This window comes from Rhinopithecus roxellana, chromosome 2 (genome assembly GCF_007565055.1).
Source record: "Rhinopithecus roxellana isolate Shanxi Qingling chromosome 2, ASM756505v1, whole genome shotgun sequence".
NCBI lineage: Eukaryota > Metazoa > Chordata > Mammalia > Primates > Cercopithecidae > Rhinopithecus > Rhinopithecus roxellana.
Genome location: NC_044550.1, coordinates 132,918,457 through 133,045,369, shown reverse-complemented (window position 1 = coordinate 133,045,369; position 126,913 = coordinate 132,918,457). Strand labels below are relative to the sequence as shown.

The 126,913-nt window shown below is 49.3% G+C and overlaps 1 protein-coding gene and 1 long non-coding RNA gene across 7 annotated transcripts; one reads left to right on the top strand and one right to left on the bottom strand.

Annotated features, from left to right (window-relative positions):
• Positions 1 to 7,291: 7,291 nt before the first annotated feature.
• Positions 7,292 to 124,774, bottom strand: TBC1D14 (TBC1 domain family member 14). 6 transcript variants are annotated; one of them, XM_030920441.1, is made up of 14 exons: positions 124,516 to 124,774; positions 110,328 to 111,066; positions 70,733 to 70,853; positions 44,636 to 44,754; positions 42,873 to 42,955; positions 40,087 to 40,204; positions 38,036 to 38,142; positions 34,405 to 34,485; positions 32,575 to 32,669; positions 29,064 to 29,135; positions 28,248 to 28,376; positions 25,116 to 25,225; positions 15,278 to 15,536; positions 7,294 to 10,053 (listed from the first exon to the last, which is right to left on the bottom strand). In XM_030920441.1, exons 2-14 carry the CDS (start codon positions 111,047 to 111,049, stop codon positions 9,988 to 9,990), a joined length of 2,082 nt encoding a protein of 693 aa, XP_030776301.1. In that variant the 5' UTR covers positions 111,050 to 111,066; positions 124,516 to 124,774; the 3' UTR covers positions 7,294 to 9,987. The 6 variants fall into 6 exon arrangements, 5 of the variants coding, with proteins under 5 accessions (XP_030776302.1, XP_030776303.1, XP_030776301.1 ...); XM_030920440.1 differs by lacking the exon at positions 124,516 to 124,774 and adding an exon at positions 124,073 to 124,250; XR_004054167.1 differs by lacking the exon at positions 124,516 to 124,774 and adding an exon at positions 124,073 to 124,250 and having other exon boundaries at positions 9,721 to 10,053; positions 28,934 to 29,135.
• On the top strand, positions 51,845 to 52,970 carry LOC104667549. The gene is made up of 3 exons (XR_748691.2): positions 51,845 to 52,036; positions 52,213 to 52,432; positions 52,541 to 52,970. It is a non-coding gene; the product is annotated as an uncharacterized LOC104667549 (long non-coding RNA).
• Positions 124,775 to 126,913: the final 2,139 nt, after the last annotated feature.

The window sequence follows — 126,913 nt, the reverse complement described above, 5'->3', positions numbered from 1 at the left end:
CAGGGTCTCTGTTGCTCAGGCTGGAGTGCAGTGACAGGATCTCGGCTCATTGCAACCTCCGCCTCCCAGGTTCAAGTGATTCTCCCACCTTAACCTCCCAAGTAGCAGGGATTACAGGCATGGGCCACATGCCCAGCTCATTTTTGTATTTTCAGTAGAGATGAGGTTTCACCGTGTTGGCCGGGCTGGTCTCGAACTCCTGGCCTCAAGTGATACACCCACCTCGGCCTCCCAAAGTGCTGGTGTTATAGGCATGAGCCACCATGCCCAGCCTGACAGTCTTCAATTCTAATGAAACATGTTCTTGGATCCTCTGAAGAAATGCATTAATCTGTACTAAAAAATGAAATTTTGTTTTCCAGTGAAAACAAAATAACAATTGTATTGCATGCTTTGCAAGGTGGAAAATATATGACACAGTGGCTGCTGGCATCACAGGAGACAGAACCTTCTGTATCAGCTGGTATTTCAAATCTCGGCAACAAGACGTTTGCTATACACGAGTTCACTGAGTATCAAATAGTAAAATGCCTCTTATTCCTTGTGTTAAAAATACCTGATAGGTCTATTTCCTTAATGCAATATCAGTGATTATCCTGGAGCTAGGGGCTTGTTTTCATTTTTTCTTAATCCTAGATTGAATTTTGAGATGTGCAGATTTGGGGTTAAACATAGTCTCCCACTCCTAAACTTAAGTGAATCATAAAAAAATGCAACACAGTTTTTGGTTCTGGATACCTCTGAAGAACAGTGGGAACCCTGGGCAGGGAACTTAGTCATGAACTTTATCTTTGGCTGCCATGATTTTGTTTTTTCTCTTTTTTTTTTTTTTTTTTTTTTGAGACAGAGTCTGACTCCGTCACCCAGGCTGGAGTGCAGTGGCGTGATCTCGGCTCACTGCCACCTCCACCTCTCAGGTTCAAGCGATTCTCTTGGCTTAGCCTCCTGAGTAGCTGAGATTACAGGCACCCGCCACCACACCTGGCTAATTTTTTGTATTTTTTAGTAGAAACGGTGTTTCACCATATTGCTAGGCTAGTCGTCTCAAACTCCTGACCTCATGATCCGGCCGCCTCAGCCTCCCAAAGTGCTGGGATTTACAGGCATGAGCCACCGCGCCTCATCCATGATTTTGTTTTCTAAAGCCTGCTCCCTTGGAAGCCAATGAAGGTTGATTAAAATTCCTTTTCTAACTTTCATGACTCAAATACACTTTTTTATATCAAACCACTCAAAAGTAGTAATGAGTTAAATAAAAAAACTTTAGGCCAGTTGCCACGGCTCACACCTGTAATTCCAACATGTTGGGAGGTCGAGGCAGGTGGACTACTTGAGCCCAGGAGTTTGAAACCAGTCCGAGAAACATCACAAAACCCCGTCTCTATAAAAATAGAAAAAGATTAGCCGGGTGTGGTGGCACATGCCTGTGGTCCCAGCTCCTCCAGAGGCTGAGGCTGAGGTGGGAGGATCAACTGAGCCCAGGGGGTGGAGGCTGCTGTGAGTAGTGGTCATGCCACTGTACTCCAGACTGGGTAACACAGTGAGACCTTGTCTCCAAAAGCTTTGACTTCTGCTCCCATTCTCACTCACTTACTCACTGACACTTTAGTCTTCCCTCTTCGCTTTTCCTCAAAACCAAAGCATATCACTGGCAAACAGAACTTCCTGTGTGCCTCAAAGTAAAAGCAGGACAGGCCCACTGGGTTCTTCTGTAATTGGGGAGGCCTCAAGTGGAACTGGCAATGATGCTCCGAGACCTGACCAAGCATGTGGCTTTTGTGATAATGACGTCCTTTATCTCTGGTTTGCTATGGGGAGAATAAGTATTTTCAGCTGGTTTTGACCCACCAGCAATTATCCAGATCCAAGCAAACACTCCCTCACCAGCCTTGAACCCAGTAACAAGCAGATCTCAGAGCACAAAGATACAAAGGAGTTTGCCATTGCTTTAAGCTGCAAAGCAAACCTGTCCGAAGTGACTGCATAGTGAGTTACCAGTGTTCTCTCAAATTATAGTACCTTATGCTGGAGATGTTACAGTTAATTAGAAGATAATCTTCTGCTAATTATCTCCCACCACAGTTCTTTCCAGTTATAGGAGAGTGCTTAATCATGAAATAGCAACACACTGACAAATTGAGAATGACTGAAGAATTCTACAGACCCTGACACAGCTTATCCCCAAAGTCTCATTGAAGAGCTATTAGTGCCTCCACAGAAGCCTGTGTGCAGCCCCAGCTCAGCCTTTGATCTCCTGCTTAGTGATGGTGTACTTAGGTACCTGTTCCCCAGTGAGACAAAGTCCCTGGAAGGCAAAGACTGTTGGTTCATCACCCTCCCTAGTGGCCAGCACAGTACCTGGCATATAAATGGTACTCAGTAAATGTGTTGGATTAATACATTAATATAATGCCCATCTCACTTATTTTCTGAAAATAAGTATTACTTGAATGCCTATCATGTGTCGGGCACTGGTAAGTCCTGTGTTGGATTCAAAAATAATTCTAGGCAAAAAGAGGATCTCACAAGACATAGAACCAATTAGGGAAAGTAGCAGAATGGCAGACTTGTAGTCAAAGTAGGAAGATACTACCGGTAAAGAGAGTTGTTCATGCCAGCAGGGAATGCAGCTGCTCCAAATGCAGCAGCTGGGCTAGAAACCTCTAAGACATGATGACTTTTTAAGATTGTCATCTCCTCATCAAAAAGTACAGGACCCAGAAAACGCTGGCACTGAATACATTTTGAGTGAGATGTTATATAAAATTAGACCTTTCTTGAAAAAAATAGGTATGAATCAAAACTGAGACACTGAGGTCTGTCCCCTTCCGTGTCACAGAAAGCTTTGTTTTTTAGCAGCAGTAGCAAGAGTAAACGAGACACCTAACTCGACAGAGCCCGAGGCATCTGAAAACACTTTCATCGGTAAATGAAAATCATTTTTGCTGACTTAACACATTTGAGATTTAAAATTTATCTAAGTAGAGAGATATGCTTTCTTCTAAGTTCATCTGTAGCCGTAATTTAGATTTTGTTCTCCGCTGGCATGGGGTGCCTGTCCATAAAATATCAGAGTTAATGCACCTAAATTAGGTGCTTTTCGTGCTTTGAACTTTCAGATAGTCTTAATGTCAGAGTGATGAATCGTACAAATGCTATGAATGGAAAGGGCTGCAGGAGGCCATTTCAGCTGACTGCATGCCTGCTACTTCCATGCAATATTCCCTCCAGAGGATTGTCTAGTTTTAAATCACCAATGATTAAATATGTACAAATTAAATGTTACATTGAATTTTAATTTTTTTTTTTTTTTTTTTGAGACGGAGTCTTACTCTGTCACCCAGGCTGGAATGCAGTGGCGCGATCTCTGCTCACTGCAACCTCTGCCTCCCAGGTTCAAGCATTTCTCCTGCCTCAGCCTCCCAAGCAGCTAGGATTACAGGTACTCACCACCAAGCCTGGCTCATTTTTGTTTTTTTTTTTGTTTTTTTTTTTTTGAGAGGGAGTCTCACTCTGTCGCCCAGGCTGGAGTGCAGTGGCGCGATCTCAGCTCACTGCAAGCTCCGCCTCCCGGGTTCAGGACATTCTCCTGCCTCAGCCTCCCGAGTAGCTGGGACTATAGGCACCCGCCACCTTGCCTGGCTAATTTTTTGTATTTTTAGTAGAGACGGGGTTTCACTGTGTTAGCCAGGATGGTCTTGACCTCCTGACCTCGTGATCCGCCTGCCTCGGCCTCCCAAAGTGCTGGGATTACAAGCATGAGCCACCGCGCCCGGCCTCATTTTTGTATTTTTAGTTGAGATGGTGTTTCACCATGTCAGCCAGCTTGGTCTCGAACTCCTGACCTCAGGTGATCCGCCCACCTCGGCCTCCCAGAGTGCTGGGATTATAGGCGTGAGCCACTGTGCCCGGCTAAATATGTACGTATTTTAATGAATAAAATGACACTCTCCCTAATTTTTAAATTGATGATGTATTCTAACATTTCACCCACAGGATGCCAAGGGTGAATACGAGGATCTATCTAGAAGACACAGCTTGTTCCTAAGACCTTGGAATCAGGCTGGATTCAGTTCTCTTCTTTTTTTTTATTTATTTATTTTTTTTTTTTTTTTTTTTTGAGACGGAGTCTCGCTCTGTCGCCCAGGCTGGAGTGCTGTGGCCGAATCTCAGCTCACTGCAAGCTCCGCCTCCCGGGTTCAGGACATTCTCCTGCCTCAGCCTCCCGAGTAGCTGGGACTACAGGCGCCCACCACCTCGCCCGGCTAATTTTTTTGTATTTTTTAGTAGAGACGGGGTTTCACCGTGTTAGCCAGGATGGTCTCGATCTCCTGACCTCGTGATCCGCCTGTCTCGGCCTCCCAAAGTGCTGGGATTACAGGTCAGTTCTCTTCTGACTGGGACCTGGGACAAAATACTTCAGCTTTCTAAGCCTCAATGTACTCACTTGTAAAATGGGAAAATTTTACTTATAGGAAAAAAAGATCAGAACTTAAAAACAGTATCTTTTCTCTAGGTGGTACAATTAAAAACAGTATCTTTTCTCTAGGTGGTACAATTAAAAACAACTGTCTTCATGCTTTTCTGAATTTCCAAATTTTATACAATAAACATGTACTTAATTTAGGAGGAAGATCCCAAGAGTATAAGATACTAACGGTTTACATGTGAAGGGCATGAGTCTGCCAACCCATGGCAACGTCTCTGTGCGTGTTTTTTAAAAATATAATTAGTTCAGCTTATTTTTGTTTAATCTTCACAAGCCAGTGGACAAGGCTGGGTACCCTTTTTAACCTTTGGTAATAGAAAAGAAAAATCAGGCTTAAGGAATTCAAGACAATTCCCCAAGGTCAGAGTTCCTAAATGGTAATGATCGGCTACAAGATTTATCTCCAGGGCCCTGTCTTAACCTCCGGCCAGACTGCACCTTAAACTTGGGTTTATTTTTGGTTGGAGCAGTCTCTACCAGCAGCTCCAGAGCCGGGCAGGAAGCTGGAGGAACAATGTTTGAGGATAAACTTTGTGAGGTTCTGGAGTCCAGAGTGATGCTTCCAAGTTTACAAGTAACTTATTTTGTTATAATGCTTGGGGAGAAGGCAGTTCCCCTCACTCCACACAGAACCCCAGGCAGCTCAGCCATCCTGGAAAATGGGACTTTGGCAGTGAGTCTGGGAAAACAGTGCCTTGGCGTGGCCCTGGCCGGTGCACCCAGAGGAGGCTGGCTGCAGGGGATGCTCACAGGAGCCCGTGTGGGCAGGCCAGCACTCTGGGCCTTAAAGCCCTATCTGGCCACTCTAGTTCATGGCCAGGTTCCTGGGTAGGCAGGCAAGGGCCTGAGTCACATCAGCAAATATTTGAGCACGTTTGTACCATGCAAAGTAGATCCACTGGTTTCCCTGGGAACCCCACAAGCCCCTCTTTGTCCTAACATGGGCCCATCGGAGGACTGGCCCTTGGCTCTGAGGCTTCCGTCTGCTGGCCAGGCCCTTCCCTTGGCTCCCTGGTGACCCACAGCTGGTCTCAAGGTCCACACTGCCTCTTCACACTGCACTGCTGCAGCATTCCGTTCTCTGTGCGCCTTCCTGCCTGGCAGGCTCCACGTCTCAGGGGTGGTTTTTAAACTATCAGCCCCCTCTCCCCTGGGCTGTAGCACTCAGGAAAGCATCCCGGCCCCTTTCATGTTTGCACATACGAGGCACCTCTGCCACCTCGGGGGCAGACGTCCCCCAGCTCCTGCCGCCACAGCCCATGCTTGGCCCATGAGCCCTGTTGGCCCCATCTCTTCCTCTGCAGGTGGTGACTGCACACTGGAGGCGCTCAAATAAGTAAGCCCAGGCCCCACCCCAGGCCTTGCACTTGGAGTTGAGGTCAGCCCTACAAGAACAAGGCTCTCAGAGGCCCCTTCCCCTAAGGGTGTTCCTGAAAAGGGCTTGGGAGTCACAAGGCTGGAGTGTGAAACCCAGTTCTGACTGCTGTCCCAGTCTACGCACATCCTTCCCTGCATCTCATCTTTTTTTTTTTTCTTGAGACGGAGCATTGCTCCGTTGCCAGGCTGGAGTGCAGTGGCACAATCTCCAACCTCTGCCTCCTGGGTTCAGGCGATTCTCCTGCCTCAGCCTTGCAAGTAGCTGGGATTACAGGCATGCGTCACCACGCCCAGCTAATTTATTTATTTATTATTGAGATGGAGTCTTGCTCTGTCACCCAGACTGGAGTGCAATGGCGCGATCTTGGTTCACCGCAAGCTCCGCCTCCCAGGTTCATGCCATTCTCCTGCCTCAGCCTCCCACATAGCTGGGACTACAGGTGCCCACCACCACGCCCGGCTTTTTTTTTTTTTGTATTTTTAGTAGAGACAGGGTTTCACTGCGTTCGCCAGGATGGTCTCGATCTCCTGACCTCGTGATCCGCCCGCCTCGGCCTCTCAAAGTGCTGGGATTACAGGCGTGAGCCACCGCGCCCGGCCGTGTCTCACCTTTGCAAATGGGGCAATAGCCCTGTCTTCCACAGAGCAGCTGCGGAGATGAGATCACTCACAGGCAGCACTCGGCCCAGCGCCTGGCATGGCTGTGACTGCTGCCACCATCACGCCTGTGGCCTGTCCTCTCACCACAGCCTGCAGAGAACGCAGAGGAGATAACAGTGGAGGAGAGCAGCCACTGAGGGAGAGGCTGGAGAGTAAGCAGCAGCATCTGCTCCGAGGAGAGTGCTGTGGAGCACATATAAGGATTCTCCTGGGAGCAAGGGGCCAGATGAGAAAGCTGCCCTAGGCTCTGCCGCACCAGCCGGGAGCCTCCTGCCTCAGGGAGCGGAGCGATGCCCACCCACATGGCGGGCCCTGCACTGCCCAGTTCTCAGCGGCTTCATGGAGCCTTCCACCGCACAGCCACAGCCACCTGAGACGACAGCACTGACCCGCACCTCATGCCACCCCACTGCCCGCTGGGGAGACAGACCTTAGTGCCTGGTTCACGGGCTTCTGAGAAGGTTCTGAAGAGAACATGGAGAGCTCCTGGTCCTGTGGCTGGCACAGAGTAAGCACCAGCTGCATGCCAGAAAGGGTGCTGCAGGACCAGGAAGGAGTAGTGGGTAGGGGCTGGCTCGAGATGGGGTGCAAGGGTGCGGCTCCCTCCAACCTGCAAGGGGCACACTCAACCCTCTAATCCCCTCACTCAGCGACCACTGCACCATCCTGTTGCTAACCAGCCTGACAAGTGGGTCTTAAGATATTCAAACAGCATCGTGCTCAAAGTGAGAACTTCAACTTTAAACAAACGATGGTGAACGTAAGTAACAATTTTACATTTGACTTTTATTTAATAAAACCACATATTTACAATTCAAAAAAGTCCTACTTTGATACACTTTACTAAATAAAATTAAAGGTTAACTGTACAAGCAATTAAAACATGATATGTAGTAGCAAGTGTTATCAGGAGTTTTCAGCAAACTATTTAAAATAGTCAAAAATTGAGCTGTTAAAAAGTACCTTCTGAAGTGAACGCCATTTCTAAATGGGATCCCAAGGCCTGGTGGGAGAGGCAGCCTCCCTCTACCGGGCAGGCTAGACAAAGGTCCCCGCCCTGAAGTCTTAGACTCTGAGAGTCAACAGCATGTGAAATGGAGCATGCAGACCTCTGGAGGGGCAGCATGTCAATGTCTCGTTTCCAGTTTTCCTAAACCACACACAGAAGCAGCCTCTGTGGCAAGGTGCTTAGTGACCCTGGTTGGGGACTCAGAACTTTAGAACTTTCTGGCCTCTGAAGGACTCATGAAACTGGCGAGACCTCACATGACCCCTGAACAGGTCATACAAGCCTCTTCTGAACTAGGATTGGGAAGGTGCTCCACACCGGCATGGGATCCTGTTCAGAAGCGGAATGCATGGTAGTGCTCTCCGGACAGACTCACGTGAAACTGCTTCACCAGGAACACAAAGGGCAGGGCGCTGAAGACACAGGAACATCCCCAGCGGCCATCTGAACACACTGCACAAGGCCCTTTGCCACGTCACCTTCTGTACGACTTATGGAACATCTTTATGTACAGTAAGAAAATATATACATCTTTAAGGAACGGAACGCCCATATCATGGAACAAAAATAAGTACATCTGCGAGGACGACAGCACGCAGGCCTCAGGCGGCCTCTCCCACAGGCCCAGCTCAGTCCAGATTACATTCAACATCTTGATGTCAGGAAATGGCTCTGTCTGGAGGCCACCGGGACCCCCGTGAAGACAGGAAGCCTCCTCCGAGAGGAGGTGAGTCAGCATTTAAAGGCCGAGGCAGGAAGTGGTCTCCACGATGCTCTGCAGCCTCCCTGGAGATTCAGCTGAGATGTAAGGGCAGAGTCCGGGAAACGTGACATGTGGTAGTGCTGGGAAGGAGGGCACGGGACAGCCACTGGCTCAGCAACTTGCTCCTGTGCACAGAGGAGCATTAGCGGCTATGGCAGACATAGAAAGTCCAGAAAACGAATGCCATCTCGGCTTTCCTTCCCCAGCCCCCGGCCCAAGGCTGTTACAAGATATACAGACAGAGCCAAAGAGCCCTCAACATCAGAAACGAGATCAGCCTGGGGGCATCCCCTGGGGTGGGAAGTGTGGCTGAGAAGGGCCGTGGAGTGCAGACCACCCCAAGGAACCACATAGGTACACATGACTAACCAAGCCTGTGACTGGGTCCGCAGAATGCTCCCCAGGACCAGCCTGCCAGCAGACCGCCACGTGGGCCCTGCTTCCAGACACTGGTCTGTCCTTTAGACTGCGCAGCTGCGAAACGGTTCACTTCTGTGATTTTGGATAACCAAAGTCCTCACACAAAGTTCTACAATTAGTCAAGGAAAAGACAGAACAAAAACTTTGCCAACGACCCTGGGAAAGTCAGCTAACATGGGGAGGTTGGTGGTACAGTATGAGCATCTGACGAGATTGTCTGGGCTGTTAGACGTGTTCGCTCGCTTCTCCGTCTGTACAACGGGTCATGAAGCACACGTTCTAAAGTCAAAGTGTGAGGGACTCACTGGCACTTAGGATGGGTCCAGCTGTGCAGGGCTCAAAGGCAGAGAGGAGCCACTGCGGGCACAAGGGGCCACCTCCCCCACATGTGCTGTTCTGGGCTGCTGCCCCGGCCTCCACTAAACAGGCCGGTGGGAGAGGGTCCAGCCACACATCTCTCTCTCTCCCGTTTTACTTACAGGGGACTGATTCCACTCGGTGTTCTCTCCGCTTTTAAGCCTGTCTCTATTGCCACAGGGCTTCCTCGCAAATAGCTCCTCCTCTCGAACTTTCCACCTCTGCAGGACAGATGCCAGGGAGCAGTCTCCCGGAGCGCAGTCCCACTGGCCCACGTGTGCACCTGCAGCCTGTGCACTGTGACCGTCTCAAGGCAACATGGCCCAATGCTCACCTGCAGGCTGGGTTGATGCCCAGGTATCCACGGGCACACATCAGTGGCTATCCTCAGAGAGCCCCTGTTCCTTTAATGCTATCTTTGGTAGGTGAGTTCTAGAAACATGACCCCCAGCTCTGGAAAGATTATCTCAGTAACTCAGTGATCCCTTTCTTATCGAAAACATGTAAGCACGAGCCAAAGCATCTCAAGTCTCTCAAATAACACATCTCATGCATCCTGGCTAAGACTGTAACATACTTCCCAGTAGTTGAATAGAAGCATTACAACTTAATTAGCTTTTGCTGAAATAAAGGAGTGGGGGTGAGCCACTGGCCATCGTTCAACCGTGCAGCAGATGCAGTGGCTGGCTGTGGTCCACGGGAGTTCATCCTTCCACTGAGCTGCTTAAGGCTAAGCCTTGGTTTAATTCTTTAAGAGTTTTTGTGTTTGTTTTGTTTAAGGCCAACTCCAGTGTTAGGAATCAAACTTAAAGAGTGCCCGCTCTTCTCGGCTGCCCGGGTGTCAGTCTGAAACAACAGAGGGGTGGCGGCGTGGGGTCTGCTTGGTGCCGAGTGCGAGTTCCCGCTGCAGCCTCAGTGTCGGAGGGACGGACTTCCCTTCTCCATTTCCCGGCTGTCTTTCTGCAATGCAGTCAGTACCTAGGATTCACAGGGAAGACAGCTGAGGTTAACTGACCACGCACACAGACCCTGATGGCAGTGGTGCAGAGACAGCAGCAGCCTCCTAACAGGGTCCCCCGGCTCCCCACTTCCACGGCCTCCAGCCCTCTGGGGTCTTCCACACCTGTGTCTGGCGTGGTCTTTCCAACATGGACACCTGACCATGCCCTCTGGCCTAGTGAGCTAGCTACACTCCTTCCAGCCAGCCACAGAATCCACGTCAACGCAGAGCTGTGGGCCTCACTGGGGTCTTGCAATGGCCACCCAGGAAGCCCAGGCCTGAACGCTAGGATACTAATGAGCCCTGTGCCCATCCCGCTGCACTCCTGCCACCCTGTTCCTCCTCTACCAGGAAGCCTCCCTCCTGTGAAGGCCTCAAGGCGCTGGCTCCTCTTGCCTGCCTTCCTGAGATGGCCCAGAGCCTGCTCCCTCCTCTGTTCTCACAGTTCTTGGTCAACACCCTTCTTTTTCTCTTTTTTTTTGAGATGGAGTCTTGCTCTGTCAGTCAGGCTGGAGTAGAGTGGCGCAATCTCGGCTTACTGTAATTTCCGACCTCTGGGTTCAAGAGATTCTTCTGCCTCAGTCTCCTGAGTAGCTAGGACTACAGAGGTGTGCCACCACGCCCGGCTAACTTTTGTATTTTTAGTAGAGACAGGGTTTCACCCGTATTGGCCAGAGTGGTCTTCAACTCTTGACCTCGTGATCCACCCGCCTTGGCCTACCAAAGTGCTGGGATTACAGACTTGAGCCACCACGCCAGGCCAACGTCTTCTTTTAAAAAATATTCCACGCCATCATGGCTGCCTAGCAATTACAGCAACACTAACAGGCTCCACGCCAGGCAGAGCACTCTGCCAGCACTTCACACACAGCGCCCGCTTAGCCCACGCGACAAACGCCGGAAGGCTAATGCCCCGACATAAGGGGCCTGAACAACGGACATGTACGGAAGTGACATGCTCAAAGTCCAAGGGCGAAACCAAGAGAATCTTGGGAACACAGTGCTACCGGCCTGGGGCCAGGAACTATGCCACTTTGAGTCACAAATTTAAAACTAAAACATTTTGGTTTCAAGTAAGGTGCAGATAAGGAATAATGGCAGATAAAGTCCCCCTGCATCTCGAAGTAAATGGGGTTGCTGGCTCAACATAAACATTTAGTCATTTTGAAAAAGCTCATGGCTGGGCATGGTGGCTCATGCCTGCAATCCCAGCACTTTGGGAGGCCAAGCCAGGAAGATCACCTGGGCCCAGGAGTTTGAGACCAACTTCAGCAACAAAAAAGGAAACAAATCTCTACAAAAACAAACAAACAAACAAACATTGCCCGGGTGTCATGGCACATGCCTGCAGTTCCAGCTACTTGGGAGACTGAGGTGGAAAAATTGCTTAAGACCCAGAGGTTGAGGCCGCAGTGAGCTGTGATTGCACCACTGCACTCCAGTCTTGGCAATGGGAGTGAGACTGTCTTAAAAAAAAAAAAAAGAAGGAAAAAGAAAAAGAAAGCTCACCAGTGTCTTAACCTTAAGCACAGGATTTGACAGAAATGTGCATGGACCACAAGTCCCACAAGACCTGGAACTGTATAAAAGTCACTGATGCCTGGGCCGGGCGCGGTGGCTCACGCCTGTAATCCCAGTACTTTGGGAGGCTAAGGCAGGTGGATCACGAGGTCAGGAGTTCGAGACCAGCCTGGCCAACATGGTGAAACCCCGGCTCTACTAACAATACAAAAATTAGCTGGGCATGGAGGCATGCGCCTGTAATCTCAGCTACTCAGGAGGCTGAGGCAAGAGAATCCCTTGAACCCGGGAGGCGGAGGTTGCAGTGAGCTGAGATCGCACCACTGCACTCTAGCCTGGGCAATAGGGCAAGACTCCATACGTTACTGATGTCCAAAACCGCCACCCCACATCCATCATCAGACTAACTCCTATCATCATCCCGTTAATAACAATGTCCTACGGTCAAATAATCTGACCCAGTTTTAACCGATAGATTTTACCTAGTCCCTAAAATGCAAAGATCAAAATGGCTAATCTGGGTTTAATCCTTTCCTGTGTATGTGGGTGTGCAGTGTGTGGATGTGCAGGGACTGACCTGCACCTGTACATGGGTGTGTATGTGCATGTGGGGTGATGTGTGTGGGTGTGATGTGAGGGTGGCGTGTGTGGGGGTGTGATGTGTGCGTGAGGGTGTGATGTGTGCATGTGGGTGTGATGTGAGGGTGGCGTGTCTGAGGGTGTGATAGGTGCATGTGAAGGGTGACCTGTAGGTGTGTGTGTGGGTATGCAATGTGTAGGTGTGTGACGTGTGCATGTGTGTGGGTGTGTGGGGGGGTGATGTGTGATGTGTAAGGGTTGATCTATGTGTTGGGGTGGGCAATGTGTGTGTGTGGGGTGATCTGTGTATGTGTGATTGTGGGTGACTGGGTGGGCAATGTGTGTGCGTGGGGGTGATCTGTGTGGGTATGACTGTGTGGGGTGACTGTATTTACGGGTGTGTGATGTGTGTGGGGGGTGACTATGTATGGGTGTGTGACATGTGGGGGAGTGACTGTGGGTGTGTGACGTGTGTGGGGGTGATTGTGTGGGTGTGATTGTGTGGGTGTGTGATATGTGTGGGGTGATTGGGTGTGTGATTGTGGGGTGTGTGCAGGGGTGTGATGTGTGTGGGGTGTGTGCAGGGGTGTGATGTGTGTGGGGTGTGTGTGCGGGGGTGTGTGTGTGGGGTGTGTGTGGGGGTGTGATGTGTGTGGGGTGATTGAGGGGGTGTGATGTGTGGGGAGTGATTGTGTGCGGGGGGTGTGATGTGTGTGGGGTGTGATGTGTGGGGTGTGTGTGCGGGGGTGTGGGGTGATTGGGTGTGTGATGTGTGGGGGGTGAAATGTGTGTGGGGTGATTGTGTGTGGGTGTGTGATGTGTGTGGGGTGATTGTGGGTGTGTGATGTGTGGGGTGATTGTGGATGTGTGGGGTGATTGTGTGCGGGTGTGTAATGTGTGTGGGGTGATTGTGTGTGATGTGTGTGGGGTGGTTGTGTGCGGGTGTGTGATGTGTGTGGGGTGATTGATGTGTGAGGTGATTGTGTGCGGGTGTGACTGTGATTGCATGGGGTGAATGTGTGGTGGGTGGTGATTGTGTATGTGTGAGTCTGCAATGTGTGTGGGGTGACTAGGGGTATGTGAGGTGTGGGGAGTGACTGTGTGACAAACTATAAAGCCATTTATGACATCTGAATTTGACAACTGGATATCTAATGACACAAAGGAGTTAGTAGCTGAGTGGTAACAGTATTGCAGTTATGTCAAAAGAGGATGTGTATGCGTGGGGGTGATCCGTGTGTGTGTGGGCAGTGATTGTGTATGTGGGGGTATGTGATGTGTGTGGGGGGTGACTGTGTGTGGGTGAGGTGTGGGTGGTGACTGGGTGTGCGATGTGTGCATGGAGTTGATCCGTGTCTATGTGTGGGGTGACTGTGTACGTATAGGTGTGTGATGTGTGTGGGGAGCGATGTCCGTATACACCATAAAACTCTCCCCTAGTGGAAAATGTTACAGGACAAATGACCTGTTTTTTTGGTTTTTTTTTTTGAGATGGAGTCTCACTCTATTGCCCAGGCTGGTGTGCAGTGGCGTGATCTCGGCTCACTGCAACCTCTGCTGCCCAGGTTCAAGCAATTCTCCTGCCTCAGCCTCCCGAGTAGCTGAGATTGCAGGCGCCTGCCACCATGCCCAGCTAATTTTTGTAGTTTTTGTAGAGACAGGGTCTCACTATGTTGCCCAGGATGGTCTCAAACTCCTAGGCTCTAGTGATCCCCCAACCTTGGCCTCCCAAAGTGCTGGGATTACAGGTGTGAGCCACTGTGCCTGGCCTAAATGACTTATTTTCTTTGACAAATAAAGGCAAGCAAGAGAGGGCTAAAAAGTGAGAAGTGACGTGGCATAAATACTACAGAGGCTTAACAGAGCTTTCAACCAATCACAAGGCATTTATTTAGCTCTTGATTCCAGCGAACTATATTATGGCTTCTGAATTTGACAACTGCATATCGGATGACAGGAAGGAGTTAGGAGCTGAGTGGTAACGCTATTGCAGTTAACGTTAAAAGAGCCCATATGGTTCAGCGATCGCTAACACCAACAGGTGACACGGTACCTGGGACTCGCTTTAACATGGTGGGGAGGGGAGAGGTGGGAAGCAGCTCCAACAGCGGCCGTGCCTCCACAGTCACTGACGCTGGAGGGCAGGCATGTGGGGTGCGTTATTTTACGTTATTCTATTTTTGTAAATATTTTAAATCTTCCATTAATTAAAAAAAAAGTTAAATCAAGGACATTTCGGGGGGCTGAGGTGGGATGGTCACTTGAGCCTGGGAGGCAGAGGCTGCACTCCAGCCTGGATGACACAGCGAGACCCAGTCTCAAAACAAAGAAATCCCCCAGGCATGGTGTAACACATACAGAAAAGTAAAAGTCTTCATAGACGTCCATCAACAAGGACTTCAAACCAATGCTGAGCATATGCAGGATCAAGAACCCAGACTGGTTTTTTTCCTTTTTAGTATGATGAAGACTCAGAACAGAAAATTCAGGTCAATCCCACTGAGGACAGGACATAACAGGGATGCCTGGAGGGGAGCCGAGGGACATGGACTGTCTGCACCGCTGCTCAGGGCACGCAGTCCAGAGAGGGCACAGCAGTGCATGGGAAGGCCCAGGAGGGACCCGTGCCCTCCTCTCTGGGCCTCCCTTTGTTGTAAGAGGGGCATAACCCCACTTTCTTCTCGAGGGCGCACACAAAAGCCTGCCACAGGGCATGGCCACGGGGATCAGTAAGTGGGTCCACTTTGCTTTCTGTCTCTGGCATTATTTTTTTTAAAAGTGGGGGATGTGGCTTATAAAATACTTTCTAACATGTAAAGAGCGTCATAATGGTAAAAGTGCTGACCCTCCCAACATCACCGCAGAAGAGGTGGGAAGGCTTTCATTATCCACACCCCATCCAGTTGACAGAAACCTGAAGAGGAGGCGACCTGCCAAGACGCCCTGTGGTACAGCCACGTCTCCACCCGGCCCCCCTCCCTTCCAGCCTGGGACCTCCTTCAAAGGGGCTACGTCCTCAGACAGCACGTAATGTAGGGTCCTCCCTGAGCGCGCCACTTGCCAGCTACGCTGTGGGAAGCCAAGAACACAAAGCCCGCTGACCTGAGCCCACTTCTTGTTTCGGCTTTGCATCTGGATCGTGGCGATGGAGGCAAACAGCTCCTCGGCAGGCAGGTCCTCGGGCAGCCGGGTCAGGAACTGGGCCATGTGGATGAAGTCCATCTTGGTCAGGATGTCCTCGAACAGCTTCAGGATGCCCAGGGCCGTGCGGAAGAGGAACTCTTCCCCATCGCGACAGAACACGTCCCAGATACGACAGGCCAGGTCGAGGGGCAGAGATTTACTATATAAGGTAAAGATCCTAGGGGGAAAATTTGGAATTTTTCAGGTTTTGAATCTTAACAAAGAAAGAACACTGAATTCCGGTCGGATTCCATGAAAAACACTCCCCTAGTCACTTCCAGGCAACAGCTGGGGCCGGGGCCAGGCCTGCACTCACACTGAAGGGCAATTCTGACATCGCACAGGACACAGCACCATCAGCTTCCACACAGAATCATGCAGCACACAGCTTCCCAATGACTGACAGCAATGACTCCTGCCTGCGAGGAATATGTGCTGAGCCCCTGCTGTGTGCTCACACTGTGGGGCAGGCATCCTGTCTTAGGGACCGCCGTACCCCGCGCCACCCACGAGCAAACGTCCGGTAGGTGCTCCTCCTGGCTATGGGGCTCAACTCAGGCACCACTGCACAGGTTCCCCTCGCCCTGGGAGCAGGCACGAGGATCCTTCCTCCTCTGAGCGCCCACAGGCTCCTGGTCCCCAGCCTGGTGCTCACCACGGCACACCCCAGCTCCGCATCTAGTGCCCTGTCTGGCAATCTCTGCTGAATTCCAATGTCCTGTCGGTGGCAGGACTTCCCAGTGTTCCTGGCTCTCAAAACCTGCGCAACACTGACAGTGCTCGGTACAGGTGGGGATCCCCATCTCCACTCCTCGTGGAGGACCCCTCTTCCAGGGTTCAGTAGTTCCTGTGCTGGCACAGAGACAGTGCTGGGCCCACGCAGCCCCTGAACTGCAGGCACTGGACTCGGCCTGAGGGGCTGACTCGGTCAGGAGGTCAGGCCACTAAAGCTTCCACAGCGTGACTCTGACTTTCCCAAAGCAGATTCCACCGAAAACTCCGCACACTGGTCAACCTGCTCACAAGTCTCAGGGGCATGGGTTTCCGTCCACAGCGGACTCTGCCCGAGGGGGTGCTCCACTAGACACAGCCTGTCCTCCAGGTCCCAAGGACCTGCAGTTATGGACGTGCATTGCACAGAACCTGCAGCTCCTAGATGAGAGCAGGAATGTTCTGGGCTGTCCCTCGTCAGAACCTTCTAACAGTAAGAGTCGAGGAAGGCCTAAAAATCTAGACTTCGTTCAACTCAGAGGAGGGAACGGAAAGCTGGATGCCAGGGAAAACTCGCACCCAGAGGAACAACAGAAGCTGGGGGCGCACCGGGCGCTGTGTGCTATGCAGGCCCCTCTAGAAGGACACCCCATGTGCCAGGAAATGCCCAGGAGAGGGGCTCTCTCGCCTCACTACACCTGAGGGAACCACGCCTCAGGACAACAGCTAAATGGACCCAGGTCTCACCACCAGTAAGTCCAGAGCCAGACTCTGAACCTGACTCCAACGCCCACGTTCTGATGTCTGAGCCTCAGCACATACCGTAAGGAAGCAACACCGTCACGGGCTTGGTAGGAAGCTTGATTCTAAAACCACAAGCCTTCAGCCCAAGCTTCTTGCTATTTTCAAAACCAGAAAACCATTTCACCACCTGGGCTAGAAGGTGCAGTTCAAGAAAGAGCAAACAGACCTTTTGTTTCCTTAGTCTAGAGAATATTCTCAATTGTACCTGGAGAGCATGCTTGTTAACACTGAGAAAGTGCAGGCGAGTCCACCCGGCCTGCACGGCTATCTCTGTGTGCCCGCTCACACACGGAAATCAGACTCCCCCTACATCTGCTAAAAAGCAGAGTCCTGAGAAAAAAACGGATGGGGAAAGACGACAATGTTTTGTGTTTTGTTTTTTTTTTCCTTGAGACAGGGTCTCGCTCTGTCGCCCAGGCTGGAGTGCAGTGGTGGCGTGATTTCGGCTCACTGCACCTCCACCTCCCAAGGTTCAAGCAATTCTCTGCCTCAGCCTCCCAAGTAGCTGGGATTACAGGCACCCACCACCACACTCGGCTAATTTTTGTATTTTTAGTAGAGACGGGGTTTCACCATCTTGGCCAGGCTGGTCTTGAACTCCTGACCTTGTAATCCACCCACCTTGGCCTCCCAAAGTGCTGGGATTACAGACGTAAGCCACCACGCCCGGCCAAAATGATGGTTTTCATATAGTTTATACACATACATATTTTATATATATATAGTCAGATAGTTTTTATAGCAAAGAAGAGAACAAAAAGAGCAAGATACTTCTACAACATAATATTCTTTCCCCCCCGCCTAAGCCCAAATTGTTCTTTTTTTATTTAACATGATATTCTTAAGCTGATGATTTATGTGTGAGTCTCCATAAATTACTCTAGACAGGTAATGAACTTTATAAAATTAAGTCACCATCGGAATGACCCAGAATGCCATCCACGACGCCCATGATGCCCCTGCTCTGCATTTCCATGAGACAAATCCATTTCCAACCCCATGAGCTTCCACCTCCTGGCCACGCTCACTGCTGACACCGTGCTGTGACCATGCTTGGCTCCTCACTGTAGCTTCTGTCCCCTGCAGGCTCTTCCTACATGCTGTGTGTCACTATTTCTTGGAAGGTCGTTTCCTGACCCTCAGGCTGGACCAAGTTTCCTTGAAACACTCCCGCTGCACTGCACGCACCCCCCTTCATGAGGCCCTGGCATTCTTCATCTTCCTTTACACTGAGCCAGTGAAGGGACACTCCTGACACTCCTGGACACTCTCCTCTGCCTCGCACACCCTCCTGCATCTTCTGGGCCTTGCAGGCTCTGGCCGGCGTCTCAGCAGGCAGCTCCCAGGCCCTCTGCCCCAGTCAGGGCTGCCCCATGGCCTCTCTAGCCCCTGGGCTCCACTCCAAGAGCTCCGGACTGTCCTCAGCCACTTCTGTCCCCTGCTCCAGGCTACAAGTGCCTCAAGGGCAGAGACCTTGCCCCACAGTCTTCAACTGAGGCTCCTCTTCTCCCATTCTCTCCTCCCACTGCTCAGAGGTGCTCCCACATCATTACCAGGAGCTTCCAAATGTGGGCTGTATTTTAAACCAGGAGCTTCCAAATACGGGCTGTATTTAAATTTAGATTCGAAAGCCAGCCGTGAACAGGCTACTGAAGGGGGACACCAGGCTCTGTTCTGGCCCCACAGAAGCCCTGCCATGGGATCAGAACCGCTTGGAATAAGGGGTCTCCTGTCCACACAGCCCTCCTGGTTCAAGGTCCACCTTCCCCTGCTGCCCTCAGGCTCACAGAGGCAGGATGGGAAGGGCCCCCTGGCCTTCCCAGAGACGGTTCAGTGCTCCTCCCACAGTGGGAAGAGAGAATTCAAGGGTTTTTCTCTCCCAAAAGATGTTTATGGTTTCCCTTCGACCTGCTGCATATTATCGTGTTGTAGATCAAAAATGGTATTTTTTTAAAGTAAAAAATAAAACCATGTTTTTAAAAGTTAAAAAAAAAAAAAAAACAACTAATTTCAAGTACAACTTCAACTAATGCAAAATAACATAATTCTTCTCCTTTTTTTGTTAAGACAGGGTCTCACTGTGTCGCCCAGGCCAGAGTGCAGTTGCACAATCACAGCTCACTGCAACCTAGCTCAGGTGATCCTCCCACCTCAGCCTCCTGAGTAGCTGGGACTACAGGCACACACTACCATACTGGCTAATTTTTAATTTATTTGTAGAGATAGGGTCTTGCTATGTTGCCCAGACTAGTCTTGAACTCCTGGGCTAAAATGATCCTGTCACCTCAGCCTCCCAAAGCGCTAGGACTATAGGCATCATCAGCCACCACACCCAGCCCAAAATGATAGATTTCTACGTTGCTAAACAAATGAAGCGTCTTAAGTGTCTCTCAGCTTAGAAAAGACCCCAGACAAAAGCTGCGTATCTATTTCTCTCATGATACGCACGGGAGGAAAGGGGCAGTTTTTGCTGATGTGTCTTCACAACTTCCAGAAACTTCTTACCTAGCCAGGTCTGTTCTACCTGCTTGTCTGAGCTTGCTAGAGGCAAGGAAGCGTCATGGGGTAAGGAAGAGGGCAGTTCAGGACTGTTGTGAAGGAGGAAGACAGCATCCACGGAACAGAACTGTCCTCTGCCCTGTCTACTAATGAGGGCCCTGGGCTGCACATAACAGCAAGTGCTCGCTTCATATGTTTTTACAGGGACTATTCAACTGAATCCTTGTTACAACCCCAAGAGCAGGTACAATCGTCTTTTCCAGAGTCCTCCCTAACCTGAGCCCAGCGGGGTTCACATACCCACCTCTGTGTCCCAGAGTCCTCCCCACCTGAGTCCAGCGGGGTTCACATACCCACCTCTGTGTCCCGGAGTCCTCCCCACCTGAGCCCAGCGGGGTTCACATAACCACCTCTGTGCCCCGGAGTCCTCCCTAACCTGAGTCCAGCGGGGTTCACATACCCACCTCTGTGCCCCGGAGTCCTCCCTAACCTGAGCCCAGCGGGGTTCACTACCCACCTCTGTGCCCCGGAGTCCTCCCCAACCTGAGCCCAGCGGGGTTCACTATCCACCTCTGTGCCCCGGAGTCCTCCCCAACCTGAGCCCAGCGGGGTTCACATACCCACCTCTGTGCCCCACAGTCCTCCCCACCCTGAGCCCAGCGGAGTTCACATACCCACCTCTGTGTCCCAGAATCCTCCCCACCCTGAGGCCAGCAGGGTTCACATACCCACCTCTGTGTCCCAGGGTCCCGCCCACCCTGAGCCCAGCAGGGTTCACTATCCACCTCTGTGTCCCAGGGTCCTCCCCACCCTGAGCCCAGCGGGGTTCACTATCCACCTCTGTGTCCCAGGGTCCCGCCCACCCTGAGCCCAGAGGGGTTCACTATCCACCTCTGTGTCCCAGGGTCCTCCCCACCCTGAGCCCAGAGGTGTTCCAGTCTTTCTATCCCAGCGCTTGGCAGGGGCCAGCAGACGTGAAGTAAATATCGTGAGCACCGCGTTGAGAATGCGGGCTCCCACTTCAGCCAGGCTAGGGTGTGCCCACAACACACAGGCTATGCCCCTCCCTGCAAGTCCCCAGCATAGGCAGGTGACACTCCTCCCTCCTCCAGAGGCCCATAAAGACCCAGCCTATGCCAGACGTGCTCAGCAAGATGCTCCCGGCTCCTAAGGCGCTCTTGGGGCAACCTGTACCCCAGAAGTGAAGAGCCAGAGATGACCCAAGTGCAAGAGGCAGTGGAAACGGAAACCTCCCAACAGTCACTCCCTTTTGAACCTTTCCCTTTAAGGTAGAAACTTGAGGCAATGACAGGATCTCCAAGGATCATTAAACATCATTTCAGAAGTGCTAACCGGAACGTGGAATGCAGTCCCTGCTTCTTCTGCTAGCTGGAGATTGTTTATTATAAAGCCCACTCACCCCTCTAGCTAATTCTGCCGCTGGACGGCAATAGGAAGTATTTTCAGAAGTGAAATGACCTAAAGTCAGTCATCCTACAAAATGTAGATCCTTGACAGCTGAAACACTGAAAACTCCGTAGGAAGACGAGACAGCTGAGGGCCCCTGCTCTGACCGCGTGCCTCATCGTGGGGAGTGGCAAGCCGCAACTAAAGAAGGGCCAGGAAGGTGGTGTTCGCAGGAAAGCGAATCCTCAGCCCTGACTCCTCACGAGCTACTGGTTAGGCAGTGTACAGGGTACACCGGAGGAGGGACAGGCACCCGACTTTAAGCCCAGGGAGGCGATGCTCAGGCACACATTCTTTGACCTAGGAACACTGAGCCGGGCATGGGGCCAGGCACTGGGAACACAGAGATCACTCTTGAAGCTTTACCACAGGGACAGCAACCAACAGTGGGCACCCTCGGAGTGTGGGTGGAGCTGGGGCAGTGGGAAGCGGGCTTGGTTTGCAGGCAGTGTGGCAGGACAGGAGAGTTTTCTGACCCCAGGTGTAGCCATTTTAATGTACCCACTCAGCCCACCCAGGAGGCTGAGCTGGCCCCACCCACAGGCCCCTCAGTCCCTGCCACGAGCAGGAGGAAGGCTCTCTTGCCCAGGCAGTTAGCTGCTGAGCCCTGGAACTTAGCATGCTTTATACCCCACCAGGCACAGTGCAGCCCCACAATGTGGAGGCAGGCCCGGCTGTGATGGGTGTGGACGTGGCTCTGGGAAAGGTGGCCTGATGCAGCAGAAAAAGCAAAGGCCTGAAGGCAGACCGACCTGGACCTCACACCATGGCTGTGACATTGAGAAGTGGGTCTCAGTGACTTCTTCTGTGCCCAGAAATAGGTACACCTGGCTCCTAAACACTGAAGACCACAGTGACCAGTGCTTCTGAAATGGCAGCTTCTAGGACAGGTCCTATGTAAAGTCTGTTCTTCCCCTTTGCTTCCTCCCCACTGCCCACCCTATTTCTGATCTGACCTTTCACCTAACTGTCAGCACCCAACAAGAAGCCTGAATCACTGCGGACCACCAATAAATGCTGAGTCAGGGAATAAATCATGAATACATGGCTTTCCTGTGCTTAGCTCAACTTAAATATTTACTAAGGCCTTTCTATACGCCTAACCCTGTACTGGAACTGCAAATACAGACTGTATCCTAGCGGGTGCTTATCCTAGAACACAGTCAGCACTTTTAGAATAAGGCCTGTGGAGGCTTCATCAAAGCACAGTGGACAGCATTCACAACCAGCTCACAGCACAAAGGCCTCAGCAGTGAAAAACCCTTACCGTTTCCTTTTCATTTACTCTGTCTCACTGCTCATTAGACAGTCCAGCCCATGTTCGACACTCAACACGATGGTCTTGTCTCTGGAACCTGAACTATGGGACCCATCTTATGGGTGACATTGCCTTACACAAACCCCCTTAGAAAGGACTCTAAGGGAAAGTGCACAGCTCTAGAGCCGGGTAGACCTGAGTCTGAACTCCAGCTCTGCATTGGGCTGGCATCAGGACCTTGGCCAAGGCACTCTGCCTCTCTGAGCCTGTTTTATTTGTTTTTTTTGTTTTGGAGAGAGAGGCTCAGTCTGTCGTCCAGGCTGAAGTGCAGTGGTGTGATCTCGGTTCACTGCAACCTCTGCCTCCTGGGTTGAAATGCTTCTTGTGCCTCCGCCTCCTGAGTAGCTGGGATTATAGGCACGTGCCACCATGCCCGGCCAACTACTGTATTTTAGTAGAGACGGGGTTTCGCCCTGTTGGTCAGGCTGGTCTTGAACTCCTGAAGTCAAGTGATCTGCCCGCCTCAGCCTCCCAAAGTGCTGGGATTACAGACATGAGCCAGTGCACCCGGCCCTGAGCCTCAGTTTTTTCATCTATAAAACACAAGTGTTACACTGCACTTGGAGAGGTTGTTCCAAGGGTTCAAAGATAGCATGTGTGAGAAGCACTCGAGTCAATAAATGCGGGCGCCCTTTGTCTTTGCCCCTACATGGATTACAACCATCTTCAGGCTGGGACAGAAGCAGACAGCAATATTCTCCAGGCCTGTACTTTTCACACTGCCAGGCATGACCCAGCCAACAGCCAGTGGATGGTGGAGGCAACGAAAGCAGATTATCCCTAGCATTTTTTGGAATAAATAGAACAGAGTACAGTATTTCAGAAGGCTTCACACAGGCAGGGTTAGGTACTGGGTCATGAAACCACTGTTCCCAGCACATATACGTGTTAAGTTTCTGCACACATTGGGTCACAATTTAAAACGCATTTCCTTTTGCGAGTAAAGGTGGGAAAAGTTTGAAAGACACTACTGACTTTCGGCCTAGAATCCTAAGAAGCTAATCAGAAGCCCTAAAACAGGTAAGGGAGAAACTGAAGGCTCAGGTCCTGCTTGGATGCTCTCCCGTCCTCCAGTACCACAGGCTCTGGCCAGGAATCTGAGGGGCAGGGCTCACAGTCAGATGAACACGGTGGGGCGGCCTGTGCAGGAGCTTTGTGTTCACAGGTGTGAAGAAAATCACCATTTGCTGAATAAAGTTGCCCTTTGAAGCGGGCCCTAAACACTTCTATCCAGCACAGCCAGGCGGGCCAGCTCAGCATCCCCGCCAGGGCTGCTCACGGCCCCACGTTCCCTGTCCTCGGTCACCAGTGCCTTGTGGCGTCAGCTACAAGATTCCACCCCCAAACCCCTCGGCCTTCACGGCAAAGGTCAGCAGAATGAGAACCGTCCAGGGTTTAGGACGGAAGCAACACATCAAGAATCCCAAAGGCATATTCTTAAGGGCACAGACAAGTCTGCTTCAGCTAAGGGGTCAGCTTCCTTTCAAACGATACTTGAAATTTTTACCTTCCCTTCTGCTCAAGAAAGTGGGCAACAACAAAACCAGACCAGCCAGCTCTCTGTCCACAGTGGCTGTACATTTACCGTATGATTTAGTGGAACATGCCTTTCTGGTCGAACAATCCCTTCTTTGCTTCTGCGGAGCCCCTTCCGAGTCGGGTGGCGCCGCACGGTCACCCGGCAGCACCGTGTGGGGTGAATCACTGCAGTCTCCAGATAAGGAACCAGGAGCTCAGAAGGGCTTCACAGCCTTCCCCACGGCCACAAGGCAATCATGGGAGAAGCTGGGTTTGGGCTGGGGCTGCTGGATCCCAGAGGCACCCTCTTCCCACCGCGTGACCTGAGAGGCTGCTCCCTTCCACACACAGGTCTCCCAGCCCTCTTACCTGGCCCTCAAACACGGAGCTCTCCAGGCTAACAGCCACACTCCATCCTCAGCAGCCCCTTTCACCACGGCATGAAGACCTGCCTGGCCTACTGCTGCTGCGTAGACCTCTCAGAATCCTCGTATCTGTCTGTCTCAGGATGCCTCTACTTACACGTCCGGCAGGCACCTCAAAATCACCCGTCTGAAGACAAATCCACTAACTGCCCTGGCCAAATCTTCTCCCTTTGTCTTTGGTCTCAGCTGAAGGCATCAGCAAACCCCTTTCCCAACTCGCAGTCAGGAACTGACCAGATTCTCGACATACCCACAATATTTCCACGGGGCCTTCTCTCCACCTACTTCGGCTTTTTCCCCCTTAATTTGTCTCTCTGTTCCCAGACTCTCCTGCCTCCCAGGTAACTTAAAACTCACAGCTGGATGTGCCCCACCCTCATCATAAGCAGCAGCCTCTGCCACTCCCCCGGCCCCGCAATCCTGCCCAAGCTCCAGAGCTCAGGTCTAAGAGCCACCGTGACCTGGCCTCCCAACCTCATCGCCTGCGGTCCTCTGCCCTTTACTTTCAGCCTCTACCCCACTGGACCTGGCTAGTGCCCGCTGACTCTGGAATGGCACATGCGCTGGTCACCTTCACTCCGTGTACTCCGACCCCTGCACTGGGTCCGGGACCTCCTGCCTTCCAAGACAGCACTCATCTCACGTGGACAGTGCCCACGGACACACGTGTCTCCCACAAGCCAGGAGCTCCTGACAGGCAAGCGCTGGCCTTGCTCCTCAGGCCACCTCTATACCCGGCGAGAGCCTGCACAGACCTGGTGCTTGGTCCTTTTAAGAAACGGACAGCACTCTGGAAACAAACAGGCCCAAGATACCATCTCTCCCCTTGAGGGAATTCAGGAGGGCCAGGCGGAGGCACTGATGGAAACAAAACTCAGGGGCAGGGGCATCAGGGAAGCCTGGAGAGCAGGACATGAGGATTCAGCCAGGCCGTGAAGAATTGGGCAGAGAAGAGAGTGAAGAACAGGCAAGGGCTGAGAAATGCTGTGAAAACAGAGGGAAAAGCCAGTCTTACCAATCAATTAGGTAGATATCTGGAGTTAGGTTGTTCTTCTTGAAATGGGCAAACAATTTCGGCAAATTTTCTTCAAAGAATACCTCAAATGCAGCAAAATAAGTCAACATCTAGGGAGATAATATGAAATTTACTCAGAAACTATCTGCACAAGTTTCCAGTTTACAAAAAAGTCAATATATGTATATCTTTAGATTCTAACAATTACCTTCTTACGTAACTACTAATACATTTTGAATGGCAACTTACTGTAGGTACTATACAAATTATAAACAAGCACTATTTCTAATCTTCACAACAATATCAATGGCTACACTTCATCTTCTTCAATTCATAGAAAAGGGAACTGAAACCCAAAGCAGTTACAGAACTTGCCAAATAAGGGCACAGGCTTCGTTCATGGTAAAACTGGGAATGAATTTGTGCCTGTCCTGCTGCAAAGGTGGAGCCTGTACAGACTCACTCCATCCTAAAAACCAGGAATGTATGAACTGTGGAAAAGTATCTGGAAAAGCACGCATGCCTCGTCCAACCCCTAGCACTTCCAGGGGGCTACATGACTCATGTCTGAGTCAAGGGTAGCACCGCTCCAGCGGACAGATGCACACCTTTGAATGCAACGAGGGAGAAACACTACAGGGAAAGGAGGAAAGGAGGGCGTTACAGTCCGTAGTTTATGGAACTTGCTTTTCAACGGTTGACAGTTTTTTAAGGAAACGAAATATACAAAGCTGGGAAGCAGTGCTGACAGCAGAAAGAACTCCGACTGGACTGGGGGCAGCACCCGTCTGATGGTGGCCCAGTTCTGCTCCAGTGCTCGCCAGCTGGGCGCCTGGGGGCAGATCACAACTCTGGTGTCTGCGTATCTGAAGGAGGGGCTGTACTGTAGACGGTGGATCCCAAAAGGGAGTGGTTTTGCCTCTAAGGGAACATTGGTCAATGTCTGGAGATACTTTTGGTCGTCACAACTGGGGGCAGGTGCTGCTGGCACAGGGATGTGGAGGCTGGGAAGCTGCTCAGCACCCTCCAGCGCACAGGATATCCCCCGGCAGAGTGACACAGCCCTAAGCTCAGCGGGGCTGCCAGGGAGAAAACCTGCTGCTGTCATGAAGATCCCACTCAACATTACGACTCCATGGTTTCGCCTTAAAAATATAAGCCATGATTCCTAAGCACAATTTGTATCACGTTTCCAAAGAGAAAGCTGGGGTGTTATCTTCAAAATCAGCAGAAATTTAGATGGGAATCATTTATTTATAAAAAGATAAAATTAAATTTACACGCGGGAATTATTTACAGGAATTAGTAACACAAGCAACATAAGGCCAGTATATACTGTGTTAATGAGTTATTTCAAGAGTAAGAACGCTTCCTCAAGATTTATTTTCTGTTTCTGACCATTACTTTTCGTGGAAAGGTAAGTTTTTACCTGATTATGAAAGTCATACCTGTAAACACTCACTGTAGAAAACTTAGGAAACACATAAACACTATTAATCTATCATTCAACAATCCATAAACACTAGTAATTTTGTGGCCTATTTCCTTTTATTGTCAAACACAATAGTCACTATAGTTTATGTTTTATCTTACATACGCTGAAGAAATTAACATCTTGAACACTTTCTCACAATGCAGTTCTTTGCGAGCATCACTACTGGTCACTTACCAAATTTAATTGACCATTCTGCATTCTCCTAACCCCGTTTTCAGCGATTCTCACATTTACAATTGTAAATAAGTGTGTCATGACTATCTTTGTGCATAACGCTTTTGTCCACATTTATGACTTTCTTAGAAGTGATTCTTATGAGCAGAACTGCACACCAATGCTATTTACAGCTATTGATACTTAATACCAAGTTGTCTTTCAAAAGGACTCTGCCAATTTATAGTTCCAGTAACAGCTACCAAATTTACTAACAGCTTCTAAATACTTTATGTATGTACTATCTGAGCAAGACATACTCAGTAAACCTTAAGATATCAAGGAAGAAATACTCTTAAACTATTAGATCATTTTAGTCTTGAAGTACTGGTAATAATTATCAGCAAATCAAGACAACGATGGACAGGCGCAGTGGCTCATGGCTGTAATCCCAGCACTTTGGGAGTCCAAGGCGTATGGATCACTTGAGGTCATGAGTTCAAGACCAGCCTGGCCAACATGGCAAAACCCCATCTCTACTAAAAATACAAAAAATTAGCTGGGCATGGCGGCAGACACCTGTAATCCCAGCTACTAGGGAGGTTGAGACATGAGAATCGCTTGAACCCAGAAAGCAGAGGTTGCAGTGAACTGAGATTGCACCACTGCACTCCAGCCTGGGCGACAGAACAAGACTCTGCCAAAAAAAAAAAAAAAAAAAAAAAAAAAAAAAAAAAAAAAAAAAACAGCTTATGGGCTTGTTAAATTGGTGACTTCTAGGCTACAGAAAGAACAAAGGCTTAGGAACCAGAACGGATTCAAATCTCAGTTCCTCCATTTACCAAATGCATGCCTTGAACGAGTCCCTTCACTCTGAGCTTCACCTCCTCACCTGAACGGTGCAGAGGGCTTATCTGGGAGGCACGTAAGCCCCACCCCCCACTGTCACCACCTCCCACTTATGCAGTGTCATAAAGACTAGAACAGTCCACTCAACAAATGGCTGCCTTTCAAAAACTAAAGGAGTATGGTCTTCAACATGTCTCCTTTCTCCCGAGTGTGGGCACGCTTCACAAAGCAGGGTGACGATGAGCAGCAACACAGCTCGGTTACAACGTGTTCTACCTCACAGGTCCAAACGTGGGCACTGCCAGCAAGCTGTGACTTTGACACCAAGTGTGTGTGCTTAAGCAGGAGCCATACTTCTTCCTTCATTGAAAGAATACATTTTCCAAAATCCAGGTACTGTTTTTCTGAGAGAACGTATTAAGAAACCCAGACATATGGTTACTAACCATGTCTTTTTAAGCTTCCATGCAATACACTGCTCAAAATCACCCTCCACCTTGCAGTGCTGCTTACTCTAAACATCTCTCCACAGAGGGAAAAATATATTCTGTTTTTCCACTGAAAACACAGACGAGTAAGCAACTCTTGACATTTAAACATACAGTACCCAGGGCCCGAACACAGAGGATACTCACAAGGCCATGGTCCACTCTGAAAAACGCCATTTGACAGGGTTTATTCAAAAGGTTAGAAAAAGCAATAAAGGCATCTGCAGTATCTAAGTTCAAGATCAACACTGCCGCTATGAAGGACATACCCTGGACCTGAGAAAGGAAAGGCACGTTAAAATCACAGTGGCCACAGGGTCACCGCAGCACGCTCATTTTAGCAAAGACAAACCTACCACCCTCATACTAGAAGGGTCCCCAGAGCCGCCCCACTCTACCTGCCACCCAGCGCTGAACTGCCCTCACTCAGAACCACCACTCTGCCACCCCAGCCACCTGGCCTGCTGTCCTTCAGTCCCCACCCTTGCTCCTATCCCCCAGATGGAAAACCCTAAACCAGCCCTCTTAGGCCCACAGCATCTGCAATACTGCCCTTTCCTGTGTCCAGTGTCCCGCTGCTGTACACACGTGTATCTATCTCAATAAGCTTAAGAGCAAACCATGCGTGCACACACACATCCGCGAAGCCACAGAAGTATCAGCAGTGTTTTAATGGTTGCTGCTTTTAACATGGTTAAGTCTTCTTTGATTTAATGTTGGAAAAAAGTCACATGCCAAAAATAAAAATTGCATTCGATTAAAATGTGATTAATGCCCCAGAGCAGCCATGACAGCTCAATTTCTTTAAGAGGAAACTGAGTCAACTCACTTACCACAAGACTTTTCATACTCCTCGGCAAAAACGAAGGCACTGGGTTGACATTTGCAGCTAACATGCGCTGGACAATATCTGACTTTCCTTTTAGATAATAATATTATAAAATACTGAGAAACTTCACTTACATAACCCACATCTGGTCGGTAACAAGTATAAGCGCCCAAAATACTGTGCAACATGTCATGATATGGACCACCCTAAAAGGATCAACACAGCAAAAACAACACATGCATAAGGATTGTTAGTGCTCACAAGAACATCCGATACTACTACTGCTGCCACTGCCACTCCTGCTATTTTCAGCATTATGAAATATGCCAAGCATGATGCCAGCAGCTCTATATGCATATGGAATTTAACAAATCACCCATTCACAGCTAGGGAAGTCTGCAGCTCACACTATGAAACTGCACTGAAAAAAAGCTGGAGGGCCAGGCAGGAGCACCACCCCAGACAAATATCCTTTATTTGGCTCCTGCTGTATAACTGTGTTCCCTTTCCAAGTCCACCAGGAGAGCCAGGTATCCGGGGACTCTTCAAAGCAAGTGACTGCTCAGTGTCACTCAGGTCATCTCCCACTGTGCCCCACATCCTGACTATCCTTTCTGCCTCTCTTCCCAGGCTTATCACTCTCCTTGTTTCTGTTGGTTTTCTGAATGGCAACTTGAGGAAATATACTCTTCTAAGTCCTGGTGGCTACCATTTTGTTTAAACATTCTCCCAGCTCTTCCACCCCTCTAACATTTCCACTTGCTCTTATAACTGCTTCCAAAAATTAAAGTGCTGGAATTTTTTTCCCAATGGAGCACATAAAAAGAGCAGAGATGCCTCATGCTGAAGTTAGCATGTAAGAAGATACTACAAAAGGACAGGTTCAGTGCCAAACACTTACGGTCTATGTCTACCAGGTACCTACATTTAACACAAGGAATAAAAATCACACATGGTGAGACACAAGAAGTCACTCCACAGGTGACCACAGGTGGCTTACAAAAGAATGCCATGGCCCAGACCACCATATTCTAGCATGTGAAAAGAGCTAAGTAAAAGAAGAGACAGTTCCAAATCATAGAGGGACAACAGGAAAAATAGCAATGAGAGGGTGAAAATGACAACATCCAGGGCTAGGGTGGCTGAGGGTCTGCAGTGGCACCAAATGCCAGTCTAAGGACCAGTGTGACTGTAACAAAGTTTTATCCAGGCCAAGGCTAAATAAGAAAATAAGAGCATCACACTGAACTTCTCTTTTTTTTTTTTTTTTGAGACGGAGTCTCGCTCTGTCGCCCAGGCTGGAGTGCAGTGGCCGGATCTCAGCTCACTGCAAGCTCCGCCTCCTGGGTTTACGCCATTCTCCTGCCTCAGCCTCCAGAGTAGCTGGGACTACAGGCGCCCGCCACCTCGCCTGGCTAGCTTTTTGTATTTTTGAGTAGAGACGGGGTTTCACCGTGTTAGCCAGGATGGTCTCGATCTTCTGACCTCGTGATCCGCCCGTCTCGGCTTCCCAAAGTGCTGGGATTACAGGCTTGAGCCACCGCGCCCAGCCTGAACTTCTCTTAAAGCTAAATGTTTTTAACTTCAAAGGTTTTCTACCGTTGTAATTTCAATCCTTCCATCTCACTTTGGTGCTAAACGTCATTTCTTAAATGAAAAAAATGATGCAGCCGGGCGCCGTGGCTCACGCCTAAGTATTTCCAGCACTTTGGGAGGCCGAGGTGGGCTGATCACGAGGTCAGGAGTTCGAGACCAGCCTGGCCAATATGGTGAAACCCCTTCTCTCCTCAAAATACAAAAATTGGCCAGGCATGGTTGTGGGCAACCTGTAATCCCAGCTACTTGGGAGGCTGAGGCAAAAGAATCGCTTGAACCCAGGAGGTGGAGGTTGCAGTGAGCCGAGATCGTGCCACTCCACCCCAGCCTGGGCAACGAGCGAAACTCCGTCTCAAAAAAGAAAAAATAATAAATGACCTTAACTGCCTTTGGACATCTCAGTTCCCCTACTCTTCCCCTCAACTGTTCTTTGCTTTCTTTTTAGCAAACTCGATCTCTGCTCATTAGAAAGGTTACTAAGCTACTTTCTACCAGGGCTGAGAGGTCCCTACATTGGACCTGGAAAGAGACTTCTTTGGCCTCTACCCACCACCTCTTCCATTACACACTTCTGCCGCCACCTGGCAGGATATGGCTCTTTGACCTCTGGTTGGATTTAGTTCTTTTAGTTTCAAATTACGTTCAAAGAGATTTAATAACAACAAGCACTGTTATCTGCCAAGTACTGTCAACGGCCCTGTTAGACTGGTATGATCATCCTATGTTACAGATGAACAAACCAAGGCTCAAAAAGATGGATCTGCCCAAAGCTAGTGAGAAGGCATTCTGTGATTAAAGCCCAAATTGTTTGAAATCAAAGGTGAAACTCCTTTCTAGAAAGCCGCCTCTCCTGGACAGCCTGGTAAGGAGGCACGTGAACTGTGGGTGGAGGGTGGGGAAGGGCCTTTTGGGCTGGGGGGAAGAAAGCCTTTTCCCTCCAAGAGCAAGAAACAGGAGCAGCTCCAAGAGAGCGACGCAGGGGCTGCAAAGCAGGGAGTGCACTGAGGCCTATGGAGACGAACTGGGGGAAAAGGGCAGAGAAGCTGAAATCTGCCCTGTGGGAGAAGCAGGGTTCCAGGAAACAGGCTCCCAGCTAAGTCAACCGCCTACTGTAAGTCAGTGGGGTGCCCATCGGGCTCACGCACCAGACACCAGGACCAAGGCTGCTGGTAGCTTTGTAGATTCCCTCTCTTTCCTCTTCTGAAAAAATTTCTGAAGACCCACATGGAAATCCACAAAGATGAGAACCTGACTGAGTAAAGGCAGTGAGAACAGGTAAGGGACAGGTGCAGAGGTATTCTGCAAGAACTGCCCCCCTGCTGCAAAAACCCGTTACAGATAAGAAAGGGGTCAAAAGACCCCCAGATCAATGTCTGCTGGCTCAAAGAATAGAAGGTCTCTAAAGAGTTCAGCTCAGATAACCCCACAACCTACCGCTGGCAGCCCTGTCCTGTGCTCAGATGCCCACAAGGAGGTTCCACTCTGCTCTTCCTGCCGCCCAAGGAGCCTGTCCTATCTCCCACAGCCGGCTTCTGTCCCTCAGCTGTACCGTTCTCCTGGTCCACCTGCTCAGAAATCTGTCACCCTGGCTTGGCCACCCACCTTGGTTGCCAGGGATTTCCCTTTCTCACACGGGCTCACTGCACTGGGCTCATCTGAGCCGAAGCCCATCACACTGCCATGGCCTTGCTGAGCGCAGACTGCTACACACAGTCCTGAGAGCAGAGGAGTGCCCAGGAAAGCGCCAGCAGACAGAGCCAGAGCCACCCATGGCGACCCTCTCAGACCAGAGGGCCCTGAGACACGTATCTCAAGAGGAAGACAGAATCGTCTTTTGGAGCACAAGTATGGACATAGTAAATATTTGTTGGAAAGAATCAGTTACTGATTTTTAAAAGTCTAAATGTATTTAACAGTAACATCCACCCTACCTCCTAACACCCACAAAAACCCAAGTACCTTTCAAACTTGACAACAAATATACGCAGTTCAGCATCTATGAATTTTAGACAAAACATACTTGAAAGCAACAAGTCACCACCTACTTACTTGCTGGAAAATGCAGAGATTAGGAAACGTTCTAGAGATGTCCAGTTTAATAAGCTCCAGACTGGCTTCTCTGTCTGCTGCTGAAAAACCAGCATCTGTCAAAAGATGCCAAAAATCATTACATTCCTCAAGGGCATGAATGTAGGACAATGATGAGCCTCTGAAGTTTTACAAGAACGAAAGACGCAAAGAAGTTCTTCAGAAGCTCACTGACATGACCACGTCTTGACTCACAGTGCAGCTTCCGGGTATGTAACAGATGGCAGGGTTTCTTAGAGCACAGCACCAGCTAATTCTAGATTAGATATCAGATATTCATTAGGTATTTTCTAGCATCTGATATTAAAATCTGACATAATACCTCTCACCAATATCAGTGGAAAGCAAGGACAAGTAGGAGAATAAACACAAAGAAACTCCAAGCATAAACACACATGCACACCCACGTCACACATCTTTACCATCTTCAGTGTGAACTCACTAGATGTAGAAACGATTGCGGTATTATACTCGTGTGATATTTCTTTTTTCTTTTATCTTTTTGTAGAGACAGGGTCTTTCTTGGTTGCCCAGGCTGGTTTTGAACTCCTGACCTTAAGTGATTTGCCCACCTCAGCCTCCCAAAGTGCTAGGATTATAGGCACGAGTCACTGTGCCCAGCCAGTGTATAATATTTCTAACAAGTAATCATAAATAATTTGCTTTATACTTTTTTGAATTCTAATACCAAATAGACTGTAAAAATGATCAGTAAAATCATGTACTTCGTAACCAACAGAAGTAATCATTCTTGTGTGTTATGGAAAATGCTAAAGGCATAATCTAGCAAACATGCAGTGTTCTTGTCTCTGGAATTCTGAGCTCCTCTATAAGACAGTATTCAACTAATCCCAGACACCAGGCTACTGGAAGTCACGTGAACAACTTTAAAGGGAGTGACACTGGTTATGACCGGCCCTCCAGCATGTTAGGACACAAACACCTCTCAGGAACTGGGATGTTCTAATTCTTTCTTTCTTTCTTTCTTTCTTTCTTTCTTTCTTTCTTTTTTTTTTTTCTAAGAGGGAGTCTTGCTCTGTCACCCAGGCTGGACTGCAGTGGTAAGATCTTGGCTCACTGCAACCTCCACCTCCAGGGTTCAAGCGATTCTCCTGCCTCAGCCTCCCGAGTAGCTGGGATTACAGGTGCACACCACCAAGCCCAGCTAATTTTTGTTTTTTCTTGAGACAGAGTCTCACTCTTATCACCCAGGCTGGAATGCAGTGGCACGGTCTTGGCTCACTGCAACCTCCACCTCCCGGGTTCAAGTGATTCCCCTGCCTCAGCCTCCAGAGTAGCTGGAATTACAGGCACCCACCATCATGCCTGGCTAATTTTTATATTTTTAGTAGAAATGGGGTCTCACCATGTTGACCAGGCTGGTCTTGAACTCCTGACCTCGTGATCCACCCACCTCAGCCTCCCAAAGTGTTAGGATTACAGCTGTGAGCCCTTGCACCCAGCCTAATTTTTATATTTTTAGTACAGACGGGGTTTCGTCATGTTGGCCAGGCTGGTCTCGAACTCCTGACCTCAGGTGATCCATCCACCTTGGCATCCCAAAGTGCTGGGATTACAGGCATGAGCCACCACACTCGGCCAATTTCTTATAAAAGCTTTTTACCTTTAATTTTTGCTTAAAAAAAAAAAAAGAAGAACCCTTTTCTCATGGAGCTTTTTATGAATCCACATCAATCTCAACCATAGTTAAGTCAACTTTCTTCACTATGTAATAAAGAATGACAAACATCATTGACCACAGCAGCCCGCTGGTTTTAGAAGAGACTCTACCTTCATTCTCCACTTCAGAGGCTCCCGTGCTAAAGGACCGCCACCTCTCCTTGGCTCGGGCAAGACAGATGTCAAAGAGCTCTGGAAGAAAAGCCTCTGGGTAAGTGTTATGTGCACATGTGAGTATTTTTCATCAAAACACCACAGAACACAGTACTATTTCCTTCAAATACTTAAGTTCAACTATAATAGGCTTAATGCACACTTCACAGGCTACTTAAACAATTCCCCTCAACGTGGCCTAAAAGTAATTTTATTGTTTAAAGACACAGCCTTAAACAGAGAAAGATTACACACATCACCACTGTTTACTTCTATGACACAACCCAACCACAAAACTGCCTTGTTTTGGTCTTTGTGACTTGTCTACTGCGTCTCCCAGACCGCAAGATCCCTGGGGCAAGACGGTGAAGCTCTCTTCCTCCCTCTGTATCCAAAACACACAGCACTGGAACTGACACAGAGCAACCCAATCAATGAACGTCTCACTGACCGAGGGACCAGCAGAGAATCATTGGGTTTCAAGTAAGGACATGATGCAATTGCCCCCACCTGGCACAGGCCTCCTCGTCTTGCTGCCTGGCAGTGGAGCAGGGGTGGGGGAGATCCCAGGAATACACAGAAGCTGCAAAACACAGGACTCTTGCTGGCAGAGAAGGCTCATGACAGCCTCCAAATCCCCATATTCACAACTTATTTTTGTGACAGCCTCTTTGGGTGGTTTGGTAATAGTTAAACAAGGCAAATTCACTAGCATCCACAGACCTCCATGGGTATATCCATGCCGCATTCTTCTTTCAAGGACAAGTGTGCAGGCTGAACCCACAGAGCTCCTTCTCAGCACCCTGTTCCCCGACACAGCCCAGTCTCAGTCTCAGGTGCTTCCTGGTTGTCCGGCTTTTTCTTTTTTTTTCCGAGATGGAGTCTTGCTCTGTCACCCAGGCTGGAGTGCAGTGGCACGATCTCGGCTCACTGCAACCTCTGCCTCCCGGATTCAAGCGATTTTCTTGACTCAGCCTCCTGAATAGGTGGGATTTCAGGTGCATGCCACCGCGCCCGGTGAATTTTTTTTTTTTTTTTAGTAGAGATGGGATTTGGCCATGTTGGCCAGGCTGGTCGCAAACTCCTGACCTCAGGTGATTTCCCCCACCACAGCCTCCCCAAGTGATGGGATGACAAGCATGAGCCGCTGCACCTGCCACTACTCTGGCTGTGATGGTCCTGATCAGCTCCCAAATGTCTCAGGTTACACGCAATCACTCGTCTATCACTGAGACTTTAATTGCAGCTACCCATGGAATTTTGAGCACTTTATTTTTCCCATAATTACTTTTGGAAAATACAGCAGAGCACATCTGCCTTCTGGGCAGTGTACACTATTTTATTAAAATGTAATCCAAATTCTAGTTTCACTATTATAGTATCAGTGTCCAAAGGAGTAAGTCAGCATGCATGCTCCCAGGACAATCCCACACTGCTCTGCGCTGGTGCCTCATGCACCTGGTGGCACTTCCACCTGCTGTCGGCCTCTAGGAGGCAGGCCAAGCTTTGGTCATTTTGGCCAAAGGTGGATGAATACCATTGTGTGGCCATGGCCACCAGGGAATCACTTCCCAAGTGAGACATTTGACAGTTAAGTCACACAGGCTACCAGCCTCGGGGTTCAACGGTCAAAGTGTCAAGAGTTTTAGGATTCTCCCCCATGGTTTTACTGGTGTGTATCTGGGGAATGCTGGAGGCTGGATGGCTACTACACCTTCTTCCCAGACCCCCTGCTCCAATGTCAAAGCACAAGATTGACTGAGGCCCTAAAAGTGAAGTTTTAATAGTACTATTAGGTTGACTTTCACTAAGTTTCCAATTGTACAACCACAAGAGCAAAACCTTGGGGCTCCCCAAGTCAGAACACGGGCTTTAGGATTAGCCTGGGCTAGGATCAGAGTCCTGGCCCCACACACAAGAGCCAGAGACTTGGGCACAGTCCCAGCCTTTCCAGGATGCTGAGCCTTCTCTAGAGGAAAATGAGGTCAAGGTCGCACTGTTGATATTAAATAAGATCCACAAGTAAAGAACCTAATATGATGCTTGGTACTCAGCAACCAAGTTTGTGTTCTTACACTGGCTTGGAGATGTAGTAAAACCGAGATTAAGCAGGACGCAATAAGGCGGCATTCATTCACAAGGCAGGCATTTCTTAAGGGCCTGCCACATGCAGAGACCTAGGCTGGGTGACAGTGAAAAGGCAGAGAGCACAGCAGGTGAGGGCCCAGCTTCCTGAGCCCCAGTGCTAGTGGGGGCCACTGACACTGCCTGGCTCACAATACAAGACGGACACAATGAACACAAATCGAGCCAATACCAAGGTTCGGGCAAATGTCTAAGACTCATGTCTAAACATGTAACTGATTCATCAGCGGTTTTGCCCAATCCAAAACAATATGGTCCATAGGTTTTAATTTAAATAAAATCCACCCAGGCATCGGTAAGAAGCAACAATTAAACACACACACAAAGGACTGTGCATTCCATCCAATCTGCAGAGACAGAGCTTAGAAATAAATGCTCGGTAATTTCTCCAAACCTCAACTTCTGAGGATGCTTTTAAAAAACCATTTCCACAAGTTAAATGTTATTCATCTTCTCACACAGACAAGTTAAAACAAAGTTTTGGTAGGTATGGGTTTAGCCAAAAGAGGGAGTTCTGGGCCCCCACGTTCCTCTGTAGGACTGCACCGCACAGAAGCCAGTCACCAGCCAGCCGGCTGATGCTCTGCGAGGGGAGACCCTGCCTGGGATGAGGCTAAGCTGGCCTGTCAAGATAAGAACAACAATCAAAACCCCAACTAGAGAGCGAAGATACCAACCACTGTTTAAACTCGAGGCCTTCGTGAGCATAAAAACCACATCATCAACTCCCCAGGCAGGTCCTAGGCCCCAGAAAGAGCAGGAAGGCAGCCCTGTCTTTCCACAACTCACACTGCAGGCAGGGAGGCGGAAGTGAAAAGAATGGCTGCCAGTATTCATCATTTAATTTGAATACTGGGCTCACCGCACCTATTACACACTGGACACACTGCAGAGTACTCGGGACATGTGGGGAAGTGAATTCAGTCTGAGGGAGGAGGTGTACATGCAAACTGAGTAGATGCAATACAGCGAGAGATCACTGAGCATTGGTTTTCACCCAGCTAACAAACCCCCAGAGCCCCAAGGACCCCAGTGCCAGAACAGTATGTAGTCCCCTCCAAGGCTGCCTGAAATAAATCCCACAAAATACCAACAGACACCCCAGTACAACAAACACCCTCACAGCAAGAACCACCTGCCCCTTCCACTCACTTCCCGGTCAAGCCTTGCCTTCCTAGGACTTGGATCCGTGAAGCTCAGGCACCTCCCCGATGCTCTGAGCCCCAACTTCCACGCTCCCTCTACTCAAGGGCTCCTGCACTGAGCTGTCAGGTAACTGGAGCGCAGAGCACTAAACGCAGGCCTCCCTCCTGAAGGATACAGTCTCCTGGTGTCTCAAAAGACACAGATTCATGGCAATGGTTGCCTTTCTTTCCAACAGGGCAAAAAGGAGAGAAGACACAGGGCCTGGGGTGGACTCCCCAGGATCATGCAGGCCACTCACCGTGGGTGATATTTAACTCGTTGCCAATGGCTAAGCTCCAGACTTTGCCTCTCACACTTGGAGGGATTCCCTGCCACCATAAATCTCGAACTTTTCTAGAGCACCACCTGGACAAAAATGGAAGCAAGAGTTGGAGTTTGTTCTACACAGACATTTGTCTACCTGCGTGCCTAGCCCCGAACCACCAAGAGCTGGGATGCACCGTTGTTAGCAGGCACAGCCTCTGCCCTCAGAAAGCTTAGAGTTTAGGACTCTGTAAAGATCAAATCAACAATCTCCTTCTGCTGGGCAGCTGCCGTGGCAGGTATGAAAGAGCACAGCACAGCATGGGACACCACACACTGGAGGCCCAGGCACACTCTGGAGCCAAATTCTGAATGACCTGAGCACATGAAGGATGGGAAGGACTTTCTGAGCAGAAAACACAGGAAAAAGCAATGGCCTGGCCTCCTACGGGAACAGCACATAGCTGAGAGTGGGTGAGGAGTGCCAGGCGGCACTGCGGCAGCACTGGAGACAGAAGCAGACCCCAGCAGAGTCAGCAGACGGCTGCCGCACCACCCATACGGGCCCAGCGCCCAGATGTGAGCTGGCACGCTCTAACTGCAGAGAAGAACTGCTGACTCAGAACATTCTGGACTGTACAGAGTCCTTCAGCTCTGCTGGGACAAGGAACACACACTGCCAACAGCCTGGGCAAACCAGGCCCACGTGGTGCCTCTGAACGCAGCATCGTGGGGAGCACAGGCGTGAAGCTGCAGAAAGCAGGCTGCATCCTAACTCCATTCTTACCTGCAGAATCTGGACAAATCATCTGTCCTCTCTAAACCTACACCATCCTCTCGAAAGTCAAGATGATGAAACCTACACCCAAGGGCTACTGTTAGGGTGAAGTGAGATAAAGTACAAAAGCACCCAGAACAGTGCCAGGCAGCGTCTGTGTGCAGTCAACGGGAGCTCCTGCGGGTCTGTATGCAATGCATTCAGACCACATCCAACCCAGAGCCCTGCAGGATGGACCAGAGTGGTCTCCCTCGGTGGGAGCAGTAAGCATTCTGAGAACCTCTGTTCTTGTTACTAGATCCCCTGTGAGAACAGGTATAAAGCATTTCCTGACAGCATCAACCCTTTTGAGGACACTGCCTTAAAAAGCATGCTCTGAGCATATTTTCCTAGTGGAGACCCTGAGAAGGGCCGTGTGACCCCTGCAGTGCTGACATGTGGGATGAGTAGAAGAGAAGCCGGCATCCAAGCTCCCCAAATGCCTCTGTGCGCAGCCCTGGGACTTCCGCCTGCACACCGGCCCCCACCATTCTGAACACAAGAATAAAAACAAGACCCACAGCTGCCCCTCAGATGTAAAGAGGGCAGCAGCTGCCAGACTCTGCCAGGTGCACTCTAATGGACACTGGGGTCACTATCCTCAAAGAGAGGAAGACAGAGGCCTAAACAGACAGCTGTGTGCACAGAGAACCACAGGGCCCTAGAGCCAGGGTAAGTGCAGCAAAGTCTTCCCTGAGCTTTGGAGAGCACACAGGAGTTAGCCGGCTGAGGAGGTACAGGATAAGAGCATTCTGGGCACAGGGCCTGGAACATGCGAGGCCCCAGGTTTAAAACCAGCAATGCCTATGGGGGGCTCCCTAGGGAGAGGGCTCTGTCCAAGCAGAGGAGAGGCATCCGAGGGTGAGGCTGCCGAGGAAGGAAGGCCACCTCACTAAGGGTATTGCCCGCTAAGTTAAGGGTTCAAACTGTGTACTGAGAGTCACAGGAAGTTACTGAAATTCTAGGTTAAGGGAGGTGACACCAACTCATGCTTTAGAAGCTGGCTCAGGAGATGAGAAGAAGGTGAACTGGAAGGGAGGAGAAGAGATTATCACAGTCTCCAAGCAAGGGATGGCACGGGCTGAGCCAGGGTAGAGGGAAGGAAGATGACGCAACTTCAACTAGCTGCATCCAGGGTGTCACTGCTGGCTATAATGACTACGGCTGTGGCCCACAGATTCTAGACAGAAATGCTCTGCAGTTCAGCCGCACTCAGAGCCATGTCTTACATTGTTTCCCAGTTGGGTAAGATCTCATTATTCCAGGTGAGCACAGCATTTCCAATGCTTTCCTCGACTCTACATCTTTCTTCCAGCTGCTTCTTCCTCCGCTGGGCTTCTTTCAGCTCTAGAAATCACAATTTAGAAAAACAACAATCTACTAACTGATATGGACCATTTCCAGGCAAGGTGATTTTCCTGTCACACTGCAAACACACCAGGAAAACGGCCCTGAAGCAGAGCGAGCATCAGCTCCAGTGCTCACTTTGCACCAGATGGACTCCAGAAGGGTCAGGCGTTATCCACCCTTTAGTAAGCTTGCAAAGTATAACATCTACACAGGAAAGTACACAAAGAAGAATATGATTCAGTCGACCAGGCGCAGTGGCTCACGCCTGTAATCCCAGCACTTTGGGAAGCCAAGAAGGGTGGGTCACCTGAGGTCAGGAGTTCGAGACCAGCCTGGCCAAAGTGGTGAAATCCCATCTCTACTAAAAATGCAAACATTAGTTGGGTGTGATGGCAGGGGCCTGTAGTCCCAGCTACTTGGGAGGCTGAGGTAAGAGACCTGCTTGAACCCAGGTGACAGAGGTTGCAGTGAGGCGAGATAGCACCATTGCACTTCAGCCTGGGCAACAGAGTGAGACTCTGTCTCAAAAAAAAAAAAAAAAGAAAAAAAAGAACATGATTCAGTTACTACAAAACAGAAAAATCCCGGAAACTATTATCCTGATCAAAACAAACGAACATTACTAGAAGCCCCTCCTGTGCTCCCAGCCCTATCCCCTTCCAGATGCAGGCTCCATGCTGACTCTAACAGCTCGAACATCACTGGTTTTTTTTTTTTTTTTTTTTTGACATCTTCTTCTGTCACCCAGGGTGCGGTGCAGTGACACAATCTTGGCTCACTGAAACCTCCGCCTCCCAGGTTCAAGTGATTCTCCTGCCTCAGCCTCCTGAGTAGCTGAGATTACAGGCACCCACCACCATGCCCAGGGAATTTTTGTATTTTTAGTATAGATGGGGTTTTATCATGTTGGTCAGGCTGGTCTCAAACCCCTGACCGCCTGCCTTGGCCTCCCAAAGTACTGGGATTACAGGTGTGAGCCACCATGCCCAGCCTTGAGCATTACTCTTAATCTACAAATAGCAACTCTGAGAAATACCATGCATTTAGTTTACATACACTCTTTTTGCGTGTGGTCAAATTTACCATTTTAACTATACAGCTCAGTGGCATTAAGAACATTCCTACTGCACAACCACACCACCGTCCATCACCAGAACTTTCTCATTGGCCCAAATGAAACTGTCCCCATCAAACACTAACTCCCCACTCCCTGTCTCCCCAGCCCCTGGCACCCACCATTCAACTCTCTGTGAGATGGACTGCTCTAGGGGCCTCACAGAGGTGGATCACACATCATTTGTCCTGTTTGGACTGACTGGTTTCACTTAGGGTATCTTCGAGATTCCTTCATGTGGCCGCATGTGCCAGAATTTCCTTCCTTTTTAAGGCCAAATATTATTCCACTGTACATATACACCACATTGTTATATGTTTATTTATTTATTTATTTTTTGAGACAGAGTCTTGCTCTGTCGCCCAGGCTGGAGTGCAGTGGCATGATCTCAGTTCACTGCAACCTCCACCTCCCGGGTTCAAGAGATTCTGCCGCCTCAGCCGCCTGAGTAGTTGGGACTACAGGCATGCCCCACCACACCTGGCTAATTTTTTATTTTTAGTAGAGACAGGGTTTCTCCATGTTGGTCAGGCTGGTCTCGAATTCCCGACCTCAGGTGATCCACCCTCCTTGGCCTCCCAAAGTGCCGTGATTACAGGCGTGAGCCACCGTGCCTGGTCTTTTTTATTTTTATTTTTAGAAAGGCAGACTGCCACATGCAGTGCCTCATTTGGATGTGTCTGGAGTCTTGGAAGCCTGACGACTGTACATTCTCCTACGAATGGAGCCTGTTTGGAGGCTCCAGCAGCAGAGTGCAGCTACTCATATACCCTGACTGAAGACCAGTCCTCTGTCGGGGATGGTCATTCTCTTTGACCAAACACACAGCTTCTGGAGGGACGCACATGGAGTGCCAGTGGGGAAGGGGACACCGGGCTAGCTAGCAGATCAGCCAAATCAACCCTGGTGATCAATGGAGTGACAGATATGACAGCCAAATTGCCCTCACATCCATGTCATATATTTTTAAAATCTCCTAGAAAAAGAGTTTAAGTGTTGCAAGGAATTTTATCAAAACATCTTCTTGGAAATTTAAAAAACAACCCAGAGAGGGAAAGAAATGTACATATCATTGATGGCTGAAACTTTCTGTAGTCTGGTATTTCTATCTTACACAGTCGCCTTTCTCACGTCAGTTCAAAGTGCTTTTCTCTTGAATAAAGCTACCAGGAATGGAGAGTAACCTTCCATGAGAGACACAGGCGCCCCGCTCCAGAGCCTGGGGCTTTACAGCCCACACGGGACAGCCTCTGGGGGCTTCTGGGATGAGAGAGGCCTCCTTGGGAGGCTCCCAGCAAATCCTGCGGTCTCACCGCTTCTCCTCTCTGCCTGCCTCAACGTTCCCGAGTCCCTGTGGCCCACCCATGCCACCCTGCGGCCCCGTTTTCACTTGTGGGGGCCTTCCACTTGTATTTTTTTTTTTTTTGGAAGACTACAAATTTCAATGACTGAAGTTCAGGTTCTATGACTCTAAATAGTAAAAAGAAAATAACCAGAAAGACACAAATCCTGTGCTGCCCGATCTAACCCAGCAAGTGTGAACCCCATTACCTCGCTTTTTGGCCTGAACCACCATTTCTTCATACTGCTGTCTGTGCTTCTGAGCTTCTTCAGCTGGTTTTGCTGGGAGATTTCTTGATAGGAAAGAAACGAGTTTTCACCATTATAAATACCACATAAAAGTCTTTGAGAAAAAAACCTGAAACATAATTTCCTAAAACATAGAAAGCTCAAACACTAAAAACTCATTTTTTAAAGATTACACAGTTCTTTCACAAGCTTTTATAATACTTTCTTACAAAAACAAGTTCACTACAAAACAAATGAATGGGCTAGGCACGGTGGCTCACGCCTGCGATCCCAGCACTTTGGGAGGCTGAGGCGTGCGTATCACGAGGTCAGGAGATCAAGACCATCCTGACCAACACAGTGAAACCCTGTCTCTACTAAAAAATAAAAAAATTAGCCAGGCAGGGTGGCACGTGCCTTTGGTCCCAGCTACTCGGGAGGCTGAGGCAGGAGAATCACTTGAACCCAGAAGGCAGAGGTTGCAGTGAGCCAAGATCACGCCACTGCACTCCAGCCTGGGCAACAGAGTGAGACTCCGTCTCCAAAGAAAAAGAAAAAAAGAAAAAAAATGAATGATAAAGATTAGCAGGAAGAAAATAACAACTATCCACAACTGCAACAGTAATAAACAATCTTTTGGTATATTTTCACCCCACACTCCAAAGAAACTTTGATTTGACTGCAATACCCTAGTAACTGTCAACACTTAATTCTTGAAGCAGGGCGCTCTAACAGCATTTGTTACATGTATGTATGACGACATTTCCTGACCAGATTTTTAAAGTGAACAGATTTTGTACTAGCTACACGGTTCATTTGTCTTTTTACATATACACAGATGTGCACCTTAGTTCTAAGCACCTTGGTATACCTTCAAAACCCATTTAAAAAATGCAATTCGTGCTCTCTTTCAGAAGTGTGCTTGTGACTGTACTGGCACTAGGGTAAAGGAAGGGCAGGAGTGTCTGGCTGCCTGTGTCCCTCACACAACAGGATCCACATTCACTGGGACATTTTAAACAACCATCACTTGCTGCAGGACAGTCTGCCAGTTCACCTGTCAGAGCATGAAAACGACTGGTCTTCACAGGGCAGTCTTCTCCTGATGGCCTCTAACTTTCCAGTCCTCCATTTCTCTCCCCAACACAAATTTTCAAGGATAAGAATTAACAGTAGAAGACACCCTGCTTCTTTTTTTTTTTTTTTTTTTTGAGATGGAGTTTTGCTCTTGCTGCCTAGGCTGGAGTGGATCTCGGTTCACCACAACCTCTGCCTCCCAGTTCAAGTGATTCTCCTGCCTCAGCCTCCGGAGTAGCTGGGATTACAGGCGCCCGCCACCACACCTGGCTATTTTTTGTATTTTTAGTAGAAACAGGGCTTCACCATGTTGGCCAGGCTGGTCTCGAACTCCAGACCTCAAGTGATCCACCCGCCTCGGCCTCCCAAAGTGCTAGGATTTCAGGCGTAAGCCACTGCACCCAGCCGACAACTTATTTTTAAATGCTAAAGTAAAAAAGAAAAATCACCTAAATGGAAAATCCTGGTCAAAACTTCTATGCTACAGGACAGTTTTCCGAACTGGTCATTTACTATCATTACAGAACACACGTTAATATAGGGAATAAGAAGTAATTCTGGCTTACTCGTCTTCCCTTTCTGAACCTAGTTCTTCTCTAACAAAAAGGTGCTTAGCAAGTTGTACTTATTTCCTAAAGCAAACACTCTACAGAGATTCTTAAACTCACGCTGGTCTGTCCTCGAGGATGAGTGCGGTGGTGGAAAGTGGTTCAAAGTCAAGATTCTTCCTCACATTCTGCTTTGGAGAGGGTGGCTTGCTAGGTCTTCCAGCCTTGTCTTCATATTCCTAGGACAAAGAAACCAGGATGACTCCAGGTCCATTCAGATAGAATGAAGTCCTCAGAACGCAAGAAAGTTGTTCTGTCATGAAACTCTTTTAAGCCAATTTCGAGGACAATTCACCGAAAATCTTTCCTGCTATTCAGAAGGAAAAGCCACTGACTAAAGGGGTCTTTTTGGAGATGGAGTCCCGCTCTGTCGCCCAGGCTGGAGTGCAGTGGCGTGATCTTGGCTCACTGCAATCTCCACCTCCTCGGTTCAAGCGATTCTCCTGCTTCGGCCTCCCAAGTAGCTGGGATCAGAGGTGCCCACCACAACGGCTGGCTAATTTTTTGTATTTTTAGTACAGATGGGTTTTCACCATGTTGGCCAGGCTACTCTTGAACTCCTGACCTCAGGTGATCCACCTGCTTTAGCCTCCCAAATTGGTGGGATTACAGGCGTGAGCCACTGCGCCCAACCTAAAGGGGTCTTAGAGTTCCAAAGTGAGACCACTGCTTTATGACATGACTGTGCGCTTCCCTCGTTGGTAGGGAAATAATAAAGGATCTCATCATCAAACGCTACCTCAGGTCTCCTGTCTCCTGGGTAAGAGGCATGTTTTCTGTCTTCTGGACACTGTAAATTTTAACTGATTATTATCATGGCCACTGGGAAGCCACCACTGCAAATTGTTATGTAAATAGTTTTGCCATGCCCTGGAAATCTAAGAGCAGCCTCCACACCACTGGGTCACCGGTTCACCCACGCACTGCAACCACAAGAGCTCAGTCACACCTGGTGACCCACATTCCAAACGCCCAGCCAGAACTCAGGAGAGCCGAACAAGTTGATGCTTCTGAAATAACGTGTGGGTACTTCGCTCTGTGCAAAATCAAAACCACAATCATTTAAGATGATTATAGAAAATTAACAAGATATTACAGACAAGGCTCTCAGGACTGCCCCTGAAGGGAAGATAATCTCATTGAGAAGACAGGACAAAGAAAGGTAGCGTTAACCTAAGATTTCATGTTTGTCATGAGGTGGTAAGAAATTGCTAAATGAATTTCAGGCACACTAGCTGTCAAGAGGGGTGTTACTGGTGAAATTATGCGGCAAGCAATTACTCTCTTAGCCAGAAAGGCCTCTAAAATGTAGAAAGAAATAGATTATTTCCTCAAAATACACAGGCTATAAGAAGGATGTGCACCAAGCAGCAGTTGGGAGGGGCAGTTTCTGTACACCTGAATGTACATGGTCACATGTCTTAACACTGTCTACTGTGGCTTAACATGGTTTCATTACAATTCTAAAATTACTTCCAGTTACCAGAAACCGAAAACACAGACTCATTCCTTGCTGGATTCAAGCGTCTGAGCATCTACATTGTACGGGGTACACAGCCATGACCTAACATGGCGCTGGCCCTCATGAAGCTTGAAGTCTAGCACCTGAATGTCAAAGTCACCAATTTCATAGGAAATCAGCCAAAAGCTGTGTGTGAAGATTCTGAGGCATGCTGCATTTTAACAAGAATTAGTAACACATACCCCATGAGGTGCTACTTCTCTGCTGAGCCTGGTCTGGTGAACTGTATACCAAGGCCAGAGATGTTGGGCCCAAAATCAGCCGTGGCAGGATGTGGATGCCCATTTCCGTCGGCTTCTGTGTGCTCTGTGTGTGTGGACTCATTTTGTCTTCACAGCAATCGGCTTGGTAAGTGTCACCCCTTTTACAGACAGCGTAACTGAGGTTCAAAGTGAAGTGACTTGCCTGAAGCATACAGCCAGCAAGGCTGGGCCTGCAGGACTCCTCCCAGTCTGCCGCCTTGAGCAGGCCCAACATCATCTGTGAATACACTCAAACCCACAAGTGTGCAGTTTTAGAGGGGAAAGCCTGAGTCCTACACGGCTTAGGTGTGGCCTCTGCAGCCAAACAGCTCTGGAAGCAAATTCAGATCCACCAACCACCCGCTATGACCTTGGGCAAGGTACTCACTTCAAATCCCTAAGACTTCTTTCCACATCTGCAAAATGGGAAGCCCTGCCTGCCCCACCCCATGAGGGCAGATGGAAGGAATGAGGCGACGTCACAGCCTCTGGTGCACAGGGACTGCTGGAGAAGGGCAGCCCTTGTTACTCTGCACCACTAGCTTTCTCTCCCCTCAGACCTGAAAACACGGAAAAGGCAGAAAACCATGCTCTAGTGCCAAAGAACAATCCAGGAGCCCTGCCAAGTTGCCAACAGCACAGATACAAAAAGTAGGAGTAAAAGGAAGTAAAAGCCTTGAGTCATGACCAGAAACGTCAGATCGCTTCAGTCAGAGCTTCTTACTATTACCAACAGCAACAAACAGCAGCAGCGGCTGACGCTAACAAGCCCAGCACTTTCGAGTGTTCTACATGCGCACGCTGGTTTAACTCCATCTCCCTCCACACCAGCCCCCCAAAGGGGCTACCCCACCCCCAGACCACGCTGGGCTAACTCCATCTCCCTCCACACCAGCCCCCCAAAGGGGCTACCCCACCCCAGACCAAGCCAACAAGTACTGCACAAGGACACGCTGTACCTCAACAGCGCAAAGCTGTGGCTGTGGTCAGATGGCCCAACAAAGGTTCAAGAAAAAAAAGCAGGGATGCAGTACCTGAGGCAGGCACGGTTTTCTGCCTTTTCCAGTGGTTTCAGGTCTGAGGAGAAGAAAAAGCAAGTGCCACAGACCAACAAAGGCTGCCGTTTCTCCAGCACTCCCTGTGCGCTAAAGGCATGTGGGAACCCAGAGGTGTCCGTGACTCGCCCAGCGGGCAAGCGAGGAAGCTGGGTCACAGGCCACGCGCTGGGGTTCTGCAGCCACATTCCTCATCACAGAATTCACACAAGCCTCTCGCAGGCATGCATCAGAAATAATCCATCACTCAGATTCAATCTCAGTAGTTTTCACAACCATGACCGAAACCTCACACACTGAACTAAGTGCACAGATTAGCAAAGATGTAGGGTCAGATGCTTACGTTTTAATCACAGACCAAGATGTGATTAAAATAACAAAGTGATAGAGGGGGCCTGGCCTGCTCATACTTGAAATCCCAGGCAAAGCCCTTTCCAAAACATCAGGCAGCCTTTTAGAAGAGAAACGGCATTGGAAATGGTGACAGGTCCTGCTCTAGACCCGGTTCTCCCAGGGCAACCTGGAAGTGACAACAGTAAGCTCACTGTCCAGACCAGACAAACCAACTTTAGAAACAAGAAAGAGGACTGTTCACTCCCAGGATCCCGGAGGGGAAGAAACAGCACCTGGAGAAGGAACCCTCAGTTGTGGATTATCAGCCCTAGGGTCGGGCTGGCAAGGGCTAAGGCTCTGGAAATAAAACCAGAGTTCTAAGTACTGGCTTGGGTGAGTCATCTTGTCTCTCAGCCTGTTCTCGGCTATAAAACAGTAGCAACTGTACAGACCACTCTGGTGGTCAAATGAGAGAACACATGTAAAATGGCTGGCCACTCACTCCCTCAAGTGCCAAGCCCTTTCTGGGTGCCAGGCAAGTACTGCTGTGGTCCACCTCGGTCCAACTTATCATTCCCAAGCTCCGTCTCCGCGTGGGACCAAGTTTTGAAGTCTCTTGGTTTAAACCAAGTAATAATGCCCGTCTTGCTGTGCTCGTCAGAAGCCCTGCAGCCTAACAGGTAAAATAAACTGCCCAATTAAATGACAGCTGCCACCCTGGACAACCCTAGAGGGAATTTATTTATTTATTTATTTTCGAGGAGTCTCATTCTGTCACCCAGGCTGAAGTGCAGTGGCGTAATCTTGGCTTACTGCAACCTCTGCCTCCCGGGTTCAAGTGATTGTCCTCCCTCAGCCCCCCGAGTAGCACCACCCCGAGGCATGCACCACCAGGGCCAGCTAATTTTTGTATTTTTAGTAGAGACGGGGTGTCGCCATGTTGGCCAGGCTGGTCTTGTACTCCTGATCTCAAGTGATCCACCCGCCTCAGCCTCCCAAAGTGCTGGGATTACAGGTGTGAGCCACCGCACCCAGCCCCCAGAAGTAATTTAGAACAAGGTTCTTCAAAGTTCTAGCAGCAGATCAGTTTGATTGGTCATAACAGCATTTTTTTTTAAAAATAAAACAATAAAACACAGTACCTAAAGACAGTTTGCTTCAGCTTTACACCTAGTTATGTCAGTACAATGAGTCAATTTAAAGTGTCTAACTGGGGACAATTTCAAAAAAGTTTGCAGGCTGCCAGTTTAGAAGCACAGTCGCTCCAAGTCCCTGCTCTGGGTAGCTTATAAGGAACCAGCTGGGAAAGACGAGACCACACCAACATGGCAGGCGCGCCTCACTAGCAGCCAACTTGTGGGGTGCGGTCTGATGACCCAGCTAAGGTTGAAGAAAAAAAGCACGGAGGCAGGGTGCCTGAGCAGAGCCCCAGTCTCATGCAGAGGCCATGTGCAAGAGACTCAGCAAGCAGGGCAAGAGGGAAGGGGCTATGTGGAAAAGAGGAAGCTAATCTGTGAAGGGACCAAGCGGGCCTGGCACTTTAGGAGGCCCTCAACCTCCAACCCAGCAGGGCTCACTCCACAGGGGCAATACGATGCAGGCAAAGGCTCCTACACAGGTGAGACCGTGAGGCATGCCAGGAGGGGCGAGCCACACACTGTGGGAGGAAGGGCAGGACGCCTGAGGCCAGGGGGACATGGGAAGCTTCCACAACGGGGCCACGAGAGTGGACAGACAAGTAAGATGTGGGCTAGAGGCCGAGAGGAACAGGCACTCTGATGTCAGAAGCAGTGGCCAGGAGACGCCCACAAGCAGGCTTCTTCATGTTAGCACCAGGATTTCAACCGGGAATGGTGCAGAGTCAAAGTTGTTTTGCTCCAGAAACACGCTACCCAGAGGTGTTGGGACAAGCCCCAGGAGAGAGGGGAGAGCCAGATGAGAGACTGTGAGGTATGGGGAGCCCCTCAGATGCATCCTGGGGCAGGGTCTACATTCCACGTGTGATCTGCCCAGTGCTAAAGACAAGAAGGGCACGAGACTCCTGAATTAGGTTTAACGTTAGTTTAAAAAGAGGAAGAGGAAAGCCTGCTTCAAAGCACATTTGTCTTAAGAGGGAAAAGAAAGGATCATGATTCTCAAACAATGACAAAGTATTCCTGAGCCTGGCACAGAGGTGCTGTGCCTGTGGTCCCAACTACTCAAGAGGCTGAGACAAGGATCACTCGAACCCAGGAGTTCAAGGTTGCAGTAAGCCATGACCGCACCAGGGCAACAGGGCAAGACCCTGTCTCAAAAAAAAAAAAAAAAAAAAAGAAGAAGAAGAAAAAAGAAAGTATTCCTGGTAGAAAGACAAGAAGGGTCATCAATGCTACTTATGAACTGGAGGAACGTTACAAAATATAGCCAATGATGTCAATAACCTGCTAGTAGAAGCTCCCTGACTTCCAGGAAGGTGGCCTCTGGCTCCCTGGAAATCTATTTTAGCTAGAAGAAGAAAGGGTCATCAGTCAAATCCCGTGCTTAAATCTTCTACTCCACTGTCTGCAGTATCAAGATTAACCCGTGAAAATAACCTGAGGATTTGGCAGCGAACCTGGAATAAAGCTGCCAAGGCAAGCTGGCCATCCGAGTGGTACCTATCAAAAGACTTGAACTAATGCTGTGGCAGCGCGGCTGCCACATCTGCAGAGGCTGAGGACCTGGGGAAGCACTGGGGACAGCAGCAGGCCTGGTCTGAGCCAGCACCACCAGCAGCGTGACCTTGAGCTCCTCCTCCATCCCCAAGCCTGTTTCCTCATGTGTTACAACTGATGATTAAATGAGAATGAGCATAAGGTGCAGAGCCAAAGCAGGTGCCCAGAAATGACAGGAGTATGAGTGTCACTATATACTATGAAATTACTCTTTAAAACATTCCACTCTAAGAGGGCTGCTTGTGGAAAAGGGCACGAGACTGAAAGTGTCCACAACACGACTGGTCTCACACTTGGCCATTTGTAAAAGCAACTGTCTGGGAGGGGGGAGCCCAATTTAGAATCTGGGAGGGGTTCCATTTTGCCATTTTGAGGGGGAATAATGGCCTGCACAGGTCTTACAAAGGTCCCACCTTCCAAAAGGTAGCCCCGGGTAACCCCTGAAGCCTGACCTCACGGTAAGTAAAACCGCTGAGAACACCTGAGTGGTTCCTCTGGCCTGGATTCTGTAACCAGCTGCAGTCCCCTCCTGGAAGGCGTCCTCTATGTTACTGGGAACGTTGGCATTCTGGGAAGCACTCTCAGGAGTCCTTTTCTAATAGTCATACTCCTCCCAGAGCATCGAGAACACAAAAGTTAATATGCGGACTGGTGAATGAAACATATTCAAAGGAACTAGGTTTTAACACGCCTGGTTGCTGTTGCAACCTGACCACCTCATTGGGCTCCAGAGCTGGGGGCGCAGTCTCATCTCCACACAAAGGCTCATCCGATGGCAGGCGAGGCCCTTTTGGCCTCTAAGGGGGCTGCAGGGCCTGGCCCGGCTCTGAAAACAGGGTAAGGAGGACTCAAAGGACGTGCTCACTCGCGCTGTCTCTCGTCGTCCCAGTAAACGTGAACCCAAGAAGGAAATATGTGGAAGCACAAACACAAAGAGTGCCAGGGAGGAGAGCGCATCAGCAGCGTGCACAGCAAGCTTCGGGCTGCTGAGGACAGATGCACGTGATGCTCGCACACCCGCACAACCGCACACATGCACACTCGCACACTCCACCTGCGCGGGGCCGCAGGGCTGGCAGGCCCCGGACAGGACAGGCCCCCGGGACCGGGCAGGCCTGGGCGCAGGCAGAGGCACCGGCCCGCACCCCGACTCACCATGAACGCCGGGGCCTTAGAGGCGCGCGGCCGGAGGCTCCATGCCCAGCGAGCGGAGGGCCGGCCTCCCTCCCTCCCGGACCGCTGGCGGGCCGGCGGACGCGGCGGCTCCTCAGACTGGCGGGGCGGGGCGGGGCGGCAGTCTGCTCAATCGCGCGCAGACGCAGCGAGGCAATCCGTGCTGCCGGCTCGGCGCGTCAGGCCTGGCTGGAACCTCCCACGGGGGCGGGGCTGGGGCGTCGCCAGGGTATGGCCCCACTTGCCGTGAGCACCGGGAAACACGCGCGCCGACAGGTGGAGAGCGAGCTTCTGCCTTAAAGATCACCCGAGAGCTGAGAAACGTGTTGCCAAAAGAAATTACATAAAAATATTCGCACTGGTGAGCTCTGGGTGGCGGGGTGACTGTGAGCAGTTTTTACAGGCTACAGTGGCTCCTACGGTTTTTCACAAAGTAGTAACAGGTGAGTTTAAAACGTCAGGGAGCACACAAAACACTTAGAGAAGCCGACCGGGCGCCCCGGGGCTGCCGGAGGGGGACGGAAGCTGGCGGGACAGCGCCCTTCAGATGGCGCGGTACGCTGTCGGTGAAACCTCCGGTTTTTAAAAACAGTCTTTAAACTTTGACCGTACACCGTAGGGACTACGTCGGTTAAAGTTACTTCTGATCAGCCGCGGGCCCCACGTCCCAGGGCTGAACAAGCCCGGTCTGCGGCAACACGAGGCTCTCCCGTGACAGGGCCTCGCCCAAGGCTCCCCCAGCAGATCTCCTGGGATTCAGAACTACCAAATCGCCGGCAGACACGTCTCCATCAGAGGAAGCCTGTGACATCCGCCAGGATAAAATCAAAAGGGCAATGGTAAGTGATAGCAAAGACGTAGAGAAGCTGGAATTCTCCTAAATCCTTGGTAGGAGTGTAAAATGGTGCAGCTTCTATAATTCAACATCCACCTACCATACTCCCCAGGAACCCACCCAAGAGAAATACGACCAGAGAGATTTGCGTGCAAACATTCACAACAGCATTGTTCACAGCAACCAGAATGTCCACCAACCGCGGGGGCATGAGCAGCAGGGAAACGGCCATGAAAAGAAAGAAACTGCTGAGACATGGGCCTACGTGGATGAACCTCAAAAACGCTGGGCCAGATGAAAGATGCCAGACAAGAAAATCCCATGATTCCATTTATGTGACATTTCTTAAGAAGGTAAATCTCTATATAGAGAAAGCAAATTCATGTTTGCCTGGGGGTGAGAGTGGGATCAACTGCAAAGAGGCACGAAGGAACTTTTTTGGGTGATGAAAAATAAAACTTTGGATGCTGAACATATTTTAAAACTAGATTGCAATGATAGTTGCATAACTGTATACATTTATTAAAATCGTGGAACACTTACAATGAGTGGATCTCATGGTATATTATTTATGCCTCGAGCCATTTTTAAAAAGGAATAGGACGATAAAAGGGAAAGAGGCTGATCCTGGCTGGAAAGATTAGGGAATGCCTTAAGACAATTACCAGAATTTGAAAATAAGGCAAAAGCAGGAGTAAGGGTTATCCTTTCAATGAATTCCTGGGCCCTTTTTAGCATGGCGGCCTAAAGATTATTTAATTCTCTAGGACACTGACCCTGTGCTATTTATTACTCCATTCAAGCCCAGATACTGTGAAGTTACATATTAACTTGTAGATAATGTCCAAAAGAAAAGATAACCTCAAAGATTATGTTTTATTGTCAGCAGTTTGTTTGTTCGTTGAAATCTAACCTAGCCATCTTACTCTAGTTCTTTTTGGGTTTTATGCATATATGTGTGTATAAACAAACACACACACACCCCTAATTCCTCAAATGCTCTTGGTATAAGTTTTACCATCTTACTGGTCTCCTCAAGGCGTTACATAAATCTTTGACCTGTGATCATTTTAATTTTTAAAAAGGTAAAAGTCATGAGAAAAAGGAGTTTTATATGAAGAGAATAAAGGGACATATAACTAAGGCAATACACAAACCTGACTGAATCCTGGTTCAAAAACAGCTTGATACAACTGAGGAAATGAGAACATGCTCTGGGGTATCAGATGCTACTATGGAATTCCCCATCATTCTCCTGGGTGTGGTAACAGTCATGGCTATGTAGGAGAATGTTTTTACTCTTAAGAGCTGTGTGCTGAAGTATTTAGCAGTAAGATATCCTAATACTGCAAATGGTTCAATTTTTTAAAAACAAGAGGCACAATAAAGTAAATATGGCAAAATGTCAACGGCTGCTCCATCTAAGTGGGGCACAGTAACACATTCAATTGCCCAGGCGAGGGCAAAAACATTCGAAAGCTCCCAGGGGCGTCTCTCTTGGTCTTTCTGGGAAGCGGCATCAGTTAAGCTGCACCATCTCTTCAGTGTTCACAATAGTACACAACGGGCCACCCGCCTGCCTGCAGACACCACTGCTGAGTCCACGGTCAGCCAGAAACCAGACTTACAACGCAGACAGTACCCTCCTTACAATCACAGGCTGCCTCAGCTTCAAGTTATGTGTTTAACAAGCTTCCTAAGCACCCCGTACATATCAGAGAGAAGGTGCTCAAAGAACTCAGTCTGCAATTACATCATGTAAATGTATTTGTGTGGATGAAATTTACACATACATAATTTGTCTCAAAGAAAGTCCTGGGAGGGTGGACATGAAACCATCAGAGACTCCTGTGACAGGGGCTGTGAAGTCTCAGGGAAAAGGATTTTCCCATCTTGCATCTATCATTTGAATATTTGACAAGTGTTTTTTCATAAATTGTATTTAAAGTTTTCAAAAATAATTTCTAAGCTAATTCAGATGGCATCAAAAATCGATTTCACCAACTGCAATTTCCAACCACACTGAATTATTACTGCAGCAAGGTTGTTTTTGGGTCTGTGGCTGGCTTTTTTCTTTCTTTTTTTTTTTGAGACGGAGTCTTGCTCTGCCGCCCAGGCTGGAGTGCAGTGGCCGGCTCTCAGCTCACTGCAAGCTCCGCCTCCCGGGTTCACGCCATTCTCCTGTCTCAGCCTCCCGAGTAGCTGGGACTACAGGCGCCCGCCTCGTCGCCCGGCTAGTTTTTTGTATTTTTTAGTAGAGACGGGGTTTCACTGTATTAGCCAGGATGGTCTCGATCTCCTGACCTCGTGATCCGCCCGTCTCGGCCTCCCAAAGTGCTGGGATTACAGGCTTGAGCCACCGCGCCCGGCCAGTGGCTGGCTTTTTTCTATGCACACAAGACTGAAGGTCTAGCCATGGCAGGAGACCACAATAAGGGGTCCTGACTGTGCCCGAGCTCCCATGGGATGTACGATGCCAGCCACTGCTCCACGACCCCACGTTTCCGGAGCTCCCGTGGGATGCCAGCCGCTACTCCATGACCTCACGCTTCTGGAGCTCCCATGGGATGCCAGCCACTGCTCCACAACCCCATGCTTCCAGAGCTCCTGCGGGATGCCAGGATGCCAGCCACTGCTCCACAACCCCATGCTTCCAGAGCTCCTGCGGGATGCCAGGATGCCAGCCACTGCTCCACAACCCCATGCTTCCAGAGCTCCTGCGGGATGCCAGGATGCCAGCCACTGCTCCACAACCCCATGCTTCCAGAGCTCCTGCGGGATGCCAGGATGCCAGCCACTGCTCCATGATCCCACAGTCCATCGTACTTCACCCTCACGAGCACAGGCAATGTGAGCACTGCCTCTGCAGAGGATACTGAGGCTCAGAGAGGCAAAGCCGCGGGCTTAAGTCCACACGACTGAGTGTAAATGACAGAACCAAGGTGCACACTCCGACCTCTTTTTTTTTTTTTTGAGACGGAGTCTTGCTCTGTCACCCAGGCTGGAGTGCAGTGGCCTGATCTCAGCTCACTGCAAGTTCCACTTCCCAGGTTCACACCATTCTCCTGCCTCAGCCTCCTGAGTAGCTGGGATTACAGGCGCCCGCCACCACGCCCGGCTATTTTTTTTTTTTTTTTTTTTTGTATTTTTAAGTAGAGACGAGGTTTCACCGTGTTCGCCAGGATGGTCTCGATCTCCCGCCCTCGTGATCCGCCCGCCTCAACCCCACGTTCATAGGCCCGAGACCCCTCTCACCCCAGTACTGTGAAAGGCTCCAGTGAAGAGCTGTGAAAGAACAAATGTGTTTCCTGTTCCCGAATTCCTATTCTTTCTGGGGAGACGCACCCGTACGACTAAACACAAGATCTGAAACAAGAGTGTTTGCACCAAAGAAAGGATGCTCTGAACACTACCCTCTCCAACTAACAGGGAAACTTACCACTTCCACATTAGGAAAAATAAGCAAACCTTAGGAAGCACTAAGCATTACATAGGAATTTCAGTCTTTATTGTTAAAAGGCACTGGGGATAAAGAATTTATACTTCTCAGAATAAATAAACTGTTACCAGGATAACAGAAGACTAAAAAGTAAAGTGCAAATTAAACAACCATGCTGCCATTTCCCCTGTAGAAACTTAAGATCGCTTCCTTCTTTCTCGCTTTTGGCATCATGTGGAAGAACCTGCTATTTCTCTAAACCCCAACATTAATAGGGATGAATGAGGATTAGACATTTTATGGGATAATCTCCTGATAGACCTGTTCTCCACCAGAAGATCCCAGTACCATACAAACATGATATCTACCACCTTGACAAACCCAAACTTCCAGAGTAGGTTCAGCTTTCAACTCTGGGTCACCAGCTGTATAATGTTTCCCTCTCTGCTCTGGCCACTGGAAAGCTCAGTGTAAAATTTGTAGCACTCCTCTAGGAGTTACATGAGATTCTGTGAGTTGTGTCTTGGGGCATCCACTGACCTCTGGTTTCATCATTTCCTCAACAATTTTTCTGTCATTCTACACACTTAAATTATTTTAAAGGCCGGGCACGGTGGCTCATGCCTGTAATCCCAGCACTCTGGGAAGCTGAGGTGGGCGGATCACTTGAGGTCAGGAGTTCAAGACCAGCCTGGCCAACATGATGAAACCCCGTCTCCACTAAAAATACAAAAATTAGCCAGAAATCGCTTGAACCCAGGAGGCGGAGGTTGCAGTGAGCCGAGATCGTGCCACTGCACTCCAGTCTGGGCAACAGAACAAGACTCCATCTCAAAAAAAAAAAAAAAAAAAATTATTTTCAGTAGACATACATAAAACGAAATACAAAAGGTACAAAAGTGTATCCAGTGGGAATCAAGTCTCCCTCCTATCTCCCACATACCCAGTTTGTCTCCTCGCCAAAGAAATTCCACTATTAGCTATTTTTTAAGTATCCTTCCAAATACGGTCTCTGCATTTACAAGGATGTGCATGTATCTTTATCCACATAGAGCACACTATACAAATGGTGACCCATCTTCTTTGTGAGGCCGGTGCAGTATTTCATGTAGGATTTCACCAATTCCCTGCCAAACATTTAGATAGCTTCCAATCACTTGTGCTGCAATCAATACCCTTATACAACTGTCATTTCAGCCATATGCGAATTCATCTGTAGGAGAAATTACCAGAAATGAAAATGCTGGGTCAAAAGAACCCTAAATGATTCATTAACTCATGTTAGTTTACTTTTTGAATAAACATACAGTTAGCTTTTTGGTGTATGTAGTCCTATGACTTCCAAAATGTTGCCTTTAGCCACTATTATGACAATCAAGAAATAAAACAGTTCTATCACTCCCAAAACCTCCTTTGTGCCAGCCCTCGGCAGTCACACCCTACCCCACCCCTGGCACTGTGAATCTGTTCTCCAACAACTTTGTCTTTTCAAGTATGTGATACAAATGAAATCACAGCACGCAAGCTTTCAAGACTGACTTTCTACCTTCAGATAATGCCCAAGGTTCACCCAAGGTGTTAGGTGTGTTTATTACTGAGTCATATTTCATTGTATGGGACGTACCACCATTCATCCATTCATTGAAAGGCATTTGGGTTGTTTCCATTTCTTGAAGATTATGACAAGAGCTGCTATAAACATGTACAGATTTTTGTGCAAACGTAAGTTTTCATTTCTCAATGGCAAATACCTAAGAGTGGGATTGCTGGGCTAATTGTAAGTATATGTTTCACCTCTAAGAAACCTCCCAACTGGTTTTCCAGAATGGCTGTACCATTGTGCATTCCCATGAGCAAGGTACCAGCTAGAACTTCCGATACAATGTTGAACAGGAATAGTAAGAATGGACATCCTTGTCTTGTTTTCAGTGTGAAGGGAAGGCCTTCAGTCTTTCTCCATTAAGCATGTTAGCTGTAGCTGTTTCCTGTAGATGCTCTTTCTCAAGTGGGGGAAGTTCTCTTCCATTTCTTCTTTGCTGAGAGTTTTTATGAGGAATGGACACTGAATTCTATCAAATGCTTTTTCTGCACCAACTGATAGGATATTGTGGTTTTCTTTTTCTTTTTTTTTTTTGAGACGAAATCTTGCTCAGACGCCCAGGCTGGAGTGCGGTGGCGTGATCTCGGCTCACTGCAAGCTCCGCCTCCCGGGTTCACACCATTCTTCTGCCTCAGCCTCCCAAGTAGCTGGGACTACAGGCGCCCGCCACCACGCCCAGCTAATTTTTTGTATTTTTAGTAGAGACTGGGTTTCACCGTGTTAACCAGGATGGTCTCGATCTCCTGACCTCGTGATCCGCCCGTCTCAGCCTCCCAAAGTGCTGGGATTACAGGCATGAGCCACCGCGCCCGGCCCATGTGGTTTTCTTTAAATTGGTAGTATGGTAGCTTACACTGATCAATTTTCAAACGCTGACCCAGCTGTGTTCCTGGGCTAAATGTCACTTTGTCATGGTTATAACTTTTTAATGCATTATGGGATTCAATTTGTTAATAATGTGTTGAGAATTTTTTGGTGTGTCTTCATAAGGGATATTTGCCTGTAGTTTTTTTGGTACTGTATTCATCTGGTTTTGATATCAGGGTAGTACTGGCCTTTAAAATGAGTCAGGAAGTACTCCCTCTTCTTCTCAAATTGGTGTTTTCTTTAAATGTTCAGTAAGATTCATCAGTGAAACCATCTGGTCCTTCTTTAATAAACTCCAGAATGATTCAGGTTATCTATTTCATTTTGGATGAATTTTGGTGCAATTTTCAAGAAAATGGACCATTTCATCTAAATTATCAAATTTATGTGGCTGGTGCAGTACCTCACACCTGTAATTCCAGCACTTTGGGAAGCTGAGGTAATTCTAGACCAGCCTGGCCAACATGGCAAAACCCTGTCTCTACTAAAAATACAAAAATTAGCTGGGCGTGGTGGCACATGCCTGGAATCCCAGCTACTCCAGTGGCTGAGGCACGAGAATCACCTGAACCCAGGAGGCACGGCTGCACTCCAGTCTGAGCAACAGAGCAAGACTCTTTTAAAAAAAAAAAAAAGGACAAGTTATTTATAACATTCTATTGTCTTATTTTTGTGGAGTCTGTAATGGTATCCCCTTTTTTCATTCCTTTTGCTAATTATATTCTCTTTGTGTCAGTTTTGCTAGAGTTTAATCAATTTTGTTGATCATTTCAAAGCACCAGCCTTCGGTTTGACTATCATTTTTCTGTTTTTAATTGTATGGATATCTCTTCTCACATTTATTATTTGCTTCCTTTTGCTTGCTTTGGGTTTATTTGCTCTGTTTATACTTTATCTTAAAGTAGAAACTTTGATTACTGATCTGAGACCTTTTTTCTTTTCTGCAACCTACAAATTTTGGTATGTTGTGTTTTCGTTTGCTTCAAAATATTTTCTGATTTTCCTTATGACTTCCTCATGGGCCCATGATTAATTTAGAAGTATGCTACTTGTTTAATGTGCAAGTTTGAGGAGACAATTATTTTTCTGTCACTGCTTTCTAGTCTAATATCACTCTGGTCAGAACATATTTTATATAATTTTAATCCTTTTGAAAGCTTTAAGCTTCTTTTATATCCCAGAATATGGTCTGTCTTGGTGAATGTTCCATGTACATTTGAAAAAACTGTGTATTCTGCTCTTGCTGGAGGGTGCTGTGTTGTATAAATTGCGAATTAGATCAGGCTGGTTGATGGTGTTCATTTCTATGTCCTGGCTGATTCTGTCTACAGTTCTATCAATTACTGTTTAGTGAGGACTGTTGACACTCCCATTATAAATGTGGACGTGCCCATTTGTTTCAGATCTGATCGATTTTGCTTCATGTATTTTGCAGCTCTGTTATGAAGTGCAAATACATTTAGAATCATTATGTCTTCATTAGGTAATGTCCCACTTTATCTCTGATAATGTTCTGAAGTCTACTTTTTATAATATTAATAGATGTATCTTAATTTTGATATTAATAGACCTATCTTAATTTTGATTTGTGTTTTCATGGTATATCTTTTTCTATCTTTTCATTTTAACCTACATATTTTATATTTGAAGTGAGTTTCTTGCAGACAACATATACATAGTTGGGTCTATGGTTCTGTGTTTTTTTGAGATAGGGTCTCACTCTGTCACTCAGGCTAGCATGCAGCGGTATAATCAGTTCACCGGAACCTCAAACTCCTGGGCTCAAGTGATCCTCCTGCCTCAGTCTCTTGACCAGCTAGGGCTACAAGTGTGCATCACCATGCCCAGCTAAATTTTTTCAATAGAGACAGGGTCTCACTATGGTGACCAGGCTGGTCTGGAACTCCTGGCTTCAAGTAATTGTCTGCCTCAGCCTCCCAAAGTGCTGGGATTACAGGTGCAAGCCACCACACCCAGCCCATTTTTTTTTACCCCATTCTGACAATCTGTCAGAACTGAGTATTGAGACACACAACTGGTGTGTTCAGACCATTTACATTTAATGTAATTGTTGATATGTTTGAATTTAGGTGTACCATCTCGTTTGTTTTCTCTTTTTTTCTTCCTCTATGTCTTCTTTCCTGTCTTGATTCAAGTTTTCTGAACTTTTTTTAGAACTCCAGTTTGATTTCTCTATTGTGTTTTTTTGCCATCTCTTTGTATAGTTTAGTGGTTGGTCTAGGGATTACAATATACATATTAATTGTTCACAGTCTACTTAGAATCACTATTTTACTACTTCAGGTGGAATGCAGAAACTTTATCACCACACCCTGTCCCCTTTTGTATGTCACTTGTCTTACATATTACATCTACATACACTGTAAACCCCAGATGTTATAATTTTTGCTTTCAAACGTATTTTTAAATAATGCATTAAGAAAATACTCTCTATTGATTTGAAAACGTTCCCCAAATCAATCTCAATAGGAATAAGAACCCCATGCACATGTCATTTCATTTTCTAGATTCTTTTCATAACTTACTATGTGCCCTAATTTCCTCACCAGGATTTATAGTCCACTGGGGAACTCAACTATTTATTTAAAATTGTGTTTCCCAGGAAATGAGAGTTATGTATATTCAACTGTGGTTTTGTGAATGTCTTTATATTTATGGTGTTTTAACTAACTTTGCATTATAATTATACGGCAAATTGTTTATTGCTCTTTCTACTCCAATCATGTTATAGCGCATGTAAGATTGTTATTGTTAATGTATATTTAAAGGCAACATCTACTTGCTTTTAGTTAAAACAGAAAGAAAACAGTCTACTGTATTTATCCAGATACTGTTTCTGTTCCCCTTCCTTCTTGATGTTCCAAGTCTCCTCCTCGTATAATGACTCTTCTATCTGAACAACTTCTTTTAGCAATTTTTTTTATAGCCAGTCTGCTGGCAACAAATTCCTAGTTTTTCATCACCTGAGAATATCTTTATTTCACTTTCATTCCTGAAGGGTATTTTTGCTGGATACAGAATTTGGGTTGACAGTTCTTTTCAGTGCTCTAACAGTACTGTTTTACTTTTTCTGGCCGCCACGGTTTCTGATGAGAAATTCAGTCAAAATTGTTATTTCCCAATAAGTATGACATTGTTCTTCTCTGGTTGCTTATAAGATTTTTTGTCTTTATTTTCAGCAATTTGGTTATGATGTGTCTGGGCACGGACTTCTTACTTTTTAGGGTTTATTTTGTCTGGTGGCCACTGAATTTCCTGAATTTATAGGTTTCTATCTTTTGCTAAATGTGAGAGATATTCAGCCATCATTTACTCCAATGATTTTCTGCATCGTACTGTTTCTCCTCTCCTTCTGACACTCCAGTGACCGTGTTACACTTTTTAGTACTGCCCCACATGTTTCTAAGGCTCTGTTCATTTTTTTAACTCATTTTTTCTCTGTACTATTCAGATTGGATAATTTCTATTTTTTATTTTGTTTTGAGACAGAATACTCTGTCACCCAGGATGGAGTGCAGTGGTGTGATCTTGGCTTACTGTAACCTCCGGCTCCTGGGATCAAGCAATTCTCCTGTCTCAGCCTCCCAAGTAGCTGGGATTACAGTCACCTGCCACCACACCTGGCTAACTTTTGTATTTTTAGTAGAGATGGGGTTTCACCATGTTGGTCAGACTGGTCTCAAACTCCTGAGCTCAGGTGACCTACCTGCCTCAGCCTCACATAGTTCTGAGATTACAGGCGTGAGCCACTGCGCCCAGCCTGGATTGGATAATTTCCATTGATCTTAAAATTCACTCACTCACTCCTCTATCATCTCCATTCTGCTATTGAGCCTGTCTGGTTAGTTTATTTCAGTTAGTGTATTTTTCAGTTACAAAATTTCGACTTAATTCTTTTTATAGTTTCTTTTCTTTTACTGATACTTTCTGTTTTCCCATCTCAAAAGTGTTCACCCTTACTTGTTGGAGCATTTTTATAATGATTGCTTTAAAGTCTATTGAATAATTCCAACATCTGTGTTATCTCGACAGTGGTGTCTTGATTATCAAAAGATGATCCTGGCCAGGCGCAGTGGCTCACACCTGTAATCCCAGCACTTTGGGAAATCACTTGAATCCAGGAGTTCAAGACCAGCCTGGGCAACATGGCAAAACCTGGTCTCTACAAAAAACATAAAAAATTAGCCAGGTATGGTGGCACATGCCTGGAGTACCAGCTACTCAAGAGGCTGAGATGGGAAGATCACTTGAGCCCGGAAGGCAGATGTTGCAGTGAGCTGAGATGTGCCACTGCACTCCAGCCCGGGTGTCAAAGCAAGACCCTATCTCAAAAACAAAAAACAGGCCGGGTGCGGTGGCTCATGCCTGTAATCCTAGCACTTTGGGAGGCCGAGACAGGCAGATCTCTTGAGGTTAGGAGTTCCAAACCAGCCTGGCCAACATGGTGAAACCCTGTCTCTACTAAAAATACAAAAAAATTAGCCAGGCATGGTGATGGGCACCTGTAATCTTAGCTACTTGGGAAGCTGAGGCAGGAGAATCGCTTGAACCTGGGAGGCAGAGGTTGCAGTGAGCTGAGATCACACCACTGCACTCTAGCCTGAGTGACAGAGCGCGATTCCGTCTCAAAAAAAAAAAAAAAGACAAACAAGAAAAAAAAAAAGATGATCCTCCTTGAACCTATTCTGATTCAGAGGAAATTTTTTTTAAGATGATTCTAGTTCTTCTTAAGCCAATTAATTCTGAACTACATTCTAGACATTTTGAATACTGTGTTAAGAAACTCTGGATTTTCTCTCAATCCTTGGGAGAATGTTGACATTTTCATCTTAGGAAGCAATTTACCCAGTTGCATTCCGCAGACAAGTTCCAGCCAGCCTTCTGTGAGTTGTGGTTCCAAAGTCAGCTGTTTGCAGAAGCCTTTGAAGCGCTTTTTGGATCCATCCTGCCATGTGCACCATCCAGTGGCCAGTTAGGGAACTGCATAGTGGTCTATCCCAAAGATCAGTTCTCAAGGTCTACGTAAGCTACTTAAGAGTCAGACCTATGTACCCACAACATGAGTCTGGGAGTTCATCAACCACCTTAAAGGGTCACCTTCCTGAGCTCCTCCTCTCTGCATTCCCCCCAGTACTTTCTAGTTTCCTGGGTCTCCCTTTTTCTGGTTCTCTAGCCACACGCTTCCCACAACTACATCCACATCTGGGCCAGGTAATGGGGGGAGAGAGAGAATAAAGCATCAGGGGGTTCCACTCTATCCCTTGGAAACAAAACTCTTCTAATCAGCTTCCCTTTCCTGGGAGTTTCAGGCTCCCACCAGCTGCTGCTGTCATAAGAATGTCTGAAGGCTGGGATGCAAAAGAATAGAGAAAAAAATAAAACTAGGGCCGAGTGCAGTGGCTCATGCCTGTAATCCCAGCACTCTGGGAGGCCAAGGCAGGTGGATCACCTGAGGTCAGGAGTTCGAGACCAGCCTGACCAACATGGTGAAACCCCATCTCTACTAAAAATACAAAAATAAGCTGGGACTGGTTGCAAGCACCTATAGTCCCAGCTACTCGGGAGGCTGAGGCAGCAGAATCACTTGAACCCAGGAGGCAGACGTTGCAGTGAGCCAAGATTGTGCCATTGCACTCTAGCCTGGGTGACAGAGTGAGACTCTGTCTCAAAATAAAAATAAATAAAATAAAACTTAAAAATAGGGTTTCAGAATTCTAAGTGTTAGAGACCCATTTGCTACGCCAGAAGTACAGAGCTTCTCCTGGTGCTCTCTATCCACATTAAGACCTATTCCTGGGTTTGGGGCTGCCTGAGTTCAGGCTGAGGAATATTGGAAGGGGAAACAAAATCGGTAAACTCAGTACTCATTCAGTGCTACTTCAAATTCTGGTGGTCTTCCCCAACTCACCTGCCACTGTGTACTTTCCAGAATCTCAAATAGCTGCTCTATGCTTTCTGTTCAGGTTTTAGATCTGCATTCATTGGGTGACACAGGGTGGAATGTGTTTATTCTGTCCAACCTGGCACCAGGACCTGTTTACTTCTGTAAGCTTGTTTAAACCCATTTTGCAAAGGCATAAGGGATAATGAACATGAAGGGTTTTCTTGTTATTTTAGAATTTGCCTGTAGGCCTGCAGCCAATTACTTCCACTGACCATCAAGACCTATCCTTGCTGCAATGTGCAATGTTGTGAGACTTTCAGAGTACCCCAGACTTCTCAGAGGTCAGGAAAGAAAATAACACCATCCTGGATCTGCCCTCTTCTGGGATTCTTGCTTTAAAATCTAAGAGCTGACAGGAAATTCCAGAAGGCCATCCAAGACATTCCAGGTTATACAAAGACAACAAGCCATGTCCTCATCGGTGCTCACACGACTCTTTCATCCAGGACACTGAAACCTACAAGCCTATCCTTCCTGCAGCTATCGTTCCCACAATCAGCAGCACCCTCAGAGTCCAACCAGGACGTTAACTTTCTGCTCAACTCATTTCTAACAATGACGTCAATTCCTACAGCCTATTTACACGGTGTTATGTCAGAAAGAGTTACCGAGTCTGTTCTAAAGCATCCCCACGTTTTCAGCCCTGAGCCTCTGACACCTGCTCAAATTACAAAGCATCACTTTTACTTTTTAAATGGTCAATTTTGGGCAGCTCACTGCAACATCTGCCTTCCGGGCTCAAGCGATCTTCCCATCTCAGCCTCGTGAGTAGCTGGGACTACAGGCACATGCCACCATACCTGGCTAATTTTTGGCAGGAGGTACGTCCCAACTGGAAACAGGGTGACAGCCTGACCTCTGAAGCTTCGAATCCAGTTGAGATGCCCCAGGGGTGTCCAAGGGAGAGAATACAGTCATGGGTTCTTAGTTTCTGTTTCTGGTTGGGCCAGTAAAGCCCCTTCCTCATCCCTCTTTTCCGCTTCTAGAGACAGAAACCAAAAACATGGCTTCAGGCTGCTAAAAGCCTCAACAAAGCAGAGCGACAACAAAATAAGGCGGGTTGGACAAGCTTGCCCTAGAGGGTGACGGTGGACAGGGAAGGGCCTTCCAGGCACGCTAACATTTAGAGGATGGGCAAGATGAGGGACCTAGCAAAGGAAACCAGGTGGGCAAATGGGCTGCCTGGAAGCCAAGGCAAGAAAGTCACTCAAGGAGCTGAGGTAATGCTGCAGAGGGCCAAGGAAGACGAGGGCTGAGAACAGACGCTTGCATCTGGCAGCTGGCAGCTGGCAGTCACTTGAAACAGGTGACTTCAGCGATAAGAACTGCTTATCATGGCAATTCTTCACAACATTCGTCACAACCGTAATTATGTGTAGAGTTACTCGTTTAAATCTGTCTTTTCTTTGACCCATGGTAAATTCCAACAAAGACAAGAGCCACAGAAGTCTTGCCCTTTATTGTAATCTCAGGATGGATCTACGCAGAGGCTCAAATATGTGAAACAAACAAAAGAGCCATGGAATCCAAGAAAGCAGGTTCTCCTTTATTCACAAGGCAAAGGACTGCACTTCCGAGGCAGTATCACCATCCATGCTGACCTGGCGAGAGCCCAGCCCATACAAAGCTAGCGACCAGAGGCCTGAAGGCAACTCTCTCCAAATACCTGCTCCCATCTTTATCCACAAGAACTCTGATTCACCAGCAGTTACTGGAATTTGCCTGGCTGGTGTGCTTTGGGCTCTTTATTTAACCAGCTGTGGCAAAGATGGCTATTTCCTTCCAATAGCTGACATTCTCTCTCTGCATACCAATAGTTCTTAAGTTCTAGCATGCATTAGAATGACCTGCAGCTTCTGTTAAAACTTGTTGGGCCCCAGCCCCAGAACTTATTTTGATGTGTCTGGACTAAGGCCCGAGAACGTGTATTTCTAGCAAATGCCCGGGTGATGCTGATGTGACTACTCTGCGGACCGCACCTTGACAGCCACTGTTGTATTGTTATTCTCCTACCCGTGGTCATTTTTGTTTCCCCTCGTAAGAAAATCTCTCTCAAACTACCACTGAGGTTAACAAAAAATATGACTTAATTTTCAAAAATTTTTTTTTTGTTTTGAGACGGAGTCTCGCTCTGTCGCCCAGGCTGGAGTAGTACAGTGGCCGGATCTCAGCTCACTGCAAGCTCCGCCTTCCGGGTTTACGCCATTCTCCTGCCTCAGCCTCCCGAGTAGCTGGGACTACAGGCGCCCGCCACCTCGCCCGGCTAGTTTTTTGTATTTTTTAGTAGAGATGGGGTTTCACCGTGTTAGCCAGGATGGTCTCGATCTCCTGACCTCGTGATCCACCCGTCTTGGCCTCCCAAAGTGCTGGGATTACAGGCTTGAGCTACCACGCCTGGCCTAATTTTCAAAATTTTTATGAAATTTGAAAAGATAACTAAAAGTTAACATTTCAGTATTTCCCCAAAATAGTAATATATAAGGCCTAAGCCAAGAGAATGCAGCCCAGGTAGAATAAAATCCGATGTACTGGGCAAATGTCCTGGGCAAACCACATATAGGACCGACACCACAAATTGGACCTATTGATTAAAAGTCAAGACATCCATTCCTTGACTAATAATGCTGGGGGACTCACTATGTTCAACCCTGGGCAAAAATATACCACATGCACGTTATCCCTTAGTTTAGAACAATTAAGCAAGTAGATATCATAATGCCCGTTTAGCAGATGAGGAAACTGATAAGTAGTCATTGGCTCAATAGAGACAAAAAGTGGTGAAGCCAGAAACCAAACCCAAGCCTGCAAGTCCGAAGCTCCTGGCCAGTGTGCACACCTGACCCCAGCTCAGCCATAGGCTCCTTGAGGCAGGTCCAAAGCTCCTGGTCAGTGTGCACACCTGACCCCAGCTCAGCCACAGGCTCCTTGAGGAGGGTCCAAAGCTCCTGGCCGGTGTGTACACCTGACCCCAGCTCAGCCATAGGCTCCTTGAGGCAGGTCAACCCAACTGCTCTTGGGCACCCAGTGCCCAGCACAAGACCTGGCCTCAACATGGCTCAGTACTTGTTGGCCAAGCAGATGAAGAACGCACTGAAGAGCTGAGGCTCATTCTCTCGCACTGTGTTCCGTCGTTTCATTTCCTGTTGTTCAAGGTTGACTTGTCATAAGAAAGAAACAACAGTAACAGCAAACACTTTCACAGCACTTTCTACATTCACTACTATTCTGAGTGCATGTGTGTATTCACCCATTTAATCCTCACCACCTTGGAGGCAGGTGCTACTGTTCTCCATACTGTAGAGATGAGGAAAATGAGGCTCAGAAAGGTTAAATAACTTGCCCAAAGTCATACAACCCAACTATAGCACAGCTGGGATACAAACTCAGGCAGTCTAACTCCCAAGTCCATGTTCTTATGTCACCACGTGATGCTGCTCTCTCAAGTAATAAGAAAAATTCCAGAGAAGGAAAAGGAATTTCCTCAACACCTTCTCTAGGCTTCGGTTCTAACTGGAGTTGTCACCATCCTGGATCACAAGTCTAGGCTGTCACGGCCCCAGCGCCTGCCTCTCTCCAGTGCAGGCTGTGTGAGCCGATGCCTATGACAGCAGCCAGTCCCAGCTTGCAGCCCAGAGGCCTCCCCACAGTGCTGAGTCCCTGACCCTGAGCCCCTCCCAGGCTTCCCCAAGTCCCATGGGTTGGGAGATGAGCAATGAGAGGGCCAGAGACAAGCAAGCAGGTCCCGGGCAGGATTGAATGACTCACGCAGGTAAGTTACATTCTTCATTATTGATGATGGAAGCAGATGGTCCTCCTCTTGACAGTATTGTGTTACCACATAATGAGCTGGCCTAGTCATTTCAGTTCACAGAAAAAAAAATCCTCTAAGGTCAAGAACATAATCCATGCTCTCCTTAAAAAAAAAAAAAAAAACAGGGTCAAGCCAGGCACAGTGGCTCACGCCTGTAATCCCAGCACTTTGGGAGGCCGAGGCGGGTGGATCACAAGGTCAGGAGATCAAGACCATCCTGGGTAACATGGTGAAACCCCGTCTCTACTAAAAATACAAAAAATTAGCCGGGTGCAGTGGCGGGCGCCTGTAGTCCCAGCTACTCGGGAGGCTGAGGCAGGAGAATGGCGTGAACCCGGGAGGCGGAGCTTGCAGTTAGCCGAGATCGCACCACTGCACTCCAGCCTGGGCGACAGAGCAAGAATCCATCTCAAAAAAAAAAAAAAAAAAAACCGGGTCTTAGAGAGACAAAGAAGTTCAAACATGATGTAAGTGATATTAAGTGCCATGGGAAGATCTATTTAATGTAACTGTTGCTTTTTTTAAGTGATTTATTTAAAAACTTTATAACAGCTTGGCTATTTAATTTCCTAAGAAATTTATAGCTGAGCTTTGCATACAAACTCATCATACTTTAATTGTATGCTATTTTAATAAGCCTACACAATAAGTGATTCAAATTCAAAATGTAATAATCAACAAGCAGAGAATGGCAGATAACACTCAAACCAAATTTAACTTGCCGGCGCATGAAGAATGTGGCACGTGGAAACCCACTTTGTTGCCCAGGAGCCTCAACACTGTGCCCCAGCCTCACCCCCCACAAACCGCTCCCTACACCTTAACAGGTCACCAGCAAGTCACTCCCCATCCATTTAGCACTTAACACAGCACTGGGCCAGACCCCACTTTCTCTTGTCTGGGCTGGCCCGAGAGCCATATTCTTACCCAGGGTGATGCCATCACTCCTTACCTAAGTAAAACACTCAGAGGCTCTGCAAAGTCTTGGGGTTGGAGGCAGGCTACCGGGCACAGCACACGGGCCCCATGGCCAGCCTCCTCCTGGCAGTCAGCCTCCTCCGGGCAGTCAGCCTCCTGAGCTCAGCTGCACATCGTCCTTATCTCGTGCTGTCCCCACTACCTGCCTGGCCCTGCCTGCAAAAGGGGTCCTGGAACCCCACTGCCTGGGGCCGGTTTCCAGCTCTGCTACTTACTAGCAATGTGACCCTGCACGTCAAGTCACTCAGCCTCTGTGTCTCAGCGCTTCTTTGGTAAACTGAGTTTAATAATACTATCTTCTTCACCAGGTTGTTGCGAGTTTTGTTTTTTTTTTTTGAGACGGAGTCTTGCTCTGTCACCCAGGTTGGAGTGCTGTGGCCGGATCTCAGCTCACTGCAAGCTCCGCCTCCCGGGTTCACGCCATTCTCCTGCCTCAGCCTCCCGGGTAGCTGGGACTACAGGCGCCACCATCTCGCCCGGCTAGTTTTTTTTTGTAGTTTTTAGTAGAGACGGGGTTTCACCGTGTTAGCCAGGATGGTCTCGATCTCCTGACCTCGTGATCTGCCCGTCTCGGCCTCCCAAAGTGCTGGGATTACAGGCTTGAGCCACCGCGCCCGGCCCTGTTGCGAGTTTTAAAGGAACTAGAAACACAAGTGCTGAATCAGAACTAGCATACAGTAATCACTCAGTACAAGATCCCCATAGCAATTAATTTCCTGTCACACCTTTAACCTCAATTGTCCATGTCACCCCACTCCTCCTGTACCTGCCCTGGAATCTTTCCACAGGGACGCTGTTGGGCATGGGTACTGTGTTCCTTCCAACCCCGATGCCAAGCATGAGGCCTGGCGCTTAGTTGAGCCTCAGGAGTGTTTACTGAGCAAATGTCAATGAATATAAAACTCAGGTTGGAGGAGCGAGGGTGCTGGGGGCAATGTCACGGCGCTGGGGACAGACAGCAGACTCTTAGGATGCCAAGCCAGCTGAGACTCAGGGCCTAGGAGAAGCTGCAGGCGGCAACAGTCAGGGCTGCCTGGGCCATGGATTTGCTGTGTCCGTGCATAAGCAAGCATCCAGCAGAGGCATCTCTCCCATCATAAGGAGCCAGGCAGCCCAGTGGTGAGGACATGCAGGCCTGGCCTGACCGTGAACCCCATCCCCACCCCAAAAGTAGGCAGCCTCAGAGGGAGCAAGGGAACGGCGTCCCAGCAGAGCCGGGGAATGACAGCCCTCGCCTTCCTGTCCCAGAGCAGCACAGGAAGGATGTGGGCTCCAAGAAACCCACGGGAGAAACGTTTAATATCAAACAATACAAATTTGATGATAAACACATTTGCAACTATTATTAACACTGATTAAATACAGTTATAAACATCGAGAACCCAGCTCTGTCTAAATACCGTTATAAACATCTAGAGCCCACCTCTGTCACATGGACTTTCCTATGTGCATGTTACAAGCTATAAGAAATGAAGGTTAAATTCATCCACATTCTGAATACAGACTTAAATTTGAGGAACGTGGCATGCAGATAATACAAAGTGATTTCCAGTTTCGGACTCAATATGGTCATTTTTGCAAGGTTCATGAATATATGCTGAACACATCCAACAGCCTATTTCTGTGATTTCATATCTTGTGTACCTTCTGTATTCTCTTTGAATCCTTCTGAGCATTCTCTCGGAGTGGCGCTTTCCCAAATAACTTCCATCCCAGGTCACTGTGTTTGTCAAGTCTTGCACTTTGTTTTCTAGCAAGCAAATTCCTATAGGAAGAAAATAACAAGGTTAGGGCATTTCTGGGTAATTAAAGAAACAGCAGGACAGAACCACTCCAATAAAAACAAGTCAACTTTCCTCTGAGAACCATGTACTTTAATTCTTCAGACTTTATTTTCATACAGACACTGAATTATGCAGCAAGAGAAAGACCTTAAGCCAGAAATAAACTTTTTGTTGGCCAGGCGCAGTGGCTCATGCCTGTAATCCCAGCACTTCGGGAGGCCAAGGTGGGCGGATCACGAGGTCAGGAGATCGAGACCATCCTGGTTAACACGGTGAAAACCCGTTTCTACTAAAAATACAAAGAATCAGCCGGGCATGGTGGCAGGGGCCTGTAGTCCCAGCTACTAGGGAGGCTGAGGCAGGAGAATGACACGAACCCAGGAGGCGGAGCTTGCAGTGAGCAGAGATTGCGCCACTGCACTCCAGCCTGGGTGACAGAGCAAAACTCCATCTCAAAAACAAACAAACAAAAAACCTTTTCGTTATTCAACTAATTCTATAATTTAGAGTAAGAAAATGTGTTATATCACAACAAAGGGTATCAGAAAAAGTAAGCTTTGAAGTCAGACTAAATTGAATTGAAACCCTGGCTCAACCATTCATTAGCCACATGACACTGGACCAGTATATTAACCTCTCTCAGCCTGTTTCCTGTGTTTAACAAGGGCACACTGCCCCATGTTCTACAAGGTTGTTACACAAATTAAAATTTCAAGTACACAATTAGTGTTTAAGAGTAACAGCTGCTTTAGTACATAACCTCTAGCTTAAATTATGTACAAGGTAAATCTGTACTACCTATTTATAACGAGTATTCACATACCATAAAAAGAAAATTACTCATGAGATGGTCACAAAGTCTTCTCTCCAAAGAACATGTGAACAGAAGTTCCAAATAGCACAAATAAATCCCAACTGGTAGTATTCATACAAAATAAACTGTGTGGAATGCACTGTGTCAATGCATTCATTAAAAACAAATGGCTTTCAGGAGTTACTAGAAAGTACAAGATGAGCCTGCAGCATCTTGCTGGACTAGAAAGAAAGTTCTCAAAGAAATACTAGGACATGTCTAAAAGAAACAGTAGCCAGCCTGAATAGGCTCCCACTGGCTCAATCTGGAACAATTTAATCAAATAATGAGAACAATGGATTATAACTCACTGAATAAAAGAGAAATCCACTCGTCCATATAGGTACAAATAAACAAACATAGAAATTAATGGAGGAGGAGGAAAGCTCTTGGGAAGCCGCCTAGTAAGGAGAGAAAGACCGATGGAGCTAGGAAATGATCGACGGATGCTTACACCCATGGGGAAAGCTGCATGAGGAATGGATTTTTACACAGTTTGAAAGTGTCTCCTACAAATTCCTTATTCATTACATGAAGCAAAATAACCTTTTGCTGGAGAAACCTGAGGGACACCACCTCAGCCAAGTGACCAAAGCTAACACCACCAGCCAGGAGCGGTGGCTCACACCTACAATCTCAGCACTCTGGGAGGCCAAGGCAGGAGGACGGCTTGAGGCCAAGAGTTTGAGACTCACCTGGGCAACGGAGCGAGACTCTGTCTCTACAAATAACCTTTTTAAATTAGCCGGGTATGGTGGCATGTATCAGCAGCCCTAGCTACTGGGGAGGCTAAGTCCAGATCACTGGAACCCAGGAGTTCAAGGTTACAGTCAGCTATGATTACACCACCAGTCTGAGCGACAGGGCAAGACATTTGTCTCTATTTCAAAAAAAGCCAGGACAGATGGCACAGGACACCTGATCTGATGCACAGGGAACAACACACCAAGTCAATGGCGCTGATGCCCAAGAATGCACGACCTGCATCCAATCATGAAGAGAAGCAGACACATCCAGACCGAGACAATCTATACAATAATGGACCTGTAAGCTCTCAAAATGTCACTATCATGAAAACAAAGGAAGGCTGAAGAACTGTTTCAGATTAAAAGGACACGAAAGAGGGCCAGGCACGGTGACTCATGCTGTAATCCCAGCTACTTGGGAGGCTGAGACAGGAGAATCACTTGAACCCAGGAGGCGGAGGCTGCCGTGAGCCAGGATTGCACCACTGCACTCTAGCCTGGGAGACAGAGCGAGACTCTATCTCAAAAAACAAACAAAAAGATTATTGGGACAACTGATGAAGTTTGATTACAGACTGTGGATTTGACAACAGCATTAGATGAATGTTAAGTTTCCTCACTTTGACAACTGTTCTGTGGTTACATAAGGGAATGCCCTTGTTCTTAGGAAATATGCTGATATATTTAAGGGTAAACAGACATGGTATCTCAAACTTACTCTTCTAATAGCGCAGGAAAAAATATGCATATATACTATCATATATAAAGAGAAGCAGAACAAACGGAGCCAAATATAGTCAGTAAATCTGCTGAAGAATATATTGGAGTTCCGGGGGTTTTTTGCAATTTTTTAGTAAATTTGAAATTTTATCAAAATAAAGTTACAGAAACTTTCAAAAAAAGAAAATAGTTTCACAGTTTCCTTCCTTTTCTGTGGTAGTTATAATCATTTCGGAAATAGTTTCATAGCTCAAGGCAATTTCTATTTATAAGAAATGGACTTTCACTATGATCACGCCACTGCACTCCAGCCTGGGCGACAGAGCAAGACCTTGTTTGAAAAAAATAAAGAAAAAGAAAATGAACTTTGAACTGTCTGAGATCCAATCCATTGAACATCTAAGATTTCACCATCAGTGAAGGACTTAAACAATTAAACCAGGTTAAAACTTCAGGCAGTAGAAGATACTAAGAACCTGGCATCCAGAACTTGGGTTCACTAAGGGTGTACATTTTGCTGAAGAGGCATTGTCTGTCTCTGGGAAACTGCAGTCAGGAAGGGGAGGGCACCAGGATTTGGAACAGGCCTCTTTACTCTGGAGGGACAGGAGCTGCAGAGGGTCTAAGGAATGGACAGGAGAATTGCACAGAAGCCGCAGGATGTGGGGATGTGCAGAAAGGAGAAGTCTGGGTGAGCGGCTCCCAGATTCACAGTCTGGAAGGTTGAGCACAAGCTGGAGCGTTATTCACTGAAACGGGCTGGCAGGTGGGCGACTAAGAGGAACAGAAACCATGGTTTTTCAGGTCTCAGCTAACACTGTTATTAGTCTGTACAAAGGTACTGCAGATAAAAATTAATGTCAAAAATCGGCCGGGCGCGGTGGCTCAAGCCTGTAATCCCAGCACTTTGGGAGGCCGAGACGGGCGGATCACGAGGTCAGGAGATCGAGACCATCCTGGCTAACATGGTGAAACCCCGTCTCTACTAAAAAAATACAAAAATCTAGCCGGGCGAGGTGGTGGGCGCCTGTAGTCCCAGCTACTCGGGAGGCTGAGGCAGGAGAATGGCGTAAACCCGGGAGGCGGAGCTTGCAGTGAGCTGAGATCCGGCCACTGCACTCCAGCCCGGGCGACAGAGCGAGACTCCGTCTCAAAAAAAAAAAAAAAAAAAAAATTAATGTCAAAAATCAAAGTTGTGGCTGGGCACAGTGGCTCACGCCTGTAATCCCAGCACTTGGGGAGGTGGATTGCTTGAGCCAGGAGTTTGAGACCAGCCTGGGCAACATGGCGAAACCCGTCTCTATTAAAAATACAGGCCGGGCATGGTTGCTCATGCCTGTAATCCCAGCACTTTGGGAGGCCAAGGCGGGCAGATCACAAGGTCAGGAGATCGAGACCGTCCTGGCTAACACGGTGAAACCTCGTCTCTACTAAAAATACAAAAAATTAGCCGGGTGTGGTGACGGGCGCCTGTAGTCCCAGATACTCAGGAGGCTGAGGCACGAAGAATCACTTGAATCTGGGAGGCAGAGCTTGCAGTGAGCCGAGATCACACTACTGCACTCCAGCCTGGGTGACAGAGTGAGACTCAGTCTCAAAAAAAATCAAAGTTGTATGATTATTTTTAACATAAGAGCTTAGGATCACATGATAAGCCATGACTTTTGAAAAGCTCATAAAAAGCATTTTTTTTTGTTTTTTTTTTGTTTTTGTGGGTTAAGAGGCAGAAATGCAACCCTAAAACAAGTCACTACAAGTGAAAAGATGCTGCAGCCTGGGCTCTGGACTGAAAGGATATCCTCCTTTCTGGTGGGTGAGGCATCGGGAGCCCTGGCATAGCTGCAGCTGGGCCCGGGAGGCTAAGGGGGAGCCAAGGACCCGCACCTGCTCATCACATGACCAAACACTGCTCTCAGGTCAGGTGCAGTGAGACAACACAGCCGGGCAGGAGTGAGCCTGGGGCATCGCCCTCAGGTCAGGTGCAGTGAGAGGACACAGCCGGCCAGGAGCGAGCCTGGGGCATCGCTCTCAGGTCAGGTGCAGTGAGAGGACACAGCCGGCCAGGAGCGAGCCTGGGCACTGCAGAGCCCGTCTGCTCTGTCCCTTCAACATCTATGCTGTCTGCCCGACAGGGAGCCCACACTGGTGCTGCTGGTCCGGAGTTCAGCAGTCCCTCAGCTGCTGCTTCATGGGCTATGTGGCCCAGTGAGTCAGCCCACCCCTTGGCCTTCAGATGCTGAGCACACAGTGGCTATAGCCACCATCTGTGACACTCACAGGAGACAGAACAGAGGGGCTGCTGGCTCCTAGCTTCCTCTTTTCACTATTTCACCTGTCCCATTCCCCCTGCCCCGCTACCCACTCCCCCCAGCATTGGAAGTCCTAGCACTTGCTGTCGGGGCATTCTGCAGAGCCCTCCCAGACCAGCTGCCCGGGCCTGGGCTCCCCTGCTTCTGTTTCCAGGGCACAGGGCATTCCCTTCATTCTGTGCTTATGGGATGGACTCCATCCCCTCTCCTCTCCACATGTCTTCGCCTTCAGTGCGGTCTCCCGGAGGGCAGGGTAGAGTCACCTCTGCATCCTCAGGATCTACCCAGCACACAGTAGGTGTCTGCTGGCAAATGGAGCAGCCATTGTGTGTGTGTGCAGGGGAGGCAAATGTAGGGCGATGAGGAGGTAGGACTGACATGCAAGGCACAGGGGTCAGGTAAGGAGAGTGCAACCCAGACGAATCAAGGCCCGAGACTGAGAACTCAACAGAAGTAACCTCTCGGCAGGAAGAAGTCCCCCTGGAAAGAAGGGGTAATGGGGGGGGGGGCTGGGAGAGAGCAGGTGAGGAGTGGTAGACCACCACAGCCTCCCTGGAGGGGGCTGGGAGCCAGGGGGCGGCCAGCAGGGGGTGAGGGCCATTTGCCAACCCTGCCCGAGAGAACGCTGGATTCCTTTTGTTTTGCATGCCCAGTAAAGGGCCCTTCAGTGGGAAGAAGAAACTCCTTTGTCCTATGGAGCAAAAGCACTCACTCTACTAGCAGCATTAAGGACAAGCAGCTGTTGGCCTCCAAGCTGTCTCAGCTGCCATGCAGACACAGAGCACTCATTAACCCTGGTGAGACCCACCTGCAGCTGCCGCAACCCCACCACCAAGGCCACGGCAAGTAAACAATCGGTATCTGTAGGTGCCTCCAACCCACACACGGTCGGTGTCACCCGTGCTGTCGCAGCGGGGTTCCCTGAGAGCCCCGGACTCTAGTTCATGAGTCCTGCCCCACACTACCCCGACGTGTACACATGCTCCCGCCACCGTCCGTACCTGCACAGCACCTGGGTGCTGGCATATCTCACCTCCTACCTAGCCCCTTCATCCAGGTGCAGACTCAGATCCCTCCTCCTGCAGCAGGTGGGAGAGGAGACCTGAGAACGTCTGCAAAGATAAGGGAACCGTTTCTTCTTTCTAAAAGGCTGATATCGGGGAGGGGGGAGGAGGGAGGGATTGCATTGGGGAGTTATACATGATATAAATGATGAATTGATGGGTGCTGACGAGTTGATGGGTGCAGCACACCAACATGGCATAAGTATACATATGTAACAAACCTGCACGTTATGTACATGTACCCTAGAACTTAAAGTATAACAAAAAAAAAAAAAATTCTAAGGAAAAAAAAAAAAAAAAAAAAAAAGGCTGATATCTCGTGTTAAAAGCCCCATCAATCAGCCTTGGCTCAGATGCACCTCTGCAGTCAGGAGACCAGAGCAAGACACTCTCTCAACAGCCCTTGGCCGCATTCATTCAGACACTGAACAACAGAAACAGGAGTCGTATGTGCTCTAAACCCTCCAGTCTTCCAGGTTAACACCAGGGGTCCCCACTGCCCAGCCTCCTTGTCCTCCTGCCTTTTTTCGGCTGCACACACCCCACAGACAGATGCCAGTCGCGCTCCAGCTGTGCCTGCCTTGCCCCTCCTTCAGGCACCCCACAGGTACAGTTCCACACGAAGCCCTAGACCCCAGCAACACTCTCTACCAGGGCCATCTTCTGTAAGCACAAGTGGACCACGCCAGCCCTGCCACAGATCCCGCCAAGGACTTGCACCTGTTTTTGTGGTAATGGCATCGTGGCTCCATTGCCTACCTCAGGCCTCCCACACAGGCTGCTCCCTCTGCCCGCAAGTGCCCCCGAGAGAAGACTCAGGATTAAATGAGGGGGTCCAGCTCGGCCATGCACACGCAGCCCCGCCACCAGGCACAGCTCCTCGTGGACTGGGCACTGCAGAGAAATTCTTCCTCACTCAACTCCTTAGCGGGGCCAGCTCGGCTCCCCCACAGCACAGAGAGATTTGGGGGGCCACAGTCGACAAGAATGCGGAGTGCCCATCAAAGGGTGCACTGAAAGGTGCTGGCCCCACCACGATTTGTCCACATAGGCCGCTCAGTGTCATTTTAAAGCCATATGGAGAGCCTGGGAGACACACACTGGGGGCTGTCAGGGATCAGGCTACACCCGGCCATGGGAAGGGCCTGCCTGTAAGCCAGAGAGAGGCAGAAGCACTTCTGCACAGGGAAAAGGGCCCAGTGCCTCCCTGAGGCATTTCTCCAATGACTTGCAAAGTAATGAGGAAAAGACAGGGGACACCAACAAAGTATGTTACAAATAATGGCAGTCCGTTTTTCTGTGAAGGCAGAGATCCCAGGTCCAGGAGTGCCAGACCCCAGGACACCGCGTCCTGATCATTAGGAGTGAGGTCCACGGCTCACACATTTAACTGGGACAAAACGGACCTTCAGAGCCCCCTTCCCAACAAGAGTAGTCAGGTACGCGCTGGGCACCGATTCTGGCCTCTCTCGGCCTCCTCCACACTGTTACCAGGGTCTTTCACAGGCCTGTGCAGTGCACCCGATTAGGCTGGAAGGGCAACACCTGAAGAGAGGCAGCAGGGCTGAAAACAGCAAACTGCCTGGAGGCTCCAACACCCCTCACCTTCTGACAACAGGTTGGGGCCTGTGCTGTCCCATACGGCAGCCACTGGACATGCCAAAGGTGCAGCTCCTCATGCTGAAAGATGCTGGCTGACATAAAATAAAATATATTATTTTTTAATGTCAGATAAAGTCTGGAAACAATCCAAGAGTTCCTGATACACTCACAGGCAGCTTTTAGGAGGCCGACAGGCATTTTTTTGAAGGGAAAAATGCAGGGTACATAACCATACAAGGCAATGCCAAGTAACACCTGCATCTGCATGTGCCTGTACAGGCACAGATTCTCTGGAAGAACACAGAAACTGCTTATATTCATTGCTTCTGGGGCAGGATATTGGGTAGCAAAAGGCACAGGGTAGGCCAGGCATGGTGGCTCACACCTGTTATCCCAGCATTTTGGGAGGCAGAGGTGGGCGGATCACTTGAGCTCAGGAGTTTGAGCTCAGCCTGGACAACATGGCAAAACCTTGTCTCTACAAAAAATACAAAAAAAAAAAATAGGCATGGTGATGTGCATCTGTAGTCCCAGCTACTTGGTAGACTAAGGTGGGAAGATCGCTGAGCCCAGGAGGCAGAGTTGCAGTGAGCTGAGATTGCACCATTGCACTCCAGCCTGGGCAACAGTCAGACTCTGTCTCAAAAAAAAAAAAAAAGAAAAGGCACAGGTTAGAAAGTCAACTTTTCACCCATATACTGTCTTGTACTTTTTGATTTCTGAGCCATGCAAATGTATTGCTGATGGAAAAAAAGTTCATAAAAAATTTAAAAGCCACTGCAAAACTAGGTATTTCTGCCATTAGAAAATGAAATGCTTTTGTACCACTCCCACCCCATCCTTCAAATCAGTAAGACTTCATCACACCCCAAAAATGTACAGGATTTTTCTGTACTCCTAGCAACACAACTTGGCAAGATGGGGCCACTCCTGTTGCATTAGGTAGGAAGTGACAGCAAGCAAAAGGCCAAAGAAGAAATGCAAGTACTCAGTGATGCGCTGCTGGTACCAAAAAACAAGGCCTTTGGAAGAGACATGAAAATGTTTATTCCACAGCCTAAGTACAATCGCCATGCCTACTATGTCTCAAAAACGGATCCTGAGATGGTTCCAGAGAAGGGGCTGCATGGAGAGCTGAGCCCGTGACGCCCCTTGTTCCCACTCAGCAGCTCTACACGAACCCCTGCCCGCAACGTGATTCCCAGAGGCCAAGACCCTGCCGGAAACAGCAACAGCCAGCTGAGAGCCTGGAGGAGGACCACAGCCTTCACACCAGCCCGGGGGAAGGCCCAGCAGGGACCAAGGGCTTCAGAGAAGCAGGCAGAGCTGTGTCTGCCCCTGACTTTACCTCTTGGCAGGCACTGCTTCTGAGCCTCATTTCTACCTCCCAGGATTAAATACGATACAAAGAAAGCCAGGAAAGCACCCAGCACCTGCTGCGAAGCCTGGAACCCTGCATATTCCATTCAGTGACACACACTCTTAAGTACCTATTGTCTCCAAGGCCCAGACTATAAAACAAACAGGTGAGTTAATAAGGCTACCATCCTCAAGAAGCTGACCAATAAACTGGCCAACGAGACGGGTAGGGACACCGTGAGAACCAAGAGGAGTGTCCAGCCTTGGAGGGTGAGAGAAAGAAGATTGAAGGGTGAGAGCATTCCAGGGAAGGGCAGTAAGAAGACTGTTCAAGCCAGGCCCGGTGGCTCCTGCCTATAATCCCAGCACTTTGGGAGGCCAAGGTGGGTGAATCGCTTGAGGCCAGGAGTTTGAGAATAGCCTGGGCAACATAGTAAGACCTCATGTCTACAAAACGTGAAAAAAAAAGTTAGCCAGGCGTGGTGGTGCACACCTATGGTCTCAGTTACTTGGGAGGTTGAGGTGAGGGGATTGCTTGAGCCCAGGAGTTAGAAGCTACAACAAGCTGAGTGAGCTCCCTGCACTCCAGCCTGGGTGACAGAGCAACACCCGCTCTCAAAAAATAAAGCATAAAAAGATTGTTCAGTAATATCTGTGTGTGTGTGTGTGTGTGTGTGTGTGTGTGTGTGTGTGTGTAGGTGGGGATCACCTGTATCACCCTTACCCCATCACCCACCTCCTAGACCCACTGAAGTCAGGATGCTCCATAACCCGCTCGACCCCCAGTATGAAGCAGGTGAGGCCGCTAGAAAGGTGACTGGCCAAGCAACTGCAGACTCCGGCTATAACTGCAGGTCTGTGTTGCGGGCTGGCCACCTGCAGCAGTCATCCGGAGAGCGACTTGACTCACCCCGACCCACACCTGGCGCTGGTTCAGCTGCTGAGTGGGACACAGAGCACAGTAAGCAGTGCCATCCCTGGGGAGCTGAGAACCTGGGAGCAGGGTGAGCCTGGCCCAGGCTAAAGGGCTGAGTTATATTTCTAGGCAGCACTGTGGGCTTAACCTCCTCAAGAGGGTTGGGGTATCCCAACAACGGGATGATAAAACCAGCCCATAAAAAAAAGCCAGCATCCCCCCTGCCTTTTTTTTTTTTTTTTTTTTTTTTTTTGAGAGTCTCACTCTGTCACCCAGGCTGGAATGCAGTGGTGTGAACACAGCTCACTGCGGCCTCAACCTCCTGGGCTCAAGCAGTTCTCCCACCTCAGCCTCTCAAGCAGCTGGGACTACAGGCTTATCCCACTATACTCGGCTAATTTTTGTAGAGACAGGGTCTCACCATGTGGCCCAGGCTGGTCTCGAACTCCTGGGCTCAAGCCATCCTCCCGCCTTGGCCTTCTCTCTCTAACTTTCTAAGATAAAACCTAAGACATGTTCTCTTCCCAGGAATATAGCAAAAAGTGCCTAATCACCAGCCCAAATTCCTCTGCTGGCAATACCAGAGGAGACCAGTAAGCAAAAGCAAGTGGCGAGCCCTGCATGTGTAAAGGAGAGGAAGCGTGCCCATGACTTCAGAACACAGAAACGGAAGACCTTTACACAGCAAGGAGACGCCATACCAGGCCAGCAACTTTCACCTCCATCTGTCCAAGTATTTCTTGACCTAAATATTTACTTGTTCAAATGTATGTTGACTCTAAGTCAGACACTGTTCCAGGCATGGAGCACCTGCTCCCATGGAATTTACTGTAAACATCACCCACTGCTTGAGCGTGAGATTGGTGATAGCGTTCCAAGGAAAATAGCCTAAATGTTAGGTCAGTTCTCAAGGTCACCCACCTGGGACTCAAACTCAGGCCGTTCCAGGCCTCCCCAGGCAAGTACCGGTGGACACATGGAGTCTACCTTCCCAGTGCAGGCCACAAGTTTCTTCACTTTCCTTCCAGTACAAATGACGAATGGCTGGCCGGCGCTACCCTCAAGAGGAACACGCAGCAAGCGATATGGCTCCCAGCACCGTGCAACCATGCTCCTGCTCCACTCCCAGACTTTTCCTAAGAAAGGCAAAGCTGTGGGGCGTGGTGGAGGAGACACCAATCAATGGTAAAAAGGCAAATATAACCAAGTAGCCGCAAGCAGCTTACTCACTGTCCGTCCCACTCCCGGAGCCACCTTTGTTCGCTTCTAGCAAATGCAGCGGTGAGGAACCGCGGCCCTCCTGGTGAGAAGGCCCCCACACCTGAGCCCGGCGACAGACCAGGCACTCCTTCCCTGCCCAGGCAGCTCAGACATCCATCTGCATCTAGAAAGCCACAAGGTGGGAGGTAACCTCGTGTCACCTGCATTGGCTAAGCAGTGAGGCACGGGAGGCTTTGGGGAGACCGACCAGCGGCTATGCCAGCCCTGCCCTTCCACAGAGAAGCAGCCCCGGGCAAGCAACCCTGGTCCCTGGGCCTCCTTTCATCTGCAATTAGAGATCATACCAACTTCCTCCTAGGGCCAGGTGAGAGTGAAGGGGGACCAGGCGTATCAGTCATTCCACACACTCTAGGCGCTCAATGGCAGGTCTGTGTAGGTGCGTGTGCAGGTGCCCTCAGCAGGGATGACATGTTGGTAGCCTGTGTTTTCTGTCGACGCCATGTTCTACAGTTTGATTTGTTCAATGTTTTTAAACATCACAGAAAAACCTGGGTTTCCAGCTTCTCTTCGAATAGAAGATCTGGCCACAGGAGCCAGAGCTGCTCAGAAGCCTCTGGCCAGGGGTGGTCTGTCCTGTGCAATCCCCTCCACTCCGCCACACTCCACCACACCTGCTACTTCAGCACTTCCATCATCTGTTCGCAGGGGCAGATCTAGGTTTGGAAGGCCTTGAAGCTTACACAGTTTGGGGGATTCTCTTTAAGAAAAAAACTTTATTATGAACACAAAGTCCAAGTCGGGGGGCTATGATCTGTCTCCTTCAGCAGAATGTAAAGCTCATGGAAGTGGGTACCACCTCTTCTAATTACCGCTCTGTCTCTAGTGCCTATGACAGTTCCTGGCACTGAGTAAAACACTCAGATTATTGAATGAAAGCTTTTTTCAATTAATTTTTATAAAGATTACATGAGAATTATTATTGCACTTAACCAAGAGGAAGGTAGGAGGCTGGGAAGACGGGCCCAGACTCGTCCACCTAAGCAACAGAGAGCTGCCACTAGGACTTACGTGTCCGAGGCTGCTACCTGTCCCTGAAGGCAGAGGACAGCAGGGGAGGCAGGAGGCAATCTTCCCTGACCTGGTGGGGCAGGTTCCACAAGCCGCAGACACTCATCAGGGCTTTCTCAAAGCCTCTCAAGCCTTAAGAAATAAACCCAAAGTCCCCTCCCTCAGGATACTGTACACTTCAACGCTTGTTTGCACTTCAGCAGCCACTCAGGGTTTCTTGCTCTTTCCCTCCTTTGTCTCATCAACCGAAACTGCTGGCAACTTCGGATTCCAAAGCAATCGGAACCCAGCGGAGCCATGCAGCACTCGGCTCCCACAGAGACTGCCTGGCCCAGGAGGGCGTCTCTGCCACCACTTTCTGAATCATAGTTACCTGGGGCAGGGCACTATCAGGTGCCTGCCTAGTGCTGCACCAGGCACTTTCCCTGTGTTTTACATCCTCCTCCCATAACCCTACAAGAAAGGTATTATAGCCGCCACCGTACGGACAGGACACCGAGGCCCGGCGAGGCTAAGACGCTTCCTCCTGAAGGGACATAGCAATCCTGTTATTCACCAAGGGTAGAGAAGGCAAAACCTAAATGCTTCCTCGAAATCCCACTTCCGAGGTATACTTTCCAGATCTCCATCCCCCAAAAACCAACATCGCCACACATATTCACACGGGCCTCTGACTCTCCTTTGAAAATGCAAGGGGAAAGGGCCGGCCCTCTCAACTGTCACAGAGACATGAAAAACAACGCAGCCTCCTTCTAAGCAAACATCCTATGTAAGAAAATCCTATCTCCTCCACAGGAAACATGAAGAAAGAAAGTGAGGTTCCATTACCATGTCAATCACCGTGCTCAAAATTCCTAGTTCCACACACACTCCAAAGTACCCAAGAACTGAAAATACTTGGAGTCACTCTTCTTTCAGAAAATGCTACTCAAGTAGCATCTGATACTAAAAAGTTAACCCCGGCCAGGGACGGCTGCTCACGCCTGTAATCCCAGCACTTTGGGAGGCCAAGGTGGGCGGATCACTTGAGGCCAGGAGTTCAAGACCAGCCTGGCCAACGTGGCAAAACCCCATCTCTACTAAAAAAATACAAAAATTAGCCGGGCATAGTGGCACACGTTTGTAGTCCCAGCTACTCGGGAGGCTGAGGCAGAAGAACTGCGTGAACCTGGGAGGCGGAGGCTGCAGTGAGCCAAGATCATGCCACTGCACTCCAGCCTGGGCAACAGAACCAGACTCTGTCTCAAAAAAAAAAAGCTAGTCCTTAAAAACAGAATATCCAAGTCAAGGGAGTGCAGGGGGCATGAGACACATATGAGCACAAACACTGGCCCAGGGAGCTCCGGCACTCAGAGATGCTGCCTGGATAGAAAGGATCACCTGCATTTCACACGAGGGAGACCCACAGAAACACCTCAGCCCAACCAAGGCCGAGGGTCACATGCTATCAAAGCTACACACACGGGAAAGACCCAGTTTCCAGTTCAGTCTCCAGTTCCACCAGCAAGAAAGGCAAGAAAGCAGCCACAAACCTGTCCATGAACAGGAGCACAGGGGAGAGGGCCATCATGTTTACTGTGACCTCGCAGCTCCAAGGGGCTGGCCGCAGAAGCACGGACTCTCCCCACACCACGTTCCTGGCACGCCAGAGCCACAGTCCCGGGGAAACACCATGGGTGCACTTGGAGCCCCACCCCTCGCGTCTGCAAGGTGAAGGCAATTGGACTGAGAAGGCCAAGGAAAGGCGGGGGTGGCAGGGCGGGCCTCCCCAGTCACAGGGAGGGAGGAGTGCATGCAAAGTCTGGGAAGCAAAGCCTGAGTGACGGGGTTCTCAGGCCTGGGACACGGCTCTGCACCACATGCCGTGCCAGGGCAAGCTTCCAGGCATAAAACCCACCGGGACCTCGGACCTGGAAAAGCGCCAAACACACAGTGCTTCCTGAGCATCTGCGGTGCACCAGGCACTGTGCCTTGTGAAGCAGCGGCCAGGTCTGCCGGTGGGTCACAAGCACAGAGCCATGAAATTCATCCAAATACCTACGCTAGAACCATCGCTCCGGATTCCCCTCACTCACTCCAAATGCTGTTGAAGACAAAAACGAAAACCCAGAGCTAACTAACTACCTCATGTCCCCCCCAAACTGATCTATTCTTATGGCTGGGTGTGGTGGCTCACAACTGTAATCCCAGCACTTTGGGAGGCCAAGGTGGGTGGACCTGAGGTCAGAAGTTCAAAACCAGCCTGGTCAAGATGGTGAAACTCCATCTCTATTAAAAATACAAAAATTAGCTGGGCATTGTGGTGAGTGCCTGTAATCCCAACCACTTGGGAGGCTGAGGCAGAGAACTGCCTGAATCCGGAAGGCAGAGGTTGCAGTGAGCCAAGATTGTGCCACTGTACTCCAGCCTGGGCAACAGAGTGAGACTCTGTCTCAAAAAAAAAAAAAAAAGTTAGCTGGGCGTGATGGTGGGTGCCTGTAATCCTAGCTACTTGGGAGGCTGAGGCAGGAGAATCACCCGGGAGGCGGAGATTGCAGTGAGCCAAGATCACACCACTGCACTCCAGCCTGGGCAAGAGAGTGAGAATCCATCTCAAAAAAAAAAAAAGAAGAAAAGAAAAACCAAAAAACAAAAAAAACGGATCTATTCTAAACCACAAGCATGCACTATGGGTTGGTTTCCCTCGGAACCAATGCCATTCAGTTATATCAACAACTAGCCCCTGTAGAATCATCCTCCTCAAGCCCCCGCCACCATCCTCTTTCTAACAGCTCGAGCCATTGTCCCTTAAAAAAGAAAACACCTGTGTGTTTGTATGTATGCAAAGGCACCAAAGAAGTCTGCTGAGAGGCACACGGTGAGGAGCAGAAAAGGGAATTTTACTTTTATTTTACGGATGCCTGCACTGTTATTTTAAAAATCGAACAAGCACATATTACTTTTGCAATTGAAAAAACCCTGGACAATCAAGTACAGGAGCTGGCCTGGCAGAGAGTGGTCCTGAGCACCTAGTCTGTGCCTGGCCCGGGGGACCAGAGGGGATGGAACTGACAAAATCCCTCCCCCGGGCAGCCAACATTCAATGCAGGGAGGGGGCCAATTAATGAATACGATCAAACCCTGTGGTTCTCAAGTGGGGAATCTGGACCAGCAGCGGCATCGCCTGGGCACTGGCTAGAAATACAAACTATGGAGCTCCACCCAGACCTACGGAACCATAAACCCCGGGTGGGGTCCAGCAATCTCTGGTTCCACCAGCCCTGCAGTGGCTCCGATGCACGCTTAGATCTGAGAACCACTGTTCTGAACGGCCGCATGCACTCAGAAAGGTGATTCCTGCTGTCCTACTTAACACTTCTCACCAGTTCCCACTATCCAGGGAGTTTCAAACCACATCTGGTCTAGCACATCAGCTATGGGTGGGGCCCAGAGCAGTCACTCCACAAAGGGGCATAACCACAATGACAGCCTATCAGCCGAAGCCTTCCCAGCCCTGCTGCCTCATCACCAGTCTCTTTCCCAAATACAGACCCTGCAGCCTCGTGTTCCCATGCCTCTCCAAATTCTTCCTCAACCCTCAGCAGTCACATTTTATATATTATACCTCAACAACAACAACAACAAAATTAAGTCAATAATTTAGAAACTCACAAAGAAAACTCCAGGTTGGTGGCCGGGCACAGTGGCTCACGCCTATAATCCCAGCACTTTGGGAGGCCAAGGAGGGCGGATCATAAGGTCAGGAGATCGAGACGAGCCTGGTTAACACAGTGAAACCCTGTCTCTACTTAAAAAAGACACAAAAAAATTAGCCAGGCACGGTGGCGGGCGCCTGTAGTCCCAGCTACTCGGGAGGCTGACGCAGGAGAATGGCATGAACCTGGGAGGCGGAGCTTGCAGTTAGCCGAGATCACGTCACCGCACTCCAGCCTGGGCGACAGGGCGAGACTCCGTCTCAAAAAAAAAAAAAGAAAGAAAACTCCAGGTCCCAGATGGCCTTACTGGTGAAGTCTTCCAAACATTAAGGAAGAAATACACACACTCAGAGAACAGACCTTTCACTAGCCCTCTCCCCGCTATTCCACCCCCTGGGGAAATGTATTAGATCATTCAACAAATATATTGATTGGCATCATTTACTAAGAAACAGACTTATTCAACAAGGACTTTCTGACGCCCCTCTGAGGATCGCCTGACATAAAGTTGGTGAGGGAGGGGATGTGAGTGAGCACATGAACACATTTTTTAAAATTCCCTTGTGAAAGTGTTTCATTATCTTTTTAATTTTGTTGTTGTTGTTGATGTTAATGAAAATGAGGTCTCACTACATTGCCTAGGCTGGACTCCAACTCCTGGGCTCAAAAAATCCTCCCCCATCAGCCTCCGGAATAGCTGGGATTGCAGGCCACCACACCCAGCTATTATTATGTTTCAGTTCATATGCAATAAAATGGACTTTTTTGTGTACAGTTCTATGAGGTTTGTTGTTGTTGTTGCTGTTGTTTATTTATTTATTTTTTTTGAGATGGTGTCTTGCTCTGCCACCCAGGCTGGAGTGCAGTGGTGTGATCCCGGCTCACTGCAACCTCCATCTCTGGGGTTCAAGGGATCCTCCTGCCTCAGCCTCCTGAGTAGCTGGGATTACAGGCGCCTGCCACTATGCCCCACTAAATTTTGTATTTTTAGTAGAGATGGGGTGTTTCACCACGTTGGCCAGGCTGGTCTCAAACTCCAGACCTCAGCTGATCCGCCCGCCTCGGCCTCCCAAAGTGCTAGGATTACAGGCATGAGCCACTGCGCCCGGTCAGTTCTATGAGTTTTAACACATTGGTAGGTTCACATAATCACCAGAGAAAAATCATATAGCAACTGTCTGAGAAAACAGAAAGTAGAACTCTCCCAACCCATTTTATAAGGCCAGCATAATTTTGATATCAAAATCAAAAGGAAAATTACAGCCTATACCCTTATAAAGTCCCAAGCAAAATATGCAAATCAAATCAATGATACAGGTAAAGTATAATATATTATGAACAAGTTGGGATTATTCTAAGAATGCAAAGTTAATTTTACATTAGAAAAACACATTATTTACCATGTAAAGGAGAAAACATATAACTATCAATAGATGCAGGAAAAAAGCATTTAATAAAATACAACAGTCATAATTTTTTTAAAACACCTTTACTAGGACTAAAAGGAAACTTCCTTAATCTAATAAAGAGTACAGTATCTGATAAAAGGTATCCTACGGCAAACATCGCACTTAACAAGGAAATAATGATAGCTTTCCCAGAGACCAAGACCCAGACTAGGATTTCTGCCAGCCCCACTTCAATTCAGCACTAAATGGGAGAGCCTGGCCATACAATAAGACAAGAAAACAAAACGAAAGGTGTAAGAGTTGAAAGAAAGAAACTCGTTCACAGACAGGACGATTTTCTACAGAGAGGATCCAAATGAACTACAGATAAGCTATTAGAATTAGTAACTGAAGTTAGCAAGGCCTATACACAAAAATTCACTGCATTAGCCATAAAAAATAATGAGTTCACGTCCTTTGCAGGGACATGGATGAAGCTGGAATTCATCATTCTCAGCAAACAAACACAGGAACAGAAAACCAAACACCTCATGGTCTCACTCATACGGGGGAGTTGAACAATGAGAACACATGGACACAGGGAGGGGAACATCACACGACAGGGCCTGTTGTGGGGGGAGCACGGGCAGAGGGAGCATTAGGACAAATGCCTAATGCATGCGGGGCTTGAAACCTAGATAACAGGTTGATACGTGCAGCAAACATCCATGGCACATGCATACCTGTGTTAACAAACCTGCACGTTCTGCACATGTATCCTAGAACTTAAAGTAAAATAAAAAATAAAAAATTCACTGCATTTACAACAAACACTACCCAACCAGTCAAATCTACATTTCGTAAAACCATCCCAAAATAACAGTATATAGGAATAAATTTAATGAAAGAAACATAAGACCTTTACATTAAAAAAAAAGAAAAAACTATGAAATGTGGAGAAATGAAAGAAAACCTACATAGAGGGAAGAACATACCATAATCAAGAATTCAAATTTTTTGTTTTGTTTTGTTTTGAGACTTGCTCTGTCACCCAGGCTGGAGTGCAGTAGCATGATCTCAGCTCACTGCAAGCCCGCCTCATGGGTTCAAGTGATTCTCCTGCCTCAGCCTCCCAAGTAGCTGGGATTACAGGCGCCTGCTACCACACCCAGCTAATTTTTGTATTTTCAATAGAGATGAAGTTTTGCCATGTTGGCCAGGCTGGTCTCCAACTCCTGACCTCAGGTGATACGCCCGCCTCGGCTTCCCAAAGTGCTGGGATTATAGGCGTGAGCCACCGTGCCCGGCCAAGAATTAGAAGTCTTCATGTAATAAATATTGATCTATAAATTCAATGCAACCCCAAACCAACCCTTCTTTGTACAGTCTGCCAAACTGATTCTAAAATCTATATGGAAATGAAAAAGACCAAGACTAACCGAGACAACCTTCCAGAACAAAATAGAAGGGCTTACTCAAGCCATCAAAACCTACTCCATAGCTCTAATAATTAAAAGAATGTGGGTGAAATTAGTAAGTAGATACACAGAACAATGCAATACCTATGGTCACGTGCCTTAGTTCAGAGGTTCGGTGGCAAGGATGGCCTTTACAATACATAAACCTTAACTGCTCCCTCACACCATACGTAAGATTCATTCTAGGTGAATCAACGCTCTAGTTGGTAATGGCAAAACAATAAAACTTCTAAAAGGTTACATAGTACTTCTTAAGCAGGACACAAAGAAGTGCTAACCATAAAAAAAGATTAAGAAATTCTGTTCATTCGGAAAACAAAACAAACAAAAAGCATGAAGAGAATGAAAGAGTAAGCAGAAGATTATTTGCAGTATGCATGCCTGACAAAAGACTCTTATCCCAAATATATAAAATACACCTACAAATCAGTAAGACAATCCCAAATAGGCACTTCACAAAAGATGATTCCAAATGCACAAGATATGAAGAGGTTCATCATCTCATTAGTCATCAGGGAGATGCAATTTTTTTTTTTTTTTTTTGAGACAGAGTCTCACTCTGTTGCCCTGGCTGGAGTGCAGTGGCAAGATCTCAGCTCACTGCAACCACCACCTCCCAGGTTCAAGCAATTTTCCTGCCTCAGCCTCCCGAGTAGCCTGGATTACAGTTGTGCGCCACCACACCTGGCTAATTTTTTGTATTTTTAGTAGAGACAGGGTTTCACCATGTTGGCCAGGTGATCCACCCGCCTTGGCCTCCCAAAGTGCAGGGATTACCGGTGTCAGCCACCACGCCAGGCCAGGAGATGCAAATTAAAACCAAGATATCCCCTACCTTGTCATCAGAATAACAAAAAGAAAAATAAACGGACAATACCACCTTTTGGAAGGATCAAGAGAAGCCGGCATCACCACACACCGCGAATGGGACCCACGGGAGACCCGCCTGTCCCACCCCAGGCACACGCACGCCAGTGACATCCGTGAGAACACCGTAATGAGCATTATCTGTAACCATCGGACCCTGAACAAATCCAACCTCCACACACAGGAGAACAAAGAGTGGGATACCCATACAACCGAAAACTAGACGGCACGAAATGGATGCTACTGCTATGCAAAACCTCCCAGGGTCAGCCTGCCAATGTTGAGCAAAGAAAGCCAGAACAAGAGTGCAGAATGGATGAGTCCATTTATCTAAAGTTCAAAAGAAGGCAGAGCTCATGCGCGGTGACAGAGGCAGAACAGTGGTTACCCGGGGGGAGCGAGGTGCTGACAGGGAAGGAACCCGAAGGAGACTTCTGGGGGTTCTAGTCACAGTCTCTGTACTGATCGAGCTGGCAGACACGCAAGTGTGTTCACTTCATGCACTTAAGATCTGCACGCTTTGCTCTCCTTTACATAAAATTTCAATACATGCTAATTCAGCTCAAACCACTCTCCCGTGCAGCCTTCCTCGGCTCACATGTCCCCTCCCCACGCAGTCCCTCCTCTGTGCTCCCAAAGCACGTCCACGTTCATCTCTGACAGAGAGCTGGGAATACTGAATCTTTGTTATTTGTACCTCCCCTCCCACTGCATTCTGAAGGCGGGCGGGCTTCCTACTTGGTCTTTGTATCCCCAAGGTCTGGCATCAAACCTGCCAGATATAGTACTGCATTAAAAGGTATTCATTAACTAACCCTGAAATGACTCCGCCACAGACGTCTCCACTCTTAAGTCACTGAGTCCACTGCACTTCTCCCTGAAGTCATACTCTCCTTGAAATCTCCTTCAAACACTCTCTAATATTTAAACACAGGAGGGGAAAACTAAACAAGGATCCACCCTCTAACATCAGCTTTGATTTTTTTTTTTTTTTTTTTTTTTTTTTTTGAGACGGAGTCTCACTCTGTCACGCAGGTGGGAGCACAGTGGCACGATCTCGGTTCACTGCAACTTCCACCTCCTGGGTTCAAGCGATTCTCCTGCCTCAGCCTCCCGAGTAGCTAGGATTACAGGCAACCACTACCAGGCCCAGCTAATTTTTTTATTTTTAGTAGCGACAGGGTCTCCCCTTGTTGGCCAGGCTGGTCTTGAACTCCTGAACTCAAGTGATCCACCCACTTCGGCCTCCCAAAGTGCTGGGATTACAGGTGTGAGCCACCGCACCAGCGTAGCTTAGATTTTTACAAGGAGAGAGAGAGACGGCCAAGCAGAAATGCCCATGTAACTTAGTGCAAAACAGTACTAAGAAAAATACTAATTTATTCTTAATCTCCACCTGAATAGTAAGGAAAAGCGGAAAGGAAAGGTTAACAATAAGTCTGTGAGTATCACAAATTATGAGGGTCCAGGGATTGCATTTCAGAGAAGGAATGACATTACTACGTTCCTTCCGTATTAGAGAGCTTAAGGAGTAAGATCTGACCTAAGGTAGGAGGGGTGTACGTGGGATTTAGACTCATGCAGGTCAGGAGCTCAAATCTCAGCTTCGTAACAAGCTGCCTGACTTTAGGCAAGAAATGAACTTCTCTAGCCTCAGTTTTTCCATCTGTAGAATGGAGATATCATCAGTCAGTTATCAGGGTTTATGTCTGTTAACTGTGCTTATAAATAAATAACACTAAGGGGCTGGACGCAGTGGCTCACGCCTGGAATCCCATGGCGAAACCCGTCTCTACTAAAAAAAATACAAAAATAGGCCGGGCGCGGTGGCTCAAGCCTGTAATCCCAGCACTTTGGGAGGCCGAGACGGGCAGATCACGAGGTCAGGAGATCGAGACCATCCTGGCTAACACGGTGAAACCCCGTCTCTACTAAAAAATACAAAAAACTAGCCGGGCGAGGTGGCGGGCGCCTGTAGTCCCAGCTACTCGGGAGGTTGAGGCAGAAGAATGGCGTAAACCCGGGAGACGGAGCTTGTAGTGAGCTGAGATCCAGCCACTGCACTCCAGCCTGGGCGTCAGAGCGAGACTCCGTCTCAAAAAAAAAAAAAAAAAAAAAAAAAAAAAAGGAGGCTGCCGAGGAGACAGAAGAGCATGCACGCCCTGGAGGCCACCTCTGCCCCAGGGACGGTGAGAAGGTTCTTAGAAGGGTGTCAGCTGTGCTGGGAACCAGTGACACTGTGCTCAGCCAGTCCCATGGAACCAGTGCAAGGCTGAGGAGGACAGGAGAAACCCGGACATCCCTGCATTCTGTAAACCAGAGGACCCGAGGAGGACGAATCCTCCCACGCCTCAATTTACAGGAACCAGAGGCCAGAGCCACGGTGAATTCCAACCGCCCATCAGTCACTGCTTGGAGCATGCTCGTTTGTAAAACAGAGGCTGCGCTCTCACTACCAGTGAACTCCATCTGCCAAGGACAGAGGGCTCCCGGCAGGGCTATCACCCCAGGGAGGACAAGCCAGAACTGACAGGGGCCCAAGACGCTGGTCATGAAGCAGCAAGCCCCAGGGATTCAGTCCTAAGGAAATCAGCTGAAAGGCGGGCACCGCACTCTGAAGCACAAAGCGCACGGGGAATTCCATCATAAAAACACAAGACGCAAAAAGTCATTTCCTTATTGCTGGGCAAGTAAATGATTCACAGGATGAAATCCTACAAAGACATTAATAAGTATATGGACATGTTTTAATTATGCTGAGAAATGTTTCCTCTAAGTAAAAAAGCAGGACACCAAACGATAGAAACAGCACCCATTTTTATCTGTTTAAAATTCAAAGTCTGCAAGGAAATAAAAAAAGAAGGAAAAATCAGGGGTAGGTGTTAAAAAGGACAAAAAATAGAACGACGCCAAAGTTTTCCTGCATATTTTTAAACAAAGGGAAGCTTTAAGAAACATATCTAAGCTAAAAAGATCTATCACCAAAAAAAAAAAAAAAAAAAAAAAAAACCAGCAGAACGCGCCAGCTTCACAGACACTGCAGATGGGTGCTGCGTCCGCGATCTGAAACTCAAGCGGCTGTGACCCCGTATGGGAGACTGAATTGTTGGGGAAATCTGCTCTCAAGACCCAGAACAATCATAGAACTTAAAAGAAACATATTTAGATTTAAAAGTTAAGTGCGCCAGATCTCTTTATTACTTTTTTTAGATTCATATTCACTCAAGGTTATCTGCTGACCACCTGCACCAGCTCGGAAAACCACAGGAGGATGGCGTGGCCTGGGCTCTCCGGAATTTCAAGGTTCCAGGAGCGGGTGGGGAGTGGGCTAGTGCGGTTTCACAGAAGTCCAGGGACTGCGGGATCCACATGAGAGGTCTGGGAGGGGTTGGGGTGATCAAAGAAGGCTTCCTAGAGGAGCTGTCACTTCAGCTGAATCCTAAAGGACAAACAAGAATTTCACTTAAGCTGAATCCTAAAGGACAAACAAGAATTTGCCCGGGAGGGCCGGGCGTGGTGGCTCAAGCCTGTAATCCTAGCACTTTGGGAGGCCAAGACGGGCGGATCACGAGGTCAGAAGATCGAGACCATCCTGGCTAACACGGTGAAACCCCGTCTCTACTAAAAAAAAATACAAAAAACTAGCCGGGCGAGGTGGCGGGCGCCTGTAGTCCCAGCTACTCGGGAGGCTGAGGCAGCAGAATGGCGTAAACCCGGGAGGCGGAGCTTGCAGTGAGCTAAGATCCAGCCACTGCACTCCAGCCCGGGCGACAGAGCGAGACTCCGTCTCAAAAAAAAAAAAAAAAAAAAAAAAAAAAAGAATTTGCCCGGGAGAGGCAGTGGAACATGCAAGGTGCAGAGGCAGCGTGTCACTGGCTCTGAGCACTGGCACCACTGGTGGCCAGAGATGTAGGCAGCGGCCAGATCCTGCATGCCCCGTAGGCCACACCAAGTGGTCTGGAATTCATCCTCCAGGTGGTGGGAACCATCACTTGGGCAAGAGAATGACAGGGGCATTCAACTAATCGGCTTCAGGCATTTAATTCTCATGATGAAAGGAGAGGGGCAGAGGGAAGAAGGAAAAGACATCATAGCTGAAGCTCCCAGTTATTCGCCAAACCCATTTCCTCGTTGTCCTGGGCGCAGTCCTCTTTCCTGGCTTCCCTCACAGGTAGGGGCATTCCAGCCAATTAACTCTGAGTGGAGTGCTGTGTGCTGCTTCAGGCACCGCTGGCCCTCAGAACTCCCACACTGGTCCCTACACACGCTCTCCCCTGCTTTCACAGCAAGAACCCAGCAAGCTTGTGCTGAAAATGATGGGGCCACAGAAGGAACCTGGGGGAGCATGGCCTGGAAATCAATGTCGGTTGTGTTTGAAGCTTTATATATATTTCAGGTTTGTTACAGCAGCGAACATTTATCCACGTAACTAGATATTAATGTGTTTGTCCCAGGAATTTTGCCTGCCACTCAATTTCTTCTGCTTTAAAAATAAATGCTCTCAAACGAACCTCTAAAAGGGATAAAATCGGCCCATTCCAGGCAAAAACTAACAGTGAATGAACAGCCAGGTATTAGGGCAAGGGTGACCCAGAAGACATGGTTCCTCATCCCACCCACTGGCCCCTCACTTTCCTTCTTCCTTATGCCTGGTTCTTCCTCAAGCATGGATGTGGGGGCGGGGACAGGAGAGCCCACTCCTTTTGACCCGCCTTCCCCCTCACTCCTCCCACCATAGAAAATGTGTTTACACCCAGATCTGAAACCTAAAAGGATGTTAGAACTTAAAGCTAACCTCTAACTTTCAAACATCTATAAACATGTACCTGTAACACTTGGTACACAGAGCTGGGTTGTAAAAGCCTCTTGCTAGAGGCAAGGGGGAATGAACAGGAAAACTGGACTGCTGTGAGGCCCAAAGGGCTATTCTGCAACTCTGGATGACTCACCATTCTTCCATATATAGAATCTTACAGGAATCTTGAGATAAACCACAGCTATTCACAACAAAGAATCAGCAAAACTGGAGGCGAAACAGCTCGCACTTACAAACCCAGCTCACTCAACATAAACAGGAACTGATTTGATGTGGCAATCGAGTAAGATGTGTGCGCATGAAAAATACAGAAGGCATGAAATAATTCAGTGTCACTTGTACTGAATATTCTAAAAATAAAAAAGATGTGTAAATATTTTAAATAATCTCCTATTTAAGATAGGAAATAGGAGGAAACGTTTAATTACTGTATTATTCTATGATACTATCCCCACTAACATCTGAAAAGCAGAACAGATTCTATACCCATCTGGGCAAAGGGAAGTTAATTTATGAGTATAAAGTGGCCGATGGCTGAAGAACTGCTTTGCAGGAATGGGCCTGCCCATGGGTTTCTCAAAGCCTGTATATTCCTGTGGTCCCACACCAGTTCTCCTGCATTTCATACTGAATCGCCACCTCCCAGGCTGAACCTAACTTCACCTAGGGCAGAAGGAAAGTGGACTGGCAAGAGACCTAAACACACACCTGGAGCCTCCAGGAAGACGGGCGTACTGTTTCCTGAGGCTGCCAGCAAGCCTGAGAGAGTTCCATGAACACAGGAGGTCTGACGTATCTGGAGCAAATTCATTCTCCTTTTCCCCCATCCCACAAAACCACCTTGCCCTCCGTACAGTTTCTAAGGACATCAATGCCTTCCAGAAACCGGGGCAGAAACACTGCCTTGGCTATGGGACAAGTCACAGGAACAGACGCGCAAGCTGAGGAAGGTCTTTTTTGGTTCAGTTCATGCCATTCCTGAATGTTACTGACACTCCACAGCTCCACAGCAAGTGTCTGCCTTCCCCACAGGGAGACAATGTCAGTAGCAACATAAAATGGTAAGAACTTAAAAAGTGGTTTTCAGCCGGGCACAGGGGCTCATGCCAGGAATCCCAGCACTTTGGGAGGCCAAGACAGTGGATCACCTGAGGTCCAGAGTTCGAGACCAGCCTGGCTAACATGGTGAAACCCTGTATTTACTAAAAATGCAAAAATTAGCTGGGCATGGTGGCAGGCGCCTGTAGTCCCAGCTACCCAGGAGGCTGAGGCAGGAGAATGGCGTGAACCCGGGAGGTGGAGCTTGCAGTGAGTCAAGATTGCACCACTGCACCGCAGCCTGGGTGACAGAGCGAGACTGCATCTCAAAAAAAAAAAAAAAGAAAGAAAGAAAGAAAGAAAAGCTGCTTTCCTCAGATACAGGCAAGTTTCCCAGCCCACCAACAGAAGGAAACAGACCATCAAACCCAGGTGGGATTCAGAACAAACATCTCCAGCACTGGTGGGTCATGGAACAGCCAATCTGCTTTCATCAGGTCATTAATAGCCAAGATAAATCGCTCATGTTTACCCTCCAGAACTGACTCTATCTTTTTTCTCCATTTTATCTTTCCTGCAGCACCTCCCTTAGGCTAGTCCGCACTACCATTCATTCGTTCATTCATTCGTTCATTTATGCGATAAGGCGGGACGTGGCGATCCCTAACACCTGCTACTAAGTGCTGCACTGACTGCTGTTAACAGGCACTTCCCAAGCACGGCCTCCTGGCCGCCAGCTCGGAGGCAGGTAAGGCGACAGGTAAGGCACAGGAACATAGAGCACCGTGTCCAGCCGCACAGCCAGCAGGGCAGAGCAGACCTTCAGATCTTTGGCTCTGTTGACTGCACTGTCTCAATCTCCACCAGGTTCTTTGTCCCCTCACTGGAGGGCACAACAGGCACCTTCAGAATACGCCTCTGAGGGGTGTAGGCTCCTCCCCCACCACCCTGTCATCTCCCATATTTAAATGTGCACGAGAGGTCATGGGGAGCGTCAAACACGCCCTCAGGCGAGAACCTCAACCCCAACAAGGCTGACTCCAGGCAGGGCCCTCCCCACTATACCTGTCTGACCAGCACCCCACCTGCCACCTGGCCTCAGTTTCCTTCCCCTCCCCCGGAGCCCTGAGGGTGGTTCTCTCTGCAGACCTCTCTGGGCTACATACACTGCATTACGGATTTGCTCGTTTCACACCCACTGTGTGCTGCTGTTACACATCAAGGAGAACAACAAAGGTTCAAGTCACAGACTGACCCACAGACCAGGGCTGAACAACAGAACTTCCTGCATGGTGGAAATGTACTAATCTGAGCTGCCCAACAGGGAGGTCACAAGCCACATGTGGCTACTGAGCGTCTGACTGGCCAGAGTGACTAAGAAACTGAATTTTCCATTTCAGGTAATTTTAACTCAATTGAAATAGCTACATGGGGCTAGTGGCTAACACGTTGGACAGCAGTGTGATATTCTAGTAACTAAAGCACCAACTGTGCCCCAATATACGACTCCAGGCAGCCACAAGGGATGACTTTGCTGAGCATGCATGAGGTGCTGCGGGAGCCAGGGGCACGGGCCGCTGGTGCCCATTTCTCAAGGAGCTTCGTGTAGGTCGTGAGGCCTGAAAAGCAAGGCCAGTCCCTGCCGGCCTCAGGGCCTTCGTCTCCACTGTGTCCTTCAGAAGAACATGCTTCACCCACATGCCACTCAGATCTTTGATCAAACGCTGCTTTCCCAGCAAGGTCCTCCCTGACCGCCCTGTGGAAAGTGGAGCCTCTCCCAGCTTTCTCACGCTACCTCCAGCACGCCCACCTCAACCCACCCCTCTCCTCAGGAACTCCACCACAGGCCTCAGAGCCTGGCACACAGTATCCCTTACCAGTCTCTGCAGTGTGGTCTCAGTTGACTATCGTGCCACTGGGTGCTTTGATTTGGGAGAAGTGGGTGTGTTGACCGTTACAACCCCAGGACTGAAGTGGGTGTGCTGACCACCACATCCCCAGGACTGGGTCCTCGGGGAGATAATCTCTAAGGAAAGGGATGACATCTGAATTCAACCATTTGGCAAGCATTTACTGAGTTCTAACCAGGCACCAGCATAAAATGAGCAAGAGGCAGACCCTCGAGGGGTGCGCAGGCTGTCGGGTGGCACTGTGCATGAGAGGCGCCCCAGCCAGAGCTGGGAGCTGACACGCAGCACAGGGGGCCACTCTTCCTGGGAAGCTCCTGTGGGTTCTTCTCATTTATGCAGCAGGAAGAAGCAGGCAGGAAAACCATTCCAGGAGGGGTCTCCAGGCCTGCAGGAGGACAGCAGGGGCTACTGCTGATTCCAGAAGGTTCTTCCTGCTGGAAGATGCCGAGACCATCTGACGCAACTCTGCATTTCACACGTGGGAAAGCTGTGTCTGCAAAGCGACTCACCCCAGATGCAGAGGGAGTGGGTGGCAGAGCCAGGACGCCGACCACAGAGGCCACCGGCTGAGCCGGCGAGGGTTTCACTAGCATCTCTTCCCTGTGGTGTCCACGGCGCTTTCCCATGCAGCACTCAGGCCAGCCCACAGAGCCCAGGGGATGGCACAGCTGCTGCACTACTGCACAACCAGGTCTCCACTCCTGCAGCCGGGGTGGACACTCTTCAGAGTGCGGCTGTAGGGGAGGAACCCAGAGACCTGAAACAATGGAACGTGGGGCCCCCGGGAGGCCAGCCCGGGCCACAGTCCCTGCACAGCTGTGGTGACATGCAGGCTCGCCCCGGCATCTCTCCTGTGCCCCCGGGGAATATGGGATCCACGGGGCACACAGAAGGCCCGCGAGGCGAGGCTGGTGCTCGAGGTGAGGCTGGTCCTTGCACGGAGGCTGGAGAGGGCTTCCCGGCAGTGGCTAAGCATCTGCAGAAATGATCTAGGGATGCGGATCCTCAGAGAAGCAGGGAGAAGGCGTCCCTGAGTGAGCGAGCCCCACCTCTCTGCAGACCTGGTCCAGAGGAGGGGGAGCTGCCAGGCTGGTGCCTGGTGGGAAGGCCAAAGGGACACCTGCTGTGGGCAGCCAGCTGCGAGTGAGGCTGGGGTCCCGTGGAGAGGGCCAAGGACTGAAGAAGAGGAAGTGGCGCCTCACGCGCACGTGACCACGGTCCGTGTTCCTCCCAGACGTTTCCTCTTGGCATTGACTTCCCCCCTTGCTATCCTGGCCTGGCCCTCTCCACAGGAGCATGTGAGGTTATGTCCACCCAAGGGTAGGGTGGCCAAGAATGGCACCACTGTCTCATGCAGCTTCTAACAACGGGGCTACCAGGCAGCCCCCAGAAGAGGGATCTGCGCAGACAACATTCAGGGCTGATCTCCACAGTCCTCCCTCAGACAAGCTTTCCCTGAGGACGGGGTGCTGTTCACAAATGGGGAGGCTCTTATACCATGGGAAGAAGCTCTGTCTCGGCAAGGCCAGTCCAGCAAAGCAGCGCCCACCACCACAACGCCTGGGACGGCACCGCTGCCTCCCTCTCCCGACCCAGCACACGGGAGAAGTCGAATGAAGACCTCCAATTCCTTTCTCCAACACTCCTGGGCCAGGCTCACCAGATGCAGCTCAAACAGCAATGCGATGGCCCCGGGGGGAGCTACGTCAAACAGGGTGTACGCTGACCCTGCAGGCTGCACTCCCAGCCGGCTGTGTGACTGGAGCCTCCCCGCCCACATGATGAAGACCCCCACTACTCTCCAGGCTTCAGGGTCTCTATCCCGCTCCTCTAATCCACCCTCCTTCCACCACCCGGAGAATCCACGCCCCACTGTAATCACCCTCACACATCCCTGAGCCCTGCCTCTCTCTCTCTTCCCTGTACACACTTAGCTCAAAGACAAGCCTGCCCTGCACGTGTACCTGTGCAAAAAACATGGCTGGAGAAAGACACGCAGCACGCTGACTGGTCCTTGATCTCCTGGCAGGGCCCTTGCTGCCCCCCAGCAACGCTTCCTTCCCTCTCCATCCATTCTCCCACACAGCTTGATGGCTTTCACACCGCTTCCAACCCAGCACACCATCCCCACTGCTATAGCCCCAGGGTTTGTGCTCCCACCCAATTCACATGTTGAAATCCTAACCCTCAGGTTGACGGTATTAGGAAGTGAAGCCTTTGGGAGGTGACTAGATCGTGAGGGTAGAGCCCTCCCCAGTGGGATTAGTGCCCTTATAAAAGACATGTTCAACAGCTCACCAGACACTGAACCTGCTGGCACCTTGATCTTATGCCTCCCAGCCTCCAGAACTGTGGAAAACAAATTTCTGTTGTTTATAAGCCACCTCGTCTACAATATTATGTTTAAAAATTTTAAAAAGGCCTGGCGTGGTGGCTCACACCTGTAATCCCAATACTCTGGGAGGCTGAGGCGGGCAGATCACCTGAGGTCGGGAGTTTGAGACCCGCCCGACTAATACAGAGAAACCCCATCTCTACTAAAAATACAAAATTATCCAGGCGTGGTGGCACATGCCTGTAATCCCAGCTACTAGGGAGGCTAAGGCAGGAGAATCACTTGAACCCAGAAGGCAGAGGTTGCGGTGAGCCGAGACTGCGCCATTGAGCTCTTGCCTGGGCCACAAGAGCGAAACTCCATCTCGAAAAATAAATAAATAAGTAAAAAAAAAAAAGCTCAAACGGACTAAGACACCCATCCTCGGGACCTTGCTTCCTACTTCACCAAAAACAAAACAAATCAAAACAAAAACCCAGAGCAATCGAACAGGAACTGTTCCTAGCCTCAAGGGATCCTCCTGCCTTGGCTTCCCCAAGTGTTGGGATTGAGCCACCATGACCTGCGGCTAGGAGTTTGAGACCAGCCTGGGCAACAAAGTGAGACCATGTCTCTACAAAAAATTTTAAAAATTAGCTGTGTGTGATGGTGCATGTCTGTGATCCTAGTTGTTCTGGAGGCTGAGGTGCAAGGATGGCTTGAGCCTGGGAGTTCGAGGCTGCAGTGAGCTATGATGGCACCAGTGAAATCCAGCCTGGGCAACAAAGTGAGACTCTGTCTCTAGAATAAGGAAAAGGGGAGGGGAGGGGAGGGGAGGGGAGGGGATTTCAATGAACCTTACACGATTTCAGTGAGCCCTTAAAAGCAATCAGTGTTCTCTCTGGGAAGAGATGTGGAGTGTGAGACGAACTCGACAAAAGAGAATCTTTGGTGCTGGTTTTCAATATGGAGGGGCCACACAGCAAGGAATTTGGGTGACTTCCAGGAGCTGCAAGTGACCCTCAGCTGACAGCAATCAGGGAAATGAGGAGCTCAGTTTACAGCCACAATGAGCTCTGCCAACAGCCTGAGTGAGCCTGGAAGCAGACAATTCCTTAGCCAAGCCTGGGACAGGGAGGCAGCTGCCAAATGCTGTTTCATCCTGATAAGCGCCCAAGGGTAACCCAGCCACACCATGATGGACAGCCATGTTGTTTCCAGCCACCAAATGTATGGTGCAAGGATGGCTTGAGCCCGGGAGTTCAAGGCTGCAGTGAGCTATGATGGCACCAGTGAAATCCAGCCTGGGCGACAAAGTGAGACTCTGCTGTTAGGCAGCAGCAAAAAACCAGAACAACTCCTCCACTCAAAATTCTGCACAGGAGCCAGGCACAGTGGCGTGGTAGGCCCAGCTATTCTGAAGCTGAGGCAGATTGACCGTTTGAGCCCAGGAGTTCAAGGCCACACTGCACTATGGCTGCACCTGTGAATGGCCACTGCACTCCTGGCTGGCCAATGCAACAAGACCCCATCTCAAAAAGACAAAAATTCTTCAGCGGCTCCCCACGGACTCTAAGTCAAACCCACCATCATACAATGGCCTGTATGCCCATACAGAATCTGCTCCCACTGACCCTAGCCCTTCCTTCTCTCAGTCCCCGCCAGGGCCTCTGTGCTCAAATGCATCAGGCCTGCCTGCGTCCTTCCCCCTTGCTGGATCACTCTCCTCCCAAGCACGCGCTTGGTTAACTTCGTGACTGACATCTTCACGTTTTTTTTTTCCTTTCTTTCCAGACAGAGTCTTGCTCTGTTGCCCAGGCCAGAGTGCAGTGGCGCGACCTCAGCTCGCTGCAACCTCCGCCATGGTTCAAGCCCGAATGATTCAAGCAATTCTCCTGCCTCAGCCTTCCTGGTAGTTGGGTTTACAGGCGCACGCCACCACGCCCAGCTAATTTTTGTATTTTTAGTAGAGACAGGGTTTCACACCCTGTTGGCCAGGCTGGTCTTGAACTCCCAACATCAGGTGATCTGCCCACCTTGGTCTCCCAAAGTGCTGGGATTACAGGTGTGAGCCGCCCACCTGGCCAAGGCTTTGCTTCAATCTCTCCTTCTCCTTCAGGCCTATCCTGACGAGCCTATTCATTGTGTAATCTGCCTTCTCCGTTGCTCCCAGGACCTTGTACCACCTCTGCTTGCTGGCTTTCTCCGTAGCTCTTAAGTCTGCCAGCACATACCCTCCATCTACTCACTGTGTTTACCATCAGCGCCCTCTGCTAGCACACAAGCTCTGCAAGGACAGGGGCTTTGTTTTGTTCACAAATGAACCCCAAGCACCTAGAACAGTGCCTTGGCATATGGCAGGTGCTCAGGCAATGTTTTTTTACAGAATATATAATGAGAAACATATTTAAGAATCTAGCACAGTGCTTGGTACACAGCAGCCACGCAAAAAAATGATCGTTATGGTTGTGATTTGCTGCCAAGAGAAAACAAAGCCCAGCAAAGCACAGGGAAGCGGCACACCCTTACAGGCCCAGCTGTTCTTTCTGAACGTGGCTGGACCACTGGCAGGTCTGCAAACAGCATCTGCAGCAGTAACCAGACAACCTCCTGTGTGTGTCCAGCACACACACACACAGATGGCGTCCTATGGCTCCTTTCAGCCATGTGTGCAGTGACACCATCAGCTGCACGTCTCCAGACACGAACCGCAACCTCAAACTGAAGCTCACCCAGATTTAAAGAAACGTCTCGGGTCAAGGTTACCAGTGACTTCCCAGGTGCTGAATCAACGCTTGGTAAGAAACCAGCTACGTAAACCAGTGGCTGGAAAAGAAGTGCAGACGTTCTGCAATCGAGAGGTAGTCGAGCTGCTGAACATCCACCTGGTACAAGAATGCACAACCAGGGAACTTAAACCCTTGGGATGGGGGAATCCAAACAGTGTCAGAAGACCCAGAGTAAGGCCGGGCGCCGTGGCTCACGCCTGTAATCCCAGCACTTTGGGAGGCTGAGGCGGGCAGATCACGAGGTCAGAAGTTGGAGACCAGCCTGGCTAACATAGTGAAACCCTGCCCCTACTCAAAATACAAAACTTAGCCAGGTGTGGTAGTGCCCAGCTGTAATCCCAGCTACTCAGGAGGCTGAGGCAGGAGAATCGCTTGAACCTGGGAGGCAGAAGTTGCAGTGAGCCAAGATCACACCATTGCATTCTAGCCTAGGTGACAGCAAGATTCCATCTCAAAAACATTTTAAAAACAAATAAATAAAAAAGAAGACCCAAGTAAGTGTTTGCCTGTGCAAACACTTAAAGGCCAGCTTCCGAAATCACTGAGACCCCTCACAGGTTTTTTTTGTTTATTTTTTGTTTTTTTTTTGAGATGGAGTCTCGCTCTGTCACCCAGGCTGGTGTGCAGTGGCACTATCTCAGCTCACTGCAACCTACACCTCTCAGATTCACGCCATTCTCCTGCCTCAGCCTCCCACCATGATGCCCAGCTAATTTTTGTATTTTTAGTAAAGATGGAGTTTCGCCATGTTATCCAGCCTGGCTGGTCTACCCAACTCCTGATCTCAAGTGATCTGCCCACCTCAGCCTCCCAAAGTGCTGGGATTACAGGTGTGAGCCACCGCGCCTGGCCCCCTCACAGATTTTTAGTGAGGAATAATGGGAACCATCCTACGAGTTCCTTGCTTGCTAAAATCCTTTCTGCTTCTCTCTGGCTCAAGGCCTCCAGGAAGCACCTGCAGTGATTCTGCTGTATCTCCCTCCCCTGTCGATGGCCAGCCCACAAAGGCCACCAACCCAGCAGCAGGCCTCGTGACAAACAGCTGACTCCAGCCTCACTCCCACACTTTCAACTGCCTGGAGTAACTGGAGGAGGAAGAGGCATTCTCATCCTGTTGGCCCGCGATGGCTCAAGAAGCAATTCTCCAACCGTCTTCCCACTGAGGAGCTTCAGTGCCCTGACAGATGCCACCCAGCTAGCCTCCCTGACCCGGCTTAGAGTTCTGCTCACTTCCTCCCTTTCGCAGAGGATCACAGTTCCATCACTGTCCTGCGAAATCACCACAGAATCTCTGATTTCCCGTTCATCTCCTTTTGCTCTCCCAGCCCCGCGCGTCCCCCTTTCTGATCATGTTACACATGTTATAAGTGACGGGTGGTGTCTTTTGTAGAAACAGCACGGACTTTGGAGTTAACAAGTGAATGTTCAAATCGCAGCTCTGCAGTCTGTGCAGTTAGCCTTTCTGAGCCTGTCTCCAGTGAGCTGTGAAATGCTTTAGAAAGCGACTGAAGAGCCTGGCCCAGAAGCTGAGCTCAGAACAGGGCAACTGCCTTCTCCAAAGGGAGCTGCTCATCTCGACCCTATCAAGCTAACAGTTCAACAACTCATTCTCATCAAGGCAGCCCATCAGCTCCTGTGCAGACTTTCATCTTACCCCATCTGGCTGTGACAGGCTTTGAGTCTTGAGACTAAATGTCGTCCTCAAAGTCCTGCCCCATCTGGGCGTCTACCATCTCTCTGGGCTCCTCTCCTACCCCTGCCCCTCCTGAGCACCTCATGCTATGGCACCTTCCCAGAAAGGCTGGGCTCTCTCCTGCTCCCGTGGCTTTGCATGAGCTGATTCCTCACCATCCCCACCCTCATGCAGGTGGACAGCACTTTTGAAGGCCAGTCGACATCTCAGCCCTGTTATTTCTTTCTGGGCTGTCAACGGGCTTTGCTGCTTTGTTCACATCTCTCTCCAGATCCTCACCACACAGTAGAGGGACTGACCCAGTGGCCTCCAGCACTAGTCTGCCCATCTTCAAATCTTCTTGTTTCCCTACTGCCTGGCACTTGCAGCCCTTGATCAGAATGGTCCTTTCATTGTTGCAACTCTAATGCAAAGTACGTACCCCTCAGCTCGTTTTGCAAACAAGGATACTGAGCCCCAGAGAGACTGATTACCTGCCTTACCCAAGACCACACACCAGCAAACAGTGACATCAAGAGACCAGCACCCAGCACTCCCTCCCAGGATCACAGCAACACACAAGCTCATACACACCAGCAGCAACACAGGCACACAGCAGGTGCCGTCTGTATATCCATAATGCCACGGCAAAGTCACCAGCAATATTAACAAACTGTTTGCACAGAAAAGGCATAGTTACAATGTTCCATCTCAGTTCACTAGAGCTAATTCTAAGATAGCCAAATCAGGAATAAATTACAGTCAGGCAACATAAAAACACAGACTAGACATTAATGTGCCCGCAATGTGCCTAGCATGTCACATCTATGTACACTCCCTCCCATTTAATCCCAACAACCCTTAGAAGCATAAACTTATTCCTATTTCCCTGTATCCTTGGGCAAACCACTTAACCACCCCTTGCCTCAGTTTCCTCACATGTACATGAAAATTCACGGGACTTACTTGAATTAGTCAGCTTTTGGTGCAGGGTACAGAAACCCGGCTACTTTTTGTATTTTTAGTAGAAATGAGGTTTCACCATGTTGGCCAGGTTGGTCTCAAAGTCCTGACTTCAGCTGATCCACCCGCCTCGGCCTCCCGAAGTGCTGGGATTACAGGCATGAGCCACCGCGCCCGGCCCCCTCACATTAACTCTTTACAAGAGGTGCCATTAACCCCATGTCACTCAAGTACACACTGGGAATCGCAGAGGCTAAGTGACTTTCTCAAGATCACACGGTACAAAAATGGCAGAGCTGAGGTTCAAACTTGGGTCAGAGCAGCCCCCGCTCTCAATCACCAATATTCTTCTCTGCCTGTGAATTACCCTTGGTGCCAGGGTGAACCAGACACAGGCTCGGCCCCCAAGGAGCTCCCAGCCAGGTCAGGAAGCGGTCCGGAAAAATCCATCATTCCAGTTCTTTAAACACAGCCAGGGGCCCCCACCTCCCAGCCTGCCACAAGCTGCTCCCTCTGCCCCGCACCTTCACTGGGCAAGCTCCTGATCCTTCAATGCAGTTCAGACACCTCTGCTCAGCAATGGGCACTCAGATCATCTGAGAGCTCCATAAACGGACTATACAAGAGACAATGTACTTGGTCAAAGCTAATTCTCAACTCCCGGACCAATGTGGATTAGGAGATTAAACCCCTGGCTTCAGAGAGCCCAACCCTATCTCCTGCGGAAAATAAACCCGCCCCAAGCATGTTACTGGCTTTCTCTTACACTTGCTGTCCGGGTTTCTAGATAAATACTCTTAATCTACACTGGGCTCATATGATCCCTTAACACTGGTCCCACTCTTCTATACCAATGAAAATCGTCCTCAAATTACTTCAGTAAATTTCCTTCAAAGGAGCAAATCCCAGCACTTATTCTCAAAGACTGGGTGAGTCTGCCAGCCCCTCCCTGGGGCATCTGGCAATGTCTGGAGACATTTTTAGCTGTCACAACTGGGGGAGTGCTGCTGGCATCTCGTGGGTGGAGGCCAGGGAAACTGCAAGGCATCTCCAATGCACAGGACAGCCGCCCGCAACAAAGACGCATCTACCCCAAAACATCGGCCAGCGGGAGAGAGCCTGCTCTGACTTCTTCAGCAACAGGTTGACACAATTCAGCACAATATGGGAGAACTAGAGAAAGCTTTAAAAAAACGTATTTTTTAGAAATGAGAATATTTCTGTTAGAACCACAGAAAGCTACTACTTCCGGAGTACCAAGAAGTTAGATGCCCTATTTGATCTCTAACCTTACACAGTAGTTTTATCCCCTACTTAAGGCTCAGAGAGGTGACTTGCACAAGGCCCACAGCGATTCAACAGGAGGGCTCACGATGAAGCCAGGCAGCGTGAACTCCTGAACCAGCACTCTTGGCTGCAGTGCCCTCCCCACCCACAGTAACAGCACTCGTGCCCGCCCCCATAGCCTGCGAAATGCCTTGTGTGTCTACCCCATCAGACTGTGAGCTCCATAAAGGCAGGGGCTCTCTCTAAAGCTCAGGCTGGAGTCTGGGACAGAGGTGCTCATTACGGTGTGGGTGAAGGACAAAAGCAAGCCGGGCCTGCAGCTTCTGGGAGGCTGTGGTCAGGCCTGGCCAGCCCTCCTGTCACTCCCCTCCTCTCATCTCACCCGGGCCACCTCATCAAGCAGCCAAGGTCATCATCCCTGCTCGTCTCTACCCTTCCCTCCGAGCATGTTCTCCTAGACTACACTGTCCACACGTCCTTTCCTAACCCAGAGACTGATTCACTGAGGACAAGGAAACCAGAAGGCAAGAGAGTGAGGGGACAAAGTGAGGTAACGGGATGGCTCAGAAGCCAGGACTGGGAACCCCAGAGGACCAGCTCTAGCCCCAGCCCTGCCCTCCACAAAGACTCACAATGACCACAGTCCTCTGGGTAACTGCTGGGGGCCAGGCCCTGGGCTGAGTGGATGAACATTGGCTGTAACTCCATTTACTCACCTGTAAAATGTTTAGTGAGCTCTAAAGATTCTGGCACAGAAACCCTTTCCCCGCAAAGGAACTCCAGATGGAAACTCTTCTCTAACATTTTTAAGACTCTAGGACAAAAAAAAAAAAAACCCTAGACTCTGTCCATGTCATCACTTGTTTTGAGTCATTTTTCATTATATTCCATTATCTTCCCAAAGGTAGTTCAGAGAGGCTCACAATAACAATGTCACAGCCATCACAACAAGGATAAGGAGACAGGAACCAAGGAATAAAAGAAGAGACACTTGTTTCCTGCAGCGCAAAGCTGAGTATGATTTTCAAGAAACAGTAGCTTTAGAAATGATCTAGAAATTGCATAACCAGTGATGCTTCCTTTCAAAGGGGAAGAAGATCCAACACACACAGCTCAGTCAGCTGGATCACAACGGCAGCAGACACAGCAACGTGGCCGTGATCGCCACAAGCAACTGATACTTAGAAGTTTACTACGTGTCTGGATCTGCATTAAATTTCTCACATGCTAACCCATTTAATCCCCACTGCCACGGAAGGAAGGGTTCATTATCCCCACTTCTTAGGTGAGGCAGAGGAGACAGAACGCGCAAGGACAAAGGTGAGCGTGTGGTGTTCGTAAACATAATGGGCACACGTGCCACGCTCCTCCACTCACAGTTTTAGGGGTGAGAAAACTGACTGGGAGGTGAAGGAACTTGCCCAAGGCCACAGAGCTGGACATGGTGCAGGTCGGTTGAATTCCAAAGCCACACTCCTTCCACCATGCTGTTTCTTGGCCAACCCTATTTCCAGCAAGGTTTCCCAGATTTGCCAAGAAGCCCAGGTGATTCTGAAAACCCATCCTCAGGCCCTTCTCGCTGAGTTTCTGATTCTGTATGTTCTGGATGGATCCTGAGGACCGCGTGGAACAGGTACCAGGTGTTGTTCATAAGCGGGGACAGTTGAACACACTCGTCTGAGCACAGGGAAGTTCCGCCACACCAATCTAACCACAGCAACACCGTGATACGGCTACAGCCTCAGAAGGGATAGTGACAAGATCTTCCCCCGAAGTTCCCGGGTTCCTCCCACTGAGGGCAATAGCTTAGTTACTGTGTTCTGAAACCAGGAACTGTGCTCATGGTACCAAGATACCTATCTGTCAGCACATTCGAGAAGAAGGTTTCCCGACAAAACCACAGGCCACACCACAGACCATCTCACTCAGAACTAAGCTTAGGCTTGTCTGAGATGATCCCCTTTAGTTGATGAAGCAACTGAGGCAGTGATAAGTTCATGTGCTGGCCACAGTCAGAGTCTCCAGCTGACTCCAGCTGGCACACCACACCATCTCAAAAGGACACCCAGTACTGCAGTGTCTGACGTGGGTTCTGCTAGAGACGCACACACACGGGGCAGCCAGGGTCACCTGCAGAAATGCTCCCACCTGTCAAGCCCTGGCCCCAGAGCCCTCCAAAGAGCAGCTATGGAGCAGATCACAATTCTTTTTCTTTGTTTGTTCTTTTGAGATGGAGTCTTGTTCTGTCACCCAGGCTGGAGTGCAGTGGCGCAATCTCCGCTCACCACAACCTCTGCCTCAACCTCCCCAGTAGCTGGGATTACAGGTGTGCACCACCATGCCTGGCTAATTTTTGTATTTTTAATAGAGACGGGGTTTTGCCATGTTGGCCAGACTGGTCTTGAACTCCTGACCTCAGGTGTTCCACTCACCTCAGCCTCCCAAAGTGTTGAGATTGCAGGAGTGTCCCACCGCACCTGGCCACAGATCTTGATTCTCCACATACTCTCCACAGCCCCCGTGCCCTTCCTCCCAGCACGCCACAGTTCAGGAGTTCACATATGCTTGTGTGACGAAGGCGTCCACTCCCACCGCCCCCAGGCCACAAGCCCACCCTAAGTCATTACCCAACATCGTTTCTCTCACCCCTATTACCCCACATGACCAGCCTAGAACAGGGCCTAGGAAATAGGCACTTGTTGAACAAAAGCCTGAGAGCACAAATGAGAGGCAGAAGCTGAAGGCGCGGCCCCCACAGGGCTTCAGGGAGACACAGGAACTCCAGCACCCGGGTGACAAGGCCCCACGGGGATGGGGTGCATGGCCGGGTCCAGCACGGTGGGAATGCACAGGGCTGCAGTGCAGCGGGGCACACACCTCCACAGCAGGGGCAGGGCCAGGGCATGCACACAAGAGCACAGACATCCAGGAGCAAGGGGACACAGCCGGGACACCCAGCATGACAGCACTGCACTACACCAGTGGGGGCTGGCACTAGAAATGGGAGTTACTCACAGGCATCACCCTCACCAGTGCCGTCTGCTTGGCCCAAGAAACATTAATATGAGTGCACAGGGCCCCGCAGAGGCTCAGGCTGCCGATTTGGTAATGCTGGCCACCTGTGGGACAGCCACAGCAGGTCAGAGGCAGAGAAGTGACAACAGACTGCAAATGAGCCAGGGACAGTGAAGAGCAGAATCCCCAACAGACCAGTCCTTACAATCCCACAGGACTCCGGGCTTCCAGGAAAAGGCCCAGTTATCCGTGTGAGACGTGCCTGCCTAACACCACAGAGAACACACAACACATGTGAGACAGGAACAAGGAGACTGGTCTGGACTCCACCACCACGCTCTTCTAGAGGGCAAAGATGGCATTACCTCGCAAAGAAGCTACTAAACGGCCCCAATATTTTCAATTTACTCCCCTCCTCAGCTTCATGAATACAGTCCTGCTGGTGTAAGCCACTGGTTTCCTTGACAGAGCTCAAGGTGACGTTGGTAAACTGTGGGTCATCGTCATTCTCCAGGGTCACAATGGCACTGGAGCTGCTCGTGACCACAAGGTCCAAGATGTCCTCATTGCTGACAGACAGCGTGGTGGACAGCTCCGTCCCAAGACTGGACACGCTGCAGACAGAGACATCATCGCTGCGGGTCAGGGCTTTGGAGGTCGGGCTGTAGAGCTTTACCGAGTCATAGCCTGTCCTGGGAAACGTGGAGGATTTGCGCACGCTCTGTTCCCGCTCGGCGCTGCTAGGAGCTGGTGGCGCACAGGATGGCAGTGCGCAGGCGCTCTGGAAGGCCCGCTCAGGGATGAGGTCGGAGTCGGACTGCTTCCTCCGCACGTGGACCGCGCTACAGGGCACAGGCTCCGGGTTCCCGATCTCCAGGGTAGGAATCCCCGAGTCCACGGACTGGAGGCTGTGCCGGTCTTCTAAAGTCCTGAGTTTCAGCTTGGGCCCGTACTCAGGCGCTGAGAGGAGTCGGGGCGCCTTGAGATTGACGTGTTGCAGGTTCTGAAGGGGGTTTCCTGGTCTACCATCCAGAATGCCCATCAAGGCTAGGCCATTTGTAGAGGTGGAGAGTTTTCCATCAGTCATCTTGGTCCAAGGAGAAACTAGAAAAAACACAAACACGGAAATTAAAGTGGATATAAAATTCAAAGATGCCACACCTCTGACACACAGCTGAAATGGTCTCATCTCCCACTTAAAGGAGAAAGCCTTGAAAAGCATACCCAAGTTTTGATTCAAGCCCAGAAGCTAGAGGTGGTTTTTGTTTTTGTTTTTTGACACAGAGTCTCACTCTGTCGCCCAGGTTGGAGTGCAGTGGCGCCATCTCGGCTCACTGCAAACCTCTGCCTCCCAGGTTCAAGTGATTCTTGTGCCTCAGCCTCCCAAGTAGCTGGGATTACAGGCGTGCGCCACCATGCCCAGCTAATTTTTGTATTTTTAGTAGAGACAGGGTTTCCCTATGTTGGCCAGGCTGGTCTCAAACTCCTGACCTCAAGCGATCCGCCCACCTCGGCCTCCCAAAGCGCTGGGATTATGGGCATGAGCCACCACGCCTGGCCCAGAAGCTAGAGTTTTAACATACATTGTCATGATATAACATAGCGGGAAGATAACCCAAACGAAGGATGTACCAGAGGTAAAAATAATCATCACCGCCCCTACCAGTTACATCTTCATCCCCAGGACAGCACGGAGAGCGTGAGAACTGGACTTGGGGGATGGGGGTGTGAATCCATAACCCGTACGTATGTCAAAGATCTACTTGTTCTGAGACAGCATTAAAATCCTAAGATATCTTCATTAAGACGGAAAACAACCACCAAATAAATTATGTATGCCATCTGCAGCAGCCAGGCCTCTCCACAAATGTTTCAGTCACGCTTACACGCATCTACAAGGCTGGGCACAGTATATCCTTTACCAAGGAAGAAACCAGGGCTTGGCCAGACTAAGAAACGGGTCTAAGATCACACTGCTGTTTAACCGCAGAGCTGGGATCTACAGGACCCCAAAGGAGACCACACGTACGGTTAGAAAGGCTTGGTTTAGGATTACACAAACCCAGGTCAGAAGGCCAGCTCAGTGAAGATCATTAATAAAAGAGAGTCAAGACCACAGCCTCCGAGGTTTGAGTGAGTAGAGTCAAAACCGTCAGTGCAGCCTGGGCAACGTAACAAGACCATGTCTCTACAAAAAAACTAAAAAAAAAATCAGCGGAGGGTGGTGGCACATGCCTGTAGTGCAAGCTACTCTGGAGACCGAGGTCAGAGGATCACTTGAGCCTGGGAAGTTTTAGGCTGCGGTGAGCCATGATTACACCACTGTACTCTGGCCTGGGTAACAGAGAAAGACCCTCTCTCTAAAAAAAACTAAAAACAAAATCTGTTAATCACACGCACACATCTAAGGCCATGTCTGAAGTTCTCTGGCACGGCCAGGCGTGCTGGCTCACACCTGTAATCACAACGCTTTGGGAGGCCGAGGCGGGCAGATCACTTGAGGTCGGGAGTTCGAGAGCAGCCTGGCCAACATGGCGAAACCCCATCTCTACTAAAAATACAAAAATTAGCCAGGCATGCTGGCATGTGCCTGTAATCTCAGCTACTAGGAGGCTGAGGCAGGAGAATCGCTTGAACCCAGGACGCGGAAGTTGCAGTGAGCCAAGATCATGCCACTGCGCTCTAGCCTAGGCAAGAGAGCAAGCCTCTGTCTGTCTCAAAAAAAAAAAAAAAAAAAAAAAAAAAAAATTAGCCAGGTGTGGTGGTACACGCCTATAATCCCAGCTACTCAGGGAGGCTGAGGCAGGAAAATCACTTGAACCCAGGAGGTGGAGGTTGCAGTGGGCCAAGATCATGCCACTGCACTCCAGCCTGGGCGACAGGGCGAGGTCCCATTTCAAAAAATAAAAAAATAAAAAATAAAGTTCTCTGGCCTAACCAGGCATGGTGGCTCATGCCTGTGATCCCAGCACTTTGGGAGGTAGAGGCAGGAGGATCGCTTGGGCCTAGGAACTCAAAAGCAAGCCTGGGCAACAATGGGAGAATGGGAGACCTTGTCTTTAAAAAAATGTAAAAATTAGCTGAGTGTGGTGCCACATGTCTGCGGTCCTAGCTACTTGAAAGGCTGAGGTAGGAGGATCACTTGAGCCCGCCCAGGAGGTCAAGACTGCAGTGAACCCTGATAACACCACTGCACTCCAGTCTGAATGATAGAATGAGACCCTGTCTCAAAAATAAATAAATAAAAAATAAAGTTCTCTGGCCTAAGACAAATGAGGAAGGGAGGGTATGCGGCACACCAGCCTGGAGAGCACAGTCCCAGCACACTGAGAACCCTGGCATCAACTGCTACCTTCTTTTTTTTCTTTAAAATGGCCAGGGGCAGTGGCTCATGCCTGAAATCCCAGCACTTTGGGAGGCCGAGGCAGGTGGATCACCTGAGATCAGGAGTTCCAGACCAGCCTGGCCAACATGGTGAAACCCCATCTCTACTAAAAATACAAAAAATCAGCTGTGTGTGGTGGCAGATGCCTGTACCCAGTTACTCAGGAGGCTGAGGAAGGAGAATTGCTTGAACTCAGGAGGTAGAGTTGCAGTGAGCAGAGATCGCACCACTGCACTCCAGCCTGGGCAACAAGAGCAAAACTCCGTCTCAAAGTAAAAAAGAAATCAGGTGGTGCGTTTAAATCTGGTCCATATAAGAGAACAACATAAAGAACAGGGCTTTGGACTCAGACGTTCCTGGGCTCTATATTGCCTTGGGAGAATTGAGTACCACAAGAAAAGCATTTAATAGTCACCTGGCCCCCAACAGGCACTTTGTTGGTAGCTGCTATCATCAAACAGAGAGGAGCTGAAGGTTTTCAAGCACAGAAGAAAGAATGATAACCACTCCTGCTTGGGTGTCAGCTTTTGTAAGGAGCCTATATGCTCCTAATTAGGAAGCCTGGCCTGCCTCTCAGTGTCAACACAGCAAAAGCTAATTAATTAAAAGCAGAAAAAGGGGAGCCAGGTGCAGTGGCTCATGTCTGTAGTCCCAGTTACTCAGGAGGCTGGGGCAGGAGAACCACTTGGAGCCCAGGAGTTCAAGGCTGCAATGAGCTATGATCACCAATGCACTCCAGCCTGGGTAACAGGGCACAATCCTGTCTCCAGAAAAACAAAGGAGAGACAGGGAGGGGAGTAATCTCCCTCCTTCCCAGAAACTGAAGGAGCCAGTAAGAGTGCAGCACTGAGGCAAAAACACAAATGTGAAGGAATGAAATGAAATGCAGAATTGAGAAATAGACTCAAGTACATATAAATATCTGATTCAGCCTGGGCAACACAGTGAGACCCCCATCTCTACCAAAAGTAAAAATTAGCCAGGCATGGTAGTGCACACCTGTAATCCCAGCTACTGCGAAGGCTGAGGCAGGAAGATCTCTTGAGTCCAGGAGTTCAAGACTGTAGTAAGCTATGACAGCACCACGGCACTCCAGCCTGGGCAACGCAGCAAGACCCTGTTTCAAAATAAATAAATAGGCCAGGCGCGGTGGCTCATGCCTGTAATCCCAGTACTTTGGGAGGCCAAGGCGGGCAGATCACAAGGTCAGGAGTTCAAGACCAGCCTGACCAAATGGTGAAACGTCCCCCCACTAAAAATACAAAATTAGCTGGGCGTGGTGGTGTACGCCTGTAATCCCAGCTACTCAGGAGGCTGAGGCAGGAGAATCGCTTGAACCCGGGAGGCGGAAGTTGCAGTGAGCTGAGATAGCACCACTGCACTCCAGCCTGGGTGACAGAGCGAGACTCCATCTCAAAATAAATAAATAAATAAATAAATAAATATAAAGAAATATAAAAAATAAAAACTTGAAATACTATCCAGTGAGTAAGGGAGGATTAATCACAGTGTTACAGTAATTGATAATCAATTTTTCTTAGAAATTAGAACCACACTGTACTACACTAAGGCAAAAATACAGACAAAAGTAGAGTTTAATACAAAAGTGAAATTATAGGCCAGCATGGTGGCTCATGCCTGTAAACCCAGCACTTTGGGAGGTTGAGGAGGGCGGATCACCTGAGGTCAGGAGTTCGAGACCAGCCTGACCAACATGGTGAAACTCCATCTCTACTAAAAATACAAAATTAGCCAGGCATGGTGGTGCATGCCTGTAATCCTAGCTACTTGGGAAGCTGAGGCAGCAGAATAGCTCGAACCCGAGAGGTGGAGGTTGCAGTGAGCTGAAATCATGCCACTGCACTCCAGCCTGTGCAACAAGAGCGAAACTCAGTCTAAAAAAAAAAAAAGGTGAAATTATCCAGGTGCTGCAAAAAATAAAATGTTTCTCCAACCTATAAAGCAAAAACTCAGGGCATGATCTGAAAGAATCCGGACATCACCTCCCCACACGTGAACACGTTTTCAGTGTTTCACAGCCATCCCTGCTCTTCCCCAGAGCCATGAGCCCTCCAAGGCAGGGCCACTGCAGACCCTCTGTGTGTCCCCTGCTCGGGAAGAATCCCTCAAGTTTCTATGTTAGGAAACAACAGAATTCACAAAAGTAAGATATAATCCAGGTTGATTCAATTGGTATACCAATTTAGAAGTTCTACGTACACTTTAATTAAAAGGAAAATAGAGTAAGAAACATTTTCAGCACACAGTTAAGAGCTCATCTTTGACAATGTCAAGGTCATTCAAATTATCAAAACACCATCAACACTCTAACAGATCAAACTGGCAAAAAGCCACACATGTAAGAGGAAATCCTCACGCTAAACACAGCTGAGGGCCTCTCGCAGGCCCCACTGAAATTCTGGCTCTGCCACTTGTCAGGTAAGGCAACCTCAAATGAGGTGCTTAACCTTTCTGAGCCTCAACTTCCCTCTTCCTCAGCAGTAAAATGGGACAATACCCTATAGCTCACAGGCTGGTCTGAGGACAAGAAATGAGAAGGTCTAGTGAAGGCACCGGCAAACCCAGCCCCTAACTGACACACAGTAGGTGCCCAGTGAACGTGCTGCTTCCCTTTATTTCCTAGTACAGCAAAACACAAATGTAAGCCACAAAAGAGATGCAGGTTAGAATGCAAATTCTGATGACAAAGTAGACAGGAACACAAAAAAGTATATCCTTCCTAGGAAAATCAGTGCCTGGGTAAACAGAAGGCATCACTCACGTCTGGAATTGGAAACCATTTTGGTGAAACTATAGGATTTCATTCATGGCAATCCAAGGACCCTTTCCTGAATTGCCGCCAAGAAGAAAGCACAGGAAGAAGGAAGTAAGGTCTGGCAGAGCCCAAAGCCATCTGGCTTTAAGTCGAGAAAGAAAACCTTTCTCTACTCCTCTCCTCTGCCGTGGGGGGGCCAGGGACAGCAGCCCGAGGGCCTCTCCTATGGAGAAGTTGAGCCAACTTTGAGGTCTTTGTTGGTCCCAAGTCCAGTTAAATTTCTTAAACCTCAGAACAGGGTGTCAGTCTTCAGGGAAATAAGCCTAAAAGGGAAAAAGTACTTCCGCTTGCAACACACTTTAAAACCAAACTCTGCAAGGGCCAAGGCCACCTGTCCTCAAGCACTTCCGCCTGGTGCCACTAGGGCAAGAAGCTGCACTCCAGGCCACCTGCCACCTGATAGTACCCTTCATAGGGGAAGTTGTACAAACAAGGTGTGTGCTTCTGAGACAAGGCTCATGGGTGGACTCTGGACGCCGGCCAGAAAACCAACTGCAGATGGCCTGCCTCCAAGTCCAGGTTTATAGAAGACAAACTAAGCCTGAATTCCCCAAGCCAGCACTCAGGGCCCTCCTGATCCGTCTCTGCCTGCCTCTCCAGCCTTGTGCAGTTGCACCCGGCCACCTACCTGCCCCCACCACTAGCCCACTCAGCCCTACTCACCACCACCTGGGGTGCCCTCCTCAGGTAGGCCATCAGGGGCCTCAGAGCCCCGGTAGGGTGTGGCACAAGGAGACACTCAATTGGTGTTTTCAAAGGCCACCTCCTCTGAAAAGCCTTCCCTGCCTCTCCCAGAAAGCTGCCAGGCCTCCTTCCTCCTAGGCTCCTTTTGGCCACACCCTACCTGAAACAGCGATCTTACGGCTGTTCTCAGGTCGCTCTCCCCACCGGATTCTCCCCTTCAGGCAGGCACAGCTCTAATCATTTCTGGGAACTATTCTCTGGTTAAATGCCTGGCATGGATTAAGGTTTCAAAAATCTACTTGCTGAATTAATTACTACTAACAACTGTGGTCTTAAGGGGGCAGATTTCAGGGACAGTCCCATCCAAGAAACATCTGCTGAGAGCTGGATTATGTTCCAAGAACTCGGTGAGAGCTGGAGGTAAGACTACGAGGAAGAAATCCCCTGCCACCAAGTTCCCGGAGAGTGCACACCAGCAGCTGAGCAGTGACCAGCCTACACACTGGTTAGAGGCTAGACCAGATGGTGAGGAACGCTGTCAACACATGATGGTCAGGAAAGTGAAAATTCCTCCCTTGACAGGTGTTTTCCAAAGTCCCAATCACTAACGTCCTAGTGACAGCATCCCCCTGCAGCACACACCCCTAGGTAGGCACAGGAGGAACGGATCCAGCGCCTGGCCCAGCACCCTGCCATGGTAGGCACTGAACCCAAGTCAAATGGTGATGAGTCATCACTTTCCAGCCAACAGAAAGACAAGATGTGAAGTATGGATAAGAGAAAGACTGTTTCCATTCCATGCAACAAGGCCATCTGAATTGTATTTACCTGTCACAAGACTCAGTTCTGCAGGAAGTAAAGAGGACAGTAGCCCCCGAGGGATTCAATCAACTGTCACTCTACCAGAGCCACAATCCTCACTTCAATACAAGTCAGAAAGAGGAGGGTAGCTCTGCCAGTGACTCTGCATGGGGCTTTGGAAAACAATCCCGTCTAGAAACAACTGCTTGATTTTCTCCTCCTTGGTCTTGACCCAAGTCTCCATAAATAAAAGCAACTGTTTACAAAGGCCAAACCAAACGATCTAGGTGTGTTCCCACGGGGTAAAAACATCTACTTAGCGGCTTCAGGGAGAAGTCATGCTGCCGTCTGTGTAGACATCCACGGGCAGCCTCTTCCCAGGACTGGAGCACGAAGCCCTCCCTGTCCCGGCTCCTCTCTGGACGCTCCACAGGACAGCTGCCTCTTCAAACCCCAGTGGCAAGGGGGCACCACTGTCCTATCTGATCCTCAAAGGGTGGTGTGTTCACCTTTACTGCCAAGCCTGCCATCAACCCAGCTCTGGCCACTGACTTCTGGATTCTTTTTTTTTTTTTTTTTTTTTTTGAGACAGAGTCTTGCTCTGTCGCCCAGGCTGGAGTGCAGTGGCGCAATCTCGGCTCATTGCAAGCTCCGCCTCCCAGGTTTACACTATTCTCCTGCCTCAGCCTCCCGAGTAGCTAGGACTACAGGGGCCCACCACCACGCCCAGCTAATTTTTTTCTTTTTGTATTTTTTAGTAGAGACGAGGTTTCACCGTGTTAGCCAGTATGGTCTCGATCTTCTGACCTCGTGATCCGCCCGCCTCGGCCTCCCAAAGTGCTGGGATTACAGGCGTGAGCCACTGCGCCCAGTGACTTCTGGATTACATATATATACATTTTTTTTTCCTGAGACAGAGTTTCACTCTTGTTGCCCAGGCTGGAGTGCAGTGACACAATCTCGGCTCACTGCAACCTCCGCCACCCAGGTTCAAGTAATTCTCCTGCTTTAGCCTCCCGAGTAGCTGGGATTACGGGCGCCTACCACCACATCTGGCTAATTTTTTGCATTTTTATTTTTTTTTAGTAGAGATGGGGTTTCACCATGTTGGCCAGACTGGTTTCTAACTCCTGACCTCAAGTGATCCGCCCACCTTGGCCTCCCAGAGTCCTGGGATTACAGGCGCCCGCCATCACGCCCGGCTAATTTTTGTATTTTTAGTAGAGCCAGGGTTTCACCATGTTAGCCAGGCTGGTCTCAAACTCTTGACCTCAAGTGATCCGCCCACCTCAGCCTCCCAAAGTGCTGGGATTACAGATGTGAACCATTGAGCCTGGACTCTTTCTCTCTCTTTTTTTTTTTTTTTTTTTTTGAGACGGAGTGTTGCTCTGCAGCCCAGGCTGGAGTGCAGTGGGCGGATCAAAGCTCACTGCAAGCTCCGCCTCCCGGGTTTACGCCATTCTCCTGCCTCAGCCTCCCAGTAGCTGGGACTACAGGCGCCCGCCACCTCGCCCGGCTAGTTTTTTATATTTTTTTTTTAGTAGAGACGGGGTTTCACCGTGTTAGCCAGGATGGTCTCGATCTCCTGACATCGTGATCCGCCCGTCTCGGCCTCCCAAAGTGCTGGGATTACAGGCTTGAGCCACCGCGCCCGGCCTCTTTCTCTTTTTTAATTCAAGTCCTGGCTCTGGCAGAAAGGACTGGACGCTCCAGGCTCACGAACACTTGCAGCTGCCTCCGCTCCCCAAGCGCAGACGACACATCAGGCACTGCGTTCCATGTCTATATCCACTAGTTCTGTCACCTCCACAACCATCCAAAGAGCTGACAGAAGACTGAGGTCTAAAGGGTGCTGCGTAATAACAGAGCTGTGCTGGGCTAGCCTGAGTAGCCGGGGCACTTACACTTTCCACTGCTACACACGCGGCCTAAAACAATGGATTGATTTGCATTATGTAAAATGGAAAAGGCCATTATAAAAGTAGTTTGGCTTTTAAATGGGTGATTCTTTAGGATAATAGTCCTGAAAAAAATTTCCTAGAAGCTCACATATTCCTCCAGAGGGTGAGTGGCAACTTTCAGACACTTGGAACTTAACACAACACTGTTTAAGTTCCAGCCCATGTATGTTTCGGCAAAGCAGGCAGAAACTGGGGTTACTGTTCAGGGTCCTCAAAGGCTCCTTCACAACCCTAAGGAGCTCTTAACTTACACTGACCACTGGTTATGATTAAAGGCACAGGTGGAACTTTTTTTTTTTTGAGATGGGGTCTCTGTCACCCAGGCTGGAGTACAGTTGTATGATCTTGGTTCACTGCAACCTCTGCCTCCCAGGCTCAAGCGAGCCTCCCACCTCAGCATCCTGAGTGGCTGGGACCACAAGGCGCATGCCACCACACCCACCCAGCTAATTTTTTTTTTTTTTTTTTTGTAGGGTTTCACCATGTTGCCCAGGCTGGTCTTGAACTCCTGAGCTCAAGTGATCCACCCCCCTCAACCACCCAAACTGCTGGGATTAGAGGCAAGAGCCAAGGGCGCCTGGCCGGGACATTTTAAATTAAAGACATTCAATGCAAAATGTTCCAGCCTCACTTAGTGATTTGGTAAATTACTAATTAACTAATTTTCCCAAGTACTTGTGAAGTGACTGGGAGGCAAATGATACATTAGGAAGATATTTAGACTACTTAAAGCCGGTATAGTTTATAATCTTAATTATTAATAAGAGAAATCATTTACTGAGCATTTAGCATGCACCAAACATGTGGGGAGCCATTACATGCTCTAATAATCACAAGCCTGCCAAGGGTACTGAAGAAACTATGGGATTCAGAGAGGCTAAGTTACGCACCCAAGGTCACACAGCAACAGAAACTGAGTTCAAACCAGATCTGACATCAAAGTTCATACATGGCCTGCTGGCATACTTATGAATACAGTCCCTAAACATTATCCCCCTTCCTCTCAGCTCCTTTAATGTTGCCAAAAGGTGTATTCACCCAATAACCCTGATCATTGATAAGCTGAACACTTAACCATTCTTACACTTCCGTGTATGTATGTTAGGCTTCATATGAAGTTTTAAAAATAAAATAGGCCAGGCGTGGTGGTTCACGCCTGTAATCCCAGCACTTTGGGAGGCCGAAGCAGGTGGATCACCTGAAGTCAGAGGTTCAAAACCAGCCTGGCCAATATGGCAAAACCCCACTATGGCGAATCTCCACTAAAAATACAAAATTAGCCAGGCGTGGTGGCACATGCCTGTAATCCCAGCTACTCTAGAGGTTGAGGCAGGAGAATCACTTGAACCTGGGAGGCAAAGGTTGCAGTGGGCTGAGATCACGCCATTGCACTCCAGCCTGGTCGACAAGAGCGAAATGCCGTCTCAAAAAATAGAATAGAATAGAACAGAACAGAACAAAACAAAAAAAGAAACAAAATAAACAGGAGGGAAAAAACAATGCAGGTTCCAGCAGCAGGCTACCTGGGTTCAAGTCCCAGCTCCTTTGCTCACTAGCTGTGTGAGCTTGGACTCATTTCTTAACTTCCCTGCACCTTGGTTTCTTTCCTTGCAGCAAAATGAAGACAATAAGAGACCCTATCCGGTTAGGCAGTTGACAAGATTAGGGGAAGAAATCCACATAAAGTCCTTAAAATCGTGCCTGGCACAGGGTAAGCCTTAGAAAATGTTGGCTGGTGTTATTCTTTCCTGGACACGGATGGGGCCAGCCAACTCAGCCCCACTATTTTAGCAACCATTTGCATAAGCAAGGCCAGACACAGCCAGTCTGTGTCTACAAGGCCACAAAGTACAGCTTCTTCCTGTCACCAGTCTCTCTCCTCACACCTGCTGTGTGATACTGACGAGGCTCTGGGCCTCAACTTCCCTATCTTTAAAATCAAGTGACTAGTCAAGCAGACCAGTCCCTGAGAGCCTTCCAGGTGGACAATCAAGAATTCTAAACCACCCGGGCCCAAGAAACTGTCTTTCTTTTTTTCTTTTTTTTGAGACTAAGTCTAGTTCTGTTACTAGGCTGGAGTGCAGTGGTACGATCTTGGCTCACTGCAACCTCCATCTCCTGGGTTCAAGTAATTCTCCTGCCTCAGCCTCCCGAGTAGCTAGGATTATAGGCACGCATTGCCACACCCAGCTGATTTTTGTATTTTTAGTATAGACGGGGTTTCACCATGTTGGCCAGGATGGTCTCAATCTCCTGACCTTGTGATCCACCCACCTCAGCCTCCCAAAGTGCTGGGATTACAGGCATTAGCCACTGCGCCCGGCCAAAACTTTATTTATACACAGTCCTAAAACACACGTTCAGCTGGTCATGGTGGTGCGTTCCTGTAACCACAGCTACTCGGGAGAATCGCTTGAGCCCAGGAGTTCAGATCCAGTCTGGCCAACATAGCATGACCCCATCTCTAAAAAAAATTTTTTTTAAGTTAACAAACACATACTCACCTTCCTAAAATCCTCTTGTATTCTCTATGTATTAATGTTTATACTGACAACAAATCTTTTCCAAGGTCTCAAAGACTCCCCAAGCCACCGCCGACCTGCAGGGCAGGCATCCCGTGCTGAGGCTGGGACTCAAGGTGAGAAGCTCTGACCAATGGTGGAGAGAGATTCAAACAAGCTGCTCTGACTTTGAGAGAGGCCTTCTACAGTGCACCAGCTAAGGAATCAACCCAGAGTAGAGGAGGGAAAGTGGAGGCATGAAAGACAGGAATTCACTCACTGAACAGGGAATGGGGCGGAGACAGCACACCCAATGCTGAGGAACTGCAGGGGCTAAAGGAGCACAGGGGAACAGCAGAAGCCAGGCGAGGCAGAGCCCAAGCTGAATGTGAGAGGGTAGGCTGGGGGCAGACGGTGAAAACTCAGTTGTACAAACAGGAATCAAGCCCAGCTCAGTGCAAAGAGCTGGGACAGCGGAGGACACCGAGGTGAGCAGAGCCTGGCCCAGTAGCCTGCCTCAGTTTGAATCCCATCTCTGCCTCTCCCCATCTGGGTGGCTCCAAGCCAGTTACTCTGTCTCCCTTAGAGCTGACACCCTTGATGTTTCCCAAAAGGTGTTTTCGCCCAATGACCCTGAGCGCCAAGTTCATGCCAGGTTCTCAGTAGGACTGGAGATCTCATTAGGATTGTGGAGCCCACAATCTCAAGGGGTCAAACACACAGCAAAGAAGCAGTAAGAGGGTTGGTCGGAGGGGGGAAGCCATACCCAAACTGAGATATGGGTTGGTACTGGCCAGATGAACTGGGCAACAGGAAGTGTTCTAAGACTGCTGTAAGGACTAGCCCAGTCCAGGCAAAGCGACTGCCAGTTTCCAACAGGCAACCCACCTCTATAAAAGCCAGACAAGACAGTAACTAGGTGCTAACATCCTACAATAGTGGGGGCAAGACAGTGAGCATTTTGTCCCCAAGACCCCACCACGACTACCCTCCTCAGCTAGCCTCACTGCGTGAAATAACCAAGGTGATGCCCAGGGGCCTCCAGTAGGGGCAAAATGCACCAGTGCCTATAAAACCTTTCCAAGCAAAACTTCCAATTCCACGCTGGGGAAAACGGCGTCCTATGTAACTTTAAGACAGAAACGACCTCACGTGGCCTGCTCAGGCGCGGTCACTCCGGGACCCGCAGGGTCATTCCCCTATCCTCCTGACCAGCCATTCCCATCAGGGCCGGGCCCTACAGCCTAGAGAGACTCCTGGCGGGAGGGGGCCAGGAGTCCCTGGACTCACTCCTCAAGGCAGCTACCCCGGCCCCCAGAGGGTCCCCGGGCCAGGGTCTCAGCGGCCCGGGAATGGGAGTCTCCGAGGCGGAGGCAGGGGGATTCCCTAGCCCAGGGACAGAGGGTTCGCGTGGGGTGGAGGTCCAAGGAGGTCTGGGCTCCGAGATGAAAGGGTATTCCGCGGATCAGGGACTCCAGGGGTAGAGGCGTCCGAGATGAAAGGGGGGTCAGGGGCTCCAAGGAGGAGGGTCCGCTGCCCGGGGACTGAGCGTCCGAGGTGGAAGGGGACTCCGGGGTCGGGGTCTGCCGCACCCAGCCGCCGCCTCTCAGGCCGGCAGCCTGGCGTCGGAGGAGTAAAACTTTTCGTCAAGTTCCGGGAAAGGAGCGGGACACAGCGCGCGCCTCCGCGAGGGCCGCTGAGTCTCGAGTGTCGCCCCAGCCCCGGAGGCCCCGCGACAGCACCCCGGGCGCCACGCACGCGCTGCCCTGGCGTGCAGGAGCCGCGGCCGCGCGGCGAGGGACACCCAGCAGGACCCGCGTCCGGCGACCCGCCTCGACCCGGCCGCTCCCCGCCTCGGCCGGCGCTGCAGCAGGTGGCGGCCCCGCGCGCCCTGCCCTCCCTCGCGGCCCGCGGCCCGTCCCCCGCGGGAGGCTCTCAGTACCGGAGTTAGCGCGGCTCCGACGCCATCCCCGGGACCCGCGGGCCCGCAGCCCAGGCCCCGCAGGACCCGCAACTCGCGCTGCGAAGACGCCGGGCGCGCGGTAGGCAGCGGGTCCGGCCCGCAGGTGCGCGCGAGCACCCTGTGGCGAACAGCGGCGCGCACCCTCGCTTCGCCCCGCCCCCTCACCCGCCCCCTGGACACGCCCCCACGCACTTGGGCCCCGCCCCTGCCGGCCCGCGCCCGCTCTTCCGCCCGTGCCGCCGCGTCTAGAGCTCGGCGCTCGCCCGACTGTCCTTCTTCCGGGGGCCCCCCGTCGCGGGCCTCCGGAGCGGCGTCGCTAGCCCTTTTTTCTCCCGGGAACCAACCGGAGTGGCGAGGGACTGCCTTGAGCGGGCCTTTGTGCCCGCAGAGCCCCCGCGGACATCCGACAGGGGCCCCCTTACCTGTTCGGCTGCACCCGCAGCCATCTTGGAAGTGGGAAGCGGCCGGGTGGGGGAAGGGGCTCGAGCGGGCAGGGCTCAGGCGTAGGGAGCCGAGCGGCGGAGCGCATCGATGGGGCGCGGCTGTCCCGGCCGGTGTGCGGGAGAGACGGCCCGGGCCCCGCCGCGGAAGGGAAGGTCTGCGTGATACCGGAGCTCAGGCCCCGCCGCGGTGGTCTTGGGAGCGGCGCCGTGGCGTCCTCCCAGCCGGCCTCAGTCTCAATCTATAAAGGGCTTTTCCGAACGTTCTTTCTTATCGCGCTGTGACACGGTGCCTGGCGCTGTAGTTCCCAAACTGGTCTGCACTTTAGCATTGCCTGCAGACTTAATATTCCGAAGCCCAGGCCCATTAAGTCACAGTCTCTGAAGATGAGATGGAAGCATCATCAGTTTGGGAAGCTGTGTAATGTGCACGCGGATTTGGAAGCCACTGGCCTGGCGTTATCTGCATATTTGGCCTCAACATTTCACAAACTCTAGAGACGGGATCTATGATCAGAGCCATTGTACAAAGCGGGAAACGAACTCAGAGATGAAGCCCTCCGCCCAAGGACCCGGGTGGGCCAGTAGCTAAGAGGGGCAGAAACCGGGTTCCCTGCCCCAGGGCCCTCCACTAGCTGGTAGACAGTGAGAAGCCCCTGTTGACGGGCACTGGGTCTTCATTCCCCTTCTAGACTGTGGGTTCCATGAGGAAAGCCGGGATTATCTTGTTTACTGCTATTTTCCCTGGACCTGGCAAATAGTAGGTATTTGTTTATTGGGTTGTCCTTAGATTCTGGGGAATTGAGGGCAAGAGGAGAGACCCAGCGCTGGGAGCCAGAAGGCCTGGATTTCCACTTGGCTTTGGCTCCTGCCAGCCAGGAGCCCTGAGGGTTGTCACTGGCAGATAAATTACCAGAGAGGAAACCCGGGAGAGACTGACTACAGCCCAATCTAACGGAAGACTTAGCCACTCAGAAAGGTCAGGGGCAGGAGGAGTTTTCCCATTACAGGAAGCATCTGGAAGCATGAAATGGAAGATTTGTCTCTACTGTGGTCTTTAGGGATGGGCTAGGGAACCCCGAACTTGGGTCTCCCCTCCAGCTCGTGGCTGTAAAAACCGTCACCATCTATGAGATATGACGCAGAAGCAAGAGGGATTTTTAAAGGCCATCTCTTGAAAGCAAACATTAACATCCCTCGCAGTGCTGCATCGTAGAAGCTTTATAAATGCTTAAATTTCTGGGGGTTTTAAGTAAAAATATGAGGCCTCCTTCATACCTCTTAAAACAAGGCCTCCCCAGCTTTTTCTAAGTAAACCCTGGTGGAAAAGTACAGACTGCTTCAGTCGTGACTTAATTAGCAATTTAATGCGTTGGATTAATAGATCTGCTTGGGGCTCCCAAATCCCTTCCAGCCCTAATTCTGAGTCTTAGGGTCTAAAGCCCTACAATGACAAGGAACCATTGTTTGTATCCAGAACCAAAGTCTGTGGTCCTGCAGATTTGCACCTGGCGCCCTCTGCCTGCCTTTTCCTCACTGGCCATCCTGCTGTGCCCACCACTTCTCTCCTGGAGCCTGTCATCACCTGCACCCGCAGCGTGATTTGACCCACGCCTTACCTGTTGCCCTCAGCCCCCAGACATGTTCTAGACAAATCTTCGTTGCAACTTGAGTCTGACAAAATTAAGAACATGGCGAACAGGATTTAGCCATGTGGCTGTGGGTGGCCACTTCACCTCTTAGCACCTCCCTCACCTTCATCTCTGATGTGCAGGTAATCCCGGGATCAGGGCAGTAAGCCTTGGATCTCAGCTCTGCTGGCTGCTAAACTGGTCCTTGGGCGTCGACCCCCATCATAACTGGCTAGATGAAGCCATCTCATTCCCCATGCAGACTCTACCTGAGGTTTCCAGAAGGATTATCTCCCCCAAGTAAAGCCATCCCTTAGTGTGGACAAAAGCCAGACCTCTTAGCTCCCTGAGGTTTCCAGAAGGATTATCTCCCCCAAGTAAAGCCATCCCTTAGTGTGGACAAAAGCCAGACCTCTTAACTCCCTCTCATCCGTTCCAGGCAAAGGACCTATGCATGGGAGCCCCCCGGCTGGCTAACTCCTCAGGTCTCCAGGAAGACTTCCCTGCTCCGCCCCAGCCCGCCTATATGTACAAGAAACATGGCGTTTCTACCTCCCAAGTTGAGTTGTAGTGAGGTTTAAACAAGTCTAAATGAAATGACAGTATCTAGCATGTTTGGAGAACTCTTAGCACGCCCCCCCTCTCCTCAGACACCCCTTTGAGGGACCTTTTCCAGCCTGAGCTCGGAGCCTTCCAAATCTTGCTAGGCAGGAGGGGCCAGGTCACCTTGGAGTTGGGGAGGGGAATGC

Coding starts and splice junctions, on each gene's coding strand:
- TBC1D14 (XM_030920441.1), bottom strand. CDS start 111,049: ATGACTGATGGAAAACTCTCCACCTCTACAAATGGCCTAGCCTTGATG. Junction 44,755..70,732: donor ATTCAAAGAGAATACAGAAG/GTACACAAGATA, acceptor TCTTTGTCCTAG/GAATATGAAGACAAGGCTGG. Junction 34,486..38,035: donor CGAGTTAAATATCACCCACG/GTGAGTGGCCTG, acceptor CTTTTCTTCCAG/AGCTCTTTGACATCTGTCTT.